Raw genomic sequence first — 144,179 nt, 5'->3', positions numbered from 1 at the left:
TTGAAATTTCTGCTTGCGTATGCTTTAGAAGCAAGAATTAAGAGGACTACATTCATTATTTCAGCTGAAAAATGCTTAGTTTATGATTTATAGTCAACATTAATGAAATGTTCCAAACAAGCGTTTTCAGCCCGAGTGGAGCACATTTTGACCGTTTTTTTAAAAAGATCATTGTACTTTGAAATTTCTGCTTGCGTATGCTTTAGAAGCAAGAATTAAGAGGACTACATTCATTATTTCAGCTGAAAAATGCTTAGTTTATGATTTATAGTCAACATTAATGTCATGTCCCAAACAAGCGTTTTCAGCCCGAGTGGAGCACATTTTGACTGTTTTTTTAAAAACATCATTGTACATTGAAATTTCTGCTTGCGTATGCTTTAGAAGCAAGAATTAAGAGGACTACATTCATTATTTCAGCTGAAAAATGCTTAGTTTATGATTTATAGTCAACATTAATGTCATGTCCCAAACAAGCGTTTTCAGCCCGAGTGGAGCACATTTTGACTGTTTTTTTAAAAACATCATTGTACATTGAAATTTCTGCTTGCGTATGCTTTAGAAGCAAGAATTAAGAGGACTACATTCATTATTTCAGCTGAAAAATGCTTAGTTTATGATTTATAGTCAACATTAATGAAATGTTCCAAACAAGTGTTTTCAGCCCGAGTGGAGCACATTTTGACCCTTTTTTTAAAAACATCATTGTACATTGAAATTTCTGCTTGCGTATGCTTTAGAAGCAAGAATTAAGAGGACTACATTCATTATTTCAGCTGAAAAATGCTTAGTTTTTGATTTGTAGTCAACATTAATGAAATGTCCCCAACAGCGTTTTCAGCCCGAGTGGAGCGCATTTTGACTGTTTTTTTTAAAAACATCATTGTACATTGAAATTTCTGCTTGCGTATGCTTTAGAAGCAAGAATTAAGAGGACTACATTCATTATTTCAGCTGAAAAATGCTTAGTTTATGATTTATAGTCAACATTAATGAAATGTCCCCAACAGCGTTTTCAGCCCGAGTGGAGCGCATTTTGACTGTTTTTTTTAAAAACATCATTGTACATTGAAATTTCTGCTTGCGTATGCTTTAGAAGCAAGAATTAAGAGGACTACATTCATTATTTCAGCTGAAAAATGCTTAGTTTATGATTTATAGTCAACATTAAGGAAATGTTCCAAACAAGCGTTTTCAGCCCGAGTGGAGCGCATTTTGACTGTTTTTTTTAAAAACATCATTGTACATTGAAATTTCTGCTTGCGTATGCTTTAGAAGCAAGAATTAAGAGGACTACATTCATTATTTCAGCTGAAAAATGCTTAGTTTATGATTTATAGTCAACATTAAGGAAATGTTCCGAACAGGCGTTTTCAGCCCGAGTGGAGCACATTTTGACCGTTTTTTAAAAAACATCATTGTACATTGAAATTTCTGTTTGCGTATGCTTTAGAAGCAAGAATTAAGAGGACTACATTCATTATTTCAGCTGAAAAATGCTTAGTTTATGATTTATAGTCAACATTAATGAAATGTCCCCAACAGCGTTTTCAGCCCGAGTGGAGCACATTTTGACTGTTTTTTTAAAAACATCATTGTACATTGAAATTTCTGCTTGCGTATGCTTTAGAAGCAAGAATTAAGAGGACTACATTCATTATTTCAGCTGAAAAATGCTTAGTTTTTGATTTATAGTCAACATTAATGAAATGTCCCCAACAGCGTTTTCAGCCCGAGTGGAGCACATTTTGACTGTTTTTTTTAAAAACATCATTGTACATTGAAATTTCTGCTTGCGTATGCTTTAGAAGCAAGAATTAAGAGGACTACATTCATTATTTCAGCTGAAAAATGCTTAGTTTATGATTTATAGTCAACATTAATGAAATGTTCCAAACAAGCGTTTTCAGCCCGAGTGGAGCACATTTTGACCCTTTTTTTAAAAACATCATTGTACATTGAAATTTCTGCTTGCGTATGCTTTAGAAGCAAGAATTAAGAGGACTACATTCATTATTTCAGCTGAAAAATGCTTAGTTTATGATTTATAGTTAACATTAATGTCATGTCCCAAACAAGCGTTTTCAGCCCGAGTGGAGCACATTTTGACTGTTTTTTTAAAACATCATTGTACATTAAAATATCTGCTTGCTTATGCTTTAGAAGCAAGAATTAAGAGGACTACATTCATTATTTCAGCTGAAAAATGCTTAGTTTATGATTTATAGTCAACATTAATGAAATGTCCCCAACAGCGTTTTCAGCCCGAGTGGAGCACATTTTGACTGTTTTTTTAAAAACATCATTGTACATTGAAATTTCTGCTTGCGTATGCTTTAGAAGCAAGAATTAAGAGGACTACATTCATTATTTCAGCTGAAAAATGCTTAGTTTTTGATTTATAGTCAACATTAATGAAATGTCCCCAACAACGTTTTCAGCCCGAGTGGAGCACATTTTGACTGTTTTTTTTAAAAACATCATTGTACATTGAAATTTCTGCTTGCGTATGCTTTAGAAGCAAGAATTAAGAGGACTACATTCATTATTTCAGCTGAAAAATGCTTAGTTTATGATTTATAGTCAACATTAATGAAATGTTCCAAACAAGCGTTTTCAGCCCGAGTGGAGCACATTTTGACCGTTTTTTTAAAAAGATCATTGTACTTTGAAATTTCTGCTTGCGTATGCTTTAGAAGCAAGAATTAAGAGGACTACATTCATTATTTCAGCTGAAAAATGCTTAGTTTATGATTTATAGTCAACATTAATGTCATGTCCCAAACAAGCGTTTTCAGCCCGAGTGGAGCACATTTTGACTGTTTTTTTAAAAACATCATTGTACATTGAAATTTCTGCTTGCGTATGCTTTAGAAGCAAGAATTAAGAGGACTACATTCATTATTTCAGCTGAAAAATGCTTAGTTTATGATTTATAGTCAACATTAATGTCATGTCCCAAACAAGCGTTTTCAGCCCGAGTGGAGCACATTTTGACTGTTTTTTTAAAAACATCATTGTACATTGAAATTTCTGCTTGCGTATGCTTTAGAAGCAAGAATTAAGAGGACTACATTCATTATTTCAGCTGAAAAATGCTTAGTTTATGATTTATAGTCAACATTAATGAAATGTTCCAAACAAGTGTTTTCAGCCCGAGTGGAGCACATTTTGACCCTTTTTTTAAAAACATCATTGTACATTGAAATTTCTGCTTGCGTATGCTTTAGAAGCAAGAATTAAGAGGACTACATTCATTATTTCAGCTGAAAAATGCTTAGTTTTTGATTTGTAGTCAACATTAATGAAATGTCCCCAACAGCGTTTTCAGCCCGAGTGGAGCGCATTTTGACTGTTTTTTTTAAAAACATCATTGTACATTGAAATTTCTGCTTGCGTATGCTTTAGAAGCAAGAATTAAGAGGACTACATTCATTATTTCAGCTGAAAAATGCTTAGTTTATGATTTATAGTCAACATTAATGAAATGTCCCCAACAGCGTTTTCAGCCCGAGTGGAGCGCATTTTGACTGTTTTTTTTAAAAACATCATTGTACATTGAAATTTCTGCTTGCGTATGCTTTAGAAGCAAGAATTAAGAGGACTACATTCATTATTTCAGCTGAAAAATGCTTAGTTTATGATTTATAGTCAACATTAAGGAAATGTTCCGAACAAGCGTTTTCAGCCCGAGTGGAGCACATTTTGACCGTTTTTTTAAAAACATCATTGTACATTGAAATTTCTGTTTGCGTATGCTTTAGAAGCAAGAATTAAGAGGGCTACATTCATTATTTCAGCTGAAAAATGCTTAGTTTATGATTTATAGTCAACATTAATGTAATGTCCCAAACAAGCGTTTTCAGCCCGAGTGGAGCACATTTTGACTGTTTTTTTAAAAACATCATTGTACATTGAAATTTCTGCTTGCGTATGCTTTAGAAGCAAGAATTAAGAGGACTACATTCATTATTTCAGCTGAAAAATGCTTAGTTTATGATTTATAGTCAACATTAATGAAATGTCCCCAACAGCGTTTTCAGCCCGAGTGGAGCACATTTTGACTGTTTTTTTAAAAACATCATTGTACATTGAAATTTCTGCTTGCGTATGCTTTAGAAGCAAGAATTAAGAGGACTACATTCATTATTTCAGCTGAAAAATGCTTAGTTTATGATTTATAGTCAACATTAATGTCATGTCCCAAACAAGCGTTTTCAGCCCGAGTGGAGCACATTTTGACTGTTTTTTTAAAAACATCATTGTACATTGAAATTTCTGCTTGCGTATGCTTTAGAAGCAAGAATTAAGAGGACTACATTCATTATTTCAGCTGAAAAATGCTTAGTTTATGATTTATAGTCAACATTAAGGAAATGTTCCAAACAAGCGTTTTCAGCCCGAGTGGAGCACATTTTGACCCTTTTTTTAAAAACATCATTGTACATTGAAATTTCTGCTTGCGTATGCTTTAGAAGCAAGAATTAAGAGGACTACATTCATTATTTCAGCTGAAAAATGCTTAGTTTATGATTTATAGTCAACATTAATGTCATGTCCCAAACAAGCGTTTTCAGCCCGAGTGGAGCACATTTTGACTGTTTTTTTAAAAACATCATTGTACATTGAAATTTCTGCTTGCGTATGCTTTAGAAGCAAGAATTAAGAGGACTACATTCATTATTTCAGCTGAAAAATGCTTAGTTTATGATTTATAGTCAACATTAATGAAATGTTCCAAACAAGCGTTTTCAGCCCGAGTGGAGCACATTTTGACCCTTTTTTTAAAAACATCATTGTACATTGAAATTTCTGCTTGCGTATGCTTTAGAAGCAAGAATTAAGAGGACTACATTCATTATTTCAGCTGAAAAATGCTTAGTTTTTGATTTGTAGTCAACATTAATGAAATGTCCCCAACAGCGTTTTCAGCCCGAGTGGAGCGCATTTTGACTGTTTTTTTTAAAAACATCATTGTACATTGAAATTTCTGCTTGCGTATGCTTTAGAAGCAAGAATTAAGAGGACTACATTCATTATTTCAGCTGAAAAATGCTTAGTTTATGATTTATAGTCAACATTAATGAAATGTCCCCAACAGCGTTTACAGCCCGAGTGGAGCACATTTTGACTGTTTTTTTAAAAACATCATTGTACATTGAAATTTCTGCTTGCGAATGCTTTAGAAGCAAGAATTAAGAGGACTACATTCATTATTTCAGCTGAAAAATGCTTAGTTTTTGATTTGTAGTCAACATTAATGAAATGTCCCCAACAGCGTTTTCAGCCCGAGTGGAGCACATTTTGACTGTTTTTTTTAAAAACATCATTGTACATTGAAATTTCTGCTTGCGTATGCTTTAGAAGCAAGAATTAAGAGGACTACATTCATTATTTCAGCTGAAAAATGCTTAGTTTATGATTTATAGTCAACATTAAGGAAATGTTCCGAACAAGCGTTTTCAGCCCGAGTGGAGCACATTTTGACCGTTTTTTTAAAAACATCATTGTACATTGAAATTTCTGCTTGCGTATGCTTTAGAAGCAAGAATTAAGAGGACTACATTCATTATTTCAGCTGAAAAATGCTTAGTTTATGATTTATAGTCAACATTAATGAAATGTCCCCAACAGCGTTTTCAGCCCGAGTGGAGCGCATTTTGACTGTTTTTTTTAAAAACATCATTGTACATTGAAATTTCTGCTTGCGTATGCTTTAGAAGCAAGAATTAAGAGGACTACATTCATTATTTCAGCTGAAAAATGCTTAGTTTATGATTTATAGTCAACATTAATGAAATGTCCCCAACAGCGTTTTCAGCCCGAGTGGAGCACATTTTGACTGTTTTTTTAAAAACATCATTGTACATTGAAATTTCTGCTTGCGTATGCTTTAGAAGCAAGAATTAAGAGGACTACATTCATTATTTCAGCTGAAAAATGCTTAGTTTATGATTTATAGTCAACATTAATGAAATGTTCCAAACAAGCGTTTTCAGCCCGAGTGGAGCACATTTTGACCGTTTTTTTAAAAACATCATTGTACATTGAAATTTCTGCTTGCGTATGCTTTAGAAGCAAGAATTAAGAGGACTACATTCATTATTTCAGCTGAAAAATGCTTAGTTTATGATTTATAGTCAACATTAATGTCATGTCCCAAACAAGCGTTTTCAGCCCGAGTGGAGCACATTTTGACTGTTTTTTTAAAAACATCATTGTACATTGAAATTTCTGCTTGCGTATGCTTTAGAAGCAAGAATTAAGAGGACTACATTCATTATTTCAGCTGAAAAATGCTTAGTTTATGATTTATAGTCAACATTAATGAAATGTTCCAAACAAGCGTTTTCAGCCCGAGTGGAGCACATTTTGACCCTTTTTTTAAAAACATCATTGTACATTGAAATTTCGGCTTGCGTATGCTTTAGAAGCAAGAATTAAGAGGACTACATTCATTATTTCAGCTGAAAAATGCTTAGTTTTTGATTTGTAGTCAACATTAATGAAATGTCCCCAACAGCGTTTTCAGCCCGAGTGGAGCGCATTTTGACTGTTTTTTTTAAAAACATCATTGTACATTGAAATTTCTGCTTGCGTATGCTTTAGAAGCAAGAATTAAGAGGACTACATTCATTATTTCAGCTGAAAAATGCTTAGTTTATGATTTATAGTCAACATTAATGAAATGTCCCCAACAGCGTTTTCAGCCCGAGTGGAGCGCATTTTGACTGTTTTTTTTAAAAACATCATTGTACATTGAAATTTCTGCTTGCGTATGCTTTAGAAGCAAGAATTAAGAGGACTACATTCATTATTTCAGCTGAAAAATGCTTAGTTTATGATTTATAGTCAACATTAAGGAAATGTTCCGAACAAGCGTTTTCAGCCCGAGTGGAGCACATTTTGACCGTTTTTTTAAAAACATCATTGTACATTGAAATTTCTGTTTGCGTATGCTTTAGAAGCAAGAATTAAGAGGACTACATTCATTATTTCAGCTGAAAAATGCTTAGTTTATGATTTATAGTCAACATTAATGAAATGTCCCCAACAGCGTTTTCAGCCCGAGTGGAGCGCATTTTGACTGTTTTTTTTAAAAACATCATTGTACATTGAAATTTCTGCTTGCGTATGCTTTAGAAGCAAGAATTAAGAGGACTACATTCATTATTTCAGCTGAAAAATGCTTAGTTTATGATTTATAGTCAACATTAAGGAAATGTTCCGAACAAGCGTTTTCAGCCCGAGTGGAGCACATTTTGACCGTTTTTTAAAAAACATCATTGTACATTGAAATTTCTTTTTGCGTATGCTTTAGAAGCAAGAATTAAGAGGACTACATTCATTATTTCAGCTGAAAAATGCTTAGTTTATGATTTATAGTCAACATTAATGTAATGTCCCAAACAAGCGTTTTCAGCCCGAGTGGAGCACATTTTGACTGTTTTTTTAAAAACATCATTGTACATTGAAATTTCTGCTTGCGTATGCTTTAGAAGCAAGAATTAAGAGGACTACATTCATTATTTCAGCTGAAAAATGCTTAGTTTATGATTTATAGTCAACATTAATGTCATGTCCCAAACAAGCGTTTTCAGCCCGAGTGGAGCACATTTTGACTGTTTTTTTAAAAACATCATTGTACATTGAAATTTCTGCTTGCGTATGCTTTAGAAGCAAGAATTAAGAGGACTACATTCATTATTTCAGCTGAAAAATGCTTAGTTTATGATTTATAGTCAACATTAATGAAATGTTCCAAACAAGCGTTTTCAGCCCGAGTGGAGCACATTTTGACCCTTTTTTTAAAAACATCATTGTACATTGAAATTTCTGCTTGCGTATGCTTTAGAAGCAAGAATTAAGAGGACTACATTCATTATTTCAGCTGAAAAATGCTTAGTTTTTGATTTGTAGTCAACATTAATGAAATGTCCCCAACAGCGTTTTCAGCCCGAGTGGAGCACATTTTGACCCTTTTTTTAAAAACATCATTGTACATTGAAATTTCTGCTTGCGTATGCTTTAGAAGCAAGAATTAAGAGGACTACATTCATTATTTCAGCTGAAAAATGCTTAGTTTATGATTTATAGTCAACATTAATGTAATGTCCCAAACAAGCGTTTTCAGCCCGAGTGGAGCACATTTTGACTGTTTTTTTAAAAACATCATTGTACATTGAAATTTCTGCTTGCGTATGCTTTAGAAGCAAGAATTAAGAGGACTACATTCATTATTTCAGCTGAAAAATGCTTAGTTTATGATTTATAGTCAACATTAATGTCATGTCCCAAACAAGCGTTTTCAGCCCGAGTGGAGCACATTTTGACTGTTTTTTTAAAAACATCATTGTACATTGAAATTTCTGCTTGCGTATGCTTTAGAAGCAAGAATTAAGAGGACTACATTCATTATTTCAGCTGAAAAATGCTTAGTTTATGATTTATAGTCAACATTAATGAAATGTTCCAAACAAGCGTTTTCAGCCCGAGTGGAGCACATTTTGACCCTTTTTTTAAAAACATCATTGTACATTGAAATTTCTGCTTGCGTATGCTTTAGAAGCAAGAATTAAGAGGACTACATTCATTATTTCAGCTGAAAAATGCTTAGTTTTTGATTTGTAGTCAACATTAATGAAATGTCCCCAACAGCGTTTTCAGCCCGAGTGGAGCGCATTTTGACTGTTTTTTTTAAAAACATCATTGTACATTGAAATTTCTGCTTGCGTATGCTTTAGAAGCAAGAATTAAGAGGACTACATTCATTATTTCAGCTGAAAAATGCTTAGTTTATGATTTATAGTCAACATTAAGGAAATGTTCCGAACAAGCGTTTTCAGCCCGAGTGGAGCACATTTTGACCGTTTTTTAAAAAACATCATTGTACATTGAAATTTCTGTTTGCGTATGCTTTAGAAGCAAGAATTAAGAGGACTACATTCATTATTTCAGCTGAAAAATGCTTAGTTTATGATTTATAGTCAACATTAATGTAATGTCCCAAACAAGCGTTTTCAGCCCGAGTGGAGCACATTTTGACCGTTTTTTTAAAAACATCATTGTACATTGAAATTTCTGCTTGCGTATGCTTTAGAAGCAAGAATTAAGAGGACTACATTCATTATTTCAGCTGAAAAATGCTTAGTTTATGATTTATAGTCAACATTAATGAAATGTCCCCAACAGCGTTTTCAGCCCGAGTGGAGCACATTTTGACTGTTTTTTTAAAAACATCATTGTACATTGAAATTTCTGCTTGCGAATGCTTTAGAAGCAAGAATTAAGAGGACTACATTCATTATTTCAGCTGAAAAATGCTTAGTTTTTGATTTGTAGTCAACATTAATGAAATGTCCCCAACAGCGTTTTCAGCCCGAGTGGAGCACATTTTGACTGTTTTTTTTAAAAACATCATTGTACATTGAAATTTCTGCTTGCGTATGCTTTAGAAGCAAGAATTAAGAGGACTACATTCATTATTTCAGCTGAAAAATGCTTAGTTTATGATTTATAGTCAACATTAAGGAAATGTTCCGAACAAGCGTTTTCAGCCCGAGTGGAGCACATTTTGACCGTTTTTTTAAAAACATCATTGTACATTGAAATTTCTGCTTGCGTATGCTTTAGAAGCAAGAATTAAGAGGACTACATTCATTATTTCAGCTGAAAAATGCTTAGTTTATGATTTATAGTCAACATTAATGAAATGTCCCCAACAGCGTTTTCAGCCCGAGTGGAGCGCATTTTGACTGTTTTTTTTAAAAACATCATTGTACATTGAAATTTCTGCTTGCGTATGCTTTAGAAGCAAGAATTAAGAGGACTACATTCATTATTTCAGCTGAAAAATGCTTAGTTTATGATTTATAGTCAACCTTAATGTCATGTCCCAAACAAGCGTTTTCAGCCCGAGTGGAGCACATTTTGACTGTTTTTTTAAAAACATCATTGTACATTGAAATTTCTGCTTGCGTATGCTTTAGAAGCAAGAATTAAGAGGACTACATTCATTATTTCAGCTGAAAAATGCTTAGTTTATGATTTATAGTCAACATTAAGGAAATGTTCCAAACAAGCGTTTTCAGCCCGAGTGGAGCACATTTTGACCCTTTTTTTAAAAACATCATTGTACATTGAAATTTCTGCTTGCGTATGCTTTAGAAGCAAGAATTAAGAGGACTACATTCATTATTTCAGCTGAAAAATGCTTAGTTTATGATTTATAGTCAACATTAATGTCATGTCCCAAACAAGCGTTTTCAGCCCGAGTGGAGCACATTTTGACTGTTTTTTTAAAAACATCATTGTACATTGAAATTTCTGCTTGCGTATGCTTTAGAAGCAAGAATTAAGAGGACTACATTCATTATTTCAGCTGAAAAATGCTTAGTTTATGATTTATAGTCAACATTAAGGAAATGTTCCAAACAAGCGTTTTCAGCCCGAGTGGAGCACATTTTGACCCTTTTTTTAAAAACATCATTGTACATTGAAATTTCTGCTTGCGTATGCTTTAGAAGCAAGAATTAAGAGGACTACATTCATTATTTCAGCTGAAAAATGCTTAGTTTATGATTTATAGTCAACATTAATGTCATGTCCCAAACAAGCGTTTTCAGCCCGAGTGGAGCACATTTTGACTGTTTTTTTAAAAACATCATTGTACATTGAAATTTCTGCTTGCGTATGCTTTAGAAGCAAGAATTAAGAGGACTACATTCATTATTTCAGCTGAAAAATGCTTAGTTTATGATTTATAGTCAACATTAATGAAATGTTCCAAACAAGCGTTTTCAGCCCGAGTGGAGCACATTTTGACCCTTTTTTTAAAAACATCATTGTACATTGAAATTTCTGCTTGCGTATGCTTTAGAAGCAAGAATTAAGAGGACTACATTCATTATTTCAGCTGAAAAATGCTTAGTTTTTGATTTGTAGTCAACATTAATGAAATGTCCCCAACAGCGTTTTCAGCCCGAGTGGAGCGCATTTTGACTGTTTTTTTTAAAAACATCATTGTACATTGAAATTTCTGCTTGCGTATGCTTTAGAAGCAAGAATTAAGAGGACTACATTCATTATTTCAGCTGAAAAATGCTTAGTTTATGATTTATAGTCAACATTAAGGAAATGTTCCGAACAAGCGTTTTCAGCCCGAGTGGAGCACATTTTGACCGTTTTTTAAAAAACATCATTGTACATTGAAATTTCTTTTTGCGTATGCTTTAGAAGCAAGAATTAAGAGGACTACATTCATTATTTCAGCTGAAAAATGCTTAGTTTATGATTTATAGTCAACATTAATGTAATGTCCCAAACAAGCGTTTTCAGCCCGAGTGGAGCACATTTTGACTGTTTTTTTAAAAACATCATTGTACATTGAAATTTCTGCTTGCGTATGCTTTAGAAGCAAGAATTAAGAGGACTACATTCATTATTTCAGCTGAAAAATGCTTAGTTTATGATTTATAGTCAACATTAATGTCATGTCCCAAACAAGCGTTTTCAGCCCGAGTGGAGCACATTTTGACTGTTTTTTTAAAAACATCATTGTACATTGAAATTTCTGCTTGCGTATGCTTTAGAAGCAAGAATTAAGAGGACTACATTCATTATTTCAGCTGAAAAATGCTTAGTTTATGATTTATAGTCAACATTAATGAAATGTTCCAAACAAGCGTTTTCAGCCCGAGTGGAGCACATTTTGACCCTTTTTTTAAAAACATCATTGTACATTGAAATTTCTGCTTGCGTATGCTTTAGAAGCAAGAATTAAGAGGACTACATTCATTATTTCAGCTGAAAAATGCTTAGTTTTTGATTTGTAGTCAACATTAATGAAATGTCCCCAACAGCGTTTTCAGCCCGAGTGGAGCACATTTTGACCCTTTTTTTAAAAACATCATTGTACATTGAAATTTCTGCTTGCGTATGCTTTAGAAGCAAGAATTAAGAGGACTACATTCATTATTTCAGCTGAAAAATGCTTAGTTTATGATTTATAGTCAACATTAATGTAATGTCCCAAACAAGCGTTTTCAGCCCGAGTGGAGCACATTTTGACTGTTTTTTTAAAAACATCATTGTACATTGAAATTTCTGCTTGCGTATGCTTTAGAAGCAAGAATTAAGAGGACTACATTCATTATTTCAGCTGAAAAATGCTTAGTTTATGATTTATAGTCAACATTAATGTCATGTCCCAAACAAGCGTTTTCAGCCCGAGTGGAGCACATTTTGACTGTTTTTTTAAAAACATCATTGTACATTGAAATTTCTGCTTGCGTATGCTTTAGAAGCAAGAATTAAGAGGACTACATTCATTATTTCAGCTGAAAAATGCTTAGTTTATGATTTATAGTCAACATTAATGAAATGTCCCCAACAGCGTTTTCAGCCCGAGTGGAGCACATTTTGACTGTTTTTTTAAAAACATCATTGTACATTGAAATTTCTGCTTGCGTATGCTTTAGAAGCAAGAATTAAGAGGACTACATTCATTATTTCAGCTGAAAAATGCTTAGTTTATGATTTATAGTCAACATTAATGTCATGTCCCAAACAAGCGTTTTCAGCCCGAGTGGAGCACATTTTGACTGTTTTTTTAAAAACATCATTGTACATTGAAATTTCTGCTTGCGTATGCTTTAGAAGCAAGAATTAAGAGGACTACATTCATTATTTCAGCTGAAAAATGCTTAGTTTATGATTTATAGTCAACATTAAGGAAATGTTCCAAACAAGCGTTTTCAGCCCGAGTGGAGCACATTTTGACCCTTTTTTTAAAAACATCATTGTACATTGAAATTTCTGCTTGCGTATGCTTTAGAAGCAAGAATTAAGAGGACTACATTCATTATTTCAGCTGAAAAATGCTTAGTTTATGATTTATAGTCAACATTAATGTCATGTCCCAAACAAGCGTTTTCAGCCCGAGTGGAGCACATTTTGACTGTTTTTTTAAAAACATCATTGTACATTGAAATTTCTGCTTGCGTATGCTTTAGAAGCAAGAATTAAGAGGACTACATTCATTATTTCAGCTGAAAAATGCTTAGTTTATGATTTATAGTCAACATTAATGAAATGTTCCAAACAAGCGTTTTCAGCCCGAGTGGAGCACATTTTGACCCTTTTTTTAAAAACATCATTGTACATTGAAATTTCTGCTTGCGTATGCTTTAGAAGCAAGAATTAAGAGGACTACATTCATTATTTCAGCTGAAAAATGCTTAGTTTTTGATTTGTAGTCAACATTAATGAAATGTCCCCAACAGCGTTTTCAGCCCGAGTGGAGCGCATTTTGACTGTTTTTTTTAAAAACATCATTGTACATTGAAATTTCTGCTTGCGTATGCTTTAGAAGCAAGAATTAAGAGGACTACATTCATTATTTCAGCTGAAAAATGCTTAGTTTATGATTTATAGTCAACATTAATGAAATGTCCCCAACAGCGTTTACAGCCCGAGTGGAGCACATTTTGACTGTTTTTTTAAAAACATCATTGTACATTGAAATTTCTGCTTGCGAATGCTTTAGAAGCAAGAATTAAGAGGACTACATTCATTATTTCAGCTGAAAAATGCTTAGTTTTTGATTTGTAGTCAACATTAATGAAATGTCCCCAACAGCGTTTTCAGCCCGAGTGGAGCACATTTTGACTGTTTTTTTTAAAAACATCATTGTACATTGAAATTTCTGCTTGCGTATGCTTTAGAAGCAAGAATTAAGAGGACTACATTCATTATTTCAGCTGAAAAATGCTTAGTTTATGATTTATAGTCAACATTAAGGAAATGTTCCGAACAAGCGTTTTCAGCCCGAGTGGAGCACATTTTGACCGTTTTTTTAAAAACATCATTGTACATTGAAATTTCTGCTTGCGTATGCTTTAGAAGCAAGAATTAAGAGGACTACATTCATTATTTCAGCTGAAAAATGCTTAGTTTATGATTTATAGTCAACATTAATGAAATGTCCCCAACAGCGTTTTCAGCCCGAGTGGAGCGCATTTTGACTGTTTTTTTTAAAAACATCATTGTACATTGAAATTTCTGCTTGCGTATGCTTTAGAAGCAAGAATTAAGAGGACTACATTCATTATTTCAGCTGAAAAATGCTTAGTTTATGATTTATAGTCAACATTAATGAAATGTCCCCAACAGCGTTTTCAGCCCGAGTGGAGCACATTTTGACTGTTTTTTTAAAAACATCATTGTACATTGAAATTTCTGCTTGCGTATGCTTTAGAAGCAAGAATTAAGAGGACTACATTCATTATTTCAGCTGAAAAATGCTTAGTTTATGATTTATAGTCAACATTAATGAAATGTTCCAAACAAGCGTTTTCAGCCCGAGTGGAGCACATTTTGACCGTTTTTTTAAAAACATCATTGTACATTGAAATTTCTGCTTGCGTATGCTTTAGAAGCAAGAATTAAGAGGACTACATTCATTATTTCAGCTGAAAAATGCTTAGTTTATGATTTATAGTCAACATTAATGTCATGTCCCAAACAAGCGTTTTCAGCCCGAGTGGAGCACATTTTGACTGTTTTTTTAAAAACATCATTGTACATTGAAATTTCTGCTTGCGTATGCTTTAGAAGCAAGAATTAAGAGGACTACATTCATTATTTCAGCTGAAAAATGCTTAGTTTATGATTTATAGTCAACATTAATGAAATGTTCCAAACAAGCGTTTTCAGCCCGAGTGGAGCACATTTTGACCCTTTTTTTAAAAACATCATTGTACATTGAAATTTCGGCTTGCGTATGCTTTAGAAGCAAGAATTAAGAGGACTACATTCATTATTTCAGCTGAAAAATGCTTAGTTTTTGATTTGTAGTCAACATTAATGAAATGTCCCCAACAGCGTTTTCAGCCCGAGTGGAGCGCATTTTGACTGTTTTTTTTAAAAACATCATTGTACATTGAAATTTCTGCTTGCGTATGCTTTAGAAGCAAGAATTAAGAGGACTACATTCATTATTTCAGCTGAAAAATGCTTAGTTTATGATTTATAGTCAACATTAATGAAATGTCCCCAACAGCGTTTTCAGCCCGAGTGGAGCGCATTTTGACTGTTTTTTTTAAAAACATCATTGTACATTGAAATTTCTGCTTGCGTATGCTTTAGAAGCAAGAATTAAGAGGACTACATTCATTATTTCAGCTGAAAAATGCTTAGTTTATGATTTATAGTCAACATTAAGGAAATGTTCCGAACAAGCGTTTTCAGCCCGAGTGGAGCACATTTTGACCGTTTTTTTAAAAACATCATTGTACATTGAAATTTCTGTTTGCGTATGCTTTAGAAGCAAGAATTAAGAGGACTACATTCATTATTTCAGCTGAAAAATGCTTAGTTTATGATTTATAGTCAACATTAATGTCATGTCCCAAACAAGCGTTTTCAGCCCGAGTGGAGCACATTTTGACTGTTTTTTTAAAAACATCATTGTACATTGAAATTTCTGCTTGCGTATGCTTTAGAAGCAAGAATTAAGAGGACTACATTCATTATTTCAGCTGAAAAATGCTTAGTTTATGATTTATAGTCAACATTAATGAAATGTCCCCAACAGCGTTTTCAGCCCGAGTGGAGCACATTTTGACTGTTTTTTTAAAACCATCATTGTACATTGAAATTTCTGCTTGCGTATGCTTTAGAAGCAAGAATTAAGAGGACTACATTCATTATTTCAGCTGAAAAATGCTTAGTTTATGATTTATAGTCAACATTAATGAAATGTCCCCAACAGCGTTTTCAGCCCGAGTGGAGCACATTTTGACTGTTTTTTTAAAAACATCATTGTACATTGAAATTTCTGCTTGCGTATGCTTTAGAAGCAAGAATTAAGAGGACTACATTCATTATTTCAGCTGAAAAATGCTTAGTTTATGATTTATAGTCAACATTAATGTCATGTCCCAAACAAGCGTTTTCAGCCCGAGTGGAGCACATTTTGACTGTTTTTTTAAAAACATCATTGTACATTGAAATTTCTGCTTGCGTATGCTTTAGAAGCAAGAATTAAGAGGACTACATTCATTATTTCAGCTGAAAAATGCTTAGTTTATGATTTATAGTCAACATTAATGTCATGTCCCAAACAAGCGTTTTCAGCCCGAGTGGAGCACATTTTGACTGTTTTTTTAAAAACATCATTGTACATTGAAATTTCTGCTTGCGTATGCTTTAGAAGCAAGAATTAAGAGGACTACATTCATTATTTCAGCTGAAAAATGCTTAGTTTATGATTTATAGTCAACATTAATGAAATGTCCCCAACAGCGTTTTCAGCCCGAGTGGAGCACATTTTGACTGTTTTTTTAAAAACATCATTGTACATTGAAATTTCTGCTTGCGAATGCTTTAGAAGCAAGAATTAAGAGGACTACATTCATTATTTCAGCTGAAAAATGCTTAGTTTTTGATTTGTAGTCAACATTAATGAAATGTCCCCAACAGCGTTTTCAGCCCGAGTGGAGCACATTTTGACTGTTTTTTTTAAAAACATCATTGTACATTGAAATTTCTGCTTGCGTATGCTTTAGAAGCAAGAATTAAGAGGACTACATTCATTATTTCAGCTGAAAAATGCTTAGTTTTTGATTTGTAGTCAACATTAATGAAATGTCCCCAACAGCGTTTTCAGCCCGAGTGGAGCGCATTTTGACTGTTTTTTTTTAAAACATCATTGTACATTGAAATTTCTGCTTGCGTATGCTTTAGAAGCAAGAATTAAGAGGACTACATTCATTATTTCAGCTGAAAAATGCTTAGTTTATGATTTATAGTCAACATTAATGAAATGTCCCCAACAGCGTTTTCAGCCCGAGTGGAGCGCATTTTGACTGTTTTTTTTAAAAACATCATTGTACATTGAAATTTCTGCTTGCGTATGCTTTAGAAGCAAGAATTAAGAGGACTACATTCATTATTTCAGCTGAAAAATGCTTAGTTTATGATTTATAGTCAACATTAAGGAAATGTTCCGAACAAGCGTTTTCAGCCCGAGTGGAGCACATTTTGACTGTTTTTTTAAAAACATCATTGTACATTGAAATTTCTGCTTGCGTATGCTTTAGAAGCAAGAATTAAGAGGACTACATTCATTATTTCAGCTGAAAAATGCTTAGTTTATGATTTATAGTCAACATTAATGAAATGTTCCGAACAAGCGTTTTCAGCCCGAGTGGAGCACATTTTGACCGTTTTTTTAAAAACATCATTGTACATTGAAATTTCTGTTTGCGTATGCTTTAGAAGCAAGAATTAAGAGGACTACATTCATTATTTTAGCTGAAAAATGCTTAGTTTTTGATTTATAGTCAACATTAATGAAATGTCCCCAACAGCGTTTTCAGCCCGAGTGGAGCACATTTTGACTGTTTTTTTAAAAACATCATTGTACATTGAAATTTCTGCTTGCGTATGCTTTAGAAGCAAGAATTAAGAGGACTACATTCATTATTTCAGCTGAAAAATGCTTAGTTTATGATTTATAGTCAACATTAATGAAATGTCCCCAACAGCGTTTTCAGCCCGAGTGGAGCACATTTTGACTGTTTTTTTAAAAACATCATTGTACATTGAAATTTCTGCTTGCGTATGCTTTAGAAGCAAGAATTAAGAGGACTACATTCATTATTTCAGCTGAAAAATGCTTAGTTTATGATTTATAGTCAACATTAATGTCATGTCCCAAACAAGCGTTTTCAGCCCGAGTGGAGCACATTTTGACTGTTTTTTTAAAAACATCATTGTACATTGAAATTTCTGCTTGCGTATGCTTTAGAAGCAAGAATTAAGAGGACTACATTCATTATTTCAGCTGAAAAATGCTTAGTTTATGATTTATAGTCAACATTAAGGAAATGTTCCAAACAAGCGTTTTCAGCCCGAGTGGAGCACATTTTGACCCTTTTTTTAAAAACATCATTGTACATTGAAATTTCTGCTCGCGTATGCTTTAGAAGCAAGAATTAAGAGGACTACATTCATTATTTCAGCTGAAAAATGCTTAGTTTATGATTTATAGTCAACATTAATGTCATGTCCCAAACAAGCGTTTTCAGCCCGAGTGGAGCACATTTTGACTGTTTTTTTAAAAACATCATTGTACATTGAAATTTCTGCTTGCGTATGCTTTAGAAGCAAGAATTAAGAGGACTACATTCATTATTTCAGCTGAAAAATGCTTAGTTTATGATTTATAGTCAACATTAATGAAATGTTCCAAACAAGCGTTTTCAGCCCGAGTGGAGCACATTTTGACCCTTTTTTTAAAAACATCATTGTACATTGAAATTTCTGCTTGCGTATGCTTTAGAAGCAAGAATTAAGAGGACTACATTCATTATTTCAGCTGAAAAATGCTTAGTTTATGATTTATAGTCAACATTAAGGAAATGTTCCAAACAAGCGTTTTCAGCCCGAGTGGAGCACATTTTGACCCTTTTTTTAAAAACATCATTGTACATTGAAATTTCTGCTTGCGTATGCTTTAGAAGCAAGAATTAAGAGGACTACATTCATTATTTCAGCTGAAAAATGCTTAGTTTATGATTTATAGTCAACATTAATGTCATGTCCCAAACAAGCGTTTTCAGCCCGAGTGGAGCACATTTTGACTGTTTTTTTAAAAACATCATTGTACATTGAAATTTCTGCTTGCGTATGCTTTAGAAGCAAGAATTAAGAGGACTACATTCATTATTTCAGCTGAAAAATGCTTAGTTTATGATTTATAGTCAACATTAATGAAATGTTCCAAACAAGCGTTTTCAGCCCGAGTGGAGCACATTTTGACCGTTTTTTAAAAAACATCATTGTACATTGAAATTTCTGTTTGCGTATGCTTTAGAAGCAAGAATTAAGAGGACTACATTCATTATTTCAGCTGAAAAATGCTTAGTTTATGATTTATAGTCAACATTAATGTAATGTCCCAAACAAGCGTTTTCAGCCCGAGTGGAGCACATTTTGACCGTTTTTTTAAAAACATCATTGTACATTGAAATTTCTGCTTGCGTATGCTTTAGAAGCAAGAATTAAGAGGACTACATTCATTATTTCAGCTGAAAAATGCTTAGTTTATGATTTATAGTCAACATTAATGAAATGTCCCCAACAGCATTTTCAGCCCGAGTGGAGCACATTTTGACTGTTTTTTTAAAAACATCATTGTACATTGAAATTTCTGCTTGCGAATGCTTTAGAAGCAAGAATTAAGAGGACTACATTCATTATTTCAGCTGAAAAATGCTTAGTTTTTGATTTGTAGTCAACATTAATGAAATGTCCCCAACAGCGTTTTCAGCCCGAGTGGAGCACATTTTGACTGTTTTTTTAAAAACATCATTGTACATTGAAATTTCTGCTTGCGTATGCTTTAGAAGCAAGAATTAAGAGGACTACATTCATTATTTCAGCTGAAAAATGCTTAGTTTATGATTTATAGTCAACATTAAGGAAATATTCCAAACAAGCGTTTTCAGCCCGAGTGGAGCACATTTTGACTGTTTTTTTAAAAACATCATTGTACATTGAAATTTCTGCTTGCGTATGCTTTAGAAGCAAGAATTAAGAGGACTACATTCATTATTTCAGCTGAAAAATGCTTAGTTTTTGATTTGTAGTCAACATTAATGAAATGTCCCCAACAGCGTTTTCAGCCCGAGTGGAGCACATTTTGACTGTTTTTTTAAAAACATCATTGTACATTGAAATTTCTGCTTGCGTATGCTTTAGAAGCAAGAATTAAGAGGACTACATTCATTATTTCAGCTGAAAAATGCTTAGTTTATGATTTATAGTCAACATTAAGGAAATGTTCCAAACAAGCGTTTTCAGCCCGAGTGGAGCACATTTTGACCCTTTTTTTAAAAACATCATTGTACATTGAAATTTCTGCTTGCGTATGCTTTAGAAGCAAGAATTAAGAGGACTACATTCATTATTTCAGCTGAAAAATGCTTAGTTTATGATTTATAGTCAACATTAATGTCATGTCCCAAACAAGCGTTTTCAGCCCGAGTGGAGCACATTTTGACTGTTTTTTTAAAAACATCATTGTACATTGAAATTTCTGCTTGCGTATGCTTTAGAAGCAAGAATTAAGAGGACTACATTCATTATTTCAGCTGAAAAATGCTTAGTTTATGATTTATAGTCAACATTAATGAAATGTCCCCAACAGCGTTTTCAGCCCGAGTGGAGCACATTTTGACTGTTTTTTTAAAAACATCATTGTACATTGAAATTTATGCTTGCGTATGCTTTAGAAGCAAGAATTAAGAGGACTACATTCATTATTTCAGCTGAAAAATGCTTAGTTTATGATTTATAGTCAACATTAATGTCATGTCCCAAACAAGCGTTTTCAGCCCGAGTGGAGCACATTTTGACTGTTTTTTTAAAAACATCATTGTACATTGAAATTTCTGCTTGCGTATGCTTTAGAAGCAAGAATTAAGAGGACTACATTCATTATTTCAGCTGAAAAATGCTTAGTTTATGATTTATAGTCAACATTAAGGAAATGTTCCAAACAAGCGTTTTCAGCCCGAGTGGAGCACATTTTGACCCTTTTTTTAAAAACATCATTGTACATTGAAATTTCTGCTCGCGTATGCTTTAGAAGCAAGAATTAAGAGGACTACATTCATTATTTCAGCTGAAAAATGCTTAGTTTATGATTTATAGTCAACATTAATGTCATGTCCCAAACAAGCGTTTTCAGCCCGAGTGGAGCACATTTTGACTGTTTTTTTAAAAACATCATTGTACATTGAAATTTCTGCTTGCGTATGCTTTAGAAGCAAGAATTAAGAGGACTACATTCATTATTTCAGCTGAAAAATGCTTAGTTTATGATTTATAGTCAACATTAATGAAATGTTCCAAACAAGCGTTTTCAGCCCGAGTGGAGCACATTTTGACCCTTTTTTTAAAAACATCATTGTACATTGAAATTTCTGCTTGCGTATGCTTTAGAAGCAAGAATTAAGAGGACTACATTCATTATTTCAGCTGAAAAATGCTTAGTTTATGATTTATAGTCAACATTAAGGAAATGTTCCAAACAAGCGTTTTCAGCCCGAGTGGAGCACATTTTGACCCTTTTTTTAAAAACATCATTGTACATTGAAATTTCTGCTTGCGTATGCTTTAGAAGCAAGAATTAAGAGGACTACATTCATTATTTCAGCTGAAAAATGCTTAGTTTATGATTTATAGTCAACATTAATGTCATGTCCCAAACAAGCGTTTTCAGCCCGAGTGGAGCACATTTTGACTGTTTTTTTAAAAACATCATTGTACATTGAAATTTCTGCTTGCGTATGCTTTAGAAGCAAGAATTAAGAGGACTACATTCATTATTTCAGCTGAAAAATGCTTAGTTTATGATTTATAGTCAACATTAATGAAATGTTCCAAACAAGCGTTTTCAGCCCGAGTGGAGCACATTTTGACCGTTTTTTAAAAAACATCATTGTACATTGAAATTTCTGTTTGCGTATGCTTTAGAAGCAAGAATTAAGAGGACTACATTCATTATTTCAGCTGAAAAATGCTTAGTTTATGATTTATAGTCAACATTAATGTAATGTCCCAAACAAGCGTTTTCAGCCCGAGTGGAGCACATTTTGACCGTTTTTTTAAAAACATCATTGTACATTGAAATTTCTGCTTGCGTATGCTTTAGAAGCAAGAATTAAGAGGACTACATTCATTATTTCAGCTGAAAAATGCTTAGTTTATGATTTATAGTCAACATTAATGAAATGTCCCCAACAGCATTTTCAGCCCGAGTGGAGCACATTTTGACTGTTTTTTTAAAAACATCATTGTACATTGAAATTTCTGCTTGCGAATGCTTTAGAAGCAAGAATTAAGAGGACTACATTCATTATTTCAGCTGAAAAATGCTTAGTTTTTGATTTGTAGTCAACATTAATGAAATGTCCCCAACAGCGTTTTCAGCCCGAGTGGAGCACATTTTGACTGTTTTTTTAAAAACATCATTGTACATTGAAATTTCTGCTTGCGTATGCTTTAGAAGCAAGAATTAAGAGGACTACATTCATTATTTCAGCTGAAAAATGCTTAGTTTATGATTTATAGTCAACATTAAGGAAATGTTCCAAACAAGCGTTTTCAGCCCGAGTGGAGCACATTTTGACTGTTTTTTTAAAAACATCATTGTACATTGAAATTTCTGCTTGCGTATGCTTTAGAAGCAAGAATTAAGAGGACTACATTCATTATTTCAGCTGAAAAATGCTTAGTTTTTGATTTGTAGTCAACATTAATGAAATGTCCCCAACAGCGTTTTCAGCCCGAGTGGAGCACATTTTGACTGTTTTTTTAAAAACATCATTGTACATTGAAATTTCTGCTTGCGTATGCTTTAGAAGCAAGAATTAAGAGGACTACATTCATTATTTCAGCTGAAAAATGCTTAGTTTATGATTTATAGTCAACATTAAGGAAATGTTCCAAACAAGCGTTTTCAGCCCGAGTGGAGCACATTTTGACCCTTTTTTTAAAAACATCATTGTACATTGAAATTTCTGCTTGCGTATGCTTTAGAAGCAAGAATTAAGAGGACTACATTCATTATTTCAGCTGAAAAATGCTTAGTTTATGATTTATAGTCAACATTAATGTCATGTCCCAAACAAGCGTTTTCAGCCCGAGTGGAGCACATTTTGACTGTTTTTTTAAAAACATCATTGTACATTGAAATTTCTGCTTGCGTATGCTTTAGAAGCAAGAATTAAGAGGACTACATTCATTATTTCAGCTGAAAAATGCTTAGTTTATGATTTATAGTCAACATTAATGAAATGTTCCAAACAAGCGTTTTCAGCCCGAGTGGAGCACATTTTGACCCTTTTTTTAAAAACATCATTGTACATTGAAATTTCTGCTTGCGTATGCTTTAGAAGCAAGAATTAAGAGGACTACATTCATTATTTCAGCTGAAAAATGCTTAGTTTATGATTTATAGTCAACATTAATGTCATGTCCCAAACAAGCGTTTTCAGCCCGAGTGGAGCACATTTTGACTGTTTTTTTAAAAACATCATTGTACATTGAAATTTCTGCTTGCGTATGCTTTAGAAGCAAGAATTAAGAGGACTACATTCATTATTTCAGCTGAAAAATGCTTAGTTTATGATTTATAGTCAACATTAATGAAATGTCCCCAACAGCGTTTTCAGCCCGAGTGGAGCACATTTTGACTGTTTTTTTAAAAACATCATTGTACATTGAAATTTCTGCTTGCGAATGCTTTAGAAGCAAGAATTAAGAGGACTACATTCATTATTTCAGCTGAAAAATGCTTAGTTTTTGATTTGTAGTCAACATTAATGAAATGTCCCCAACAGCGTTTTCAGCCCGAGTGGAGCACATTTTGACTGTTTTTTTTAAAAACATCATTGTACATTGAAATTTCTGCTTGCGTATGCTTTAGAAGCAAGAATTAAGAGGACTACATTCATTATTTCAGCTGAAAAATGCTTAGTTTATGATTTATAGTCAACATTAAGGAAATGTTCCGAACAAGCGTTTTCAGCCCGAGTGGAGCACATTTTGACCGTTTTTTTAAAAACATCATTGTACATTGAAATTTCTGCTTGCGTATGCTTTAGAAGCAAGAATTAAGAGGACTACATTCATTATTTCAGCTGAAAAATGCTTAGTTTATGATTTATAGTCAACATTAATGAAATGTCTCCAACAGCGTTTTCAGCCCGAGTGGAGCGCATTTTGACTGTTTTTTTTAAAAACATCATTGTACATTGAAATTTCTGCTTGCGTATGCTTTAGAAGCAAGAATTAAGAGGACTACATTCATTATTTCAGCTGAAAAATGCTTAGTTTATGATTTATAGTCAACATTAAGGAAATGTTCCGAACAAGCGTTTTCAGCCCGAGTGGAGCACATTTTGACCGTTTTTTTAAAAACATCATTGTACATTGAAATTTCTGCTTGCGTATGCTTTAGAAGCAAGAATTAAGAGGACTACATTCATTATTTCAGCTGAAAAATGCTTAGTTTATGATTTATAGTCAACATTAATGTCATGTCCCAAACAAGCGTTTTCAGCCCGAGTGGAGCACATTTTGACTGTTTTTTTAAAAACATCATTGTACATTGAAATTTCTGCTTGCGTATGCTTTAGAAGCAAGAATTAAGAGGACTACATTCATTATTTCAGCTGAAAAATGCTTAGTTTATGATTTATAGTCAACATTAATGAAATGTCCCCAACAGCGTTTTCAGCCCGAGTGGAGCACATTTTGACTGTTTTTTTAAAAACATCATTGTACATTGAAATTTCTGCTTGCGAATGCTTTAGAAGCAAGAATTAAGAGGACTACATTCATTATTTCAGCTGAAAAATGCTTAGTTTTTGATTTGTAGTCAACATTAATGAAATGTCCCCAACAGCGTTTTCAGCCCGAGTGGAGCACATTTTGACTGTTTTTTTTAAAAACATCATTGTACATTGAAATTTCTGCTTGCGTATGCTTTAGAAGCAAGAATTAAGAGGACTACATTCATTATTTCAGCTGAAAAATGCTTAGTTTTTGATTTGTAGTCAACATTAATGAAATGTCCCCAACAGCGTTTTCAGCCCGAGTGGAGCGCATTTTGACTGTTTTTTTTAAAAACATCATTGTACATTGAAATTTCTGCTTGCGTATGCTTTAGAAGCAAGAATTAAGAGGACTACATTCATTATTTCAGCTGAAAAATGCTTAGTTTATGATTTATAGTCAACATTAATGAAATGTCCCCAACAGCGTTTTCAGCCCGAGTGGAGCGCATTTTGACTGTTTTTTTTAAAAACATCATTGTACATTGAAATTTCTGCTTGCGTATGCTTTAGAAGCAAGAATTAAGAGGACTACATTCATTATTTCAGCTGAAAAATGCTTAGTTTATGATTTATAGTCAACATTAAGGAAATGTTCCGAACAAGCGTTTTCAGCCCGAGTGGAGCACATTTTGACCGTTTTTTTAAAAACATCATTGTACATTGAAATTTCTGTTTGCGTATGCTTTAGAAGCAAGAATTAAGAGGACTACATTCATTATTTCAGCTGAAAAATGCTTAGTTTATGATTTATAGTCAACATTAATGTAATGTCCCAAACAAGCGTTTTCAGCCAGAGTGGAGCACATTTTGACTGTTTTTTTAAAAACATCATTGTACATTGAAATTTCTGCTTGCGTATGCTTTAGAAGCAAGAATTAAGAGGACTACATTCATTATTTCAGCTGAAAAATGCTTAGTTTATGATTTATAGTCAACATTAATGAAATGTCCCCAACAGCGTTTTCAGCCCGAGTGGAGCACATTTTGACTGTTTTTTTAAAAACATCATTGTACATTGAAATTTCTGCTTGCGTATGCTTTAGAAGCAAGAATTAAGAGGACTACATTCATTATTTCAGCTGAAAAATGCTTAGTTTATGATTTATAGTCAACATTAATGAAATGTCCCCAACAGCGTTTTCAGCCCGAGTGGAGCACATTTTGACTGTTTTTTTAAAAACATCATTGTACATTGAAATTTCTGCTTGCGTATGCTTTAGAAGCAAGAATTAAGAGGACTACATTCATTATTTCAGCTGAAAAATGCTTAGTTTTTGATTTGTAGTCAACATTAATGAAATGTCCCCAACAGCGTTTTCAGCCCGAGTGGAGCACATTTTGACTGTTTTTTTAAAAACATCATTGTACATTGAAATTTCTGCTTGCGTATGCTTTAGAAGCAAGAATTAAGAGGACTACATTCATTATTTCAGCTGAAAAATGCTTAGTTTATGATTTATAGTCAACATTAAGGAAATGTTCCAAACAAGCGTTTTCAGCCCGAGTGGAGCACATTTTGACTGTTTTTTTAAAAACATCATTGTACATTGAAATTTCTGCTTGCGTATGCTTTAGAAGCAAGAATTAAGAGGACTACATTCATTATTTCAGCTGAAAAATGCTTAGTTTTTGATTTGTAGTCAACATTAATGAAATGTCCCCAACAGCGTTTTCAGCCCGAGTGGAGCACATTTTGACTGTTTTTTTAAAAACATCATTGTACATTGAAATTTCTGCTTGCGTATGCTTTAGAAGCAAGAATTAAGAGGACTACATTCATTATTTCAGCTGAAAAATGCTTAGTTTATGATTTATAGTCAACATTAAGGAAATGTTCCAAACAAGCGTTTTCAGCCCGAGTGGAGCACATTTTGACCCTTTTTTTAAAAACATCATTGTACATTGAAATTTCTGCTTGCGTATGCTTTAGAAGCAAGAATTAAGAGGACTACATTCATTATTTCAGCTGAAAAATGCTTAGTTTATGATTTATAGTCAACATTAATGTCATGTCCCAAACAAGCGTTTTCAGCCCGAGTGGAGCACATTTTGACTGTTTTTTTAAAAACATCATTGTACATTGAAATTTCTGCTTGCGTATGCTTTAGAAGCAAGAATTAAGAGGACTACATTCATTATTTCAGCTGAAAAATGCTTAGTTTATGATTTATAGTCAACATTAATGAAATGTTCCAAACAAGCGTTTTCAGCCCGAGTGGAGCACATTTTGACCCTTTTTTTAAAAACATCATTGTACATTGAAATTTCTGCTTGCGTATGCTTTAGAAGCAAGAATTAAGAGGACTACATTCATTATTTCAGCTGAAAAATGCTTAGTTTATGATTTATAGTCAACATTAATGTCATGTCCCAAACAAGCGTTTTCAGCCCGAGTGGAGCACATTTTGACTGTTTTTTTAAAAACATCATTGTACATTGAAATTTCTGCTTGCGTATGCTTTAGAAGCAAGAATTAAGAGGACTACATTCATTATTTCAGCTGAAAAATGCTTAGTTTATGATTTATAGTCAACATTAATGAAATGTCCCCAACAGCGTTTTCAGCCCGAGTGGAGCACATTTTGACTGTTTTTTTAAAAACATCATTGTACATTGAAATTTCTGCTTGCGAATGCTTTAGAAGCAAGAATTAAGAGGACTACATTCATTATTTCAGCTGAAAAATGCTTAGTTTTTGATTTGTAGTCAACATTAATGAAATGTCCCCAACAGCGTTTTCAGCCCGAGTGGAGCACATTTTGACTGTTTTTTTTAAAAACATCATTGTACATTGAAATTTCTGCTTGCGTATGCTTTAGAAGCAAGAATTAAGAGGACTACATTCATTATTTCAGCTGAAAAATGCTTAGTTTATGATTTATAGTCAACATTAAGGAAATGTTCCGAACAAGCGTTTTCAGCCCGAGTGGAGCACATTTTGACCGTTTTTTTAAAAACATCATTGTACATTGAAATTTCTGCTTGCGTATGCTTTAGAAGCAAGAATTAAGAGGACTACATTCATTATTTCAGCTGAAAAATGCTTAGTTTATGATTTATAGTCAACATTAATGAAATGTCCCCAACAGCGTTTTCAGCCCGAGTGGAGCGCATTTTGACTGTTTTTTTTAAAAACATCATTGTACATTGAAATTTCTGCTTGCGTATGCTTTAGAAGCAAGAATTAAGAGGACTACATTCATTATTTCAGCTGAAAAATGCTTAGTTTATGATTTATAGCCAACATTAAGGAAATGTTCCGAACAAGCGTTTTCAGCCCGAGTGGAGCACATTTTGACCGTTTTTTTAAAAACATCATTGTACATTGAAATTTCTGCTTGCGTATGCTTTAGAAGCAAGAATTAAGAGGACTACATTCATTATTTCAGCTGAAAAATGCTTAGTTTATGATTTATAGTCAACATTAATGTCATGTCCCAAACAAGCGTTTTCAGCCCGAGTGGAGCACATTTTGACTGTTTTTTTAAAAACATCATTGTACATTGAAATTTCTGCTTGCGTATGCTTTAGAAGCAAGAATTAAGAGGACTACATTCATTATTTCAGCTGAAAAATGCTTAGTTTATGATTTATAGTCAACATTAATGAAATGTCCCCAACAGCGTTTTCAGCCCGAGTGGAGCACATTTTGACTGTTTTTTTAAAAACATCATTGTACATTGAAATTTCTGCTTGCGAATGCTTTAGAAGCAAGAATTAAGAGGACTACATTCATTATTTCAGCTGAAAAATGCTTAGTTTTTGATTTGTAGTCAACATTAATGAAATGTCCCCAACAGCGTTTTCAGCCCGAGTGGAGCACATTTTGACTGTTTTTTTTAAAAACATCATTGTACATTGAAATTTCTGCTTGCGTATGCTTTAGAAGCAAGAATTAAGAGGACTACATTCATTATTTCAGCTGAAAAATGCTTAGTTTTTGATTTGTAGTCAACATTAATGAAATGTCCCCAACAGCGTTTTCAGCCCGAGTGGAGCGCATTTTGACTGTTTTTTTTAAAAACATCATTGTACATTGAAATTTCTGCTTGCGTATGCTTTAGAAGCAAGAATTAAGAGGACTACATTCATTATTTCAGCTGAAAAATGCTTAGTTTATGATTTATAGTCAACATTAATGAAATGTCCCCAACAGCGTTTTCAGCCCGAGTGGAGCGCATTTTGACTGTTTTTTTTAAAAACATCATTGTACATTGAAATTTCTGCTTGCGTATGCTTTAGAAGCAAGAATTAAGAGGACTACATTCATTATTTCAGCTGAAAAATGCTTAGTTTTTGATTTGTAGTCAACATTAATGAAATGTCCCCAACAGCGTTTTCAGCCCGAGTGGAGCACATTTTGACTGTTTTTTTAAAAACATCATTGTACATTGAAATTTCTGCTTGCGTATGCTTTAGAAGCAAGAATTAAGAGGACTACATTCATTATTTCAGCTGAAAAATGCTTAGTTTATGATTTATAGTCAACATTAAGGAAATGTTCCAAACAAGCGTTTTCAGCCCGAGTGGAGCACATTTTGACCCTTTTTTTAAAAACATCATTGTACATTGAAATTTCTGCTTGCGTATGCTTTAGAAGCAAGAATTAAGAGGACTACATTCATTATTTCAGCTGAAAAATGCTTAGTTTATGATTTATAGTCAACATTAATGAAATGTCCCCAACAGCGTTTTCAGCCCGAGTGGAGCACATTTTGACTGTTTTTTTAAAAACATCATTGTACATTGAAATTTCTGCTTGCGTATGCTTTAGAAGCAAGAATTAAGAGGACTACATTCATTATTTCAGCTGAAAAATGCTTAGTTTATGATTTATAGTCAACATTAATGAAATGTCCCCAACAGCGTTTTCAGCCCGAGTGGAGCACATTTTGACTGTTTTTTTAAAAACATCATTGTACATTGAAATTTCTGCTTGCGTATGCTTTAGAAGCAAGAATTAAGAGGACTACATTCATTATTTCAGCTGAAAAATGCTTAGTTTATGATTTATAGTCAACATTAATGTCATGTCCCAAACAAGCGTTTTCAGCCCGAGTGGAGCACATTTTGACTGTTTTTTTAAAAACATCATTGTACATTGAAATTTCTGCTTGCGTATGCTTTAGAAGCAAGAATTAAGAGGACTACATTCATTATTTCAGCTGAAAAATGCTTAGTTTATGATTTATAGTCAACATTAAGGAAATGTTCCAAACAAGCGTTTTCAGCCCGAGTGGAGCACATTTTGACCCTTTTTTTAAAAACATCATTGTACATTGAAATTTCTGCTTGCGTATGCTTTAGAAGCAAGAATTAAGAGGACTACATTCATTATTTCAGCTGAAAAATGCTTAGTTTATGATTTATAGTCAACATTAATGTCATGTCCCAAACAAGCGTTTTCAGCCCGAGTGGAGCACATTTTGACTGTTTTTTTAAAAACATCATTGTACATTGAAATTTCTGCTTGCGTATGCTTTAGAAGCAAGAATTAAGAGGACTACATTCATTATTTCAGCTGAAAAATGCTTAGTTTATGATTTATAGTCAACATTAATGAAATGTTCCAAACAAGCGTTTTCAGCCCGAGTGGAGCACATTTTGACCCTTTTTTTAAAAACATCATTGTACATTGAAATTTCTGCTTGCGTATGCTTTAGAAGCAAGAATTAAGAGGACTACATTCATTATTTCAGCTGAAAAATGCTTAGTTTATGATTTATAGTCAACATTAAGGAAATGTTCCAAACAAGCGTTTTCAGCCCGAGTGGAGCACATTTTGACCCTTTTTTTAAAAACATCATTGTACATTGAAATTTCTGCTTGCGTATGCTTTAGAAGCAAGAATTAAGAGGACTACATTCATTATTTCAGCTGAAAAATGCTTAGTTTATGATTTATAGTCAACATTAATGTCATGTCCCAAACAAGCGTTTTCAGCCCGAGTGGAGCACATTTTGACTGTTTTTTTAAAAACATCATTGTACATTGAAATTTCTGCTTGCGTATGCTTTAGAAGCAAGAATTAAGAGGACTACATTCATTATTTCAGCTGAAAAATGCTTAGTTTATGATTTATAGTCAACATTAATGAAATGTTCCAAACAAGCGTTTTCAGCCCGAGTGGAGCACATTTTGACCGTTTTTTAAAAAACATCATTGTACATTGAAATTTCTGTTTGCGTATGCTTTAGAAGCAAGAATTAAGAGGACTACATTCATTATTTCAGCTGAAAAATGCTTAGTTTATGATTTATAGTCAACATTAATGTAATGTCCCAAACAAGCGTTTTCAGCCCGAGTGGAGCACATTTTGACCGTTTTTTTAAAAACATCATTGTACATTGAAATTTCTGCTTGCGTATGCTTTAGAAGCAAGAATTAAGAGGACTACATTCATTATTTCAGCTGAAAAATGCTTAGTTTATGATTTATAGTCAACATTAATGAAATGTCCCCAACAGCATTTTCAGCCCGAGTGGAGCACATTTTGACTGTTTTTTTAAAAACATCATTGTACATTGAAATTTCTGCTTGCGAATGCTTTAGAAGCAAGAATTAAGAGGACTACATTCATTATTTCAGCTGAAAAATGCTTAGTTTTTGATTTGTAGTCAACATTAATGAAATGTCCCCAACAGCGTTTTCAGCCCGAGTGGAGCACATTTTGACTGTTTTTTTAAAAACATCATTGTACATTGAAATTTCTGCTTGCGTATGCTTTAGAAGCAAGAATTAAGAGGACTACATTCATTATTTCAGCTGAAAAATGCTTAGTTTATGATTTATAGTCAACATTAAGGAAATGTTCCAAACAAGCGTTTTCAGCCCGAGTGGAGCACATTTTGACCCTTTTTTTAAAAACATCATTGTACATTGAAATTTCTGCTTGCGTATGCTTTAGAAGCAAGAATTAAGAGGACTACATTCATTATTTCAGCTGAAAAATGCTTAGTTTATGATTTATAGTCAACATTAATGTCATGTCCCAAACAAGCGTTTTCAGCCCGAGTGGAGCACATTTTGACTGTTTTTTTAAAAACATCATTGTACATTGAAATTTCTGCTTGCGTATGCTTTAGAAGCAAGAATTAAGAGGACTACATTCATTATTTCAGCTGAAAAATGCTTAGTTTATGATTTATAGTCAACATTAATGAAATGTTCCAAACAAGCGTTTTCAGCCCGAGTGGAGCACATTTTGACCCTTTTTTTAAAAACATCATTGTACATTGAAATTTCTGCTTGCGTATGCTTTAGAAGCAAGAATTAAGAGGACTACATTCATTATTTCAGCTGAAAAATGCTTAGTTTATGATTTATAGTCAACATTAATGTCATGTCCCAAACAAGCGTTTTCAGCCCGAGTGGAGCACATTTTGACTGTTTTTTTAAAAACATCATTGTACATTGAAATTTCTGCTTGCGTATGCTTTAGAAGCAAGAATTAAGAGGACTACATTCATTATTTCAGCTGAAAAATGCTTAGTTTATGATTTATAGTCAACATTAATGAAATGTCCCCAACAGCGTTTTCAGCCCGAGTGGAGCACATTTTGACTGTTTTTTTAAAAACATCATTGTACATTGAAATTTCTGCTTGCGAATGCTTTAGAAGCAAGAATTAAGAGGACTACATTCATTATTTCAGCTGAAAAATGCTTAGTTTTTGATTTGTAGTCAACATTAATGAAATGTCCCCAACAGCGTTTTCAGCCCGAGTGGAGCACATTTTGACTGTTTTTTTTAAAAACATCATTGTACATTGAAATTTCTGCTTGCGTATGCTTTAGAAGCAAGAATTAAGAGGACTACATTCATTATTTCAGCTGAAAAATGCTTAGTTTTTGATTTGTAGTCAACATTAATGAAATGTCCCCAACAGCGTTTTCAGCCCGAGTGGAGCGCATTTTGACTGTTTTTTTTAAAAACATCATTGTACATTGAAATTTCTGCTTGCGTATGCTTTAGAAGCAAGAATTAAGAGGACTACATTCATTATTTCAGCTGAAAAATGCTTAGTTTATGATTTATAGTCAACATTAATGAAATGTCCCCAACAGCGTTTTCAGCCCGAGTGGAGCGCATTTTGACTGTTTTTTTTAAAAACATCATTGTACATTGAAATTTCTGCTTGCGTATGCTTTAGAAGCAAGAATTAAGAGGACTACATTCATTATTTCAGCTGAAAAATGCTTAGTTTTTGATTTGTAGTCAACATTAATGAAATGTCCCCAACAGCGTTTTCAGCCCGAGTGGAGCACATTTTGACTGTTTTTTTAAAAACATCATTGTACATTGAAATTTCTGTTTGCGTATGCTTTAGAAGCAAGAATTAAGAGGACTACATTCATTATTTCAGCTGAAAAATGCTTAGTTTATGATTTATAGTCAACATTAATGTAATGTCCCAAACAAGCGTTTTCAGCCCGAGTGGAGCACATTTTGACCGTTTTTTTAAAAACATCATTGTACATTGAAATTTCTGCTTGCGTATGCTTTAGAAGCAAGAATTAAGAGGACTACATTCATTATTTCAGCTGAAAAATGCTTAGTTTATGATTTATAGTCAACATTAATGAAATGTCCCCAACAGCGTTTTCAGCCCGAGTGGAGCACATTTTGACTGTTTTTTTAAAAACATCATTGTACATTGAAATTTCTGCTTGCGAATGCTTTAGAAGCAAGAATTAAGAGGACTACATTCATTATTTCAGCTGAAAAATGCTTAGTTTTTGATTTGTAGTCAACATTAATGAAATATCCCCAACAGCGTTTTCAGCCCGAGTGGAGCACATTTTGACCCTTTTTTTAAAAACATCATTGTACATTGAAATTTCTGCTTGCGTATGCTTTAGAAGCAAGAATTAAGAGGACTACATTCATTATTTCAGCTGAAAAATGCTTAGTTTATGATTTATAGTCAACATTAATGTCATGTCCCAAACAAGCGTTTTCAGCCCGAGTGGAGCACATTTTGACTGTTTTTTTAAAAACATCATTGTACATTGAAATTTCTGCTTGCGTATGCTTTAGAAGCAAGAATTAAGAGGACTACATTCATTATTTCAGCTGAAAAATGCTTAGTTTATGATTTATAGTCAACATTAATGTCATGTCCCAAACAAGCGTTTTCAGCCCGAGTGGAGCACATTTTGACTGTTTTTTTAAAAACATCATTGTACATTGAAATTTCTGCTTGCGTATGCTTTAGAAGCAAGAATTAAGAGGACTACATTCATTATTTCAGCTGAAAAATGCTTAGTTTATGATTTATAGTCAACATTAATGAAATGTTCCAAACAAGCGTTTTCAGCCCGAGTGGAGCACATTTTGACCCTTTTTTTAAAAACATCATTGTACATTGAAATTTCTGCTTGCGTATGCTTTAGAAGCAAGAATTAAGAGGACTACATTCATTATTTCAGCTGAAAAATGCTTAGTTTTTGATTTGTAGTCAACATTAATGAAATGTCCCCAACAGCGTTTTCAGCCCGAGTGGAGCGCATTTTGACTGTTTTTTTTAAAAACATCATTGTACATTGAAATTTCTGCTTGCGTATGCTTTAGAAGCAAGAATTAAGAGGACTACATTCATTATTTCAGCTGAAAAATGCTTAGTTTTTGATTTGTAGTCAACATTAATGAAATGTCCCCAACAGCGTTTTCAGCCCGAGTGGAGCGCATTTTGACTGTTTTTTTTAAAAACATCATTGTACATTGAAATTTCTGCTTGCGTATGCTTTAGAAGCAAGAATTAAGAGGACTACATTCATTATTTCAGCTGAAAAATGCTTAGTTTTTGATTTATAGTCAACATTAATGAAATGTCCCCAACAGCGTTTTCAGCCCGAGTGGAGCACATTTTGACTGTTTTTTTTAAAAACATCATTGTACATTGAAATTTCTGTTTGCGTATGCTTTAGAAGCAAGAATTAAGAGGACTACATTCATTATTTCAGCTGAAAAATGCTTAGTTTATGATTTATAGTCAACATTAATGTAATGTCCCAAACAAGCGTTTTCAGCCCGAGTGGAGCACATTTTGACCGTTTTTTTAAAAACATCATTGTACATTGAAATTTCTGCTTGCGTATGCTTTAGAAGCAAGAATTAAGAGGACTACATTCATTATTTCAGCTGAAAAATGCTTAGTTTATGATTTATAGTCAACATTAATGAAATGTCCCCAACAGCGTTTTCAGCCCGAGTGGAGCACATTTTGACTGTTTTTTTAAAAACATCATTGTACATTGAAATTTCTGCTTGCGTATGCTTTAGAAGCAAGAATTAAGAGGACTACATTCATTATTTCAGCTGAAAAATGCTTAGTTTATGATTTATAGTCAACATTAATGAAATGTTCCAAACAAGCGTTTTCAGCCCGAGTGGAGCACATTTTGACCCTTTTTTTAAAAACATCATTGTACATTGAAATTTCTGCTTGCGTATGCTTTAGAAGCAAGAATTAAGAGGACTACATTCATTATTTCAGCTGAAAAATGCTTAGTTTATGATTTATAGTCAACATTAATGAAATGTTCCAAACAAGCGTTTTCAGCCCGAGTGGAGCACATTTTGACCCTTTTTTTAAAAACATCATTGTACATTGAAATTTCTGCTTGCGTATGCTTTAGAAGCAAGAATTAAGAGGACTACATTCATTATTTCAGCTGAAAAATGCTTAGTTTATGATTTATAGTCAACATTAATGTCATGTCCCAAACAAGCGTTTTCAGCCCGAGTGGAGCACATTTTGACTGTTTTTTTAAAAACATCATTGTACATTGAAATTTCTGCTTGCGTATGCTTTAGAAGCAAGAATTAAGAGGACTACATTCATTATTTCAGCTGAAAAATGCTTAGTTTATGATTTATAGTCAACATTAATGAAATGTTCCAAACAAGCGTTTTCAGCCCGAGTGGAGCACATTTTGACCCTTTTTTTAAAAACATCATTGTACATTGAAATTTCTGCTTGCGTATGCTTTAGAAGCAAGAATTAAGAGGACTACATTCATTATTTCAGCTGAAAAATGCTTAGTTTATGATTTATAGTCAACATTAATGAAATGTTCCAAACAAGCGTTTTCAGCCCGAGTGGAGCACATTTTGACCCTTTTTTTAAAAACATCATTGTACATTGAAATTTCTGCTTGCGTATGCTTTAGAAGCAAGAATTAAGAGGACTACATTCATTATTTCAGCTGAAAAATGCTTAGTTTTTGATTTGTAGTCAACATTAATGAAATGTCCCCAACAGCGTTTTCAGCCCGAGTGGAGCGCATTTTGACTGTTTTTTTTAAAAACATCATTGTACATTGAAATTTCTGCTTGCGTATGCTTTAGAAGCAAGAATTAAGAGGACTACATTCATTATTTCAGCTGAAAAATGCTTAGTTTATGATTTATAGTCAACATTAATGAAATGTCCCCAACAGCGTTTTCAGCCCGAGTGGAGCACATTTTGACTGTTTTTTTAAAAACATCATTGTACATTGAAATTTCTGCTTGCGTATGCTTTAGAAGCAAGAATTAAGAGGACTACATTCATTATTTCAGCTGAAAAATGCTTAGTTTATGATTTATAGTCAACATTAATGAAATGTTCCAAACAAGCGTTTTCAGCCCGAGTGGAGCACATTTTGACTTTTTTTTTAAAAACATCATTGTACGTTGAAATTTCTGCTTGCGTATGCTTTAGAAGCAAGAATTAAGAGGACTACATTCATTATTTCAGCTGAAAAATGCTTAGTTTTTGATTTATAGTCAACATTAATGAAATGTCCCCAACAGCGTTTTCAGCCCGAGTGGAGCACATTTTGACTGTTTTTTTTAAAAACATCATTGTACATTGAAATTTCTGCTTGCGTATGCTTTAGAAGCAAGAATTAAGAGGACTACATTCATTATTTCAGCTGAAAAATGCTTAGTTTATGATTTATAGTCAACATTAATGTAATGTCCCCAACAAGCGTTTTCAGCCCGAGTGGAGCACATTTTGACTGTTTTTTTTAAAAACATCATTGTACATTGAAATTTCTGCTTGCGTATGCTTTAGAAGCAAGAATTAAGAGGACTACATTCATTATTTCAGCTGAAAAATGCTTAGTTTATGATTTATAGTCAACATTAATGAAATGTCCCCAACAGCGTTTTCAGCCCGAGTGGAGCACATTTTGACTGTTTTTTTAAAAACATCATTGTACATTGAAATGTCTGCTTGCGTATGCTTTAGAAGCAAGAATTAAGAGGACTACATTCATTATTTCAGCTGAAAAATGCTTAGTTTATGATTTATAGTCACCATTAATGTAATGTCCCAAACAAGCGTTTTCAGCCCGAGTGGAGCACATTTTGACTGTTTTTTTAAAAACATCATTGTTCATTGAAATTTCTGCTTGCGTATGCTTTAGAAGCAAGAATTAAGAGGACTACATTCATTATTTCAGCTGAAAAATGCTTAGTTTATGATTTATAGTCAACATTAATGAAATGTTCCAAACAAGCGTTTTCAGCCCGAGTGGAGCACATTTTGACCGTTTTTTTAAAAACATCATTGTACATTGAAATTTCTGTTTGCGTATGCTTTAGAAGCAAGAATTAAGAGGACTACATTCATTATTTCAGCTGAAAAATGCTTAGTTTATGATTTATAGTCACCATTAATGTAATGTCCCAAACAAGCGTTTTCAGCCCGAGTGGAGCACATTTTGACTGTTTTTTTAAAAACATCATTGTTCATTGAAATTTCTGCTTGCGTATGCTTTAGAAGCAAGAATTAAGAGGACTACATTCGTTATTTCAGCTGAAAAATGCTTAGTTTTTGATTTATAGTCAACATTAATGTAATGTCCCAAACAAGCGTTTTCAGCCCGAGTGGAGCACATTTTGACTGTTTTTTTAAAAACATCATTGTTCATTGAAATTTCTGCTTGCGTATGCTTTAGAAGCAAGAATTAAGAGGACTACATTCATTATTTCAGCTGAAAAATGCTTAGTTTATGATTTATAGTCAACATTAATGAAATGTTCCAAACAAGCGTTTTCAGCCCGAGTGGAGCACATTTTGACCGTTTTTTTAAAAACATCATTGTACATTGAAATTTCTGTTTGCGTATGCTTTAGAAGCAAGAAATAAGAGGACTACATTCGTTATTTCAGCTGAAAAATGCTTAGTTTTTGATTTATAGTCAACATTAATGTAATGTCCCAAACAAGCGTTTTCAGCCCGAGTGGAGCACATTTTGACTGTTTTTTTAAAAACATCATTGTACATTGAAATTTCTGCTTGCGTATGCTTTAGAAGCAAGAATTAAGAGGACTACATTCATTATTTCAGCTGAAAAATGCTTAGTTTATGATTTATAGTCAACATTAATGAAATGTTCCAAACAAGCGTTTTCAGCCCGAGTGGAGCACATTTTGACTTTTTTTTTAAAAACATCATTGTACATTGAAATTTCTGCTTGCGTATGCTTTAGAAGCAAGAATTAAGAGGACTACATTCATTATTTCAGCTGAAAAATGCTTAGTTTATGATTTATAGTCAACATTAATGAAATGTTCCAAACAAGCGTTTTCAGCCCGAGTGGAGCACATTTTGACTGTTTTTTTAAAAACATCATTGTACATTGAAATTTCTGCTTGCGTATGCTTTAGAAGCAAGAATTAAGAGGACTACATTCATTATTTCAGCTGAAAAATGCTTAGTTTTTGATTTATAGTCAACATTAATGAAATGTCCCCAACAGCGTTTTCAGCCCGAGTGGAGCACATTTTGACTGTTTTTTTAAAAACATCATTGTACATTGAAATTTCTGCTTGCGTATGCTTTAGAAGCAAGAATTAAGAGGACTACATTCATTATTTCAGCTGAAAAATGCTTAGTTTATGATTTATAGTCAACATTAATGAAATGTTCCAAACAAGCGTTTTCAGCCCGAGTGGAGCACATTTTGACCGTTTTTTTAAAAACATCATTGTACATTGAAATTTCTGTTTGCGTATGCTTTAGAAGCAAGAATTAAGAGGACTACATTCATTATTTCAGCTGAAAAATGCTTAGTTTATGATTTATAGTCACCATTAATGTAATGTCCCAAACAAGCGTTTTCAGCCCGAGTGGAGCACATTTTGACTGTTTTTTTAAAAACATCATTGTTCATTGAAATTTCTGCTTGCGTATGCTTTAGAAGCAAGAATTAAGAGGACTACATTCATTATTTCAGCTGAAAAATGCTTAGTTTATGATTTATAGTCAACATTAATGAAATGTTCCAAACAAGCGTTTTCAGCCCGACTGGAGCACATTTTGACTGTTTTTTTAAAAACATCATTGTACATTGAAATTTCTGCTTGCGTATGCTTTAGAAGCAAGAATTAAGAGGACTACATTCGTTATTTCAGCTGAAAAATGCTTAGTTTATGATTTATAGTCAACATTAATGAAATGTCCCCAACAGCGTTTTCAGCCCGAGTGGAGCACATTTTGACTGTTTTTTTAAAAACATCATTGTACATTGAAATTTCTGCTTGCGTATGCTTTAGAAGCAAGAATTAAGAGGACTACATTCATTTTTTCAGCTGAAAAATGCTTAGTTTTTGATTTATAGTCAACATTAATGAAATGTCCCCAACAGCGTTTTCAGCCCGAGTGGAGCACATTTTGACTGTTTTTTTTAAAAACATCATTGTACATTGAAATTTCTGCTTGCGTATGCTTTAGAAGCAAGAATTAAGAGGACTACATTCATTATTTCAGCTGAAAAATGCTTAGTTTATGAATTATAGTCAACATTAATGAAATGTTCCAAACAAGCGTTTTCAGCCCGAGTGGAGCACATTTTGACCGTTTTTTTAAAAACATCATTGTACATTGAAATTTCTGCTTGCGTATGCTTTAGAAGCAAGAATTAAGAGGACTACATTCATTATTTCAGCTGAAAAATGCTTAGTTTATGATTTATAGTCAATATTAATGAAATGTCCCCAACAGCGTTTTCAGCCCGAGTGGAGCACATTTTGACTGTTTTTTTAAAAACATCATTGTACATTGAAATTTCTGCTTGCGTATGCTTTAGAAGCAAGAATTAAGAGGACTACATTCATTATTTCAGCTGAAAAATGCTTAGTTTTTGATTTATAGTCAACATTAATGAAATGTCCCCAACAGCGTTTTCAGCCCGAGTGGAGCACATTTTGACTGTTTTTTTTAAAAACATCATTGTACATTGAAATTTCTGCTTGCGTATGCTTTAGAAGCAAGAATTAAGAGGACTACATTCATTATTTCAGCTGAAAAATGCTTAGTTTATGATTTATAGTCAACATTAATGAAATGTTCCAAACAAGCGTTTTCAGCCCGAGTGGAGCACATTTTGACCGTTTTTTTAAAAACATCATTGTACATTGAAATTTCTGCTTGCGTATGCTTTAGAAGCAAGAATTAAGAGGACTACATTCATTATTTCAGCTGAAAAATGCTTAGTTTATGATTTATAGTCAACATTAATGAAATGTCCCCAACAGCGTTTTCAGCCCGAGTGGAGCACATTTTGACTGTTTTTTTAAAAACATCATTGTACATTGAAATTTCTGCTTGCGTATGCTTTAGAAGCAAGAATTAAGAGGACTACATTCATTATTTCAGCTGAAAAATGCTTAGTTTTTGATTTATAGTCAACATTAATGAAATGTCCCCAACAGCGTTTTCAGCCCGAGTGGAGCACATTTTGACTGTTTTTTTCAAAAACATCATTGTACATTGAAATTTCTGCTTGCGTATGCTTTAGAAGCAAGAATTAAGAGGACTACATTCATTATTTCAGCTGAAAAATGCTTAGTTTATGAATTATAGTCAACATTAATGAAATGTTCCAAACAAGCGTTTTCAGCCCGAGTGGAGCACATTTTGACTGTTTTTTTAAAAACATCATTGAACATTGAAATTTCTGTTTGCGTATGCTTTAGAAGCAAGAATTAAGAGGACTACATTCATTATTTCAGCTGAAAAATGCTTAGTTTATGATTTTTAGTCAACATTAATGTAATGTCCCAAACAAGCGATTTCAGCCCGAGTGGAGCACATTTTGACTGTTTTTTTAAAAACATCATTGTACATTGAAATTTCTGCTTGCGTATGCTTTAGAAGCAAGAATTAAGAGGACTACATTCATTATTTCAGCTGAAAAATGCTTAGTTTATGATTTATAGTCAACATTAATGAAATGTCCCCAACAGCGTTTTCAGCCCGAGTGGAGCACATTTTGACTGTTTTTTTTTAAAACATCATTGTACATTGAAATTTCTGCTTGCGTATGCTTTAGAAGCAAGAATTAAGAGGACTACATTCATTATTTCAGCTGAAAAATGCTTAGTTTATGATTTATAGTCAACATTAATGTAATGTCCCAAGCAAGCGTTTTCAGCCCGAGTGGAGCACATTTTGACTGTTTTTTTAAAAACATCATTGTACATTGAAATTTCTGCTTGCGTATGCTTTAGAAGCAAGAATTAAGAGGACTACATTCATTATTTCAGCTGAAAAATGCTTAGTTTATGATTTATAGTTGACATTAATGAAATGTCCCCAACAGCGTTTTCAGCCCGAGTGGAGCACATTTTGACTGTTTTTTTAAAAACATCATTGTACATTGAAATTTCTGTTTGTGTATGCTTTAGAAGCAAGAATTAAGAGGACTACATTCATTATTTCAGCTGAAAAATGCTTAGTTTATGATTTATAGTCAACATTAATGAAATGTCCCAAACAAGCGTTTTCAGCCCGAGTGGAGCACATTTTGACCGTTTTTTTAAAAACATCATTGTACATTGAAATTTCTGCTTGCGTATGCTTTAGAAGCAAGAATTAAGAGGACTACATTCATTATTTCAGCTGAAAAATGCTTAGTTTATGATTTATAGTCAACATTAATGAAATGGCCAAAACAGCTTTTTCAGCCCGAGTGGAGCACATTTTGACCCTTTTTAAATAAATAATTGTGCAATGAAATTTCTGCCATATGCTTTAGAAGCAAGAATGAATAGGACTACATTCATTATTTCTGCTGAAAAATGCTTAATTTAAGATTTATAGTCAACATTAATGAAATGGCCAAAACAGCGTTTTCAGCCCGAGTGGAGCACATTTTGACCGTTTTTAAAAAATATCATTGTACAATGAAATTTCTACTTGTTTATGCATTAGAAGCAAGAATTAAGACAATTAAGACAAGCGTTTCTGCTGAAAAATGCTTAATTTATGATTTATAGTCAACATTAATGAAATGGCCAAAACAGCGTTTTCAGCCCGAGTGGAGCACATTTTGACCGTTTTTTTAAAAACATCATTGTACATTGAAATTTCTGCTTGCGTATGCTTTAGAAGCAAGATTTAAGAGGACTACATTCATTATTTCTGCTGAAAAATGCTTAATTTAGGATTTATAGTCAACATTAATGAAATGGCCAAAACAGCGTTTTCAGCCTGAGTGGAGCACATTTTGACCCTTTTTAAAAACATCATTGTACAATGAAATTTCTGCTTGCGTATGCTTTAAAAGCAAGAATTAAGAGGACTGCATTCATTATTTCTGCTGATAAATGCTTAATTTAAGATTTTTAGTCAGCATTAATGAAATGGCCAAAACAGCGTTTTCAGCCCGAGTGGAGCACATTTTGACCCTTTTTAAAAAAACATCACTGTACAATGAAATTTCTGCTTGCGTATGCTTTAGATGCAAGAATTAAGAGGACTACATTCATCGTTTTTGCTGAAAAATCCTTAATTTAAGATTTTTAGTCAACATTAATGAAATGGACAAAACAGCGTTTTCAGCCCGAGTGGAGCACATTTTTACCCTTTTTAAAAACCATCATTGTACAATAAAATTTATGCTTGCGTATGCTTTAGAAGCAAGAATTTAGAGGACTACATTCATCATTTCTGCAAGGTGATTTTAGGCGCAGACATTAAATTACTATAGCTGTGGATCCGAAGGAAGAATTGAGCAGACAGCCGGTAAGCCTTGTTTGTTCCTCCGCGTTGCGCATGCGATGGTTGTGCGGTGGCGGAAATAGGCACGGGGGGGGGGGGGGGCTAAATCATTCGGTGTGTGCATTGTATTTAGTGGCTTGCTGAAGTTTATTCTTTGTTGTATTCGCGTGTTAATTAATTTAAAAGTTGGTAGTCTAATTTTAAGGCACTGCTAGTTTAATGTCAAACGCGTACTGTGTATTTTGATTATGTAATATTGTGTATCTGGTTTTATAAGGAATGTGAAAAGAGTTAATGTTTTTTGTTTGTTTTTTACCTGTGACCAACATAACAAGGATTGAAGAAAATCAAAATAAAAAAGGAGAAAAAAAAAAGAAAAACAAGAATCTGGTCATTGAGTGGAACCCAGTTAGAAGCTCAGCTTTTGTACTACCCCTTCAAGTGTGAGAGAAGCACAGCAAAAAAAAAAAAACACTTGACAGTAAAAAACTGAGCAGTTGCTGGTTGAAGAAGCATACCAAACCAGCATTGCGTCCAGGCCAGCCCGCTCCTGCTGCTGAGCCCACATCTTGCCCGCTCCTGCCAAGCTCAGTAAGCTAACGTTGTTACCAAAGCCCAGGATGGCCGAGTCGAAGTCTCTGCAACAGTTGAAGAGAGAGAGATGACCGCCAAACAGCGGTTTACCCGACAAGCAAAGGCACTGCTAAAGTCTTGCAAGAAAATGTCGACAGAAGAACTATTGGGAGCCTTAAGCAAGGTGACATTCGAGGCTGAGAAGATATTGGAGGCAAATGAGGAAGTGGAAGCTTTCATTGAGGAAGCGGAGCTTTAATCTACTGCTTAAGAGGACATCACTACTGCTAAAGAGGACATCAATGTGGATCTGAGGAAGACGACAGAAGACTGCGAACAGAAGCTTGAGGAAGTGGAAACTATTGTCCAGGAGGTGCTGTGGCGAAGTTTTGGCTGCTCCGAACGCTCATTTGCTGTGGAGGCAGCCGAAAAAGACTGTAGGCGCCTGGCAAGGAAATCCGGCCTTAAGCTGGAGGTGTATGAACTAATGCTCAGCAACCTTGAAGGGTTGGTGAAAAAGGCAAAGGAATCCATGCACCAGTGGACTCGATGGGTTCCAGAAGAGGAACGGCCTGACTTCCAGCAGCGCATCAGGAATGTGGAGGGCTTGCTACTGGAGTTAACCTCAGAAAAAGCTACCCTACTGCTAGTAAAGCTGGAAAGTAGTTCCTCAGAGGAAGTGCCACACCAGTCACCTGCCATTACACTCAAACCAAAGGCACTACCACAGTTCTACGGCAACAAATGAGACTTCTACCCCTGGAGGAAAGAGTGGGAGGCACTCCAAAGGCAAGGGGAACCGACCGGGTCCAGGGAGGTCAAAAAGATCCAACTGCTGGGTAGCCTGGAGGACAAAGTCGTGAGGGACCTTCGCCTGTCAACATACGGGACGGCGGATGAGATCTTTCGGGTCCTCGAAAACATGTTCGGAAACAAAATGGCAATTGTGCTGGAAATCATGGAGGAGCTACAGGCACTGCCACCAGTTAAAAGTCACCATCCCAGGAAGATTGTGGACTTAATACAAATTGTGGAATAGGCCCTATTCCACCTCAGTATGACCTCAGTGGACTAGGGAACACCGGTGCCCTGAAAAATCCACTCGTCACAAAGTCCCTGGAAAGTAAGCTGCCGAAGGATTTAAAGAAAGAGTGGCTAGTCCATGTGTCAGAAGAGGAAGATCCCTCCCCTGAGGACAGGTTCGACATGCTCATTAAGTTCCTTAAAAATCAAAAGAAGATATATGGGCAAGTAGACTGTGCCGAAGAGGAGTCTGCTGGCAGAGAAAGGCCGTGAAGAGTTCCCTGTCATTATGATGATCCTGGAAGTCACCGCAAATGCTGGCCAGAAGATTGGGACTCTGATAGACTTGGCCTCTGACACAAACTACATAACTCATGAGTAAGCTGAACTTGAGTGAGGATGTGACTCTTGTAGTCCATGGAGTCGGCGGGATGCAAGTGACTGTGGAGACCAAGCGGTACCTGCTAAAGATCCGGGTTTCAACTCCAAGAAGAACCCTGAGATCCCACCAGCTTGTTTGCTACAGGCTGGACAGCATTACCGAGGTGGTTTAGGGGTTGGCCTAAATCATTCGGCGTGTGTATTGTAGTTAATGGCTTGCTGAAATTTATTCTTTGTTGTATTCGCGTAATTTAAAAGTAGGTAGTCTAATTTTAAGGCACTGCTAGTTTAATGTCAAACACGTACTGTGTATTTTGATTATGTAATATTGTGTATCGGGTTTTATAAGGAATGTGAAAAGAGTTAGTTTTTTGTTTAGGGTTTTTTACCTGTGACCAACATAACAAGGATTGAAGAAAATCAAAATAAAAAAGGAAATAAAAAAGGAAAAACAAGAGTCTGGTCATTGAGTGGAACCCAGTTAGAAGCTCAGTTTTGGTACTAACCCTTCAAGTGTGGGAGAAGCACAGCAAAAAAGTTAAAACACTTGACATTATTCGAAAATGAAATTTCTGCTTGGTTATGCTTTTTAGAAGCAAGAATATTCAGGATAACATTCATCATTTTTGCTGAACTACGTTTAGTTTATGTTTTACAGTCAACGTTAATGTAATGACCAAAACAGCGTTTTCAGCCCGAGTGGAGGACATTTTGACCCTATTTGGCAGACATCATTCTACAATGAAATTTCTGCTTGGTTATGCTTTAGAAGCAAGAATATTTAGGATAACATTAATCTTTTCTGTTGAAATATATTTAGTTTTTATTTTACAGACAACATTAATGAAATGGCCAAAACAGCGTTTTCAGCCCGAGTGAAGCACATTTTGACCCTTCTTGGCAAACATCATTCTACAACTAGATTATGTAAATTGCGTGTGAAGGGCAAACAGTTGAAGGGAGAGGTGTTGCATGCTGGAGTTATGTTGAATGTTGAAGTGCTTGAACCTGTGACATCATGTGAAATATACAAAGTTGGCATTGTTTTAAATAGGCCTATCTTTGTAGAAGATAAAAGAAAAAAACAAAACATTAGGAATTGTGGGAACATTTTGAATTGTGGGAAGAGGAAAATGGAATTCATGGAACAGCGGGCTTCGGGGAAATCGATTAAAGTTGGAACATTTTGAATGAGTCAAATAATGTAGAAGATACAAGGAAATACTGAAAATGATGAATAGTTCTTTAACACTATTTTCTTCATAATATTTTTAGTAAACTCTCAATTTTCTGGTTCGTAGTTACCATTCTCCTAGTAAAATAAAAATTCTGGATGGAGCCCTGTTGTGTGTGCGCATGAGTGTGTGTATTCGTTCGTCACTTACATGGATGAATTGTCCATCCACGGTCACCGTCTCCTCATGCAGTTTTTGTTTCATGACGGATAGCATTGACGGCACAGATGAGGCATAGAGGAGCTCTCTCTGGCTGGGGCCTCCTTTTCCTCTGGTAATTGCAGTTGGGGCCCGACATCAATTTTGTGGCCCTTCTACTTATTGACAAACACGAAACTGCTGCCCTCTTTTTGACTTTGGATGCAGTTTTTACTTAGAGTCATGTGTTCTGCAACCACCTTAGCGATGAACAATGTTGTATCCATTCTGAAAGAGAAAAGCAAAAACTATTGACGTTGTTTTTTTTTTGTATTCGATATATGTCAAAACTCATTTTGGCTCTGGGGCCGGATCTACACCTTCTGTTCTCAGGTGGATCAGTAAAAAAATGTCAACTCTAGCTTTGTTTCCCAGAACTATGTTTTATCATTAGCCTACATTTGTAGCCTATCCTACATACCTATCGTAATCACGGATGACAAGAGATCTGTTCTAAGCAAAACACATATATTCACAAACGATTGCATTAGAAAAAAATATGTTTTTGTGTTTGGTGGTGAATGTGTTAACAACGGCTTTATTTTAACAGTTGACTGAATGCAATTTTACTCCTGAACCAACTCACCACACTAACAAACCGAAGTGGAAGCTATGATTATTTAGTTTTTTGGCCTTGATTGTCATACTACTTTGAAACAAAAAATAAAACGTTATAGCAGCGCATGGCCAGTAAGATTAAGTTATATCATATTAATATTAATCGTCTTTTGCATGAAACCAGATTAATTTTATTTTTGATACACTGGACGTGAGGGATTTTTTCATATTTACTGCTCTCTAGCGGCGGAAGGGAGCATTTGTTTTGATTTCTTTTAAAAATCAAAACTTTTGATAGAGATGAACTACAGACTCGCTTTTTTCGACGGACTGAAATTTTTGCCGGGTCGAATGAAATCTAGTGTTGTAGAAATCAAAGCTTTTTGATCCACTGAATCCGTCTGAAGCAACTGTGTTGAAATGGGTCAGTATCGCGACGCACTCACATGAATCCATGTTGAGCATCACGACTGCTTCCTGAAACACTGCATCAATGGGACAGTTGTGTCAAAATGGGTCAGAGTTTCAAAGCATTTGACACAATTCAGTATGGTGACATATTTTTGATAAAACCACATTGCATTTCCATTTGACATTTGGGCAATGTATAATAAAAATACAAGAAACTATTGTAACATTCTTAGAAAACAAAAAAAAAGAAATACTTGTGCAACAAGATACTGTGATGGTACCTTGTTGCAGTTGGTTGGCAACCAGTTCAGGGCGTGCTTCATCTACTGCCTGAAGTAAGGTGGGATAGGTACCAGCAAGCCTGCGATCCTTGTCCTCACAAGGATCGCTGGCTTGCTGGAAGACAGAAAATGGATGGATCAATGGATGGATAGGTATATAATATATATAGATAGAAAATGGATGGATGAATAGGTATATAAAATGCTTCAAACACTGGAATCGGTATTTATGTGTTTTACATATTTTTTTTTTCAAAAATAAAATAATTTCTGTCACATTGGTTCCTATTTTTTGGAGTTGCAGGCATATGAAAATATATTTTAGGTACCTATTTTAGGTATGTATGTATGTATGTATGTATGTATAGTATGTACTGTACAGTATGTACATTGTGTATGCATGTATGTACACTGTACGCATGAGTGTGTACAGTACAGTAGGTATGTATAATATGTGGTGCGCATGTATGTGTATTTGTATGTATGTTTGTACAGTATGTATGTAATTTGTGAAAAATATAAATATTGCAGATGAACTAGTGCAAAAAAAACATAAATATTTAGAAAAATCTCAAAATAATGAATATTTATTTTCATATATTTGCATATTACTTTGAATAACCTCTTAAATTTCTGATTAGCAGATACCATGCTCCTAGTAAAATAAATATTCTGGATGGAGCCCTGTTGTGAGTGTGTGTGTATACGTTTGTGACTCAACAAACTTACATGGATGAATTGTCCATCCACAGTCACCGTACCCTCAGGCAGCTTTTGTTTTACGTGGGCTGGTGTTGATGGCACAGATGAGGCACAGAGCAGCTCTCTGGTTTGGGCCTCCTTTTCCTCTGGTAATTGTAGTTGGGGCTCGACATGAATTTTTGTGGCCCTTCTGCTCATTGACAAACACAAAATCGATGCTCTTGTGTCTTTGGACGCAAGGTGAGGACACAGGTTTTGCCTTGACACTTATGTGTTCTGCAACCACCTTAACAATGGAGCAATGCTGTTGCCATTCTGAAAGAGAAAGCCAAAAACACGGTTTTTGATTTGATATATTCTAATTGTTTCAAGAGAGTCACTGAAACTGCATAAAGTACAACAGAAGCTCGTATCTACACAACCTCAATGTGAAATTTAACCATCAGGTGAAGCACAGCCGCAAAGCACCCATTTAAGCAGCAAGGAAGGCTTCCATTTCAAATGTCACTTTTGCACTAAAATAAATAGTATAATAAATAGTTTTGTATTATTATTACATTACATTTCATATTTCATATTTGGACTGCATTTAAGGCATCACATATATTTTAAAATTAGGTAAATAAGAGATACTTATATAGTATAAAAAGAATTTATGTAAATTATTAAATAATCATTTTAAATTAAGAACTACAGTACTATAAATTTATTATAACGTATTCAAAATAACGAATGAGCTCATTGTAAATGAACAAAAATTATCGTGCCTAACAAGCATTGCAATATGCAACGAGATAGTTTTAGAACATACAAGAATACTTTTTTGCGAGCAATGCAATGGCATTCGGCGGAAAACGACATGGCTTTCAGTTTACATTAGCATCTTAGCTTCGTCGTTCCTTTAGTCAGTGCAGAATAGAAAAATACTTCGATCGCCCTAGAAGAGATTAACATTGGCCGAGGGTCCCCACCAGGGCTCTCACCAGACATCGCCTTTATTCTGTGACGTATTATGAACGGTCAGTCTCGTAATTCTTTTTAAACATAATTAATTTACATCTGGACAGGTAACGTTGCCACATCAAATCCGCTCTTGCATCTGCAAAATGAAATAAATAAAAAATACAGTATTTACTAGACCGATTTAGTGCTAAATTTCTTCTCCACAACTCCAACGCAAAACTGAAAGTAAAAGTAGGAAGCTATAGTGTGTTGTTGCCACTCACTCATTACAAAATAAAAAACGAGTATAAAAAATGAAACTTATGCCAACAGGCTGGATTATTAACATTAGAAAGAAAAAAAGAAACGATGTAAAAAACTATTCTGTATGGAGTCTCATGACTTCCCCCTCTGTGCTGAACAAAAGTGGGAGGCGCAGGCCACCGGCAGGTATAAGTGGGCGCTCATCAAATGTGGCTTCCCACATGGCCAGGGGGATAGTGACTGGGTTACCCGAGTCCTCCACCACCTCCACTATGTCCACCAAGTAATCAACACGATGGTGATGTTTTTGCTTGACTCGCAGATCTGTTGAGTGGAATGATAAAATGAAGTGTCATAATGGATGAAATTCAAAACAAAATTACTGGTTGTTTACATACACACATTCCAGGCACACGCACGCGCGAGATGGTCATCATTATACTTAACTTTCAGTTTTTAACACAAAACCTTATCATTTTGCGTTTAATGAAAGAGGACTACAGAACTCTTATTGTAATTACCATTAAAAGTCGGAATTCACAGGATTTGTGCAATTTTAAGTTCAACCATAGCTGAGTGTCTAATTTATTCCATTTATTCCAATTAGAATAGATATGAATGACTCATGAACAAAAGTGTGAGGCACAGGCCACCGGCAGGTATAAGTGGGCGCTCATCAAATGTGGCTTCCCACACAGCCAGAGGGATGGTGACTGGGTTGACTCATGTGTTTAATTAATACCATTTATTCCAATTAGAATAGATATGAATGACTCATAGTTATGAAAATGCTTCATATTAACACCTCAATTGGAATTAAGAGGCCAAACCTAAGTTGACTTTCATTTGGATTCACAGGTGTGTTGTATTCATTTTATTAATCCAAACACACGTGTCACGTGTATGGTTCAATCAGAATAGCCAAGCTACGTCAATGGTTCTGTCTTGACTGAAATGTGTTGTGAGATTGTAGTTCACATGCTATAAATGGCAGCAAGAGCGTGACTGAGACAGAAGTACTTTGAGTACTGCATTGTTTTTGTCTTGATGTTGCTTGATAAGTATTAAAATACCTTGAACACAGGCAATTTTTGAGTACCACTGACATAGAAGCAATTAATTACTCACATCTACTTTGGTGTACTGCGTTGTGTGCATGGTGACACCGTAGTCATTGCCTCGTACACTCAAATGGGTGAAGCGATAGTTGATCCCCACAGAAACTTTATTGAGGGTGGCCTCCCTCCAGAGGATGATCTTCACAGATGCTTCATCCTGTAGTAGTTTAAAAATGCTCTGTATGTGTTGTTTGAAGTTCGACAACTGAAAATCACTAACTGTGTACTTACTTTTTGAATTGTGATTATGCACATGGGCGCATCCCGGGTGCCCCTCTGCCTCACCATCCGCATTGACTGCATCTAAAGTGGACCAAGGTAAACATAAAAGTCAAAGGCATAATTATGTGTGCGCGCGTGCTCGTGCCTAGAATGTGTGTGTATAAACAACCATGAAACTGAAAGGGAAGAAAAAAAGTCATTCGGGTGTCCTTGTAATAATCAGTTCATTGCAATAATTGTGTTAACCTGCACGTAACTGTATTTCAAATGCATTCATGTCCTTCTGGGGCAACCTCTCGACAAACCAAAGTAATGGTGAGTTTTAGTCAATCACATTTTGAACGTAAAACAAGTTGACACTTAATGAAAAACGAAAGGTATTCCAAATACAGTATTGCAAGAGAAAGCAAGTAATCGTGTTAGAACACAAAAAATGGACGTAATACACATGATGGAAATAGAATAATAGAAAAATAATTAATGAATAAATGATTTTATTTCACACGTTATCTTTGATGAGTGTATGTACAAGCATGTGTGTGACAGTGCTTATAGGTGCATATGTGACCTAATAAACTTACATGAGTTACTTGCCCTTCAAGGGAAACCATGCCCTCAGGCGCCTGATTTTTGATTGCCTGAGGGGTGATGGTGGCGATGGGGGGCACAGAAGGAGCTTGGCTTGGGCCTCCAGGTCAGGGGAGATGGTGAGTTGGGGACCAGAATAAATCTTCATCCCCCTCCTGCTTAGCAGGACATTTGGGGTCCGGCTATCCACACAATTACAAAAGACAAAGTTGTTGCCCTCTGTGACTTTGGCAGCCAAATCTGGAAATAGAACAAGTTTGTACACGCTTTGCCCGTCACAGAGGGCAACAACTTTGTTTTCATGAAATCCGTCCAACTCTAGCGGTCGTTAGGGCAAAAAATCCAGTTTTTGGCCGTGATGCATATTTCTACTTTTACTGCTTTCGCGATGAGCATCTGTGTTGCCACACTATTAGGACCGTGATATTTCATCAAATAAATTCTAAATAGTTGCCAAAACGGTACAGTTGTACCGAACCTAGTATATGCACAACATCATTTAAAGTTTAGTGGTATAATGACGCGCAATTTCCAAAAGAGTGAATTGTTGAGGGGATAACCACAAAGCATCAATTTAATTTCAATTAAATAATTTCATGTCAATTAAATAGGAACGTCTGCCTTTTCTAACGTCAGCGTAATATCATGAAAAAGAAATAAATTTTCACACCAGCATTATATTACATTTATTGACTGCATTTAAAGATAGTATTATGTACAACAAAACCAAATAATGCAACAATTCCTGTATTTGTAACGAAATAAAATGTCATGAGTCAGTGGATGAAGTTGAGAGCAATGATTTTAAAGATCCATCAGGTGTCAGTGTTGAGCAACAAAAGCAACAGGTCAAGCTAGCTTAAAGCCGCACGTGGCGAGTCTGTGTGCTAGCAGAAGCGTCCACATATACATTGTGATGGAAAACAAACTACGAAATTTCAGTTGACACTTTCTTTGCACATTAACAAAATAAAAATCCCTAACATATTCCAGCACTCTGGAGGGATTTATTGTGACGAGCGGCGACAAAGCAGTGTATATAATTAAATCGAGTTTTACCCCCCACCCCACCCCACTATTGCGTTGGAGAAAAAAAAAGGGGAAAACGTTGACGATGAAATAATGAAATGTACTGTCTATAATAGAAGAGCATAAAATAAAGACATTTCCAATGGTTCATCGACTGTTTGTAGTTTTACACAAAACGTGTTACACAATGCAAGGTAATTTTTCCTCCACCTGCTAGCCAAGAGGTTTTTTTTTAATATATGTGGCAGAAGGCCGAATTTTTTTTCACACTGGTTTGCACCGATTTCTAACGGCATTTACAGAACATAAAACAACGTTACGGAAAATAAACCTAACACTATACATTTTGAAGTGTATAACCATGCCTTATATATTAAATATTTTCGAGTTTTTTTGTCACTTTCTTACATTTTGAGTCGGGTCAGTCGGCAAAATGTAATTTGCAGTATTTATATATTTCAAATATATATAAAAAAAAAAACATGTCACAGAAGTACATTCACTCGAAAAAACTGAAACACGCAGAACAATAATTTTGGGAAGGTGTTACATTCGGTTTGAATTTAAGAGGAAATAATAGCCTACCTCTCTCTGTCGTCGTCAATGTGAGGTGGACTTTTTATTCCAAATAGCATAGACCCATCCCACTATCGCGTTGGAGAAATAATGGCCTACCTCTCTCTGTCGTCGTCAATGTCAAGTGAATTTTTATTCCAAGTAGCCCCACCCCTAAGTGGCAGAAAGCGGAAAAAACATTCGATTTTGGTAATGTACGTCATCTTGAAAAAAAAAGAGGGGTGATTTATTAAAGTTGTAGCGGGCTTCAAATCGGCTGTGCATACCGACTATGTGCCTATTTATTACTACTTAATAAGCATAACATCTAGAGGTACACAGGGGCTTGAGAATGCACACCATTCATAACATCAGCCTTAATAATTTAATGAAGCAACCCTCAATTTCCAGAGCATTCAAAACCAATAGTTTCTTTTCTTTTACTTTTTATTTTTGCAGCCATTGATTATTAACTAATAAACGTGACTACATAAGAAATAAAGTATTTGCACTCACCAATACGGGCCCGCACAGTACCTCCATTTATAAATGAAATGGTTAAGACCGAAAGACTTTGACCGAGCAAGAACAGTTTTTGAGCACATAAAAATATATTGATTTTCTGTGTTTGCGACCTCTGCGTTTTCGCTGAGCACGTAAGGACACAACTCAAGCGTGAGCGAAGGATTTGGAGCGAGCAAAATGTTTTTCTGTGCTGGACTGACTGCTTCGGCCAAAATTCTTGTGGTAGACAAGTGTGAGCAGTCTGGGTGTTGTCCAGGTTGTCTCATGAGGTTTGAAGAGGGTAATGTGGACAAAGTGTGATTCCTTTTGATACAGCATTTTGTTGGAATAAAGTTACTGAGAAATACAAGCAGCTTGTCTAAAATGCATCAAGTAAAAGCACAAAAGAAAAACCTCTCTGAAATTGAATATCATTATATTATAATGTTTAATTATAAACATTTAATTCTCTGGATATTATAATGATTATAATATGCAGAGAATTAAATGTATTTTGTGGCATTTAACAATCTGGCCATTTGCATCAAAGGGGTTTCCACTGTATGACACAATTTTACTGTTAAGCACTCAAGTATGCTGGCAGCATAATCGATGCAACACTGAATGGTGTTAAACTGAATGCGAGAAACAAACGCGAAAAGTAATTCCTAAGAAGTTAAGAACAAAATTAGTTGGTAGAGTATGCCTGAACAGTGGAGAGTGTTTTTTTTAATGTCTTATTAAATAAATCAAGATAAGATAGTTGAATAGCTGCACAATAAGAAATGTAAAAAAAAAAAAAAAAGGGAATAGAAACAAATCTGTTCCAGCAGCAAAGAATTTCCAATTGACTTTTTTTTCTTATTCAAACTTTAGGGCAGGGATCACCAAACGTTTTGAAACCGAGAGCAATTCTTTGGTACTGAGTAATACGAAGGACTACCAGTGGTGGCGGTTGGCAAAGAAATACCGTGCATTCGCCGGAAGAGGGCAATGTTGTATTGAAACGTATCCTAATTTTGTTCTGTTCGATTTCTATATTTTGTATTTCGGTTGAAATGGCTCCATATTATTTATAAGTCCACTGGAGCAATAGTGTTAATTTATGGATGATTTTCAATCCGTCAGCTAGCAGAGTTTATTAAGGGTCGCGAAAGGGGCTTCCGGGAAAATCATTCACGCTGCTGTCATCAAGTCAGACGGCACGCGTATATCCGAAGACGTAAAGTGTTCCAGCTTTGTCTATGTTTAGCGGCCCAAAGTGGTATGTATGAGTTTGGTTTATGTTTAAATGCATATTATGTTGTCCGTAGCTGACATCTCTTTTGTATGTGTCAGTTCTACGGTGTGAACTGTTGCAAACAAGTGCAGTCAGTAAAGCATTAGTACGAAGAACCTTGGTGTCTCTCCCTTTTTTTGGACAAAGCCGGCATAACCAGTTTATGTGAAGACCTTGATCATGTGATTGATTTCTCACAAGAATTAAGGATCAGCTGTAGTAAATCAAGTGTAATATGTCATGTATATGTGATTTGCATAATCGTTAGTAAAATTCCTGGAAAATTACAATGGTCTATCACTTGAACTATTATAACTATTATAGCAGACCAGGTCTGCTGGTTATTCATGTGATTTTTGGGGGCGACCCAGTGCCTGCGGCCACTACGTGGATGACCCCTGCTTTAGGTAATTCAATTATGCTGGTAGCATAAACTCTCAAGCAATGTATTATTCAATGACAAAGTTACACCTCAAAATTCAAAGTTCAAAGGAAGTTGCATGGTAGAATAGGCTAAAAGACGGTGGAAGAGGTTGAGCAATGTCTTGTTTTCCTGTAGTTTGAACATGTTTCCCATTGGGTGAATAAACATTTAAATATGAACAAATGTTGTTTTAGTCGAGGGGGTATCATACAGTGGAAAGTCCTCATTGTAACTACAATAGTATTTCTTAATGGAGAATTAATGATAAAATAGGAGATGAATAGATGCACAGAGTAGTACAAAAAAAAAAAAAATAATGGGAACAAATCTGGTCCAATCGCATCAAAGGTGTTTCCACTTTAAGGCACTTCCATTTTTTTTACTGTAAAGGGTAACTATACATTTAAATATGAAGAAGTACAGTGTTTTAGTAAAGGCAGTATCAAACAGTGGAAAGTCCTCATTCTAACTGCTGTAAAATTTCTTAATGAAGAATAAATGATAAAACAGATGAATTGATGCACAAAAAAAATAGCATCAAAGGTGTTTCCACTGTCTGACTCATTCATTTTATTACTGTAACGGACTCAAGTATGCTGGCAGCATTAACCGGTAACTGATGAAACACTGAATGATGCTGAACTGAATGTTGGTTACAACAGCTGAAAAGTAGTTACTAAGACAATTCGGAGGAAATTGGTTGATACAATAGGCTTAAAAACAGCAGAGGGTGTGTGCGTGTGTGTGTATGTACACACACACACACACACACACATTATATATATATATATATATATATATATATATATATATATATATATATATATATATATATATATATATTTTTTTTTTTTATAACAGGCTTCTCATTTCATGACTGTACATTCGAATGTCACCTTACACCAAAAACAGAAGTGCTGCATCAGTCCATCACACTGTTTTAGCTGAGGGGTTTTCATACAGTGGAAAGACAGAATTTAATCTCATAATAACTGCTTTAAGATTTCTTAATGAAGACGTAATGATAAAATAGTGGATGAAAAGATGCACAAAGACTTATGTAAAAAAATGGATTAAAGGAATAGAAACAAATCTCTAAGATCAAACAAGCTTGTCAAAAATTTTAAGTGCAAACCATTGAAAAAGGAGACCAACAAATACAAATACAATGGTTTACGAACTCCCTCTTTTACAAACTTTTCATTTTACGAATGTGGACCGCGGCGTTTTTTGTCCCCCTCTTACGCACAAACCTTTCGTTTTACGAACAATCAACATGCCGGTCAATGTGTCCGTACTATTTTTTTCGCTTTGCTGCATCAACAAAATCAACTGTTCTCACATGTCACGGTAACGCTGATATGCTATTGCTCTTACAATGTTACAGTCACTGTGTCAGTCACGGTGTCAGTCACGGAGATGCTGATATGCTATTGGTCGATTAAGGTCACAGTCCTGGTCTCAGTCACGGAGATGCGAATATGCTATTGGCCAGCGTCACGTCAATCAGAGAAATGCCAATGTGCTATTGGCCGAACGCCTTCATCTAGCTTGATGGCACAGCCGGTCGGTGTGTTGTGAAGACTTTGCAAACTTTATCTGTTAGACATGGCTTCTAAAATTGCGAGTGGTGGTAAAGGAAGAAATAAGAGGATGATGACAATAGAAACGAAGCAGGAGATAATAAAAAAATACGGAGGCGCACGCATAGTTAACCTTGCTCGTGAGTATGGCCGAAACCGCTCGGCATTCTTCTAAGGGCAAGACTTTCCTTGCCAGGGGACGGACCTCGGTCAACAACAAAATGGAGAGGCTTCTTCTATTATGGATTAATGTGAAGGAAATCGCCTGTGATATGTTCTCGTTTGAGAAAAGTTTTCATTTAAGAAAATAAATAAATTCTGCGGGTTGGTCTCTGCTCCCCTCCGCCTCCACCCAGCTCAAGTCACGTCGCCCCAAAGGTAAATGTCATTTTTCCTTTGTATATTTGTTTAATTTAACTGTACAGTAGATTGTTACTATTTTTTAAGATGTGTATAAAGTCATGATGTTTTTACCTAAGGTTTTTGCACGCGTTGCACGCATTCACTAATTAACATAGGTTTGGATTTCCCGTCATACGAGCAATTCGAGTTACGAGCATAGCTGCTGAACGGATTAAGTTCGTAACACGGGGGTCCACTGTAGTTGTGTGATGTGAAGCAGTACATTATAGCTTCATGTGTCAAGAGTGAGAGATTGTATTTATGTTATGGAATATTAAGATGTTACATGAAACATTGTCTGTATCAACGGCAGTGGTTAGATTTTGGAGCTGATTTGTTCTCATTCCATAACTTGCTAGGGCTGCGATTGGCTGGCAACCAGTTGAGAGTGTCCCTCACCCACTGCCGAAGACAGCTGGCATAGACACCAGCAAGTGAGCGGTCCGCGTGAGGCTATGCGCCGACAAATAGATGGATGGATATAATTTGCGAGGGTAAAAGTTAACACAGGCAATAACAAATTGAGGTAGATGTGCCTCCCAGAATGCTTGTTTGATCTCAGAGATTTAACGGAATCATGAGTATGGTACATACAAATGTATTTAAACAAATGCATGAGTGAAAAGGTATTTCATAGAGCAACCTTTGCAGAGCACACAGATGATGGCAAAAATGTATCTATGGATACAAATCATGTAGGTTGGATTGGGGGACTAGGACTGTTCTTTTCAATGCAGGGACAACAGCGTAAGAACAGGAAAAGAGATTGCATTCTAAGGATAGGATGGCGTCATGGTCCTTGTAAACTCCTCAGCAAGGTCGCATGATGAAAAGATGAAGGAGGTGGTGAACACTAAAGCTGTAAAAAGATAACGCTGCATTTAAAACACCACTTAATAGCAATTTGGCTACTCCTATTGGCGATTTACAAATGAATCGGCAGAAGTGGTGCTTGGTTGTCCGTGGTCTTCATGTTGTTGGCACTTGTTTTCTTTTTCTTCTTCATTTTTACTTTTTTTTTGTCTCTTGGGGAAAAAGGAGAACACACGACAAAACTTCCATGATGCTGACATCATCTTTCATTTTCTACAATACAGTAAATTAGTATATCACACTCATGCCCAATCAAGTATCCAGTGACATGAATACACTCACATATTTGTTACTGTGATTCTGCTATAAACTGCTTGTGCACCCGAACAAAGAGCCTGTTAAAAAAGAAAGGAAATATTTTTACAACATTTAATGGCTTTAGGAAAAAAGATAGGCTTAATGATTAGCAGTTTACCTTGAAGAGAGGAGATGTTCCAGATGACAACAGGTCCTTGAGCAAGCAGTACAATGGCTCATCAAAATCTTCTACTTGGTGGCAAACGTCCAGCTGTTGTTTGGATGAATGAAATGTGGAGCCACAGGAAACAAGTGGACAGCATCAGTCTACAATAACGAAACAAATCCGTTAAGGGGGTGAAAACAAAAGCTGAGAAAGATATCCACATTTTTTTAGCTGTAATTGACATAAATTACGGCAACTCTCTCCTTTCTCGTGAACAAAGGACCTGTTAGAAATACTGTAGATGGGACAAAAATTACTTATGATGAGCTACTTACCTTTTCCTACCAATAGAAAGAAAATGGTCTGTAGAAAGCACAAAACAGACGTGTTTTAATCCAGAGGGGAACTGCCACTGGACAAGCCTGATGATGTGTCATCAAAGCCTTTGACGCGGTGGTGATCTTCCACTCGTTCTTTGGATGAATGCAACATGTGGAGCCACAGGCAACAAGTGGAAAACATCGGTCTCCAAAAAAGAAACAAAATACACTGAGGAGGTGACAACAAAAGCTGATAGAGATATGCACATTTTTAGTTTTAACTGAAATAAATCACAGCAATTTACACCAGAATGAGGACAACTCCTGCTTGATTGCTGGCTCTTTCTCCTGAACAAAGAACCCGTTAGAAGTAGATGGGACAAAAGTTACTGTCGTTACAAAAGAAGATGATGAGCTACTTAGCTTTTCCAACCAATTAAAGAAGGAAAAAACAGACTTGTTTTAATCCAGAGGGAAACTGCCAATGGACAAGCCTGATGATGTGTCATCAAACTCTTGCACACTGTGGTGATCTTTTCTTTGGATGAATGCAATGTGTGGAGCCACAGGCAACATGGGGAACACATAGGCCTGCAAACAAGAAACACATTCAGGGGGTGAGGACAAACTGCAAAAGAGAGGCGAACCTATAGTTTGTTTTAACTCTTTTAGTGCCAAGCGTTATCGGAAAAGGAAACCTCGAGAGAGCCAGTGTATTTTGCATTTTCAATCATCTTTCACGGCCAACAGAATATTGGATACTATGTCTATGTAAATATGTAAATGTAAAAAAAAAATGAAAATATGAATATATCACATGAAAGATTGACTACCATTCCTTTGAATGCATGTTCAGTTGACAATAGTTATGTTTTATATGTAAAAACACTGTTATCTAGTGGTCACATTTTATCACAACAGAGCTTACAGAACTTATTTTAGATAAGCATTAGTAGTCAAGAGTGTATTCTCATTATGAGTGTATTCTCCATAAGAACATACTTATAACTTTATTATTTAGTTATTATTGTGATTACTATTATTAAAGGGTAGAATTCTTGTCCATGGCACTGAAAGCATTAACTGACACAGTTCACGGCAACTTACACTGGAATGAAGAGAAGTCCTTGCTTGTCTGCCACCCTGGTTTTCAAGTCAGTGCTCCACGATGTATATTTATGGGCACCGATCATTTTAATCTGGGGGGAAAAAAAAGGAATTCAGAACCATTGAGTACAAATATATAACATATATAAATAATAAATAAATATATATACAAAAGTAAAACAGACTTGGCTTTGTCTTACAATATATGTGTAAGATAAACTGACTGATTTAATAGTGCAACAGCTTTGCTTTATGTATTCTAATTGCTATTTTTCTGGCTGATTCATTAGTACAGCAGCTTTGCTTCATGTATTCTAACTTACTTTTTCAGACACCACAGCGCCTCTTTGTCTCATATGTGTGTGTGTGTTAAAAACAATGTCAAGGTCAAGGCCTGAATCGCAAGTTATCTGCAAGTTCTGCCACGGTGCACAGTGCTCATGTTGTGTGACGGTTGAATTGTGAGACCCCCACACCTCAGTAACAGTTTTTTAATAAAAAGACTGCAGTCCGAAAGCTCGGAGAGAGAGAGGGAAGAGAGACTTTGCAACGAGGCTGACATGGTCACGCTCTTTTTCGAGCTCTCCCCACTGCAGTGGTAAAACTTAATCTCTGACTCCTGTGTTGTTATTTACACCTCTCCTCGGGTCATTTGTGGGGTATCAAGCCCACTTCAAACCCAACAATATGTAAATATCCTTTCCATTTATATCTCTACAATGGCATGCCGTTTAAATTCATATGTCATGCGTAATGTCCAGTCATATGCACGTGCAATCAGAAAGTGACATGAAAAACGCACACAAGTGGCTTCTGTTCTAGTATTGACGTCTATTTCCTCTGAACAAATATCCTGATAAAATACACGGACCAAAAATTATTTTACTGGCTTTACAAAGGAAGACAGGTTGAATGATGAGCGACTTACCTTTTCCTACGAATAAAAGAAGACAGTCTGAAGAGAGCAGAAAACAGACTTGGTTTAATCCAGATCTACAAAATATAATCAAAATAGATGGTAGTGAGGACGACTGCTCCAAAAGATAGGCAGACCTACAATTGGTTTTAACTGACATACAGTAGTTCACAGTAACTTACACTGGAATTGTCACGTTTCTTGTCTTTTTAGTTTGTGTTGATTTGCAGACTGTCTCCTTCCTCCGCATTGGGCGGGGCCATCGGACACTCACACCTGTTGCGCATCTCGTCAGAGGGCTTTATAAGCTGGCCGGCACTTACAAACAAGCCTTTGCCGGGTTATCCCCTCGTCAAGCTCGCTTGCCGTCCCGTGAATCCCAGCGCTCTTGACCTCACGTCCCACCTTCTCGAGTCTTCTTGGTTTGTACTTTGTGCGTGTTATGTTTTACGGCTTGTGAACGATTTCTGTTGCTACTTTGTTTGCAGCCATCCCCCGTGGACTCACGTCCTCCTTGCTGCCCTTCTTCCCCGTGGACTTTAGATCCAGACGTTCTCGTCTCGCTTTGTGTTGGTACTTTGTGACTTTGGTTTGCTACTTTGCCTTCGGACTGTTTTTGTGTTTTTCTCACGCCTTGCGTGCTCCTTTTGTTAATAAACTCAGTAACTTCACCTCTCGTGCCTAGTTGGGGTCCATTCCCATTTGGGATCCGCGGGTTATTCGTGACAGGAATGCAGAGAAGTCCTGCTTGGCTGCCACCTTGGTTTACAAGTCAGTGCTCCTTGATGTATGTATTTGGGCACCCATTCTTCTACCCTGTGAGAAAAAGGGGAATACAATAGTGTCGAGTAGAAATTCGCATGCTGCAAAGGCGAGATGGGCTTGGCTCTTTCCAACATTTAAGTATAACCATTTCATTTTCTACAATGGTAGCACATTAAGATTATGTACACACATATCTATGCTCTCTATTATGAGATGAATCTACCATCTCTTCAGAACAACTAACCTGTTTAAAGTAGAGGAGAGTAAAATGACAACACTTACAGTTGACAAAAAAATATTTTATAGAGACTTACTTGGTCTGTTTTCTGCTGTCATTTCACGCTGACGATTATTACATTGTCAAAATTGTGAACAAAATTAATTCCACTAGACCCTCCCTCCCCAAAGATTTTTATACTTTCTCTGTACATTGTCTCTCCTCCTCACCTTCCACTCACCTTACACACACGTTAAACCGTCTTCGCAGCAGATTTCATCCTATCAAATGTCAACATATAATCCCACCACTCCCTCCCATCGACTTGACCCCTCCATTCCTCCATTTTTTTTTTTTTTACTTTTTCCTGAATTTTGACTCTCACCTCCTCACCTCCCACTCACCTTATCGCACACACACTACATCATCTTCACCCCTGATTTAATCCCATCACATCTCAACATTTGGGCTCCTTCACACAACAGGGACAACTCGTAATTTGCGACTTGGATAGGACTCACCTTTCAGTGTGTAAAACACAGAAGACAGGGTTGTGATAGCTATATTATGTTCGCAGTACACCTGAATGAACAGCACACTGAGGTCGGGAGACAAAAATGAGGTCAAGCAGTGTGTTCTTGTCAGTGGTACCTGTATTTATGAGCTGTGTGTAACCCTTAGAGACTAACAGTTCCATAATGGGCTTGTATGAGTCTGAGAGTGCATCTTCATTGAAATCTCCACATACCAAGATCTGATGATGATCCATCACTTCCAGAGCGTACAACAACCTTTCCAACTTTGGCAAAAAAGAGCGCAGACTCTATCCCGGAGGCCGGTACACAGCTGCAATGAACATATTGATGGGAGCTTCAAGTTTGACCACAACAAATTCAATATCAGTGACACCCTGGATGTAGATTGTTTTGTGTGCCGGAATGTGTTCTTTCACCCAAATACCTACACCGCTGCCACGTTTCGTTGCCAACTTGTTCTTTGCCCCTTGGACAGGGGCGGCTTGTCTCGCCACTGTGCCAGTCCTTTGGTCTTTCTTGTAGTTGTCGGCATCGATGGTCACAATTTCCTCATGAAGCAGATTCAGCATATGAGAGTTATGCTCATTTACCTGTTTGTTTGTGGCAAAAACATGAAGAACTTCCTTCGGGCAGCGGTGTAAGTCATAGCCAGCAAAGCTCTGTCCACTTCCGACAGCTCATGGGACTTCTTTTTGACGCGAAGTCGGTTCAGTAGTTTGACGAACGGAACGTCATCCTTCTGCCTCATGATTTCGGTCAGCGTGATCATTTCAAAGTTGTCGCGCCAGTGGTCCAGTCTGGTGGGATCGTAAACACCTAAAGGTTTGGACTGTCTCACAGGAGGTAGCTGATAGAAATCCACGACAGCGATAACGGACATGCCACCAAATGGTAAATTGATTCCTTTGATTTGCTTCAACCGGGCGTCGACATATGCAAAGAGGTCTTTCGACACTATGGAAGTCTCGTCGATGATGAGAATTTCAGCGAGCGATAGCTCTGCTCTCACTTCGTCCAGTTTGTTGCCCAGGCCATGATACGGGGGTTTGAGGCTTCTTGGCAGTTTCAGTAGGCAGTGTAAAAAGTCATACCTGAAATGTTGAAGGCCGCGGTGCCAGTGAAGGCTGCAAGAATGACCGTTTGTTTGGAAATGTCCGCTTCCTCAGCCAGTCTGCGCAGTATTTTTGTAGCCTCTGCGTGAATACATTTGATTAAATGTGACTTCCCCATTCCGGCGCCACCATTGATGTAATAGAAGAACTGCCGTGGTTTTAAGCCACACACACGTCGTATGCACCAATCTCTGACCAGGTAGAAGGCACACGCTTGCGTTCGGTTAAGGGTCCGATATATGTCGCGCAAAACAGCCGGATCGATGCGGCGGCTTCCGTCGCGATGGACATTTCCGTTACCTCGGACCTGACATTGTAGTCTGGTACGTTTTCCTCCGCGTCACCAGGATCATCCCTCGCATTAATTTCCTCGATGCACTCGAGTCTTTGCAGTTCGCTTTCAGGCGCTAGCTGACACCACTCGTTGAAGACTATTCCGCTTTCATCCACCTCTCGGATGGCGTTGTCAACATCTCTGCGTCACCGGGATCATCCCTCGCATTGATTTCCTCGATGCACTCGAGTCTTTGCAGTTCTCTTTCGGGCGCTAGCTGACACCACTCGTTGAAGACTATTCCGCTTTCCTCCACCTCTCGGATGGCGTTGTCAACATCTTTGCTGTGCTTCTCATCGTTCTTTCTCTTCCGGTCGACAATTTGCACAACGGCCTCTGGATGCTCAGCAGCCGGCAACTGTACAAAGGCATGGTCTTGAAACAACTTGTATGTAGGACTGCATGAACCTTTCAACACCTCTGCAGCGCTCATGTGCAAAACTCAAAAACCTCTTACCTCTTTGGTTCTGGACTTCAACTGGCAGTCGGCACGATGAGGCAGATAGAGCTTGAGAATGGATTTTTTTCCTGTGAAAATTTACAGTATTTGATGACGGCGTGTTTACCTGTTCTTTTTTGGACATACCCCATGTCGTTCAGCAGGGGGAAAACATTTCCGCCTTTAGCTTGCTTGCCGTACACGATTCCGCAGGTTGAGGCAAAATCAGCCAAGCACTTCGCTTCAAATTCCTCTGTTTGAGGTCTGCCCTTATACTTTTCCGGCAAGCCGGTCATCCACACTTCAACGGACTCCTGCGTTTGGCCCTCAAGGTAAGAGAGGGGATAACTCATTTTCAGCGCATTGTCACTGGTTTGTACAAAAACCACACTGCAGGACGCTTGCTTCATATGGAGGCCACATTCGCGTGCGACGCACTCTTGTGCACTCACCTCTTTTTTCTTTGAGTACACTTGCATGATTTGTTGCATTTCATCGCTCTCGTTGACATTTTCGCTGCGGGAGTTCACAATCACCGATTTCAGGTACTGGCTCAGGCCGTGTTCAGCTTTGCTGATGTAGCTGCAGATGTAGGTAATGCAGGAATAAGCGTTCAGAATGTACCGAATGTCCATATTTGCATCCCAAGCAAGAAGCAGGTGTCGATTGTAGTTGTTCACCCAGCAGTCTTTGGGCTCTCGCTTGAGCACGACAGAGGTCTTTGCGGCAATTGAGTACAAACCTTCCATGTACTCATCACTGGTGAGCTCGCACTTAGCCAGTAGCTGCGGCAAAGTCAGAGAGGCCGTTTCCTGTTCGTTCAGCAAATTTTGCAAATCAACAAGCTTGGGGTTTGGCGCCGACCACTTCTACTTCTCTGGATTTTCTCCATCACACTCTTCACGTCTCATGATCATGGTTCTCTCGCACGGCTGCTTGAGGAAACCAAAACGGCACTGCGCGCCGGGTGCTTTGATGCACGTCTTTGAATGAGACTTATTTTGCATCTGAACCTCTGTGACTTTTTGATGCAGTTTGGGTTCCTTTTCCAGGTTGGGCAGCTCAGCGGAAATGTAGCGCGACACAAAATCGCAGATTTCTTGATCTGAGGCCTCCTCAAAGATGGGGGCGACTTCAACCCAAATGATGCAATGGATGTGCAGACTTCCTCTGTGCTGAGACTCCAATCTGTAAAAGTAGTCGACCACTTTTCCAATGGGTTGCGCCGGAGAACAGAGCTTCCACACGTTTGTCAAACATGCGCATCGTTGTCATCGTATTGCTGCGGAGAATTTCACACTTTGTGGCCCAGTCGTGGTGAGCGAAAATCACCCGTTCACCTTTTTGCGCTTTGATGGCGGTGATGACTTCTTCCCAACGCATTTCAACAGTGGAGAATGTGCAGAAGAACGTGGGTGTGCCTAGCTGCCGAATCATGGCAAAAAGGTCCTTGAGACATTTCTCCCAAAAGGCCGGGGTGCCCCTTAACGGGACCATGAAGCGGAGGGCGTCTTTGCTGTGTATCAGTTTTTCAACTTCCCGTTTGTCCTGCAACATAGCATTGTTTATTTGCCGACTGTCTCTGGTAAAAGGTTTACCTTTACGTAGCTGTATTCTTATGCTTGATGTGGCCTGGTGGATTTCAGTCACAAACTGAGCAAAGAACAAGTAGTTAGTGTCTCTGGCAAAACGTTCATCCACACAAGACAGTCGCACTAAATCATCTGTTGGTGTTAGTTATATACAGTTTCATATGTACTGTAATTGTATGCTTTTATTTGATGTTAACCAAGTGATGCATCCTCAAAACACATATGAAGATTTTTTGCACAAAATCATCTGTTGGTGTTAGCTATATACAGTTTCATATGTACTGTAACTGTATGGTTTTATTTGATGTTAAGCAAGTGATGCATTCTTGAACGGACATCACCATCTAATGCAAAGGTGAGCTGTACCTATCAGTTCAAAAATGGTGTGCCATCAGGAACTACAGACATCCAGGTACTTTAGCGAGAGCATTTGCAATTGCACAAATCACATCGCCGTCAACATTAAAGACAAATTTTAGCTTTTAAGCAGACCTTAACGTTTATGCAATACACATCTTTTAACCTTTTTGGTATGAATAAAACATGTTCATTTTCACATTAGTTTATTTAAGGTTTTCTCCAATAGTTTCAAAAAATATATTTTACTAATTTATAAAATTAACAATAATGAAATTCAGGTTATCCATACCAATGCCAAAAAGTCCACTTACCAAAAATCTAACAATTAGCCAACAGAGAAATAATTAAATGTACTTTTTATTTACTGTCTTTTATTTAGCTGTTAATGTATACACTGTAACATGTTTCGCATACCCCTACTAATGCCAAAAACAGCATGCTGATGGATGTGTGAAAATGTGTGTGTGCTTATGTGTGTGTGTGTGTGTGTGGGGGGGGATGATGTACAAGACTTCAAGAGCAAAAAACGAGACACTGACTGGAACCTACTTATATCTAATATATCTAATATTTGTCGCAAAGTCAAGCGTTCAACTGCTAAAAAGGAGATGCCTAACTGTTATATGTACTCCGGGATTACATGACGCATTTAAAAAAAAATTTTTTTAAAAAAAACGATTTTGAAAGTGGCATGTATGCAAAAAAGTGCTATGAAGAGTATTTTTAAAATATGCATATATTTTTGAGAAACACACCGGAATTACATTTAAAAAAATTATAATCTAATAGCTACTCAACCCCATTATCCCAAAAAGCCTTATTAGAATGATTTGACCAACGTTCTTTTGTCTTCTTCAAATATGGCTATTACATTTGAAGTCCGGTGACAAACAAGACAGTTAAGATGAGCCTGACAGATATGTGCTGTTCTCCGTTTCTACTCACAGTTGTCAGAAATACTTCAGACATTGAGTTCAAGGCAGCAAGACTTTTTAAAAAATATCTTTCACAAAATTAAACATGCATATCTAATATCACATGTGTTTAAGACGACAATTGAATTGGCACAATGACAACGATGACAAGTTAGGGTATTGACGATTTTTGTTCAACCGTCACTTCTTCTATAAAATTATGGTTGTGTCATTTAATTTTGCACTGTTTTTTCATTTAGTTATGTGCTGTACATTCCACCGAACGAAATATTTTATAATTAGGTTTAATCGTTTTTACAGCAAATTACTTAAGGATGTGTAAGTAATTAATAATGAATGAGAAAGAACGTCTACATTTTGTCTTGCTGATATTTATTAAAGCCATACAATTACATCTGTAAATAGAAGATTGTAGATAACGATAATGGCAGCAAAATTACGTTAGATAAGCAAGCATGTGAAAATAATAATAACGATAATAACAATAATAACAATAGTGGGGGAAATTCTAGGGGAATTTAGTGATAGCTGAATTTGAATATATTTCACAGCACACGTAGCATTAGTATACTAGCGAACAAACACGTAATGAACAAATTATAATGTAATTAATAATACTCAAAATAGTGAAAACAAAGTGATGGAAGAACATAGAGGCTACTTTTTTTAACACCAACTAAGTACACCACTAATTGGAGAAAGTAAAGTTAATTACAACATTTATTTTTACGACAACTAAGTACACCACTAACTTAGTGTTGTTGTTCATTATTGCGTAACGAAAAATAATGAAATAATGATTAAAATAAATGATAATGAAAACAACGTTTTATTCATAAAAGTAGAAGATGGTGGCGGTCGATGTATTGCATTTAGTAAGCAATCAGGTTACTACATTATATTACCGCAACATAACTAGTCAAATGCGTCATCAAATTAGCACACGTAGCACACGTGTCGGCATACTATAGGACGAAAAAACTTAGCGAACAAAGTTGAAGTAATAATGACTAAATATGACAACAATTACAAATATTAATATCGCAACAGTTTAGACGACTTACTTACTTCACGGTACCCACGGGAAGAGCTAAACCGGAAGAGCAAGTGCACGGAGGTCAGCCCTTGGGTTACTTTCGCTGACACTTGGAAACGAAGTTTATTTTGGAAACGTCTTTGGAGTGTTGCTATGCAAAAAAATGTTTTAACAATATATTATTTAGATTTGTTGCCGGTAGTGAGGGGCAAATTGAACTAAGACTTGAACTTGTGAATCAATAGGGCCGTAAATGTTATGAGCGCGGGTCCGAAATTAGAGCTGTGATGTCCCACTCTTCCTAAACAGTCCTCTACCACAAACTGACACAGGGAGTTCGCTTTTTTAATCTACAGTATTTGTTTAATGTTGTGTTGTACTGAATCTGATGGTTTGTAGCCCACAGGATCGTGAAATATTTATTGCCATGTACTGCATTGTATCAGTAATAAAGAATTTAGAAAAAAAAGAAAGAAAAAATAAGCTGTCATTTCAACTATCGCGTGAGCAGCGTCGACATCCATGACTGGGCCGGCAACTACAATTCTCTTGACAAAAAAAAAATCACAAAGCGGGACGATGTATCGCATGGAGGACCAAAAGTGCAAAAATTCAATAAATAAATGTACCATTCAATCATTAAATATAAGTGTCATTAAATAATTAAATGTGTCATTAATTAATTAAAAGTGTCATTAATTAAATAAATGTTTAAATAATTTAAACGTTTCATTGAAATAATTAAACATTTATTTAATTAATGACATTTAATTATTTTATGACACATTTATTTAATTAATGACACATTTAATTATGTAATGACACATTTATTTACTTAATGACACATTTAATTGTGTAATGACACATTTATTTAATTAATGACACATTTAATTATTTATTGACTTATATTTAATGACACGCTGTTGCTACGTTTTATCCTTTACTTCTCTGTCAAGCTCTCGCGTCATAGTTTAATGGGCGGGTCCTATTACCTGATTGGTTACCCTGCTTTGTCTTGCAATCAGATGTTAGGACCCGCCCACCCATCAAATTTGACGGGAGAGGTTGACAGTTTAGCAAAGTATGAAACACGGCCAGTTTTCAGCTATTTCTCTATCTGTCATTCGGCAATCTGTCTGTAAACCTCGCTCGTCAATTTAGTGGGCGGGCCCAAAGCCTGTTAACTCAAATCATGTCCAATCCATTACTTCGGCCTGAAGAGGTTGGAAACATGGCGGATGCGATGACAGAGGACCTTCGTGATCTTTCACGACAGTTAGGTCGAGATATTTCAGACCTTGCTGAAAATGTGGAGGCAGGGCCTGTAGAAAACGATTTTATTCAACGAAAAGTGAAGGAATTTATTGAAGTTGCTGGACTTATTTCTGCACTTTCCGTTTCCGACATTGACCCAAGAGTGACTGCAATTTGAGAGGAAGTACAGTAGAGGTTCACAGGTCCCCGAGCACGACACACAAATGGATCGGGACGTTTGGCGTTTGATATCCCAATTGCAGTTCTGGAAAGTTACGTACTTTGTGGATTATCAACAAGTCAAATTGCAGCGACGTTCGGAGTCTCAAAGAGGACAGTCAGGAGACTCATGAAGCAAGCCAGTTTGAGGTAAGTGTACTACATTCACAAGTTGTCAGCTTATTCAGCGATCTCATCCACGTTTAGTGCCACATTTTTTTTATTATCGGTAATGTATTTTGTGTAGAAAGAGAGATCTCTTCAACGATGAACGACGAGGAACTGGACCGCATTGTAAGTGAAGTCCACAGAAGCCATCCAAATTCCGGCTACAAGTTCATGCGTGGCCATCTGAATGCAAGAGGTGTGCGTATTCCAATTGAGTAAAACGATATGAGCAATGTTTCAATTCGTTTTAAAGTATTGCTTCTTTGAAATCAATTAGGGAGCCTAGCTGATTTCACGCATCTGGGATTTTATCTGCAATCTGCTGAAATTTAAGTTAGCAACTTGATTTGTTTCTGTCGTGCGTTGAATAACTTTTATTTTGAAGGCTTTGGCTTTGCTGCACTGAAACTGTTTTACACACATGACTGTATATTTGTTACTTATAACCTTACCATTGCTTCAAAAAAGGATACCTTAAGAAATCCCAGAGGTCAATTTTATTTTCCTTCTGTCAATCTCAAGGCTGCAAGAGTCTTTACGCCGAGTCGATGCAGAGGGAATTCAAATGAGACGGCTCAGGTTGCATGTTTCAAGACGACGACAGTATTCTGTTCCAGGTCCAAATTCTTTATGGCATATAGATGGGAACCATAAACTAATCAGGTCAGTGATCGTATTCAGTAATCTGTACATCTTTCTCTAGTTAATATTGAATACGATATGCTTTACCATAAACTTTTTTTTTTCTGTTCACAACTGCCTGACAGGTGGAGATTTGTTGTCCTTGGCGGGGTGGATGGATTCAGTCGTTTAGTGGTCTATTTGACTGTGGCTGGCAATAACAGAGCTTGTACAGTCTTACAAAGAACGTTTCATAGCTGCTGTTAATCAGTATGGGCTGCCTTCAAGAGTCAGATCTGATAAAGGGGGAGAGAATGCAGATGTGGCAGAGTTCATGATCAGGAGCAGGGATACTAACAGGAATTCACACATCACAGGCAGAAGTGTCCATAACCAGCGGTAAATACACATTTGGATCACAATATCACCAGATGAGTGTATTTCTTTATAATGTCACTAAGAAATAATTTGATACATTGTCAATTTTGTCCTAAGCACAGAATTGAAAGGATGTGGAGAGACATTTATCAGCATTCCCTGGACCTCTTCTATCAGATCTTCACTTCACTTGAAGCAAAGGGAACACTGAATCCAGACAACGAAGTTCATCTTTTTGGACTGCACCGGATCTTCCTTCCACAAATTCAGCAAAGCCTGAACTCTTTCCAAGATGCTTGGAACTGTCATGGCCTTAGAACTGAAAGGAACCAATCACCACAACAACTCTGGAGACGTTACAGAGAGCAAGGCCCGATGGCAGATCCTACTGAGGTTAAAGAAAGATATGAAATTCATTATGAGAGGGGGGACAAAACCTTTGAGAGTGGCCTATCACACACAGAAAGCAGCACCCCAGGTTATGTCATTTTAAGAAGTCTAAATGGCCACTGTTGGCTTGAAGAAAGAGGTTTAAAAATGTCAGCATGATGTACCTAGTGGAAGTAAAATAAAATAAGTTGTTCAAAAACTAAGGCTGGAGCTTCCATTGTCTGTTCAAAACAGGAAGTTTCAAAGCCTATGTTGAACAGAGTATCATTAGGAGGAGTAAAAAAAAATACAACTGGGTCATGAAGCATCTTAAAGCGTACTTTTCCCATCACTGCTAAATACCTCATGTCACCGGTTATAAATTCAAAATTGATCATATTCCTCGTCTTTTCAGGTTTACCAAGACTATGGGATTGACTGGAATGGTCCTCATGCTCTACATGGAGGGACTGTGTTAGTCCCAGAGATTGAGCTGGACCGTGAGCTCTCCAATGAGGAAGTTGCCAATTTGCCAGCTTCTGGAACTTCTTTGACTGAGGCACTCAGATCATATTTAGAGACTGTGCAGGTTTTAACAGGAATCTTAGCAGACTGATGTCAAGACTGTTATCTTATTTGGCAGTATGGAACATGTGTGCATTGAAACCTTTGGGGGAGAAATGCTTTTCTATGAAGAAAACATGTAAGCACTTGAAGCTACCTTTTGACAGCTGCAGTACTTCCAGAAATTGAACTTTAAGTATCTTTAATGAAGACACATGAACTCTCATCACTGGTACACAGAATGGATAACATCAATGCTGTGTTCTTCACACTCAGATGACTGATACAAAAATGTTTAAAAGATGCATAATAAAACAGATGCCAAAAACTGCATGGTATTTGTGTAGTTTCACTGATACAGAATTTGTGTCACTTAAACCTCCTGAACAGTGCATTCAATAACTTTTATCATTTAAACATTTCTCGTTCCGTCCTCATCAGAGTCCCTTACATCTATCTTCATTCTCAGTGGTTTCCCAAATGCATGTTTCCTTCACAGACTCTCTATGTAAACCTTGGTAGCTTGAGCTGGTTCCTTAATAAGCTCCCATTCTAGAAATAAATAAAAATGAAAATAAAGTAATAGATGTCAGAGACGTGTTGTGACTTTGCAAGTTACATGAAACATATCTACTCATTATCCATAAATATATGATTCATATTAAATAATGAAATGCCAAGTTAAAAAAGGAATTAACTTTCAAACCGATAGGTTCAAAATAACTTATGAGCAAGGAAAAAAAAAGACTCATTCCAATATTTATTTGATCACATTTTCAGGTTTGGTTAAACAACCCAGATTTGAGGCTGTCTTGTGTATCATTGAATGACTAAGTTCTCGGAATTACTTTTGTGCAAAACAACTCAGAAAATTATATCAAATTGGCCTAAATACTGGGTCAGTCCTTTTTTGACTTATAGTTGGCTTTTTTATTTAACCCAACCATTTGTTGAATATAACATTCTGAAAAACAATATTTTTAACATACACAATAGTTGTGTTATAGTGGTAGTATAGATTTGTCTACATGTTATTTTTCAATAAGACTCTTTTACACACAACTGGAGAGGAATTCTATTGTGATGATATAAACCTTCTTCTGTGTCCGTATGGTTCAGTGCCTCAGTGTTAGTCACTCCTGGTATGACTGCACTCTCCGCTGATGTTTCAGGCCTCTCTGGAACAGTCATTGACTGAGGCTGTCTCTCTGTCATTTTCACTTTGGCCTGCCTCTTGATGTGTATTTGATTCCTCTGTTGATGTCCTTGAAATGTACAAAATATCTTCCTATTATCTTGATTGTGTGCTCGACACTCTTGAAACATTTGTTTCGGAACAAAAATAATATATACTAATCTTGCAGAATGGTAAAAAGCACCCACCCATTGCAGCTCAGTCTGTATACCTTCATTCCTGAAAAGGGAACTGCCTTTTCACAACTGAGGCAGGGGACATCTGGTCCAGAGGCCTGTTGTGAGTGCTCCTAACGACAACAAAATAGTTTTAAATAATGATTATAAATGAACAGTAAACATTGCTTTGACTATTGAACGTGAGTCTCTGTAAATATACGTAAGGCTGGAATGGTAGATCCTGCTGAAGTGGACGTATGTAAATTGTAGTCTGTCCAATCATCATTGATGGCTCTTTCAGGTAGGCAAGTGTGTATCCAGAGCTTGGACACGGAATCAATTCAAGGTTTCTGCTGCGAGTAAATCCCGCTATCTTTAAAAGTTCAAAACCTCCTCAGTTTTGGAGCTTTGGAAATACTTCAAACAGTTCAGATGTGACAACCATACTTTCCTCATGCCCACTCACAACTGTGCACATAAAAAACATTATTCATGTTATGGACATTAAGCTGGAGTCAGATATTAATTTATCATGTGATTGACTTTGAATGAAATTCTGAATAAATTTGCAATATTGTTGTTTGTTGATGTTTATTTTTTTTTTCTTGGGTGGGGGGGGATTTGGTATCGTTATGGTAACTGCTGTTGGAATTTTATTTCTAAATCAACATAAACTCAAGTTAGTAATCTGACTCCAATTTGTGACCTTACCCAACTGCCACTCATCCAACAATTTGCGCGCTCGTTCTGCAATAGAAAGGTATCAGGAAGCCGGCATTTTCACACACGAGTGGATTTATTCCTAACACACAGATCTAATACAAGCACCTAGGTCTCGGGTCCCTCTCAATACAGCCCTGTACGCCTCTGTTGCCACCAGCAGGCGTACTCTCCATCCGAGTTGCCCAGCAATGAGTTATACTACACAATATGCAAATGGCACATCAACAAAGGCACCCTGGCATTATTTTATTGGCTATGTGTATACTGCAGTTAACTTTAGCTTGCTCTCATTGGTCTTTCTTCCCCTGCAGAATCGCTTGCTTACTCCTCCTGATTGTAGTTTTCCTCACAGTTGTTTCCCACCAGGTGCCTCTGGGTCATCTCGTCCCCGTGACTAGCACCGTTTGCTCTGAAACATTCCATTCTTACACTCCCTCGCACCCCATATCGTGTTTTTTGTTCACTTTACAGTCTCACACTCTCATACACAGAATGTAGCAACATCTAATGAACTACTTTAAGCTCAAACTCTTATGTTCCTTTATTCCCTCTCATGACCTCAGGACGACTGAGGTCATCACTCGAATACCTTGTTTTATTGTTAAACATGAGCTAAAAATCAATAGCCATAAGCTAAAATCAGTAAACAATTAAAAAAAACAAATAAAAAATCAGTACAAAATTTCATTCTAGTAGAAAATTTTATTCCCTCCTCATGGCCTCAGGTCCCTGAGGCCGCCTTCACATACTCACATCCCGGACTCCCGGAGGGCCACAGCTATCTTCGCCTCCTGGGTGTCCTTCTGAGGGATCATCATGTACTGGCCACCTGGAGGGAGTGGCCCCAACGTGCATTCAATTGTCTTAACAGTTAATGATCTGATACATGGAATACAGCAACATCCGCACAACACCATAATAGCGGCACACACAGCGATAGAAATCAGTACTGATGCAATCAAGCTTTTGTATTTGCCAAAGACGTTTAACCAGTCAGAGTACCAACTGGTGTCCACACCTGAGTGCTCCTTCGTTTTGTTACTTAGCGTGCGCAGACCCTCCAATGCCTTAGTAAGGCGGCCGTCAGGAGACGTATTGTTGGGAATCAGAGTACAGCACTGATCCCCAAAAATACCACACACTCCTCCTCTTTCAGCTAACACCATATCTAAACCCATTCTATTTTGGAATGCCATAATAGACGTGGCTGCTAATTGCTCATGCACTGCCTGGAGTGCCAAGGTGGTGAAGTTCGCCAATCGTTGGACATTGTGGTGGACATAATTAATCCGGTCCACATTTTTGTTTACTGTAATGAACAGGAAAATACTCTCCAATCCTGCCGCCACTTGATCCACCAATTTGTATTGATCAGGGACCCCTCTCGGAACTCCGATTGGATCTATGTACGTGAGGTCTCCTTCATTCAACCATTCTTGCATGTCCCTTTTCTTCCTCACCAGGAAGGGAATTCTTCCCCACCGTCCAACACCTTCCTAATTTATTCTGGCCATGTCTAATGCTGTCACACTAATTGGCATGATCAGCGTTACTAGGGCGCACTTACCTGAGGCATTGGTGGAAAGCCTATCGTACAACACTTTCGCTCCACACCACAGCCAAACATCAGCACGAGCGAGAGGAATTCCTGCTGGCAAAGACACATTTTCATTACACCATGACTCCTGGATATTTCCAATCCCAAGGCCAGTCCCATTTAACTTTAGGCAGGTGAAATTTTGTTGTGCAACATGGGTGTCAAAATGGGCTTATTCTTTTCCATATGTGTCAGTGGAAAGGCCGAGTCCAATTGGCTGCACTCTCCTTGGAGAGCCTTGTTATACAGGAAACCAAAGAGACAGGTTTTGGATACAGCAGTTGCTGCCATGATTTCCTGGTACCGTGGTTGATAATTGTCCAATTTATCTAACAAATCAAGCCATTGTTGAGTCCAGTTGAAAATTGTCACCCAAGCGTTCGCCTGTGTCGGTTGTTTACAGTTCAGATTTAGCAGTAGTTGTTGTGTCTGTGTCTTACTACCATCTTGCTCTGCTTCATACCATACCGTTCCATTACAGGAATGATACACCATCACTCGTTCTCCTTTCGCTCCATCACTTCTGTCATCCCGCACCATATGTTCAAACGCCAATATAGTCCACACAAAGCACAAGCCAGCAAGCAAAATAGTCAAAAAAGTTAAACATTCGCATCGTCGTCGTCTTTGTTCAGACACTTTCGAGTCCGACATTGATCCAATTCTTGCGATCATCACATTCCCTCTCTTGACCTGCCCGTCCGGGCGGTCAACCTTTAAACTCACCATTGGCAGGCACAAAGTCTTGGGGCCGGGTGCAACTGTGAGTAACGGTATCACTTTTGTCCTTTAGTTTCTAATTGGACGGCGTGTGAAGTTCTAGCCAGAACCCTAAACGGTCCTTTCCAGCGAGGTTCAGTCCACTTCCGGGAAAGCACCCTATGTCCATCAAACAACTTCCGCGATGCCTCCTCCCTCATCAGCTTCGGAGTCCTCTTACTCCCTGCACTAGTGGTGCCTCCGTCTCCTGCTAGCGCCGCCCCTGGCGTCCGCACGGGTGACTCCACATTCCCCTGCTGCTCTCCGCGCACTCTCTTTCTCTCATTATTCACAGCCTGTTCAATCAACTGTATGGTCGCTGGCGTCATCTCAACGCAGTCATGTCAAAAATTGCACTTGTCGTCGACATCACTGTAACCTGTTCTGTGACACTTTGAACCCCAATTCACCAAGTCGAGTAAAACATAAAGGAGTAGTTGTTAAACGGATTTAAGCCAACTCACCAATTAATAAGTTGTCAACATATTGGATCAAATAGCGCCCTCCGGTACCTCTTCCGTTCGTTGCACTTTGCGCAAAAACTTATTTCGAAAATCCCAGGGCTGAGCCTCCTGCCTTGGGAGACGTGTGTGTATTGTAATGTACAGCCGTTAAATCTAAAAGCAAAATATTGTCTGTACTCTTCTGCCAGTAGCAGGCAGAAAAATGTGTTAGCCAAATCAATCACAGTGAACTAACTATTGCATTGTCGGACTCAACCTGCTCAAACAGCGATGTTTGATAGCGGCACAAGAATGCAAGGCGTTTTCAGTAATTTTGTTAATTTTCCGAAAGACATATGCCATATGGTAATTTACACAATCCGCTTTCAAAACTGGGAGAATGGGAGTGTTAAAGGAGAAGTCCGATAACTCAAGGACTCCGACCTCCCACAGTAACTAAAGAGTGTTAATAATGCGACCTGCCGACTTAGGTTTGCATGTGCATTGGAGCACGCCAAAATGATGATGTGTCACTTTGAATGGTACTGGAAGAACGGGGTGGCAAAAACTTATGTCGGCGGGGCCCCCGGACCACAACGAGTCCGGCAACTTGTCCAAAAGCGGAGCGGCGTCCTCGTGGTCCGCGAGCTCCCTGCCGTGAAATCGAGAGCTTGTGACATGCTCCAGCAACCCGGGATCCACAGCGTCAACCTGGATACAAAAACATTCAGTGCTCTGGGAATACATTACCAAGGAAATTTCACTTTGTGTTCAATCACTGGCCAATTGGAATGACCACACCATGGGTCCCAGTTCATGTGCCTCCCAGCCTGCTCCTACAGCCAGTTATGTGTGGTGTGAATGACTCACCTATCATGAACAATTGAGATCGCTTATCTGTCAGTGATGTGTACGTCGCAATGCCTCGTCTCTCCACAACAATTTGGTGACTAGTCAAGTTCCACTCATCACCTTTGATTGTTTTAAATGCTTCCTAATAATTAAATCATTGTTGCAGGCATACAACAGTGTGAGATGGAGAGGGTTGGCAGAGGGAGGAGGAGAACAAGTCGATTCAGGGTTTTCACCGCAGGAACGTCAAGTAGACACTCCCTCCCTCCTTTAGTTCATGTAGATGGCTGCTTGTGTCTTTGTTCATAGGTCTTGCCACATGCGATGAATAGGTGTTTGATTTTCAGTCAACACCAAGCGGTGGGTGAGAGTTTGTCCAGCAATAGAAGTCATTTTGTGGTGTGGAGACAGGTAGAGTTGTGGGAAGACCAACAAAACCTATCTTTGGCCCAGTCATCGTCATTTGCATAGAGGTGGCTGATGACCGCCTGTTGGTGTGGCTTGCTCAGTTATTGCTGTCGCCAGGGTGCAGGGCCATGCTGCCCAAGTCCTTGCTTCGTGGAGGTTGTCTTCCTCTGTCTCCCCTCGGGGGAGGAGGGCCCTGGTGCTGGCTTTGTTCTGGCCAAGGAAATGTGCACTGTCTCCACCAATGGTCCATACCGTCACACCTGAAGCAGCCTTGATTTGGAGCTTGGCGAGAGCTGCCTTGACCTCTGTTGGTGTTCCCCCTTCCACGACACGCCCCTCTGCCTCTCGCCGGCCGTCTCTCAATCATCCACATCCATTGATCTGCCACCCCCTTTTTGGCCTTTGTGTCCTTTGCTTTTTCCCGCGCTTGTGCTAATTGAAGTCTCAGAAGCCGTTCCTGCATTCCTTTCACTCCCTCATCAGATTTGTTTTGCCTGTGAACATATAATTTTACGTGGTGAGTCACATGTTGATTAAAATAACCCTCATTACCTTCCAGCAGATCAGGGTCTTCAGAAAGTTCCTCCCTGACCTCCATGGAAAGTGTGTCTAGATGCACATGTCTACAAATCACACAAAGCAGCTTGTCGCAAGATGGATGTGAACTGGTCTTATCTGTCAACGCGGCCTGGCAGGCATTGAGGTGTGCAGCGGGATCCATGGTGGGTTTCAAGTCTGGAAGTTTTGCTACGGCTGACGCGGAAGAAGGAAAGAGATCCTGGAGCACAGCAAACAGTCTTGGTGAAAGGAGCAAACAACCAATCGGGTTCAACCATATTAAGGCCGGAACGCCTCAGGACTTTTTCAGATTGGTGAATTGAGGAACAACATGCCTGGATTAATCTTACCATGTCGCCGCAAGCCAAATTCATACCATCAGTGTGTCTCCTGAAAGCTTGGATCCAGGGCTTGGCGCCGCCCATTAATGCGGGGAGCCTCTTCTGCAAAAAACCTAAATTTTTCAATGTCATTTCTTGATAAACTAATCCACGAGCGGCTGGTATCATGGGGTAATTTCTCATTGGTCGGGTATATCTATCAGATGGTCTAGTTTGAAATCCAGATTGTGGTCTGATCGGACTCTTTTCATAATTAGGGGTCAAACAGCAGTTGTCATTTGTTGCTTGGCTTCTCCAGTCATCCTCTGTTGAGTGCACGCGTCGCATGTATGTGGCAAGAGGTGAGGAGTCAGTTGGTGGGGGGAGTGTGAAATCAAACAATGGGTTCCCCCCCTCCCCTGTCTCAATGTCTGTGTCTACCCCATCCTGCTGCTGCGTGCGATCTTTTGCCATACTGGCTCTTAATTTGTCCTCTACGGACAACCACTCTGGACCTTGGGATGCACATTGTCCACAGTTCGCCTGTCTAACTGCTCTGTCCAGTTGTATGTCTTTGGGTTGGGGGGTCGTCTGGTCAGTCACCATAATTTCCTGTCGATTTCCCCTGCCTATGTCCTCTACAAATAGTTTTAGTTCCTCAGTCCTTTCAGTATTGGTAGTCCCTAAAAAAATTCCTCCCCCGCCCAGTTCGTAAACTGAGGCTAGCAAAGCTACTCTTTGACCATTAGATGCAGTTTGGGATGGCTCAGTGTGCTCGGGGGGTGCAGTGGTCCTGCCCTCTTTTGCAACCCCCAATAGTGGATCAAAGTGACCCTCTTTTCCTCCTGACCAGCAGCCACAGCAGTCATCATCAAACACATTTCATGCAAATTGCGCTGCAACTTTTCATACTCCTTTATTTCTCTGGTTAAATTTCTCCTCTTTATCCATCCATTTTCCTCCATCTTCTCCCTCAACTCTTTTTCCACTGCAATGACTTCCCTTTCTGCCATTTGAAAATCCTTAGCCAAATGTGCAAATGTATATTTATCTCTATTAACCTTTTTATCCTCCTTCCATTTCACTCACACTTTTTTCCACTTTGCTTGTTTTACTTTTTGCTTCTCCTTTTCCACACATGCTAACAACTGACTTTCTAGTTCCCTCCATAACTCATCCATTGTTTTATGGCATCTTCCACCATAACTTTCACAACCAAATTTACAACATTCTGCATCCCTTTCTTCCTCCGAATTCACTGGTGGCATAGTCATCTCCCGAACTAGTAGTCAATTAAGTCCCTGTCCCTTAAACTAAACACCGATCCGTGTCCTCTTACTGTTACCACAGTTGAATTAATCGGGCCATGTCCTTCGTTACCACGGTTGAACTAAACACTGATTCGTGCCCTCTAACTGTTACCACGGTTGAATTAATCGGGCCGTGTCCTTTGTTACCACGGTTAAACTAAACACCAAAATAAAATTACTGTACTTACAGTAAAGTCCCTAGCCGTTTTTGAGGGTCCCAAATCCCCAACGTATACGGAAACGTTGCAATGCCCCCCCCCGCGTCCGGGGGCGGCGTCAGCTACGACGGGACACAACCCTTTTTGTTCAACTAAACACCGATCCGTGCCCTCTAAATGTTACCACGGTTCAATTAATCGGGCCGTGTCCTTTGTTACCACGGTTAAACTAAACACCGATCAGTGTCCTCTAACTGTTACCACGGTTGAATTAAGCGGGCCGTGTCCTCTGTTACCACGGTTAAACTAAACACCGATCCGTGTTCTCTAAGTGTTACCACGGTTGAATTAAGCGGGCCGTGTCCTTTGTTACCACGGTTAAACTAAACACCAAATAAAATTACAGTACTTACAGAGACATCACGATATCTTCAGTCTCCCAAAATTTTGAATACTCAATCCAGCAGAATTCGGATATACAACAGGTTTCTGCTTACCTTTCTTTTGGTGCACCAGGTAGACCAAAGTCTGGCAAAATCTCTGCCCACTCCTCTGTCCTTTCAACCTGATCTTCCAAGAATCACGTCGGGGTCACCAACTGAAGGAATCTAGAAAAAGCTTCTTGCCTTAACCTAGTTCCTAGCGTGTTCGTTTTTGTTGTTGCCCATACCACAACCTAGTGAAACAATTGATTTAATCCAGACAGAGTGGGAAAGTACACGAGGGCTCGGGCCAGTCCTGCCACATGTCGAAGCAGAAAATGGCAACGTTTCACCTTCAACATTCATTTCTTATACCCTTTTGGGGCATCTAGTCCCATTGTGGAATGCAAGTGTGTGTGTGTGTGTGTGTGTGTGTGTGTGTGCGTGCACGTGCGTGTCAGTGTGTGCGTGCGTGGGGGTCTGTTTGTGTGGGGATAGTGTCTTCAAAAGTCTTTGTTCTGCCGGCCATTCTTTGAAGCGGGAGGAAGTCTGAGCACCATAAACTCTGACTGATGTCTTCTCTTGAAGACCACACCTAGCCTTTTGCTCCTGGTGGAATGTTGTGTCGGGGGATGCCATCTGTTCCTTTTGGAGGTGCCAACTTGTCTTTATTTCTCCTGGGCCAAGACTATATCTGCTTTATACTGACATTACGTCGTTTCAATCTTTATTAGAATAACACAGTTCCATGTACACACTATTTTATTGATACATTGAATTTGAAAAATATAAATTTCCTTCACTGGTTACCTCATTTAATTCATGTGCACGTTATGTCATTGTGGATGCAGCCGCCTTCCAACTAATTAGCTTCTGTTTGAAGTGAAGACGGCCGAAACATTAAACACAGTTTCAACGACATCGGGAGCCGCCTTCAATAGCCAGAGTGACAACATTGCATTTGAATTCATGATTGTGGCTTTTGTGCGACAAGATCGCTTTCAATAATAGCAGGACAAATGAAATGTTCGCCATTGTTTGTTTTTCTGCATCGTTTCCTGAATGATGCATGATGACATTGTTGCACACCTCCAACATATTACAGAGCAAACAGGAAGTGTTTTCTTTTTATTTCTTTTTTTTAGTTTCAAAATCAATATAATGACATATTGAGCCGCTTTAAATCAAAGTAAATGAGAATTCCAATTATGTGAAACTTTTTGTGGCACACCCCTCCAGATAAAAACATTGAATCCTGTGGACGCACATTGATTTGAAATTATGCTGTGATGAACGGATGCAGGCAAATGAGAACACTACATTATTGTTGGTATTGTACACATTATTGCATGTAACCTACCCACTTAAGTTTTATAATTGTGCTACTATTTGTGTGTTGTTCATACGTTGTTTTCGTTTTAACTTGGTACTTATTTTTATGACATTTGTGTGAACAGCCCAGCAATACAGTGGACCCCCTGTTTACAACGTCCCTGCCTTAGGTTTTTTTCACCATATGACGTGTACTGTGACTTTTTTTTGGCCCCTCAACGCCATTTTTTTCATTTTACAAAATCAAAAACAACAACTTCTCTTCTCAAACATGGCAGTCAGTGTCTGTGTATGTCTGCCAGGCGCACTGCGCTCATACATTCCTACACCCATCACTGCTTACATCAATACCGTCAATACATATAGAGTATATATATATATATATATATATATATATATATATATATATATATATATATATATATATATATATGTGTATGCCACTTCATTTAACCAGAAGGTGCAACGCTGCCATCAAACTCACACTTAATCACTACTGTGCTTGATAAGCTTAATAGTACTAGGTGCACTGCTCACAAGTGTCAGCTATCCATTTATTTAAAATAAGAAAAAACAATTGACAAAAATCCTCATCATTGGTACACAAACTTAAGAATTTTACATCAGAAGAATTTTTGTTGTCTTAAAAACAATCAGCAAAGTCATCAAACTTTATTAATAGAACATAAACTTCATTCATACAATATAAGCCTTGTATGGATATTATACTAAGAAATATTGGTTATTAAAAAAAATCAGATAAAACAGAAAATGCGTTATTGGTAATTGCTATTTACCTACTAAACCGGAGCCGCAGAGCGCAGAATAGATCCAGATCAAGCCATGCACTTGTGAATGCTGCGCCGCAATTCTTTTGATTTTCCCCTCGGCATGCATTATATATTTTTGACCAGCTATGTTGTTATGGAGCACAAAGAAGTTACAAATAAACGAAAGTCAGGGAAATCTAAACGACAAACATGCAACGGTATGAATGAGGAGCCAAGGGTTCGGGTTAGGGGTCTTTTTAATTCTTTCCTCGGCGTGCATTATATATTTTTGACCCGCTGTTACGATATGGAGCACAAAGAAGTTAGGAATCAATGAAAGTCAGGGAATTTTAAATGCCAAACATGCAACGGTATGAGTTTGAGCCAAGCGCAGGTGAAGGCTGGCGCCGCTGTCTTTTTTATTTTTTCCTCGACGTGCATTATATATTTTTGACCCGCTGTTACGATATGGAGCACAAAGAAGTTAGGAATCAATGAAAGTCAGGGAATTTTAAATGCCAAACATGCAACGGTATGAGTTTGAGCCAAGCGCAGGTGAAGGCTGGCGCCGCTGTCTTTTTTATTTTTTCCTCGACGTGCATTATATATTTTTGACCCGCTGTTATGATATGGTGCACAAAGAAGTTAGGACTCAACGAAAGTCAGGGAAATTTAAACGCCAAACATGCATATGAGTTTGGAGCCAAGCGCGGGTGAATGCTGGCACCGCTGTCTTTTTCGTTTTTTCCTCGGTGTGCATTATATAATTTTGACGATACGATATGGAGCACAAAAAAGTTAGGAAAAAACAAAAGTCAGGGAAATTTACATGACAAACATGGGTGTGGGGCCACACACTCTTACGCCCTCACAAAAAAAAAAAAAAAAAACAATAATAAAATTGTGTTGGGCCTGCAAATGAAGTTAATTAATTGTGCCGGGCCGTGTTGGCTTTAATACCCTCAGGCCAGGTCGGTTTGAACTGGATTTTCTAGGCATAAACTATAGTTTATGCAGTCAGCACAAGATTTGATCCATTTATAAGGCGCACCGGATTATAAGGCACACCGTCAGCTTTTTAAAAAAAAAAAAAAAAATCAGGCTTTTGGGTGTGCTTTGTAGTGCGGAAATTACGGTAATTGAAAATGGAAGCACCTGATATGAAGCAAAGCTGCGTCATACCATTTCATGAATGAAAATGAAAGGTCGACAAAATTATTATTGATCGTCTCAATCAATGAGATGCCACCTTTGCTTGTAATTCATGCTGTTGTTTTTTTAAAATAGAAAATTGACACTTCACATTAAGAAAGTATCATCTTACTTTCACTACAATTCAGCATGTGGGATTTAATGACTGGAGCTATGTACATTAGGTGTACATATAGGTGTACCTAGCTTAAGACTGTTTTCATGATTCAGAATCAATCTTTGATTCAAGATTATTTGATTGACAATGATTTCCGCTTCACTGTAAATAGTGTGCAAATAATGGTCATTATCTAATCCACTCATGACAGGATCAAGACATCCATAGTCACGGTAGGGGGTCTATTTAAATGTCAGGAGCCTAATGTCAAAACAGGCTTCAGCACCACCATGTCGTCGTGGGAGACATTTCAGATCTTAAATTTAAGGTGAAATGAAAAATGAACAAATAAAAAACATGTTTAGCCATTAATCTCCTTCTAACCCATGAGAAAATGAATATTAACCTTTGATTTGTATCTCAACTAGTTTTAAGAAGCCAACGTGCAGTCTTTCTTTACCTTATCAGCAGCCTCTAAGGACGTGATGAATGTATTGAGCTCCTCTCTGTTCATCTCAATTGTAACTAGATTGAGGTCTCCATTCTCTCTTACATCCAGTCTATGACTTAACAGAGGGCTCTGAAGAGCAGAAATCTTGTCACTAGACAGTGCCAGCTAGATACAGAGGAGACACAGAAAACAAATAAAATCATGCATCTAATTTAAGATGACAGCAAGAAAGTTAACGAAATAACTCTGTTAAGGGTCGGTAAGGATACTATCACAAACATATGGTCAGTTTTATCATGGGTTAAGAGATCCACCATCAGCGGTCCACTTGGCTGGACTTGGCAGGTTCCTGCCCAATGACTTTGCCTGCTGTCAAGACATCATTGCACTTTAATGGCACAATGTTTTCAATAATCTGTATTGTGTATCTGTACTTGTCTGTATTTGGTACATGCAGCATCCACTTCATCCTGCGACCCTGGAAGGGGGCTCCTCCCACCTGTGGTCCCTTCTGAAGGTTTCTGATTTTCCACAAATTGGGGTTTTTGAGTTTTTCCTTCCCCTTCTGGGATCTTTGACAGGGGATGCTGTTGTGTACCTACACCGAAAAGATGTCTCTGTATGACTTCTTTTGAAAAAGAAGTCCCGACATGACCTCTTTTCACCTGTGAAGCCCTTTGAGACTTCTGGTGATTCAGGGCTATACATATAAACTTTGATTGATTGATTGATTGATTGATTGACGTGTCACGACCATGTAGAGGGCTTTTGATGTCATTCAATTTCATATTGGATGCAAGTGTAGCCTGGGTAAATACTTTGTATATAATAATGTTTAACAATTTCGTTACGTGTCATGACCTTTTGAGCTTTTGATGTTATTTTACAGGGTATCAGAAAGCAATTCCTTTAAATCCCCGATGTGTGACCAGTCCAAAATGATTGCATAATTAATGTGCCGCCAGGAGCTAATGCAGGTAGCTATTTTCTTTAGCCAATTAACATGCACTGCTTCTCTTGCCTTGTTTCTGATCTCTGAGGGAACTGGTGAATCCAGTCAATCTATTAACCAGTAGCCACTAAATAAATGCAGTGAGTAAGTGAACGGAACCCAGACAGAAACTTTGGCGCTGGCAATATATGCTCTTTTGTTTATGGAACGAATATATTTATGTGATTATTTGTATTGATGATTATCATCCATCCATCTTCTACCGCTATATTCCAGGGTCGGGTTGCAGGGGCAGTAGCCCAGACTTCCCTCTACCTGGCCACTTCACCTAGCTCCTCCGGAAGGATCCCCAGGCACTCCCAGGCTAGCTGAGAGCAATAACATTTATCTGGGATATTATGCTTTCGATCACAACCCTTGTGACCATAGATGAGGGCAGGAACGTAGATCAACCAGTAAATAGAGAGCTTTGCCTTTCGGCTCACCACTTTCTTCACCATGACAGACCAGTGCAGAGATGGCATTACAGCAGATGCCACACCGTTCTGCCTGCCGATCATCCGTTCCATCCTACCCTCAGTTGTGAACAAGACCCTGAGAAACTCCTCCACTTGGGGCAGGACCTCATCCCTGACCCGGAGAGTACATTAAACCCTTTTCTGACTGAGGACCATGGTCTCAAATTTCAAGGTGCTGATTCATCCCAAACGCTTCACACTCCAGTGAGAGTTGGATGTCACGGCCTGAAGAAGCCAACAGCACCACATCATCCACAAAGGGCAGAGATACAATGCTGAAGCTCCCAAACTGGATACCCTTAACGCTTTAGCAGTGCCTAAAAATTATGTCCATAAAAGTAATGACCAGAATTGGGGACAAAGGGCAGTCTTGGCGGAGTCCATCTCTCACAGGAAACAAATTCGACTTGCTACAGGAAATGCAGACCAAACTCTGACATAGGTCATACAGGGAACAGCCTGTATCAGGGTGTCCGGTTCCACCTACTCCCGAAGCACCACCCACAGAGTTCCCTGAGGGACACTGTGGAACACCTTCTCCAAGTCCACAAAACATATGAAGACTGGATGGGCGAACACCCATGCACCTTCGAAGATCCTGCCGGGGGTGTAGAGCTGGTTCGCTGTTCCACGGCACGGAAGCAAACCACACTGCTCCTCCTGAATCCGAGGTTCGACTTCCTGACAGACCATCCTCTCCAGCACCCCTGGATAGACCTTACCGGAGAGGCTGAGGAGTGTGATGCCTCTGTAATTGTATCACACCCTCCGATCCCCCTTCTCAAAAAAGTGAACCACCACCCGTCCGCTGATCTAGGAGTGCTGTCCCCGATGTCCATGTGATGTTGCAGAGCCATGTCAGCCAGGACAACCATACAACATCCAGAGCCTTTCCATCCACCCCTGGGGCCTTGCCACCAAGCAGTTTTTTTGACCACCTCAGTGACTTCAGCCTCGGAGAAGGGAAAGCCCACCTTGGAGCTTGAAGACTCCTCAGACTTTCTCAGAGGAAGATGTGTCGGTGGAATTGAGGAGGTCTTCAAAGTACTCTGCTCACTGACTCAGGATGTCCCAAGTAGAGGTCAGAAGCGTGTTAATGGTGCAGTGCTTCCCTCTCCTGAGACGCTGGATGATTGACCAGAGTTTCCTTAAAGCCGTCCAGAATTCGGTTTCCATGGCATCACCGAATTGCTTCCCACATCCGAGTTTTGCCTTGGCGACACCTTCAGTTTGACGACATCCCTCACTACCGGTGTCCACCAGTTCTTGTTTTTAGGGTCAAAGAGAAAGTGCTCCGGTGGGCATGGCTGATGAATGGGCTGATGTGGAATAATAACAAAATAACCGTCGACCATGACTATCCAAGGGGGATTATGGCCATGCGGAAGGAATCCACCGAAACACGACGGCTCTTGAAAGAAGAATTTGCGATTCCACACCCTCTACCCGGCCCGCTCAACAGTATTCTATGATGATGGAGCAAAAACTGACAAGCACCCGTGACTCCCTCGAAAGTGGTTAAACCACTCAGGGAACAGTTATGGAGGAACACATTGTGACAGTGGAGCGGAGTACACGCCAGCAGCTGAGTAGGGAGATGCAGGGGTTTAAAGAGAAGCTGCAAGTATTTCACTGCAATGAAAACTAGCATGAGTGACAACTGGCTCAGACGAAATGATGAATGAAAAGATTAACGAGACAAAGGGAGAGGGAAGCAATCGATATAGGTAGCACTAGCCATAAATGACGGCCCCCTTGTTTCAGGAACAAACAAGGGGTTTCCCATAAAAAACAGAGGGAGGCAGTGAGGACAACTTACTGGGAGTCTTGTTACAGTGTTCTGTTTGATAATGTTTATTTTCCTTTTTTGTTGCATTTGGATGTAGGTTTGTTGCATATGTTTGTATTTTTTTTCCCTGGGAAGAAGGGCTGTCTACTGCTGTGGGGGAGATGGGACTTGGTCACATTTTTGTTTTGCATACAGTGCAAATGCAGTAAAGATGAACGTTCTTCCAAGATGCTATACCTACAGTGGTATGAAAAAATTTGGGCACCCCTGATCATTTGGCGGTTCAGTATGGAGGGCCAAAAGTGCCAAGATTCAATAAATAAATGTACCCTTCAATAATTAAATAAAAGTGTCAATAAATAATTAAATGTTTCAGTAATTAATTAAAAGTGTCGTTCATTAAATTAATGATTGTTAATATTGCATTAATTAAATGTTTCATTAATTAAATAAAACATTTGATTAATACCACAATATGAAAATAACAATTAATCATAAAATCTTTTCAAGTTTTTTATTTATTAAAATCTTCAGCTAATTTTTATACTTAACAAAATCATCTTGCGGTCCGGATTAAACCCAACGGGCCAGAACCGTTTGACACCATTGATCCAATTTTATTTTGAAGAAAAACAAACATGTGTTCTTTTTGTTTTCGATTGACATTTTTTTCCGCACAATCAAAAAAAAAAAAAAAAAAGAATAGCGGACGGAGTTGTGAATAATGTCCGCAAGTCGTCAAGTTTTGCTGAATAAAAGAGTAGATGCACAATGATTAATATGTTGAGGTTTAAAAAAAAAATGCATCCAAGGGGCACTAATTAATTTGAAAGTGTGCGTCCCTGCCAAAAGTTATGCGTCGCGGATATTGTACTTCTTGTTAACTTAGAAATCAGCGACTATTGCATCTTTTTGTTGAGCCTGGAAGGAGGTCTTCTCCCATTATTGTTAAAAATAAAGCAAAAAATGTTATCTATAATGCCTGCATACTGTATAACGACTGAGGTGTGATTACTTGTGAGTAAAGGCACGCTGAGAACACTCCCTTGGGGTGCTTTCAAAATAAAAGTCTCCAACATATTCTAGTATTTAGGGCTGATTTATTGTGACGGGTGGCGACAAAAGCGGTGTATGAAATTGATTAGAAGTTACCCTCCCCCTCCACACACACACACACACACACACACACACACACACACACTCCCATAACCCCACCCCACCCTGCGGAAAGCCGTTGTGAAAAAAAAGACTGGAAAACCCAGGCTACGAAATATCTTAAATGTGAAAAATATATGTTCGGTGAAAATTAAATAAATGAGCATTTCAAATGATTTATTGACTATTTTTCTTTTTTTTCACCAAATACATGTTACAATTCTCCGTCATTTTTCCTCTGACTGAACTTTTTTTTCTTTTCCCACCCCTGATAGTCGAGACGACCCCCCACCCCCACCTCCACGGTTTCCCATCGAATTCTTACGGCTTTTACGGAACATAACACAATGTTACGGATATTAGAGCTAACACTACACATTTTGAATTGTATAACCATTCTTCCTATATGAAATATATTCAAATTTTGTGTCACTTTATTACATTTTCAGTCGGCCAGTCGCCAAATATAATTCGCAGTAATTAAGGCGTCTATTTCACAGCAGTACATTTACTAGGGAATACAGAAAAATTCTGAACAATATTTGGGGGAAATGTAACTCAATTTGAATTTAAGAGTGAATAGCCAAGTTGCCTACCTTACTCTCTCGTAGTCCGTGAGAAGTGAGCTTTTTTTCAAGTAGTTCCGCCCTTTGAGGCGGATAGCGGCAAATTAACTTTGAAGTTGGTAGCAACTCATCTAGAAAAAAGTAGGAAAAAGTTAAATTGGCAACGGCCTCAAAACTGGTGACGGCTCTTCATCCAAACCCTCGCCTTCAGTGACCACATATTTATTACTACTTAATAAGCCTATATTAATAACATCAAGGGGCACACAGGGGCTTGAGAATTCACACCTATACAGTAGATCACCCTTAATAAGATAATGAAGCAACATTTAATTTTGCATCAAACGTTTTCATTACGCTCTCTCGCTTCAGTGGTGGGACTACTTGTTTTACAACTTAGGTAAAGTTGGCAAGATATTGGCAGATTCGGACTTTCGCGATCAATACCTCTCAGATAAAACGTCGTCGAAACACCAAAGTCGCCTTTATGCCTCCTTCGTAACACAGACTACCAGCTACAATGTCAAAAAAAGACATTTGTAAAATATTTAAACCGTTTCTTTCGGTGAAAAGACGCAATTGATCTCTATGAGCAGCAGAGGCTGGGCGAGCGCGCAAGGGACCGTCTGCAAATTACTAGATGAGGAGGGGGGAAAAAAACAATAACGCCACAATTTGTGATTATAAATTCAACGAACAAATCAAAGACATTAACATAATCATATTGGGACAGTGCTTTTGAATAAAAAAAAGCGTTTGTTTAATTTTGGATAATTTTTGTACTTAAAAATCATTAATAAACTGTATATTCATCTATAGCTCCAATATTGTTTAATATAAGGAGTCCAAAATCACTGGGCATTCATGACATTTTCATGATCGCACTACAACACTCGTTTTTAAATAAATTATTTTGATAAATTTTGGGGATTTATTTTAAATGCTTGTTAATCATTTATACCCTCAAAAAGAATCAGTGGCTCCCCTTTTTGAGTTGGGGTAAACCCTCCTAAATCACTACAACCATCAATGAAGTACTCCCAATTATGCAACAACTGCTGGTTTTCTAATAAATTCCTTTGCCTAATTTTAAGGATTTTTTAAATGCATATTGACCATAATTTACCAATATATTGATTAATAGCTCTGCTGTTGGTTGAGTTAGGGACTCCAAAATCACCACAGACAACAGTGACACCCCTCGCCTTATGCTACATTCTTTGGTTTTCAAATAAATCCCTCTGCAAAATTTTAAGGATTTTTTTATGATTACTGATCAATATTTACCAATATATTGATCAATAGCTCTGAGTTTGGTTGGGTTAAAGACTCCAAAGTCACCCCACACATCAGTGACATCCCTCCCCTTATGCTACATCCTCTGGTTTTCAAAAAAATCCCTCTGCCTAATTTTAAGGATTTTATTTATGATTATTAATCAATATTTAACCATATATTGATCAATAGCTCTGCTGTTGGTTGTGTTAGGGACTACAAAATCACCACACACATCCGTGGCATCCCTCCCCTTAGGCTACATTTACTGATTTTGAAATAAAGCCCTCTTCCTATTTTTAAGAATTTTTTTAAGTTTATTGATCAATATGTATCAATATAGTGATCAATAGCTCTGCTGTTGGTTGGGTTAGGGACTCCAAAATCACCACACACATCAGTGGCATCTTTACCCTTAGGCTACATTCTCTGGTTTTCAAATAAATCTCTTTGCCTAATTTTAAGGAATATTTTGTCATTATTGATCAATATTTACCCATATATTGATCAATAGCTCTGCTGTTGATTGGGTTAGGGACTCCAAAGTCACCCCACACATCAGTGACATCCCTCCCCTTATGCTACATCCTCTGGTTTACAAATAAATCCCTCTGCCTAATTTTAAGGATTTTTTTATGATTATTGATCAATAATTACCCATATATTGATCAATAGCTCTGCTGTTGGTTGGGTTAGAGATGCCGAAAACACCACACAAATCGGTGACAACCTTCCCCTTATGCTACATCCTCTGGTTTTCAAATAAATCTCTTTTCCAAGTTTTAAGGATTTTTTTATGATTATTGATCAATATTGACCCATATATTGATCAATAGCTCTGCTGTTGATTGGGTTAGGGACTCCAAACTCACCAAGCACATTAGCGACATCCCTACCCTGATGCTACATTCTCTAGTTTTCAAATAAATCCCTCTGCCTAATTTTAAGGATTTTTTATGTTTATTGATCAATATTTACCCATATATTGATCAATAGCTCTGCTGTTGGTTGGGTTAGACTCCAAAATCACGGCACACAACAGTGGCAAACCTCCCCTTAGGCTACATTCTCTGGTTTTCAAATAAATCTCTTTGCCAAATTTTAAGGATTTTTTTTATATTATTGATTAATATTTACCCATATATTGATCAATAGCTCTGCTGTTGGTTGGGTTAGAGACTCCAAAATCAACACACACATCAGTGGCATCCCTACCCTTATGCTACATTCTCTGGTTTTCAAATAATTCCCTCTGCCTATTTTTAAAGAATATTTTATCATTATTAATCAATATTTACACATATATTGATCAATAGCTCGGCTGTTGGTTGGGTTAGGGACTACAAAATCACCACACACATCAGTGGCATCCCTCCCATTAGGCTACATTCTCTGGTTTTAGAATACTTCCCTCTGCCAAATTTTAAGGATTTTTTTATGATTATTGATCAATATATTGATGCTGTTATTTGAGTTAGAGACTCCAAATTCCCCAAACACATCAGTGACATTTCTCCCTTCATGCTACATTCTTTGGTTTTCAAATAAATCCCTCTGCCTATTTTTAAGGATTTTTTATTATTATTATTGAGCAATATTTACACATATACTGATCAATAGATCAAAGAGATTAATCTGAAAACCAGGGAATGTAGCATAAGGGGTGGGATACCACCAATGTGTTTGGTGATTTTGGAGTCCCTAACCCAACCAACAGCAGAGCTATTGATCAATATATGGGTAAATATTGATCAATAATGATAAAATATTCCTTAAAATTAGGCAAAGGGATTTATTTGAAAACCAGAGGATGTAGCATAAGAGGAGTGATGTCACTAATGTGTTAGGTGAGTTTGGAGTCCCTAACCCAATCAACAACAGAGCTATTGATCAATATATGGGTAAATATTGATCAATAACCATAAAAAAATCCTTAAAATTAGGCAGAGGGATTTATTTCAAAATCAGTAAATATAGCCTAAATGGAGGGATGCCACTGATGATTGATCAATATATTTGTAAATATTGATCAATAATAGTAAATAAAATCTTAAAATTAGGCAAAGAGATTAATCTGAAAACCAGGGAATGTAGCATAAGGGGTGGGATACCACCAATGTGTTTGGTGATTTTGTAGTCCCTAACACAACCAACAGCAGAGCTATTGATCAATATATTGGTAAATATTGATCAGTAATCATAAAAAAACCCTTAAAATTTGGCAGAGGGATTTATTTGAAAACCAAAGAATGTAGCATAAGGGTGTCACTGACGTGTGTGGTGATTTTGGAGTCCCTAACCCAACCAACAGCAGAGCTATTGATCAATATATTGATACATATTGATCAATAAACTTAAAAAAATTCTTAAAAATAGGAAGAGGGCTTTATTTCAAAATCAGTAAATGTAGCCTAAGGGGAGGGATGCCACTGATGTGTGTGGTGATTTTGGAGTCCCTAACACAACCAACAGCAGAGCTATTGATCAATATATGGTTAAATATTGATCAATAATCATAAATAAAATCCTTAAAATTAGGCAGAGGGTTTTTTTTTAAAACCAGAGGATGTAGCATAAGGGGAGGGATGTCACTGATTTGTGTGGTGATTTTGGAGTCTCTAACTCAACCAACAGCAGAGCTATTGATCAATATATTGGTAAATTATGGTCAATATGCATTTAAAAAAATTCTTAAAATTAGGCAAAGGAATTTATTAGAAAACCAGCAGTTGTTGGATAATTGGGAGTACTTCGTTGATGGTGTAGTGATTTAGGAGGGTTTACCCCAACTCAAAAAGGGGAGCCACTGATTCATTTGAGGGTATAAATGATTAACAAGCATTTAAAATAAATCCCCAAAATTTATCAAAATAATTTATTTAAAAAACGAGTGTTCTAGTGTGATCATGAAAATGTCATGAATGTGCCCAGTGATTTTGGACTTCTTATATTAAACCATATTGGAGCTATAGATGAATATTCAGTTTATTAATGATTTTTAAGTACAAACATTGTCCAAAATTAAACAAACGCTTTTTTTTAATCCAAAAGCACTGTCCCAATATGATTATGTTAATGTCTTTGATGTGTTCGTTGAATTCATAATCACAAATTGTGGCGTTATTGTTTTTTCCCCCTCCTCATCTAGTAATTTGCAGACGGTCTCTTGCGCGCTCACCCAGCCTCTGCTGCTCATAGAGATCAATTGCGTCTTTTCACCGAAAGAAACGGTTTAAATATTTTACAAATGTCTTTTTTTGACATTGTAGCCGGTAGTCCGTGTTATGAAGGAGGTATAAAGGCGACTTTGGTGTTTCGACGACGTTTTTTCTGAGAGGTATTGATCGCGAAAGTCCGAATCTGCCAATATCTTGCCAACTTTACTTAAGTAGGCTGGGGAGTGCGCAAGGGACCGTCTGCAAGTTACTAGATGAAGAGGGGGAAAAAAAAAACAATAACGCCACAATTCGTGATTATGAATTCAACGAACACATCAAAGACATTGACATGATAATATTGGGACAGTGCTTTTGGATAAAAAAAAAGCGTTTGTTTAATTTTGGACAATTTTTGTACTTAAAAATCATTAATAAACTGAATATTCATCTATAGCTCCAATATTGTTTATTATAAGGAGTCCAAAATCACTGGGCACATTCATGACATTTTCATGATCACACTACAAAACTCGTTTTTTAAGTAAATTATTTTGATAAATTTTGGGGATTTATTTGAAATGTTTGTTAATCGTTTATATCCTCAAAATGAATCACTGGCTCCCCTTTTTGAGTTGGGGCAAACACTCCTAAATCACTACAACCATCAATGAAGTACTCCCAATTATGCTACAACTGCTGGTTTTCTAATAAATTCCTCTGCCTAATTTTAAGGATTTTTTTAAATGCATATTGACCATAATTTACCAATATATTGATCAATAGCTCTGCTGTTGGTTGAGTTAGAGACTCCTAAATCACCACACACAACAGTGACACCCCTTCCCTTACGCTACATTCTTTGGTTTTCAAATAAATCCCTCTGCCAAATTTTAAGGATTTTTTTATGATTACTGATCAATATTTACCAATATATTGATCAATAGCTCTGAGTTTGGTTGGGTTAGGGACCCCAAAATCACCACACACATCAATGACATCCCTCTCCTTATGCTACATCTTCTGGTTTTCAAAAAAATCCCTCTGCCTAATTTTAAGGATTTTTTTTATGATTATTGATCAATAATTACCCATATATTGATCAATAGCTCTGCTGTTGGTTGGGTTAGGGACTCCAAAATCACCACACACATCAGTGGCATTCCTACTCTTAGGCTACATTCTCTGGTTTTCAAATAAATCCCTCTGCCTATATTTAAGGAATTTTTTATGTTTATTGATCAATATTTACCCATATATATTGATCAATAGCTCTGCTGTTGGTTGAGTTAGAGACTCCAAAATCCCCAAACACATCAGTGACATTCCTCCCTTCATGCTATATTCTTTGGTTTTCAAATAAATTTCTCTGCCTATTTTTAAAGATTTTTTTATTATTATTGATCAATATTTACACATATATTGATCAATAGCTCGGTTGTTTGTTGGGTTAAAGACTCCAAAATCACCACACACATCAGTGACGTCCATTTCTTCATGCTACTTTCTCTGGTTTTCAAATAAAATCCTTTGTCAATTTTTAAGGACTTTTTTTATGATTATTGATCAATATTTACCCATAGATTGATCAATAGCTCTGCTGTTGGTTGGGTTAGAGACTCCAAAATCACCACACACATCAGTGGCATCCCTACCCTTAGGCTACATTCTCTGGTTTTCAAATCAGTCCCTCTGCCTAATTTTAAGGATTTTTTTTTATGATTATTGATCAATATTTACCCATATATTGATCAATAGCCCTGAGTTTGGTTGGGTAAGGGACCCCAAAATCCTTAAAAATAGGCATAGGGATTTATTTGAAAACCAAAGAATGTAGCATTAAGGGAGCAATGTCACTGATGTGTTTAGGGATTTTGGAGTCTCTAACTCAACCAACAGCAGAGCTATTGATCAACATATGGGTAATTATTGATCAATAATCATAAAAAATCCTTAAAATTAGGCAGAGGGATTTATTTGAAAACCAGAGAATGTAGCATAAGGGGAGGGATGTCACCAAATTGTGTGAAGATTTTGGAATCTTTATCCCAACCAACAGCAGAGCTATTGATCAATATATGGGTATTTATTGATCAATAATCATAAAAAAATCCTTAAAATTAGGCAAAGGGATTAATCTGAAAACCAGAGGATGTAGCATAAGGGGAGGGATGTCACCGATTTGTGTGTTGATTTTGGAGTCCCTAACCCAACCAAACTCAGAGCTATTGATCAATATATGTGCAAATATTGATCAATAATCGTAAAAAAATCCTTAAAATTAGGCAAAGGGAATTATTTGAAAACCAGAGAACGTAGCCTAAGGGTAACGATGCCAGTGATGTGTGTGGTGATTTTGGAGTCCCTAACCCAACCAACAGCAAAGCTATTTTCAATATATGTGTAAATATTGCTCAATAATAATAAAAAAAATCCTTAAAAATAGGCAGAGGAATTTATTTGAAAACCAAAGAATGTAGCATGAAGGGAGGAATGTCACTGATGTGTTTGGGGATTTTGGTGTCTCTAACTCAACCAACAGCAGAGCAAATATTGGGTAAATATTGATCAATAACCATAAAAAAAAATCCTTAAAATTAGGCAGAGGGAATTATTTGAAAACCAAAGAATGTAGCATAAGGGAAGGGATGTCACTGACGTGTGTGGTGATTTTGGAGTCCCTAACCCAATCAACAGCAGAGCTATTGATCAATATATGGGTAAATATTGATCAATAAACATAAAAAATTCCTTAAATATAGGCAGAGGGATTTATTTGAAAACCAGAGAATGTAGCCTAAGGGTAGGGATGCCACTGATGTGTGTGGTGATTTTGGAGTCTCTAACCCAACCAACAGCAGAGCTATTGATCAATATATGGGTAAATATTGATCAATAATCATTAAAAAAAATCCTTAAAATTAGGCAAAGGGATTAATTTGAAAACCAGACAATGTAGCATAATGGGAGGGATGTCACTGATGTGTGTGGTGATTTTGGAGTCCCTATCCCAACCAACAGTCGAACTATTGATCAATATATGGGTAAATATTAATCAATAATAATAAAAAAATCCTTAAAATTTGGCAGAGGGATTTATTTGAAAATCAGAGAATGTAGCCTAAAGGTAGGGATGCCACTGATGTGTTTGTTTATTTTGGAGTCCCTAACCCAACCAACAGCAGAGCTATTGATCAATATATTGATAAATATTGATCAATAAACATAAAAAAATCCTTAAAATTAGGCAGAGGGTTTTATTTGAAAACCAGGGAATATAGCATGAAGGGAGGAATGTCACTGATGTGTTTGGGGATTTTGGAGTCTCTAACTCAACCAACGGCAGAGCTATTGATCAATATATGGGTAATTATTGATCAATAATCATAAAAAAAAATCCTTAAAATTAGGCAGAGGTATTTATTTGAAAAACAGAGGAAGTAGCATAAGGAGAGGGATATCATTGATGTGTGTGGTAATTTTGGGGTCCCTAACCCAACCAAACTCAGAGCTATTGATCAATATATTGGTAAATATTGATCAGTAATCATAAAAAAACCCTTAAAATTTGGCAGAGGGATTTATTTGAAAACCAAAGAATGTAGCATAAGGGTGTCACTGACGTGTGTGGTGATTTTGGAGTCCCTAACTCAACCAACAGCAGAGCTATTGATCAGTATATTGGTAAATTATGGTCAATATGCATTTAAAAAAATCCTTAAAATTAGGCAAAGAAATTTATTAGAAAACCAGCAGTTGTAGCATAATTGGGAGTACTTCATTGATAGTTGTAGTGATTTAGGAGTGTTTGCCCCAACTCAAAAAGGGGAGCCAGTGATTCATTTTGAGGATATAAACGATTAACAAGCATTTAAAATATATCCCCAAAATGTATCAAAATAATTTATTTAAAAAACGAGTGTTGTAGTGTGATCATGAAAATGTCATGAATGTGCCCAGTGATTTTGGACTCCTTATATTAAACAATATTGGAGCTATAGATGAATATTCAGTTTATTAATGATTTTTAAGAACAAAACTTGTCCAAAATTAAACAAACGCTTTTTTTTTTATCCAAAAGCACTGTCCCAATATGATTATGTTAATGTATTTGATGTGTTCGTTGAATTCATAATCACGAATTGTGGCGTTATTGGTTTTTTTTTTTCCCCTCTTCATCTAGTAATTTGCAGACGGTCCCTTGCGCACTCGCCCAGCCTCTGCTGCTCATAGAGATCAATTTCGTCTTTTCACCGAAAGAAACGGTTTAAATATTTTACAAATGTCTTTTTTTGACATTGTAGCTGGTAGTCCGTGTTACGGGGGAGGCATAAAGGCGACTTTGGTGTTTCGACGACGTTTTGTCAGAGAGGTATTGATCGCGAAAGTCCGAATCTGCCAATATCTTGCCAACTTTACTTAAGTAACAACCACGCCATGTCGTCTACATGTAAACGGCTAATTTAAAGCCGCATCGATCTCCCCTCGTCGCCGTTTATTTATAAAATGTCTCACCTATATGAAACCACATAGTGCGGTTTCAAATACATGTACAAGCAATGCCAAGTCGTTAGGCGGCAGAAATGTCGCAAATTCTGTCCAATTCGAAAGAACTTTACCTCTGAGGTCACCAGTATCCGAAGAGTCTTCCGTGGGAAAAAGAATAGCGCGATGACGCAAATCCCTGTTGAAGCTGAGCACGCGCGTCCACGAAACCGGAAGCTTGGGCAAATCTCCATTTAGGCCGGAGGTTTTGAAACATTTGATTTTGATGAAAAAAACAACAACAACAAATAAAAAAGCCCGGCCACATATAGCAAATAGGACAAAACAGAAACATTTGATGCCCGTTTGCAAGAACACTTATGTGTAGGCAAGGCCCGAGGTGTGTCCTCACCTTTGTTTTCAGGGATGCTAATTTTTACTGTTAGAAAGCCTACATTGTTTATTTGTTTGTAGTTTCATTCGATGTGCTGTTTGTGTACGATGTTGTAATTTCCCATGCTGTGAGCATTCCGTGAACGCAACACTAGTCTAACGTGAATGAACCACCGTAGTTTTTCTTTTTTTCCTCGTCCGTGACACCGTTGAGTCCGTGACATAACTTGATAAAGTTGCTCATAGCGCATGTTCTCGCACATTTGTGATTGTGTGTGTGTGTGTGTGTGTGTGTGTGTGTGTGTGTGTGTGTGTGTGTGTGTGTGTGAGATGAAAGACCACAGTTAATACAGTAAATGTGCTGAATGGAGCAACTGTCCATGTTCTCTAACCGGCGATATCCATCCATATTTTGCCACTCGAAAAATAACTAGTTGGAGACATCATAATCAAACCTGAACCCCACGTTTTATGAACCTCTCCGTTCTATGGTCCTCCGACCCGGATCGAGTCTAAAGCAAAGTATGGCACCAACCGATGACCAAAGTGAATCCAAACCCCAATGTGCTTCACAGCGAGAGCGACGCCCTCCAGCGTACCTGGCCGACTATGTGGTTGCAACTCTCCCTTCAATGGGACAAAACCAAGCCACTGCATCGGCTCATGAGGAGATTCAATCTTCAGAAAGTGGGAGAACTCGCTCCTCCAGGAGAACTCCACCACTGGTTGTCCTCACGGCTTCACCGCAAATATTACCATCCCTACCTCAAATATCTTTTCCTCCACCTCAAACATTAGATGCAGTCCATCCACCAGTGCGACATATGGTGCCACCTCCTATACAATGCCGAATTGTGCCGTGACTGTTGCCACCCGCATCACCTCCAATTTTACCTTCGAGCGTGGCACCCAGGAACTACAATACTTCCAATGCAGCCTTCACCCATCCTGTTGCACCAGAGTCGTACTCTTCTCCCGTCCTGCCGCAACCTGCTCCACTTCAACCACAGTTTGCTCACATTCCTCCACCCTTTGTACCACCATATGGTATTCCTAAACCTATGATTCCTTCCTTCGATAGTGGTAGGGAAAGTGACTTTGCTTTTTTGAAGATGGCCCTTGAGAACTCACTGAATCATTTCCACCTGAACGAGCAGTACAAATATCAAGTGTTGCTTGGACACCTGAAACTACCAAGTGCGTTCCAGCTCGCCAAGGCCTATATGCATGACCTGAGACCTTACACTATGGCCATGCAAGGTCTGCAAGACAAGTATGGACAACCACGCCAGCTTGTCCAAAGTGAATTAGGTGCCATCCTGAACACTCAAGCCTTCAAGTTTGGAGACTGCGGGGCTTTTGACAACTTTTTTTTATCGATACAATCATTAGTAGGCATGCTAAGGACTCTGGAAGGACAGAATGGCTATGAACTAAAATGTCCCATGTTGATCGACTACTCAGTAAGATGCCACCAAGTTACCCTGACGGGTTTGTTGAACACTGCCTGTCCCAAGGGATTCTTCGTTCAGGTACTGACCAGACTACACCTTACATGATCTGAGTTCTTGGCTGCAAATGAAATCCCAAGCAAAACACATTGCCGGCAGAGCCGCTTCTCTACACCCATGAAGCTCCAAAAGCTACAAGGAAGGAAGATCGCTCTTGCTCAACTGCGCTCGTCCGTGCCACCAGTGAAGGTCCATATCCAAAGACCGGTCTACTAAACCAAAGTCCATCTGCAAACCTAAACCATACTGTCCTCATTGTGATGAAGAGCACTTTCTCAACGCTTGCACCAACTTCCAGACATTGAATACCGACCAGATTGTTGAATGGTTAACAGAAGGACAGCGGTGCTTCAAGTGTGGACGAGCACACAAGCCAGAATTATGCACTCTCAAACGACCTTGCAATACTTGTAAAGAGCAACATCTGACAGTACTACATGATGCCCTGCAGCTAATCCAAAAGACTGTGCTTATGATGACTGCTCCCACAACAAAGAAATGTCTAGACAGACCAAACAGATCTCCTACAGTAATGCTGAAGGTGGTGAAAGTTCTACTGCATAACGGAGACCGAGCACTAGAGACTTACACAATGCTGGATGATGGCTCACAACGAAGTATCATCCTCCCACAAGCTGTTAAATATCTGAATCTCATCTCAGAGCCAGAGACACTCGCCCTCAGAACAGTTCACCAGAAAGTCGTGCAACTCCATGGTGCATCTGTTGCTTTCTACATTTCTTCTCGATCCAACCCTAAGGAGAAATACCACATAAGTCAAGCATTCACTTCTGAGAATCTTGCTCTAGCAGAGCATTCCTATCCAGCGATCACACTTCAGCAGTGTTTCAAACATCTTCGCAATATACCGCAGCCACCTATTGACCACGCTCAACCGCTGTTGCTTATTGGGTCTGACGTGCCACACCTTCTGGCCCCCACAGAGCCAGTACGTTCTGGTCCACCAGGGGGACCCATCGCAGTCCACACGAAGCTTGGATGGTCACTTCAAGGTCCCACATCTACAGATGAAGTGTCCATCTCCAAGCAACAGTGCCTGTTCACCTCAGTGGTCTCACCAATAAGAGCTTCACAAGAATATTGAACATCTTTGGCAGATCGATGTGCTACAATACACTAACAAGAAGCAGGTAACCCGATCCAAACAAGATAACAAGCCTTGGAACTTCTCGAAACATCCACTATCAGAGTTCCTGTGGACAGGATAGAGAGGTATGCAACACCACTGCTTCGCCGAGTCAACTCCAACTTGGGATATGTGGCAGAGATACCACCTGATGTCGCTAGCTCAACACCCGAATCTTGTTTTATACCTCATCATATGGTGCGGCACAACAAAGACAGGATTGTCTTTAACTGACCCTTCCAGTACAAAGGAAAGTCCCTGAATGATCATCTTCTCCCTGGACCTGTCCTAGGACCTTCATTGCTCGGAGTCCTTCTCCGATTCAGGCAGTATCCTGTAGCAGTGAGCGGTGACATCAGAAGTATGTTCCATCAAATTTGCCCTTTGCCACATGATAAATCAGTGCTGCGTTTCATCTGGAGGGACATGAAAAGGGCTGACAAACCCAAAATCTATGAATGGCAAGTTCTACCATTTGGAACCACATGTAGCCCACACTGCGCCATTTATGCTCTGCAGCGACATGTCCAGGACACTAGTAAGTCCAACAGCAATCTTGTTGATTGTGTCGAACAGTCATTTTACATGGACAATTGTTTGAGCAGCACACATTCAAAGCAGGAAGCAAAAATCCTTGTTGATGATCTGCTTCAAGTGCTCCATGCTGGCTGTTTTGAGATACGCCAGTGGGCTAGCAACGAGCCAGAAGTCATTAAGCACCTTCCACCTGAAATCAGATCTGAGAGCAGTCAGCTGTGGCTGTACAAAGCAAGTTTGAACCTTCAGGAACCAGCTCTTGGCTTACGTTGGGATTGCCTCCACAACTCCCTGAAGTACAAACACAGACCTGTTGAGATATCTGAAGCAACACTGAGGAAGGTCTGTCAGTAGCCTGTCAGTATGATCCACTCGGCATTATCCTACCTAGCCAAGATTCTGGTTCAGGATCTATGGAAACAGCAATTAGGCTGGGATGATCTTATCCAGCCACAGAGTCTACGAGACAGGTGGCTTGCTTGGGAGCTGACCTAATCCAAATAGAAATTCCCAGATGTTATGCACCAGCATCAACAGACATTCCTGGTTCACGTAATTGGTTCACGGAATTGGAGATATGTGGATAGTGCAAATAATCCAGCTGACGAGATCACTCGGGACAAGACTGTGAAGGAGCTGTCCCAACCACATCGTTGGCACCGAGGACCTGATTTCTTCTGCCATGCTGAGGACTATTGGCCAATCAGCCCAACAGACCACCTCGAGCCACAAGATAGTGAGTTGAGGAAATCCTCATTTTGTGGTCATGTGACTATAAGCTCTGATATTCAACTCCTTGATGTCAGCGCCTTTTCCACCTGGAAGGACTTGCTGAAGGCTACAGCTACATCATGGGGCAGCTGTCCGAGATTCTTGCATGCCCAATTATGCTGCCAAGTACATTCAAGCTGAGAATCTCCTCCTGAAGCGGGCACAATCTGAGACCTTTCCTGAAGAGGTCAAGGCACTTGTTGCCGAAAGATCACTACCAAACAACAGCCATTTGACTTCCTTATCTCCTGAGTATGATAAGGATACAGGCCTTCTGAGAGTTGGAGGAAGGTTGCGAAGAGCTGATCCAGATCCCATCACGCCTAGCATTCTGTTAATGGGGCGCTACGATGCATCACTCCCTCAAGCTATTTATGACTCCAGTAACACCCTTGGAAATCGCAGATGGCGCCATAGTCAAGTTCTTGTCGATCACTTCTGGTCTAGGTTCATCATCTTCTACCTACCCAGTTTACAGGAAAGGCATAAGTGGCAGAAGGAAGGGAAACATCTCACACCAAGCCAAGTGGTGCTTATTGTTGATCCACAGCTTCAGCGAGCCTTATGTTCAGTTGGGACAGTGATTGCTACTCACCCTGGAGTTGATGGACGTATTCGGACTGCTACTGTCAAAGTCAAAGACCGGATTTTTGTTCGCCCAGTAGCTCGTTTGGTCAAGCTACCAAAACTTGAAAATCATGCCAAAGATCCCCCTGTTTGACTGGACTTTCCACCTTAGATTCGACAGTTCATGCGAACTTTCAGGGTGGCTGTGTTAGAAACCCCACATTGGGGAAGAAAAAAATGGCGGCGTAGAAAGTGGTTGACTTTCCAGTGCTCCTCACCACGACACTGATATTTTCAATATAACTCTACATCCACGCTAATTTACACATTTGACAGTGTAATATGAACATTGATGCTTACTTTTTGAGAAGACCTGACAAGATGCCACTTAAAGACGGTAAGAAATCATCGAAGACGAACAAGTCAGATGCCGATGCTAGCGCGCCTGGCACCGCTCCGGCGGAGGGAGAGCGACTTTTGGCTAGCGGCACCGGCGACACCCTCGACCCGTCTTTGCGTCAAACTATTCGGGAGATAACAGCGAATATAACCTGTGTGATTGATGAGAAACTGGGACCATTATCCGAAGCGTTGCAGGCCCACGCAGTGGCACTTCAGAAGTTTGACGAGCGAGCCACCGAAGCAGAGAGTCGAATCAATGCAGTGGAACGCAGCTCCGACCAAGCGGAATCGAGGATACAGTCACTTGAAAAGCAAGTTCAGAGCATGGCTGATCACATTGACGATCTCGAGAATAGAGGCAGGAGGAAAAATATACGACTCGTTGGCTTGCCAGAAGATGTGGAGGGTTCTCAACCAACTAAATTTTTCGAGAACTGGATACCGGACCTGTTCGGGCTGGAGACGAAAACGGGACGCGTGAAGATTGAGAGAGCTCATTGCACACTAGCTTCTAAACCAGGGCCCAACCAGCGACCCCGACCTGTCCTAATCAGGTTCCATAATTTTGCGGACAGGACGCGGCAAGACGCAACGGGACCGTGAAATACCAGGAGTCCACCATCATGTTCTTACAGGATCTGTCGGCTGCCTTTGTACGGAAACGAAAAGGTTTTAACGATGTGAAGAGACGCCTGAGGGGCATGGGAGCTAAGTATATGATGCTTTACCCGGCGACATTGAAAGTAATCCATGGCGGAGTTACTAAAATGTTCGACCCTCCCACCCAAGCCACGGCCTTTGTTGACACTCTCAAATAGGCTAGACGTGAGTCACCAACTGATTTGGTTTGAGCATGGGGGCAGCTGATTCAGTACTTCTTACTGAAAATATTCAACTGAGGCATTCAAGTTTGTTTTCTTAAAAAATGGATGGTTATATATTATCGGACTGAAGCATTCACTGGTCCTGACTAAACTTCTTCTTTTAATGGGAAGGCTAGCCGTTAAATGTTTATCTATGATTTGTTCATACTGTTAAAAGATGGATGCTAATTTCACTCTAGTGGTGTTTAAATTTGGAGTTGTATGGGAGGTTAACTGAGTCCAGTTATGGAAAAGGTTATGGTAATCCCCTGGTTACCATTTGGGGAAGTTTTCTTGTTAGTGCTGTTGGCACATCTATTATCTATGTTATATGTTGTCTTTTTCTTGTTTTTTTTTTTTTTTAGCTGGGTAACTGTCAGGTGCATAACAATTATGGAAGCTAAAATACAGTTGGGAGTTTGTACTATTTTGACTACAAAAAGTTATGACGTGATACATTGAGACTGTGTACATGGAACATCAAAGGAAGCCACTCGCCTATCAAAAGAAAGAAGATATTGCTTGCCTTAAAAAAAGAAAACATTGACATTGCTCTGTTGCAAGAGACACACTTAAACGATGAGGAACATTTAAAACTGCAACAATGTGGCTTTGATCAAATTTATTTCTCATCTTTCACTTCCAAAAGCAGAGGGGTGGCAATTTTAATCAGGAAGAACTTACCTATTTGGGTCTCAAAATGTGTCAAGGACAAATATGGGCGGTTTGTACTTATTGCAGCCTCCTTAAATGGGGAAGAAGTAGCTATTTTGAATGTCTACTGTCCCCCATGCCACCCCCTCAATTTTCTGAACGATGCATTTGCAAAGTTGTCTGATCTTGCAGTGGAGAACACTATTGTCTCATGAACCCATTGATGGACAGGTTTCCTTTGGGTGCTTTATCCCTGTCAAAACAGACTAAACAAATTGCTGGTCTTTTTGAGGACTTGGGGTATGTGGACGTATGGAGAACATTGCATCCTGCGGATAAAGAATTTACCTTTTTCTCCAATCCGCATAAATGCTACACAAGGATTGATTATTTTTTTACCCAGAAACAGCTGGTAGAATCAGTGGCCTCTTGTACAATCGGAAACATTATAATATCTGATCATGCCGCGGTTTATTTGGATTTCACGTTTAAAGGGCTTACTAAAAAACCCATAGGGTGGAGAATGGACACTTCAATCTTGAAAGATCACAAATGTATATCATATTTCACAACAGAATTTAGGCTGTTTCTCTCTATCAACTCTTCATCAACTAATAACCCATCTCTACTGTGGGAGACCTCTAAAGCCTTTGCTAGGGGGCTAATCATCTCTTACACTGCTAGCAAAAGACGCAAAAGCACGGAACAGCAAGTTTTACTGGAAAAAAGACTCCATATTTCAGAGAAGGACTACGTCAATAAACCTACTGCAGCTAAGTTAAAGGAAATCACATCTATCCGCTCCACACTGGACTCTTTGTTAACTAAGAAGGCAGGGGAAAAGTTAGGTTATGCAAAACAAAGATTATTTGAGCATGGGGACAAATCGGGTAAATACTTAGCTTATTTGATAAAAAAAAAAGAAGGGCTGCTCAAACTATCGGGTCAATTGTAGATGGGACGGGTTCTTGCGCTTCTGATTCCAAGTATATTAACAATGCTTTTAAGAACTTCTATACAGACTTATATCAATCAGAACGGACCAATAACGCTGAAACATTGATGGAAGCTTTCTTCTCCAAACTTGATTTGCCAACTATATCGCAGGACCAGAAGTCCATCTTAAATGCTCAGATCTCTATGACCGACCATTCAGCATCTTCAGACAGGGAAGGCACCAGGCAGTGATGGCCTTGGTAGCGAGTTTTATAAAGAATTTCAAAATCTCTTATTAGAACCCATGATGAATATGTTTAATTATTCGTTTGAGACTGGCACTCTCCCGTCTTCTCTGAGAGAAGCCAATATTTCTCTAATCCTTAAAAAAGGGAAGTGTCCAGAGGACTGCGCCTCATATAGGCCGATTTCACTCCTTAATACAGATTTAAAAATTTTATCTAAAGTGTTAGCAAGAAGGCTGGAAGACCTTCTACCAATTATAGTCAAAGAGGATCAAACTGACTTCATTAAGGGTCCTAATTCGTGCAACAACATTAGAAGGCTACTAAATATTTTTCAACTGTCTCAACACCAGGCAATGGACGGCCTCGTAGTTTCCCTAGATGCGGAGAAGGCCTTTGATCGAGTCGAATGGTCCTATTTATTCTACACACTTGAACAGTTTGGATTGGGTGAGGGCTTTATTAAATGGGTGAGGGTTCTATATACCCAGCCATTGGCTGCAGTCATACCCAATGGACTGAAATCAACTAATTTTGAGGTCCAGAGGGGAAACAGACAGGGTTGTTCTCTGTCCCCACTTCTATTTGCAATTGCAATTGAACCCCTAGCAGAAGTAATTAGGCAAGACCCTTTAATAAGTGGAATTAATGTTGGCAGAAAATCGCATAAAATTGCATTATATGCTGACGATGTCTTATTATCTTTGTTGAACCCTTCTATGTCAGTCCCACATCTAATCCAGACTATTGCCCGGTTTTCCGCCTTTTCCGGATACAAAATTAACTTTTCCAAGTCCGAGGCAATGTCTCTGGGCAACTTGCGGCAGCAGCCAGATAATCCCAATCCGTTCCCATTCAAATGGTCCTCTGCTGGCTTTATATACCTCGGTGTCTTTATCACGCCTCAATTTAATCAGATGTTTCACGCCAACTTTGATCCACTCTTTGACAAAATTAGGCAGGATCTGGAGAGATGGACTAATCTTCCCATATCATGGCTAGGCCGAATCTCACTATTAAAGATTAATGTCCTCCCCTGCTCGCTCTATCCAATGCAGATGATCCCCATTTTATTCAATCATAAAATAATAAAAAAAACTGAATGGCTGGTTCACTTCCTTCATATGGAACAAGCACCGACCACGGATCAAGATGTCAGTGTTGCAATTACCAAGCGTTATGGGTGGGCTAGACTTCCCGGACATTAAAAGATACCAATTGAGTGCCCATTTAAGGTACATAGCTGACTGGATTAAAGATGATGTTTCTTCAATTTGGCTTGACATCGAAAAATCCCTTTCCAACTGTCCCCTCAAAAATTTACTTTTTATTGCCAAATTGAAATTTATTAAAGATCTGTGCCACAACCCAGTTACAGTTAACACGGTCAGAGCATGGAGACACATACAACATTTGACAGGGAGATCAGGGCTTACTTCTGTTTTCACCCCAATCACTTGCAACCCTGACTTCCTTCCAGGGATCTTAGATTCGGCTTTCAGTCGCTGGACAGCTAAGGGAATTTGTTCTTTGGGTGATCTCTTTGATGGTAGCGTCCTCATGTCCTTTAACCAGATTGTGGACAAATACAACGTAGCAAGAAAGGATCTTTTTCTTTATTTTCAGATCAGAGATTTTATTGTTAAAGACACATCTCTGCTCACCGACATGAATGTCACAAAAATTGAAAAAAAAAGGTGTTTCTTGCTGACGGGAAATCTTCCATTAGTGCCTTTTATAATGATCTAAGGGTCTGCTCAAATCTGAATGCTCGGGCGCTGGGCATGATCTGGGAGAGGGAACTGGGTGTAGTGATTACTGATGAGATATGGAAGGATATCTGGGATGAGGCCAAGAAAATCACAGTATGTAACAGGACACGAGCATTACAGCTCAAGATATTGCACAGAGCACATGTTGCTCCAAATCGCCTCTCTAGATTTAGAAAGGATGTTTCCCCATTCTGCCTCAAGTGTAGGACAGAGATTGGTGATCTTACTCACTGTCTCTGGTCTTGTGTGAAAATATAAAAATTTTGGACAGATGTCTTGTTCGAAATTCAAAAGGTTTTGAAGATCGAACTTGACCTTGACCCTGTTTCTCTCCTCCTGGGCCTTCCCAGTGGCCGTGTGACTAATGTGTATGAGAAGAAACTGTACAATATTCTGACATTTTGTGCCAGGAAAAGTATTCTGCTTCATTGGATTTTGGACAAGGCTCCATCAATTGGGGTATGGCACAGGACAATACTGGAATATATACCCCTGGACTTTTTGACCTGTCTCTCACACTCAAAAACCAATGTCTTTAATAGAACCTGGAGACCTTTTCTGGACTATATCGATGCGAACATATCTGCTATAATGTTAAGCGCATTTGTGTAAAAACCGGATTGACAAGCTCTAGCCATACTTGTACTGGGCTCCCTCTGCAAATTGGAACTTGAATTGTACCTATGACTGGCTTTATTGCATTTTGTACTGTTTTAATGTACCTGACATTGCTGCAGTTTTTTGTTTTTTTTTGGTTTTGTGTGTGTGTATGCTTGTTGGATTTGTTCCTACTTTGTCCTAATTTCGTCTTCTGTACATGTCTGTTTTGATGGTTGTGTTTTTCTGTCTGTAAAAAGTAAAAAATGAATAAAAAAAATAAATAAATTAAAAAAAAATATATATATATATATATATATATAAAGAAAAAGAAAGCCCACATTGTTTATCTGTTTGTAGTTTCATTCGATGTGCTGTTTGTGTACGATGTTGTAATTTCCCATGCTGTGAGCATTCTGTGAACGCAACACTAGTCTAACGTGAATGACCCACCGTAGTTCTTTTTTTCCTCGTCCGCAACACCGTTGAGTCTGTGACATAACTTGATAAAGTTGCTCATAACGCATGTTCTCGCACATTTGTGATTGTGTGTGTGTGATGAAAGACCACAGTTAATAAATGTGCTGAATGGAGCAACTGTCCATGTTCTCTAACTGGAGCATATCCATCCATATTTTGCTACTCAAAAAATAACTAGTTGGAGACATCATAATCAAACCTAAACCCCACGTTTTATGATCCTTTCTGTTCTAGTTACCCAGGATCCCTTGGCAAGTGGAACATGTAATGTTTTGCTCGTCAAAATAGTTTTTGTCTGAAAGTTTTTCCGGTCAGTTTACGCCACAATATGTGTACAGTCGACGGGTCTTCTTACAAATCCCAAGAGGCAAGATTTGCCAAGTTTTAAACACGAAACTGGAGAACTCGCTAAGGGAACAGGGGCTGCTACGGACTCGCCTGCTACCCCTCCCCCGAGAAGGAGGCGCCGGAAGCGATGCGCCAGGACGAGGAAGCGGGGCAAGCGCAGAGGTATCCAAGCTAGGCTAGAGGCTATCCCAAATCGCCTGGCCATACCATCTATCCTTTTGGCGAACATTTGATCACTGGACAACAAAATGACGATATCCAACTTCTGAGATCAGCAAACCGAAAAGTGACTGAGCGTTGTGTGTTAGTTTTCACTGAAACATGGCTAAATAGTAACATTCCGGTCTCCGCTATACAACTAGAGCAGCTACATGCTACAGATCCGACAGGTCTCTCGCAGAGGGGGGGAAGTTGCACGGTGGCGGCGTGTGTGTTTACATCCGTGAAGCGTGGTGCCGGGATGCCACTTTAGTATACAAACACTGCTCACCTCTGGCGGAATTCATGGTTGTGAAGTGTCGCCCCTTCTACTTGCCAAGGGAGATAAGTTCAATCGTGCTGGTCGCTACCTATATCCCCTGAACTAATAACAGCAACAGAACTGAACGAACTGTACGAGGCTATCAGTGAACAACAAACAGCACAACCAGACGGCTTCATCATCCTCGCTGGGGATTTCAACCATGCTGATCTCAAAACTGTTCTCCCCATGTTTCATCAACAAATCCACTTTGCAACAAGAGGACATAATATCTTGGACTGTGTTTACACTCAGCACAAAGGAGCATACAAAGCCACCCCCTCCCCCACATCAGTGCCTCTGACCACCTCACTATTATGCTAATGCCTGCATACAGACCAAGAGTGAAAGTCATCAAACCTGCACTGAACACCACCCGCCCACAGAAAACACCACCACCTTCGCACAACCAGCCTCTGTGCCTATCTGCTGCCAGCGTGAGGAGGACACTCTCCGCCATTAACACCGGGAAAGCAGCAGGTCCAGACAACATCCCTGACAGGGTGCTGAAAGACTGTGCAGAGGAGATGAAAGATGTTTTTACAGACATCTTTAACACCTTCCTGAGGCAAGCCATTATGCCATCAGGCTTCAAAGCTGCCACCATCATACCTGTGCTAAAGAAATCCTCCCCATCCTGCTTCAACGACTATCGTCTGGTGGGACAGACACCCATCATCATGAAGTGCTTTGAACGACTAGTCCTGTCACACATAATATCCATCCTGCCCCCCAGCCTGGACCCGTATCAGCTCGCCTACAGGGCAAAGCGATCCACAGACGAGGCAATCTGCTCTGCCCTGCACCCGGTACTCACCCACCTGGACAAGAAAGACTCATATGTGAGAATGCTGTTCATAGTCCTCTGCTCAGCATTCAACACCATTATACCACAACAACTCACCTGCAAACTGGACAAACTGGGTCTCAGCACCTCATTCTGCAACTGGCTGCTGGATTTCTTCAGCCAGAGGCCTCAGGTGGTGCATGTTGGCAACAACATCTCAGGCAGGATCACCCTGAGACCCACAAGGCTGTGGGCTCAGCCCCCTCCTCTTCACCCTATTGACACACGACTGCACAGCAATCCACAGCTCCAACCACCTTGTGAAGTTTGCTGACGACACAACACTGAAGGGCCTCATCTCCGACGGCGACGAGACCCACTACAGGAAAAAGTGGAGGTTCTGACCAGATGGTGCAAAGACAACAACCTCCTGCTAAACATCAGCAAGACCAAAGAGACGTCAGCTTCCAGAGAGGCCACACTCAACACCTCCCACTGACCATCGATGGTGCTGCAGTGGAGAGGGTGAGCAGCACCAAGTTCCTGGGGGTGCACATCAGCGCTGACCTCTCCTGGACCACCAACACTGCATCTCTGGTCAAGAAAACACAGCAGTGTCTCTACTTCCTGCGCAAACTGAAGCGGGCAAGTGCGGCGCCACCCATCATGACCACATTCTACAGAGGAACCATCGATAGCATCCTCACCAGCTGCATCATCGAGTGGGGCAGGAGCTGCACTGACTACAACTGGAAGGCTCTACAACGCATCGTGAGGACAGCTGAGAGGATTATTGGTGCTCCACTTCCCTCCCTGCAAAATGTCCCTCCCTGCAAGTCTGTGCAAAATTTGCACTGCCACATTGCTGCTGCCATATTTATTTATAATTATACTTCTATTGCACTCGCGATTACACTTAGAACTATAACAACTACCTCAAATGCACACAACTGGGACAACACAGTCAGAGTTGTCTTGCTTTGTCTCGTACTGTTGGATTGTCTTGTCATATGCTGCTACTTATGTCTTGTCTTGGGGTACTCTTGCCATACCTGGTTTTTCATATTTCGTTTTTAGTTTTAGTTATTAGTTTCGCAACACTAGGCAAAGTAGCTCTAACATACTGCACATTCCATTACTATAGATAAGAATATAGTTTTTAGGATTGTCTCGTCTTGCGCACCTGCACTTTGTTATTGTACATGTAAAGCGCAGAGGATAGTGAGAAACGCAATTTTGATTCCTTTGTATGTTAAGCACATGTGAAGAAATTGACAATAAACTTGACTTTGACTTTGACTTGACTTCATGTATCTGTAAAGGTTCAGATTTTTTTAGCTTGTACAGCGGATTCATTTTTTGTCACATGTGGCGAAGTAAAGATTAAACACATATTTTGAAGCCTCGCCTCCAACCCATTTGTCTGCGGACCTTTACGGAAATTTGAATAATCCTGCCTCCCAGTCTGATAAAACACCACTGCAAATTTGAAGTTGATTGGGTCAAGCGTTTAGGGGAAAAAAGGAGCCTTTGGGACCTGCAAACGAGCAAAAACAGGCCAAAAGTGCACATTCAAAAATTCATAACTCTTTTTCTCTACATCTGAGCATATAGCATGAGGTGACTTTTTTGTAGGTCTTAAGGCCTACAAATATGCCCACAAAGTTTCGTAACTCGAGGTGTAACGGGCTGGGAGTGAGAGGCTTTTTTCCGCACATAAGGCCATTTTTGGGCCAATTACATACACTTTTTTCATTTTGTCGAGACATCTGACTTTGAGATGGCGTGCTATTCCAACAATAAAGTTCATTTACTCTTATGGGTTTAGCACAATGCATGAAAGTGTAAAAATAAAACGACATTTCTTGTCTGTGACTTAGGTGGCCCGACAATTATTTTGAGAGATTACCATGAAAGAAATTTAAGGCAATGGCTAGTAAATTTTGCGTCAATTTCAGATATTTTTAAACTTGCAAATTGGAGTTAATAACGTTTATGTAGCTCATGCAAAGTAATTTTGAAACACACATTTTGAAGGTGCCTCGCCGCCATCATATATGTTGGTCTTTGGCGTCATATATGTTGGCGTTATTTCTGCTCCCTAATAACCTGGAGAAGAACAATTGGGCACCTCGCAGCCGTCGCTGCTCGGGCCCTAATAATAATTTGAAGAAGAACAACAGGTACCTCGTAGCGGTCGCTGCTCGGCCCCTAATAATAATAATAATCAGGAGAAAAACAAGACGGTCGTCGTAGCAGATGCTGCTCGGGCCCTAATCTGGTGAAAAACAAGAGGGTCCTTGCAGCGGTAAATGTTCAGGCCCTAATTATAATAATATGGCGAAGAACAATTAGCACCTTGCAGCAGTCACTGGTCGGGCCCTAAAAAAGCAAAATATAAAAGAATAAAAGACAACAGGCACAAAATATCCTCACCACCCTTGAACAGACGCCACCTGGCGGAACCCCAGGTTTACCAGGGTGAGCCGAATGAAAATCGTCCAACAACCAACCCCCGACCTAGTTTATTAACTGAAAGCGTTGAAACAAAAACAAATGGTAAAGCCGAAAAACACAAAACAAAAGTGTCACGAAGAACAAGAGATAAGGCTACACGGAGTGTGGCAAAGCAATAACCAGGCAACAAGGCTCTCCTGTGACGGCAGGTTTATAAATAGACTTTGTGGTGGACTGCAGTCACCCTTTGACGAGTGAGCTGTGAATTTCAGCCAAAATTCTACATGAATTTCTCCTAATTCTTGCTTCTAAAGCATATCAGAGCAGAAATTTCATTGTAAAATTACGTTTGCCAAATAGTCTCAAAATGTGTTCTACTCGGGCCGAAAATGCCGTTTTGGCCTATTTCATTATAGATGAATGTAAAACGAAAACTAAACATATTTCACCCAAATTCTTGATTTCCTCATAGCTTTTGATCTTAAAAATATCCAAGCAGTAAAATGTCATTGTAGAAACTTGCCAAATAACGTCAAAATGTGCTCCACTCGGGCTGAAAACACTGTTTTGGCCAATTTAGAGAGATATATTGAGACTGGAGCAAGAACACCACAAACTAAATGCTTGCAGATGCGTAGATGTGGCCGCACAGAAAGGGGAGTAAACAACCAGGGTATAAAAGGAGGCAACACTTCAGAGGGGAACACAGATGGACAGACGCAGAGCACAGAAAAGACATGATTGGAGCATAACAAAGAAGGAGAGCAAGAGGCAGAACAACAGAACAGTGAGTACCATGAGCGAAAGGAAATTTCTGATAGAAACGGCAGAGAAGGATCCGGCTCGTCGCAAGAGGATCCTTACAGACGTAAAGAAACTGCTATTGTCGAAATACCACAGCTCGCACAAACCTTCTCTTATACTGTTGCGCCATCAACTTTCAATGTGGCTAGACCGTTATCGGACTTAGAGGCACAACTGGTCCAAAACTGGTCACAATCCCATAAAATATATGTTGGAAGTGGGCTTTGATTGTAGAAATGTATTTTTAGAATGAAGTTTGCCAAATGGTGTCGAAATGTGCTCAAGTCGAGCTAAAAACGCTGTTTTGGCCATTTCAATAATGATGACAATAAAACAAAAACTGAACATATTGCTCCCGAAAATATTGATGTAATCCTCATAATCCCTGTTTGAAGCGTATCCAAGCAGAAATTTGATTGTAGAATGCAGTCTGCCAAATAGTGTCGAAATGTGCTCAACTTGGGCTGAAAACGCTGTTTTGGCCATTTAAAAAATAATGACAATAAAACAAAAACTGAACAAAATCTTGATGTAGTTTTCAATAATTCCCGCTTATGAAGCATATCGAAGTAGGAATTTGATTGTAGAATGGTTTGCCAAATAGTGTCAAAATTTGCGTTGAAAACACTGTTTTGGCCATTTAAATAATGAAGACATCAAAACAAAAACTGAACATATTGCCGTCGAAAATCTTGATGTATTCCTCTTGATTCCTACTTCTGAAGCATATCCGAGCAGAAATTTGATTGTAGAATGGTTTGCCAAATAGTGTCCAAATTTGCTCAACTCGGGCTGAAAAGGCTGTTTCGGCCATTAAAATAATGAAGACAATAAAACAAAAACTGAACATATTGCAGTCGAAAATCCTGATGTATTCCTCATAATTCCTACTTCTGAAGCATATCCAAGCAGAAATTTAATTGTAGAATGAAGCTTGCCAAATCGTGTCACAATGTGCTCACAGGCTGAAAACACTCTTTTGGTCATTTCAATAAAGATGACTGTAAACCAAAACGAAACATATTGCAGCTGAAATACTGAAATAGGAATGAGAGATGACTTGAAGACATTGTTCAGCTGGCCCGATTTCACTTTTGTGAAAAAAAGGAAGGTCTCCTCAAGGGACTCCTTGAGGAGACCTTCCTTTTTTTCATTTTTATCTTCTCAGTTAGCTTTAGCAGCTGAATTCTGTTGCTTTTTCTTGAGTCCTGTCAGGGATGGAGGAAGGGTCTAAGGCAGGCATGTCCAAACCCGGTCCTCGAGGGCCACCTATCCTGCATGTTTTTGGTGTTTCTGTCGTCCAATGCAGCTGATTCAAATGATCAGGTTTGTTGTCAGGCTTCCGCTGAGCTTGCTGATGAGCTGATGATCATTTGAATCAGGTGTGGTAGGAGGACAGAAACCTCCAAAACATGCCGGATAGGCTGCCCTCGAGGACTGGGTTTGGACATGCCTGGTCTAAGGCCTCATCACTTTTGACATGACCTTTCTTTTTAACCCTCTTTTGTTTAGGTACTGGAATTTTGTCTGGAGCAGTGTAGTATTTGGACTGCCCAACTTTCTTTTCTGGCTGATCCTTTTTGGCCCATGTCGACTCTGACAACTTTATATGCATGAATTTTTGAGGCTTTGTAATTAGATGATCTGGCAAGTTGTGTTTCATTAGATGCTCAATATCTGTACATGGTTCTGATGAAGGTCCCAGTTCGCAAATGTGCAGAAAACATGCAGGAGCCTCAAAAGTTCCAGCTTGTTATTTTGCACTTAATTTTTAAAAATTAACCACAACAAAAACTTAATCTTTACAACCTCACACAAAGCCCATTTCTGCCTTACATTACTCATACTGTAGAATGGGAACAGAAATTACATTACATTATTCCGACACAAGGGGGTCTGGGTAGCTAACACAACTAATTTGTAGCTATGGGACAAAGTGTTTTTCACAATAACCTCACCTGTAGTAGTTAGGACATTACAAGTATGATCTACTGCAGGAAAAAGAATGGTAAAAAGTTATTTTATTCATTTATAGTGAACATGTTATTCACACAAACGTGAAATTTGCAGACCATCTTCACCGAATGTCAACCTTTACCTTGCTATTCCTAGGGCTCCTTGGAAAAATCTAATTGAGAAGCACTGGTTTAAATTGTTGACAAGAGATATGTACCTTCTCTAAATTTCACATATTTGAAAAGAGTCCTGTACTGAAGTCATCTACGAACTCATTTTTCATCGTTGTGCTAACACCACCGTGTGGCATACAATAATATAACATCATTTTTGTGTTTTCTTTATACTTCAGTGAGCCTGTGATAAAATCTAACAAAAATTGCACATTTTCTAACAAATTGCCTTATAATGTTCACTTAACCCAACATGCGTACACCCAAACACATTCATACTTTTACTTGTTCATACCACAACATGCACAGGTCTGGGAGGGCCCTTCATAGCTGCTTGCAGCTCTAGTCATTAGGACCTCTTGTTTTTCAATTATTATTAGGGCCAGAGCAGCTACCGCTGTGAGAGCCCTCTTGTTTTTCTCCATATTATTATTTACTCTTACAGAACCTTGCCCATTTTTGAGTGTCTAAACATGCACAAAAATTCACCAAATTTTGCACAGTGGCCTGGCGAAAAATTTGATATTTGATTGTTTCCTAAAATTATGCAAAAAAATGGCTCTGCAGCGCAACCTAAGGTCAAAAAAGGGCAGACAGTCCCGGCCCGTTTGCCCTAGAGCTACGAAAGTTTTTAGGCATATGTACGACCTCAAGACCTACAAAAAAGTCAATGCGAGCCATATGCTCAGATGTACAGAAAAAGTGTTATGAATTTTTGAATGTGGAATTTTGGCCCATTTTTGGACGTCTGCAGGTCTCGACCTGCTCCTTCTTTTTTCTAAGCGCTTGACCTGATCAACTTTAAATTCGCTGTGGTGCATTATCAGACTTAGGGGCAAAACTGGGCAAAATTTGGTGAAGATCCGCTACATATATGATGAGGGCAGTCCTTCAAAATTTGTGTTCAATTTTTTTCTTCGCCGAGGGTGCCAAAAACCTTAATAACTCTATTGTACAAGCTTCAAAAAATCTAAAACTTTGCATATACATGACTGATGCTTTTAATACCCATTAAAAAAAATTGAAACTGCTTATAGTGTAACTTAGTGGTTAATAAAAATGCAATTTTTTTACACTTTCATGTACTTTGCTAAATATGTTTGAATTAACTAACTGAAATTTAGTCAGAATACAATTAAGACATGGCACATTAAGGTTCTTACATTTTACGACTTTTGGATAAAGGGCGTGGCCTGCACACCACCTCAAAGTCAGACGTCTCGCCAAAACGAAAAAAGTGGCTACAATTGGACCCAAAATGTCCTTATGAGTGGAAAAAACAACAAAACAAAACTACAATAAAGCATGAGCCATGTGCTCAGATGTACGGAAAAAGAGTTATGAATTTTTGAATGTGCACTTTTGGTCTGTTTTTGCTCATTTGCAGGTCGCGAACTACTCCTTTTGTCTCCTAAATGCTTCACCCAATCAACTTCAAATTTGCTATGGTGTATTATCAGACTAAGAGGCACAATTGTTCAATTATGAACAAATATGACAAATATGATGGGGGCGGGACTGTTTAATGTTGACTTTGCCACATGTGAAAAAAACCTTAAGAACTCAGCTAGACAAGCTTCAAAAAAATCTGAAATCTTACAGATACATGAAGACTCATGCCATTAACACATCTGTTTAAAAATTCTTTGCATTACTCATAGGGCGTTGTTGTGGCTAATCAAAATGTCAGTCAGATTTCTCGCAAAAACGAAAAAAGTTGCGGTATTTGGACCCAGATGGTCGTATCTTTTCAAAAATTCATATATTTGACCAACTAACGTATTTTTTGTCTTAGCTAGAAACAGCCCAAAATATAGCAGTTTATTTTACGATTTTATTTGCTTTGCTGAGCCCGTTGAAGTAATATGGCTGAAATTTGGTCTGACAAACCTCCATATGCGCCTGCTGACCTCCACCAAATTTTACAATGTTTCCATTATGGGCGTGACCTCCATATCCATTTTCTCTCCGAATTTTTTTTGGACCAGCAAATCCTGCTGTAATTTGACCCACATGATCTGATTTGATCTCACAAGAGCTTACATTGGATGAGAGTCTATTCCTGAAGACATCGCCAAATATATATTCTAGTTTAGTGCTAGCGCCACCGAGTGGCAGCAGAAAATGTCATTGGAGTCGAAAGATTACAGTCAATCCTGTTTGGTTCGACCTACAGCTCCGGAACTTTTTAGGTAAATATAAGACCTACAAAAAAGCCATAAGGAGTCATGTGCTTAAGATACACAGAAAAATAATGATGAATTTTTTCAGTCTGCAAATTAGTCCCGTTCTTAGACATTTGCTTGTCTCAAACGAGTGCCTTCTTCTTTAAACGGCTCCCCTAATAAACTTCAACTATCGCAACAGCCATTATCAAACTTAGGGGCACAAATAGTCCAAAAATCGTGAAACTCCCACGACATATAAGATGGGGGCGGGGCTTCAAATAATGATTAATACTTCCTTCGCAAAGAGTGACAAAAACCTTAATAACTCAGCTGTAACAACTTCAAATCATCTGAAACTTTGGAGGGACATGAAGAGTAATGACTTTAATACAGCTGTGAGAGAAAACTACCAATATATTTACAGCGCCACCTAGTGGCTGACCAAAATCTTATTTTTTACAATTTCGTGGGGTTAGGGTTGCGTTTTCTTTATACTTCATTGAGCCTGTTGATCGAATTAATAAAAATTGCACTTTTTCTACCAAATTGCCTGATAAATATTCACTTAACCCAACGTGCATGCACCCAAACACATTCATACTTTACGTTCATTGTTTTTCTCCGGATTATTAGGGCCTGAGCAGCTACCGCTGCGAGAGCCCTCTTGTTTTTCTCCAGATTATTATTAGTGCCCTAGCAGCGACTGCTGCGAGGTCCCTATTGTTCTTCTCCAGATTATTATTATCATTATTCTCCGAGATAAATCGCTTTTTCGAGGGCCTAAACATGCACGAAAAGTCACCAAAATTTGCACACGCGTTGGGCCTGCTGTAACATTTGATATTTTGGTGTTTTCATACATTAAATCCTAGAGCTATGAAATTTTTTAGGCATATGTAAAACCTCAAGACCAACAAAAAAGTTACAGAGCACCATATGATAGGATGTAAAGAATCAGAGTTATGAATTTCTTAATGTGGCAATGTGTCACATAAACTCACATAATCGTGTCAAACAGACAAAATGTGTGTTTGGACCGTTTTTTGCTGTTTTCACATACCAAACTCCCCTTGATATCTCTTAAACGTTTGACCTGATCAACTTCTAATTTGGTGTGCTCCATTATCAGACATATGACCACAACTAGGCAAAATTTTGTGAAGATCAGCCAACATATATGATGGGGACAGGTCTTTAAAGTATGTGTTTCAAATGTCCTTCGCCATGAGGAACAAAAACCTTAATAACTCCAATGTGCAAAAATAATCCCTGACACATATGACACACATATGGCGCAACCCATAGCGCATATGTGCGCTAACATTGTGCACGTTGGGTAGCTGAGGTGAAATGCGTTGCCCAGGACCAATACGGAAGAAGGATGCATCTATGATTGACATGTTTGCAGGAGCCAACTCACAGCATTTGGAATGATTATTGGTTTTGATCCCAAAAACAGAGTTAATTTAAATTACATTTTTGTAATGGCCAAGAACTAGAAAGTTGTCTGTTTGTTGGTTGTTTTGGCTCAAAGTCCAATGATGCATGATACTGGCCCTTTAAGAGCCTTGGGGCATGCATCACAGAGGGCAGTTGAGATTGATTGCAGATTAGAGCACAACGGTTTCTTTGCAGTAATGTTTGCCTTTTTTTTTAATTTGAATTATGTTTGAAGAGCTTTGGAACTTTTTTGGAGTTAAAGTCATCGTTTTATTGAATCAAAGATATTTTAGATTATTTTATTTGAACCTGGGCAAGCATACGAGTAAGACAGGCGGCACTATTTTTGTTTGTTTTCAACAAGTTTGTTACTATTATTATTTTTCCTATATCTTCAGAAATAAGAGTTTTAGACATGACAGTGTAATGTATATTGCACTTGTTACCATGGCAATAAACGACCCACAAGTTTTGGAAAAAGAAAAAAACAATCTCACCCACTTTCAACGCTTGTTCTTCTATTTGCATATACTCCGACAGCCATTCGATCTTAAAAGAAGCGCATTTCTTCACAAAGATGTGTGGTTGCTCATTCGTTTTGTAAGGAAAAGGGGTTAGCAATCGCATGTCTTAACTGCACAGTTGTTAGCTAGCTAACCTGCACGGGGTGTATATGCAGGGAACGTTTCTTTCAATGCCTTTGATCGGATGAATAGTGTAAGTGAAACTTATCGTATGATTGGCTGGACACTTGTCCCTCGCTGTCACAATGCAAAATGGTACAGAAAACAACATTGTTCAATCAATCAATGAAATGTTATTTGTATAGCCCTAAATCACCGAAGTCTCAAAGGGCTTCACAGATGCCTTTCAGTGTAAGGTACACAACAGGAGGCGAAGCCACCGGCTGCACACCTGCAGCCCATGGTCATTTAGGTGCGGCCCAAGCATAAGGACGTTGCCAGATTATTGCCTTGCGTGCGCCCAAATGCTATACCTGTTCCGAGTCCCTCCCTTCCTGTTCTGCCTCCTCGAAAATTGCCTTTATGTAAAAGCAGAGAAGTGTGAGTTTCACTCCACGACAGTTCAGTTTCTGGGTTTTTTTGTGGAGAAAGGTCAGCTCCGAGCCAATCCACCCAATATCCAGGCTGTGGTCGACTGGGGTTTGCCAACTTCTACCGACGATTTGAGAAAATTACAGCCTGGTGGCTGAACTCCAGACAAAATTGACTTTGGCCAGGGGCCCTTCCGTGACCTTAAAACTCGGTTTACGCGTTCGCCTGTTGTGATCCATCCTAAACCCAGTCTTCCATTTTCTATTGAGGTGGATGCCTCGGACTCAGGAGTGGGGACGGTGCTGTCCCAGCGTTCCCCAGTTGATGGTAGGCTGCATCCCTGCTCCTTCTTCTCTTGTTGAGTGTAACTATGACGTGGATAACCATGAGTTGCTGGTCATCGTGAGGGCGTTGGAGGAGTGGAGGCACTGGCTAGAGGGGTTGGCACATCCCTTCATCATCTTTACTGACCATAAGAACCTTGCCTACCTCCGACTGCTAAACAACTAAACCCAAGACAAGCTAGGTGGACCATGTTTCTAATCCGTTTTCGTTACACCATCACCTACAGACCTGGTTCCAAGAACGGCAAACCTGACGCCCTTTCGAGAATTTATGAGGACGAGCTGGCTGAAAATGTCCTGGAGACCATAATTCCTGAAGACCAGTTGGTGGGAGCCCTGCAATGGAAACTATAGCAACAAGATTAGGAGGCCGCTGATCGCTTCAGGGATCCCCCTGAAGGTCCAGAAGGCAAATTGTTTGTGGCACCTGAACTCCGTCCGGACATCTTCCAGTGGGTGCATGATAGCAAGCTGGCCTGTCACCCGAGCATCGACCGTACCACTCACCAAACCAGTCAGAGATTCTGGTGGCCAAGGTGGCGCAAAGACATAAGTGACTATGTTTCGGCCTGTTAGGTTTGCGCGCGCTGCAACTCATCCACCCAACGCCCCGCAGGACTGCTGAACCCACTTCCCATCCCTCATCGGCCCTGGTCGTACATAGCCTTGGACTTTGTGACAGGTCTCCCAGTCTCACGAGGAAAGTCGGTGATACTCACAATCGTAGACAGATTTTCCAAGATGGGCCACTTCATTGCTCTAGCCAAGCTGCCGTCGGCCCTGGAGACAGCAACACTCGTCATTGACCATGTATTTTGGCTACATTTTATCCCCATGGACATGGTGTCTGACAGAGGACCACAGTTCATCTCCCAGGTATGGAAGGCCTTTGGGCGTGCGATGGGTACCTCTGTTAGTCTCTCCTCAGGCTACCACCCACAATCCAATGGTCAAATGGAATGCGCTAACCAATTTCTCGAGGCAGCCTTGCGCTGCATATGCCAGCATCTCTCATCATGGGTGACACATCTGACATGGGTGGTGTACACGCACAACTCCCATGTTTCCTCGGCTAATGGCAAGTCTCCGTTCCATATCGTGTTTGGCTACCCTCCTCCCATTTTTCCATCCCAGGAAAGGGAGATCTCAGTACCCTCAGTTCAGGCGCATCTGAAAGGAGCGCACAAAGTATGGCGGGATGATTGAGCAACGTTGGTCCGGACGGAGCAACGCAACCGACGTTTGGCTGACCTACGCAGAACAGCAGCTCCCACCTACCAGCCAGGACAAGACGTCTGGCTCTCCACTCGAGACCTTCATCTGGTTGGCTCTTCGAAGAAACTTGATCCCAAATTCGTCAGCCCGGGGGTACTGTCACATCCTGTGTCCCTAATGTCTTGTCCTGCCTGCAGATTAGGAGGCAGAGCCACCGGTCGAGCACCTGCAGCCCATGGTTATCAGTGGACTATTTAGGTGCAGCCGAAGCATAAGGAAATTGCCACCCAATTGCGTACACCCAATTGCTACACCTGTTCCGAGTCCCTCGCTTCCTGCTCTGTTTTACAGCATAGGTATTTTTAGTTGCTACTTTTCCTGATCTTGTTCCACAATCTGCATTAGTACTTTGAGTGTTATGGCAACGTCCTCCAGCTGGTTCTGCCCTTGATCACGGTCAGTTAATGCGCTATTGTAATGTCTCTTTGTTTTGTACTTTGAATCCCAATTTTGTTCCTGAAATGTACTTTTGTCGTCTAGAGTTGTTACTTCACACATTGCATGCACCTTTTGTTAATAATGTTTTATATCTTTAAAGTGGCCTTCAGTGTGTTCTGGGGTTCCCTTCCTGCTCGTTCTGGTCACATTCGTGACAATGCAAGCGGTGCGCAATTGCGCATGCGTGCAGCTTAGAGGGAACACTGATTAGAAGTCAATGTGTTAGAAAATGTCCAAGTTTTATTACATTTGATAAGCAGACTCAATGAAGTATATAGATAAAATGATTTTATTAATTTGTTCCACACTATGGAACGTTGGCACTATGATGAAAAATTAGTTCATAGGTGACTTCAGTACAGGACTCTTATCAAATATGTAAAATTTACAGGTGGGATTCTGTGGCTTGAGTTACAGCAGCTTTTATTGTTACTGGTATGACTTTGCGCTGCCGGATAGGCCACGACCATTATCGAATAAGGTACTATTTGGTGGAGGGCAATGGCTAATGGCTTTTGAGACAGTATTTAAGTGATATCACTTCAAGGGGCTCAGCAGAGTGCATAAAATTGTTAAGGAATTACTATATTTCTTGCTGCCAGTAGGTGGCACTTGCAATACCATTAAAAATAGGCTTGTAGGTGTATTTCACATTGAACTCCAATTATATGAACTTTTCAAAAGATTAGATCATCTCGGTCCAAATACAGCAACTTTTACCGTTTTGGTGAGACATCGGACTTTGAGGTGGCATACACATCCTTTATTGGAAAGTCATAAAAGTTGATAACCTTCCTGTTCCAATTTCTCAAAGCTTTCCTGACCATTTTTCAGGTAATTTACTCAAAAAAGCATTGCAAAGTACAGGAAAGTGTAAAAAATACGATTTTTGTCCGCTACTAGGTGGCGCTGTAAGTAATTTGGAAGTTTATCACACAGCAGTATTAAGAGCATGATTTTTAAAGTCCCTGCAAAGTTTCAGATGGTTTGAAGCTGTTACAGCTGAGTTATTTAGGTTTTTCTCACTCTTGGTGAAGGAAATAATACATAGGTTGAAGGTCCGCCCCCATCTTATTTCTCATGGGATCTTCACGATTTTTGGAATATTTGTGCCCCTAAATCTGATAATGGTCCATGCATAAGTTGAAGGTAACAGGGTAATTAGTTCAGGAGAATAAAGCACTTGTTTGAGACCAGCTCATGTCTAAGAATGAGGCAAAATTGAATGAATTGAATTTTTTTAAATTCACAACTATTTAGGAATGAATTCTCATCCAAAGTGTGAAATTAAGAGAAGATCGGATCATCTGGGTCAAATAACAGGTTTTACTGCTCCAATAAATCTGCGGAATGAAAATGGACGTAGAGGCCACGCCCATTATCTAAACCGTAAAATTTGTTGGAGGTCAGTCGGGCTATCTAGAGGCTTGTCAGACATTTCAGCAACATTACTTCAACGGGCTTAGCAAAGCATATGTTTAAAAAATGCAAGGTGGCGCTTGCACGATGACGAAAAATACATTGCTAGGTGTGTTCTGCATTTGGACCCATCTGGTACAGCTAGTTTGTTAGTTTTGGCGAGACATCAGACTGACATTTTTTTTTTCCACTAGGTGGAAACTAAGTAATGCAAAAAATTATTGAACAGATGAGTTAAGGGCATGAGTCTTCGTCTATCTGTAAAGTTTCAGATTTTTTTTTAAGCTTGTACAGCTAAGTTATTAAAGTTTTTGTCAGATGTGGCGAAGTCAATATTGAACACATATTTTAAAGCCACGCCTCCATCATATTTATCAGTGGATATTCACAAAATTTGGATAAATTGTGCTTCTAAGTCTGATAATACACCACAGCATTTGAAGTTGATTGGATCAAGCGTTTAAGATAAAGGAGGAGTAGTTCGGGACATCCAAACGAGCAAAAACGTGTCAAAAGTGCACATTCAAAAATTCATAACTCTTTTCTTGTACATCTGAGCACATAGCTCGCGCTGACTTTTTGTAGGGCACAAAATCCTACATATGCCTACAAATTTTCGGAGCTCTAGGTCAATCGGGACGGGGCTGAGTGGCTTTTTTCCACTTATAAGGCCATTTTGGGTCCAATTATTTTTTTGTTTTGGCAAGACATCTGACTTTGAGGTGGCATGCAGGCCGCACCCATTATTGAACAGTCATAAAATTTGAGAAACTTCATGGTCCGAAGCAGGATAGAAGCTGCAACGGTTGTGAAATGCTTTTGCACCTCTTTGAACAAGCTCTTCCTTCATTGAATCAGTGAGTGGATCTGCCCATTCAGCAGGATCACCACTTGTAGCTGTCACTTTTGCCAGTATTGAAGAAATTTCTGACTGATTTTGTAAACTGTCCAAAGGTGCAGTGGACTTAAATTCAAAGGAGCAACTAGACACACCATTAGGATCATCATTATCATTAGCATTGGGTTCAGTGACAACATGTGCAGTGGCCTCAGGTTCCTGGGAGCTACATGTTGGGAGGTACATTGCTAACCTCAGCTTAATTTGAAGTTGTATTTCGAGCCTTGTTTTCAGCAGATGTACTAAAGAAGCTGGAGATTTTTGGCACGCTCTCATGTAAAGCAATTTTTTTTCTTTTCTTTTTGAGTATTGTGAGAATGTCTGAGTGTGCTCCAGGTGACAATGTTCAAGAGCAATAACAAGTTGAATAAAAACATTGAGAGCAAGTATCACTGCTGTGAGGCAAAATTTGAGAATCAACTCTAATATCCGGCCAAATTTGAGAGGTTCTGTGGTCAGAATTCCAGAATAAACTTTGGAATTTCTAATTATTTGAGTGAGTGTATGTAATCCAAATTTGAGAATGAGCTTGGACAGGAATAGTAATTATTTGAGGTTCTGTGATCCAAATTCCAAATATAACCTTTGATAATTGCTTAAGAATATTTGAGCGAGTTCTTTGATCTAAAGTCGAGATTGAGCTTTGGTAATATATTAGAGTAACTGTACGCTAACTGTACACTAGAAGTGACCAGAGGTCTGGAAGGGATTATTTTTCGGGTTGGCAAACGATCATTGCCGAAAATTCACAGCTGGTCATTTTTGGTTCTCTGATAAGTCGCAAGATGATGTCATGGCATTATGTATGATAACATACGTCACGCACACGGCGCTAATTTCGAGAAAAAGTGTCTGTATTGACACTGGCAAAAAAGGGCAGTGCTAGCGACTTTTTGGAGATCAGAGGTAACCTGCAGCATGCAGTGCCTGTGCCTAAGTGTTAGAAATACTTCTGACAGTGGCACAGACCTACAGTTATCTTGATAAACAATGATTTTGTCACTTTTAAAGTAGCTGCTTGCTGCTAGCTTGTTAATCCTTTGACAACGTCGCCAAAGCCGCTAGATAACATTTTTAGTCACCAAGAATGGCCAAAATGAACTAAATTGGCAACACTGTGGCAAACTGGACAATCAAAGCGAATTCACCAGGAATGAAATAACCTGATTTTGCTTATTTCAGTGATTAAATGTCAGCTAATATTAGAGGGATAAACTATGATGCGGATTTGCGAATTCGAATATATTATATTATAATAATATTAGTATATTTTCCTCATATGACAAATAGTCCTCATAGTTCTTGGTTTGAAAGCATATCCAAGCAGAAAATTCATTGTAGAATGAAGTTTGCCAAATTGTGTCAAATGTGCTACACTCGGGCTGAAAAGGCTGTTTTGGCCATTTTATTTAAGATGACTGTAAAACAACATTCCTTTATGACGAGGGAGCTGTTAACTCAACTGTGACGTCAGCCTAAAAGGCATCCTTGATGATGAGGGAACTATGAACTCAACCTAAACAAAAAGCACAGCTTAAGAGCAGAAATCACAACAGGCACGAGGCACAACAGCACCCACCCCCCCCAACGGACATCCACTGGCGGACCCCCAGCTTATCAGGGTGAGCCCTATGAAAATAATCTAACAACCCCCAATCTAAGACCCAAGACCGCAGGACCCACGAGTGGTCCATACCCCTCTCAATCCACAAGATATTGAAATCCTCTCCTTCTGCGCCGGGAGTCCAGGATAGCTCTCACCCCATAAACTGGACCAGACGAGGAGGAGGAGGAGGAGGAGGCACGATAGGAGGACACAGCACACTGGAAACAACTGGCTTGAGTAGAGAGTTGTAGAAAACTAGTTGGACCTTCATGGATGGCGGCGAAGCGAGTCTGACCGTAACAGGATTGATGATGGAGGGGTCCTTGATGAATCTTGGGGTCAGTTTCTTGGAGGACCCCGCGAGATTCAATTCTAGGGTTGACAACCAAACTTCTTGTCCCGGATGGTACTGTGGAGCAACGGACCGCCGCCTGTTTGCCAGTTGGCTGTTTAGCTCTGCCGTACCTGTGAGCGTGGCCTTGGTGTCTTTCCAAACCTTCTGGGCCTGCCGAAGGTGGCTCAGGAGAGAAGACACCACAACCTCTTTCTCCTGGGAAGGAAAAGCCGGCGGTTGATATCCATAGATGACATGAAACAGGGACTTACCGGTGGCGAATGAAGGACCGGAGTTGTACGCATATTCCACCCAGAAAAGGTGAGTGGCCCAGGCAGACGGGCTCTCCTGGCAGACACAGCGCAGCGAGGCTTAAAGTGATTGATTAGCACACTCGACTTTTCCGTTGGACTGAGGGTGGTAGCCCGATGTCAGACTGATGGATGCCCCCATGGCCCGCCCAAAAGCTTTCCACAGCCGGGAAACAAGCTGCGGTCCTCGGTCCCAGACAATGTCGGTGTGAATTCCATGCAGACGGATCACATGCTAGATCATGAGTTGTGCAGTCACCAGCGCAGAGGGATGGCCCTTGAGGGCCACGAAGTGTACCATCTTGGAGAACCCGTCCACCACTGTTATGATGGTGGACTTACCCCGTGATACTGGCAGGCCTGTGACAAAGTCCAGTTGCAATGTGCGACCACGGTCAGGACGGGACCGGTAGCGGGTGCAGCAGCCCGGCTGGTGGTCGGGTGCGTCGCTTTGCCCTGAGCACAAGTGTTACAGGTGGTAACCAAAGTCCATGATGTCCCTTCGCCAGCCCGGCCACCAGAAACGCTGACTGACCAGGTGGATTGTCTGGCATGCCAGTTTTGAACTGTGTCCCCAGTCCAAAACCGCGGTCCGGAGACCCGGGGTCACAAACAACTTGTCGGCCGGACAATCAACATGCCCGGATCCGACCGCCTGCTCGACTCGTTCCTTCAGCTCCCACCGACGGGCCCCAATGATTTGCTCACCCGGAATGATGGTCTCTGGGGTATTCTCACAGATTTCGTCCTCATATACCCAAGACAGAGCGTCTGGTTTGCCATTCTTGGAGATCAGTCTGAAGGTGATGACAGTTGAACTGAGTGAGGAACAAAGCCCACCTGGCTTGGTGTGGGTTTAGACGGCGTGCCGTTTGGAGGTAGGCGAGATTCTTGTGGTCTGAGTAGATGGTGAAGGGTTGTTGTGCCCTCCAGGTAAATAAAGATTCTGTCATTAAACTAACCTACCTGTATGTGCTCTTGGGTCCTCCATATCTTAGTCGTGCCATTTTCCTGAGTATCTTTGTTGTTTTGGACCGGGTTTACTACTGAAATGTCTGAATTTACTGGAACCAACCACCTATTTATATAATGTGCGGTGATTACTCTGTCATTTTGCAAAACTAATTTGGCTAAATTAATGTGTTCTGATGATTACACACTGTTTTTGCATCCAACAAAGAAAAATAACAGAAGTATCATGAGACTTTATGCTGTACATATTTACAGGTATGCACAAGTACAAAGATGCTTTGAACATGCTTGGATCTCACTACTATCTTTGTATCTTCAAAGTTATAACAGCAAACAGTATTGATAATTGACTTTAATTCAATATCACTAGAATAAAAAAAACATGAAGTAGATATTTGTGGGGACATTGATGATTGAATCACTGAGATGGTTTATTTGTAACATGTCGGTTATGGGAGTAATGAGACATCAAATTTAGTCAAGTGAGATTTCATCAAAAAATGATCTCAATTTGTCCTTTCTCCCAACTCGTTTTGCTGTTAATCTTCTATCTCTTAGACCTTTGCGAATATTGAAAATACAGAAATAAGAACGGTGTGTGTGTGTGTGTGTGTGTTTGTTAAAAGGTAAAGCTTTCCTCATAACAATAAAAAAGACTGCTCAGTTAAAAACTGCACACTTGGAACGCTGATGACATGGTATTTGCATCTTGAAATGGCATAAGAAATAAAGAAAGAGTAAGAGCATAATTTTCACTGAATCTCGAATGAAAATTTGACTTTTTGCATCTTTGACAATTGATCATGGATAAAATACCTAAAACTGATCATCACTCGTGCATACATGCTCAAACCTGACTCTAAAAAGACCCTGTAAAATGAATCAACAAATTTGTGTCAATTCAGGAGGGAGTTCACTGACGTTGTTATGGACTTGGATTAGAGGGAATACCATCAGATACCACGGATTGTCTTACCCGGAAGATAGATATAAAAGTGATTTCACAGGCTTTTTAATGGTACCCGGGAAACGTATTGGTGTCATCATCTGCCTTTGTTCCACATGGATCTGAGTGGCTGGCGATCAATCCTGTGCTGCTGTTTGATAATTTCATGAGCTTCATCCTCATGTAAAGATCTATAACTTTTTCTATTTTTATTTTTTGACGAATGGCTGGGAGAACAAAAAGATTGCACAATTCTTCTGTATTTGACTTACAACTCATGAAAATGACATTAGCTACTTTCAAGATGCGATTCCTCACCTTGGCCCCACATGACAAATGCACTCAAAAGGCAAGACTTATGCAGACTATTTGTATTTTCAGTAGTCACATTTGTAGTTTCTGTGGATAAACACATTAATGGAATGCAAACCAGTGGTAACCATTAAGTGCACAGTAAAAGTCCTGTTGAACTAAACTGCACTATAATAGTTACATTGAGGTGTTATACTGTTTTTTTTTTAACAGAAAAAAAACAACAACCAATTAAATAGACAAAATTGGCCATATAACTTTAGAAGATTTGACAACTGAGTGTTTTCAGACAGAGGAAACACTTCTCACTTTCCCACTGCTTAGAATACAATGTACCACAGTCTCAAGGTTTACAAAACATGTTGGACTCACACATAAAAAAAGTTTAATTTATTTGGCATTGTGACATACTGTATTTTAACAAAACAGCTTAAAACCTTCAGACCAGAGGATCTTATCCCAACACTCACAGAGTGTAGCAAGCCATTCATCACCAACTTATAAGAATGCAATGAGACACTTCTTCCTCACTTCCATTTCTTATAGTGCTTTACACCGCAAATGGAAAGGGACCTCAGCATTGGTGAAAATGTGGTTTGTATTTCTGAGCAGCATTTTTGACTCTGTCTGGTATCAACCAAAATGTAGTCTAAATCTGTCTATATAACGTATTTTCATGTTCAGCAAACAAAGTCTTTATTTCGGATGTGGCCGGAATCAAACCATGGTGCAGATGGTATTGAGATTGGGGTCAAAGCGGACAACTTTCCCCTCAACAGCTTTGGTGTTGGTGTTGTACATGGGATTCTCAAATGCGGCCTGTCCGTTGTTGTTCTCATGCAGGGCACATCCTGTGTACTGTGTTTTGTCAGTTTTCCTGCAGATGAAGGAAGGGCTTGCAAATTAGTTTGAAAGAGAGCATCACAATTATCTTTCCTCCTTCCCAAGAAGTAAACAGGTGGCCATTAATTTGCTGTGTGCTGGTGCAGTAACTAGATGAGGCTCAGTGGTAATCGTTAAAAGGAATAGTGCACCCCACATTGCTAACGTCATGAGAAGTTAGATACATATTGTAAATATCCTACAATATTTTACACTAAATACTCTATTACAAAGCAATAGACTGCATGACGACCATAAATGCATCACATTTGAAAACTGTGTGAGCAAATATCATGTAAGTAATGACAAAATACAAATGTTGGGATATACATGTGGAAAGGGTTGGGACACATACCTTTCTTTGTAGAGATAAAAACCAAGTCCAGCCAAGATGAGGGAAAAAAAAGGCACAAGGATTGCAACAGCAACAGAACTGCTGTTGGTGGACGTGTTTGTTTCAGGGACAGTGAGCGTAAAATTATCTCTCACATTCAAACCTGGAAAAGACAATTACAAAAAAACTAAACATCACTATACAATTCTTTATGTTAAAAAGTAGTATATGGGTCACACTGGAAAAAATATTCACATTTTTTAGTCCGTATTAATTTACACTTGTGCAAGCCCAACTTGGATTTGATCAAAGCTATCACTTAAGTTTTTGAAACAAAAACAAAAAATCAAAACTAAAAATTCTTTTTCACAAATGTTCAATATGCGAGCCCTTGGTTACATGGCATACATTGAAACTGAATTTAGTTTGACAAATGTGTATAATCTTAGATTCAGGAGAAGCAGTGTCATTTTTGGCGTGGCCATGGAACAGCGGAACAGTTCTTACACTCACAGCAGAAGACTTTATGGACTTGTGGACAAGTAGAGGGGTCAACAACAAGTAAAAGGGGGTCACATTAACGATGGTCCGTGGCCAGCACATGACTGTGTTGGGCACTGCAGTTTAGTGTAGGTGGTCTGACCGAGTCACGAGGGTTGGGCACAGAGAATCGATAATTAAGTGCAACGGGGACTATCATTCCAAACCTCACAGAATTTTTCAGATTTGAAAATATTGGTGCTAAATTTTGATTACTCGCCAGCTGTTCGTATGTGTGCCCACACAGCACATAGCCCATCCAGCTCCCTGCTGAAGATGCTCCGTGGTTGCTCAGTAACTGATCCGTCTTCTTAAGCCGCCACCTATTCACTGGGAGCCAGGAACGCGTGGGCGTCTGCTGTGACACTGGATGTGCCACAGATGTGCTGCAGATTTCCCAGACTGCGGCAGGCACTGGGACCATTGGCACGTCAGCACTTTCCCTTTTTGGGATTGGTGAACTTGCTAGTCTATTAAAACTGGTGTGGCTCCAGATCCAAAGTCAGAATGGGTTAAAATACGTTTAATGCCAACATTCAAAAACCAGCCCATCTCCAAGGGTTTTTGAGCAGCTGCTCAGTAAGTGTTCCAGGGAACCCTGTCCTCAGCAGCAGGGAAAAGATGGTGTGTTCATTTTACTCCAGACATGAAGGTTTGCTGGGCTTGAAAGGACATCATATGAAGCCTGGACCAAGAAGCTAATTTGATGAAAGTCTGCTTTCCAGAAGTTAGACCATGTGATTTTAAAATTGCAGAACATTATACCATTTAATACATGCTCCTTGCTTTCCCATTCCGACCATCCAAACAGCTCATAATTCCTCCACGCCTGTCAGCACTTCCTATTGCCATTCCTTCAGAACCAGATGATAATGCTCTTTGCTCTGAGCCTTGTCAACTCTAATTGGCAGAAAATAGCCAATGCTTGCGCCCCGTTGTTATGGATCCTATTAGTGTTTTCTGCCATAGCCGGGATTCAGCCACCTCTAAGGCTATGGCATTCTATTTCATTCCCATCTGCACATGAACTCTTCAACAGGTCCACTGATTGGGAGCTGCAGTATTGTGCTGGTGCCATACAGAGCAGACTTGCTTAGGCTTGATAGCAGACCAAGTGCTCTTCGCACGTAGCTGATGGTTTTTCCATGCCCTTGACTGTTGTTATAGATACAGTGGTAGCTACCAAAGGCCAAAGGATACAAGCCAAAATAGAATGCTGGGAAATCTGGGCTTTGAACCACCTTATTTCTCTCAAAATAAAAATTGAGATACAGTACTGATATGTTCTGATTTCTTCACTTCTTTCCCTTTAAAATTATATATGGAGGTAACTAAAAAATTGACAGTGACAATACAAACGTTGTCAAGTTGAAACCCCTAGTTTTGAGAAAAACACATTTGAAGTATCCTAAATGTCCAAAGTAATCAGTACTTTCAGAAAAAGATATAAACAGGAATGTACATTCTAATAACAGGTAGGGACATCATCTGGGATTTTTAAATCAGTATTTTAAAATCTGGGGTCTTGACAACTCAAAAGATGAAACTGGGCAAATATGGTTCTCTGGACTAAACCCCAAACAACTTTTCCAGCATACCTTGTGCAGTATTTGTACTATTTTGGGTAATTTTCTTCCACATTATTCTCGCTGTATTTTAACCAAGTGCATAGTGTGATTACTAAGTGGTCGTGCCACATTTAAATTTGATATGTTGTCACCATCTGGGTACAATTTCAGCTCTCTAGTCTGTTGTTTCCATGCATTCCCTTTGATGTGAAATTCCTTTGATCTAAGAGAATGGTCAAAATACTGTACAACGATTGAGCTACATTTCATTCCTGAAGCATCACCTGTCAAATGTTGCTTGTTTTACGGGTTTACCGGTTTTATGTGTGTGTGTTTTTATGTCAAATTATTGCAGTTCGAAATTTGATTTAGACCAATGAGGGCAGCAGTAGATCACAACTCCTGCTCTCATTGGTCCATAGTTGCGCTGGGAGCCAATCACGTTTCCTGTAAGAATGTCCGTGAGCTGATTGACAGATTGGCTGTCCCTCCTCATGAAACTCAACACACTGAGAGTGAAATGCGCAAGGAGCAGCAGGACAACAATTGCGATGAAAGGGAGTGTTGTAATCCTCTTACCTACTTAATTTTGCAATAAAATGAAATTTCAAGTGTAAACTCTGTTGTTATGTTTGGTCCGCTACAGGCTTCACTATAATTCGTTATCCAAGCGCCGTTATCCTAGGTCAACTGTGTCTCTCCGCGATCCAAGGGATGAAAACAGGAAAGTTAACAGTGCAGTTATTGTATAAGGTTTAATAATTTAAGATATAAGTGAATATGCGTACTGCAGTAGTTTGACGTCTGAGGACATCCCATGACATTTAATGCATTTACTCTTAATTTGTCTGTTTGATATGCATGAAACCTTCACAGCGAGTCTCTCCGCTGTATTGCTCTTCTTTCTTCATGGAAAAAAAACAAACAAAGAAAAACAGCAAAGCACCGAGACCACAAAAGATTAAGTGCAAAGTACTGTATCAAGGCAACACTATAAAAAAAGAATATAAACACATTCATAGAAATGTATATTGGGGTTTTAAATTAGCTGTCCAAAATTGGCATTATCCATTCATCCATTTTTTTACTCACTTATCCTCATTGGGGTCGTGGGCATGCTAGAGCCTATCCCAGCTGTCTTTGGGCAGTAGGCCGGGAACACTCTAAAACTGTTTGCCAGGCAATCGCATGGCACACGTTGATGAACAATCATTCACATTCACAAGCAAACCTAAGGGCAATTATAAGTGACCAATATACCTTCCATACATGTATTTAGGAATGTGGAAGGAAACCAAAGCACTCGGAGATCACCCGTGCAGTCCCGAACATGCAAACTCCAAACGGTAATGTCTGAGCCAGAATCGAACCCATGACTTCTGAACAGTGAGGCAACCACTCTCTTACTATGCTGCCAAAGTTCTTATCATTATTATTATCATCATTATTGTTATCATTGTCAGAGATGAGCAACTTAGATTTTTGCTGGCCTGTCCAGAGCTCTGCCCTCTTTCCGTCATCGTCAGAGCGTTATTTTTTCAAGTCAGTAATATATTACATCGTCGGTCCATGTCAGAGAAATCTCAGAAAAGAAGACTAGGACAAGCCTAGCTGCTTAAACAGCAAAAAGAGTAACTCAGACCAGCCAAGATTGACTTTTCTACGCCGGCGTAGGGAAAAAAGCTTGGGCAAATGTAACTCGTGGGTCTTCCAACGCTAGTTTTCCACTTGCCCAGCCGTTCCCCCTGGCTTTTATTGAATAGAAGCATAGCAGATTACAAGACACAACAAAAGAGCCAGCCGGGCGCCACCGGCAGCTGGGCCAAGGTCCCGGCTCACACTTTCGTGCGTCAACAGTTCTATCTAAGGACAGGGTCAAGATGAACTAGGATTGCATAAATGGGTAACAATGAACTAAGAACATAATGATAACAACCTAATATATGATTCCCTTCACAGTCCATCAGTTCCATCTGTGTATTTTTGCCCACCTTTCTACCATCACTAAAAAGTTAAATTTGACTTTTTTTCTGGTCCGTCTTTATAATTGTCAGTGTTTATTGCCCTCCAAATTCCCAAGTTCTCTATAAATTTCTGCTGTACAGATTTTTGGAGACGGTCTCATTAACAATTGCCCAAATTTGTCTAGATTTTATCTGAAACATACACTACAATTAAAAAAAAAGTACTGCTGGGGCTGAATTTACTAAAAAAAAAATGGTGCAACAGGCATAATGAGAAATGAAGTTGTCGTATGGCAAACCGCGCAACATTTGTGCTAATTTGTTAACGGACCAATGTATTGACTAAAAAGCAGTGGTGGACCGTCAGGGCCAGCAAGGCCTCTGCTGGCCTAACTAACATGACATCATTATCATTATTTTTACTAAATATATATAATGTATATATATATTTTATTCATAAAATCATTCTCCTTGTACAGGCTGTATGTAATCTCTTTATGTAAACGCTGTACGCTTCTGCGTGAGCGTAGATGGATATAGGAGCGTCCCGTATAACTTAAAAGAGAGCTGTGATAACAAACCGAGTCATAAGATCGCTATCTAGAGGCCTCACGTGCAACAAGCTAGCTACACGGTGTTGACTTTGCCTGATTGCTTTAGCTAACTTAGCCCAACTTGGCCATATTTCTGACTGGGCTACCAGGAGCGTGAGCAAACCCTGGCAAATAGTTCTGCTGGGAATGCCTTTTGTTTGCAAAGGATCGATTTGGTGTTTGGAGCTACACTGCATTTGCAAACTTGAATTGTCTAACCAAGGCAGCAACGAAACACCAAAGCAGGGCTGGACACAGGCGCTACTAAGAGAACTCCTCAATGCGCTACGGTGCTTTTAAAAACTTCTTGGGACACCTGAGTGGATATGCATTTTTTTACATCTCAGTTCAAAGGTAAAGAGAGCTCTTCAATGCGCTACAGTGCTTTTAAAAAACTTTTGGGAACACCCGAGTGGATACACTGTACATCTCAGTGCGAAGAGAAAGCATTCATATTCAAATAAAAGTAAAGAAATAAAATTATGTTCTTATATTAAACTGTGATTTGTAATTTTGACTTCGTAAAATTGTGTGGATATTTATTTTAAATGATTAATTTTTTTCAAGTTTTGACAGCATCATGTATAATGACATAATAATAGCCTGTGTAGCCCAGTAATGCGCACATGTGCACATGGGGGCTATTTGTTCGAGAGCCTGACATCACAGAAGGCGTACGTGTGAAAGTCATGGCCCACCACTGCTAGAAAGTATTAATATTATTGATTTATTCATATTATATATATACACACAGTGGGCCCCCGTGTTACGAGATTAATCCGTTCCGCGGTTGGGCTCGTAAAACAAATTCAACATACGGCGGGCAATCTAAACCTATGTTAAATAGCTAATGCGTTTAGAACCCCAGGTAAAAACATCAAAATTGTACATACATATTAAAATTTGGTACCAAAATAGGATAGGAAGTGCTACGTATATACAAAATAAATGTATACAATCAGAACACATCATAAATAAAAATATAGAAAGGATTTATTTACCTTTGAGTTGGTGGTTGTTATGCCTAAGTTCCCTAGTAAGGGTAGCATACTTGTATTTCTTAGTTATCTACAGCTTTGTTTCCTTATAAATCATCATCTTCCTTCTCTCTTTAACATCACTAGCAATTTTGGGCCCCATGGCTAACCCTTTCAAGTTTGAATTAAGCAGTAAAATGAACTATAGATAGGGTTTTGTAACCACTCACAATTGAACAAAGCTTTAGCCTTCCGCCATTTTGAAACAAGTGAGGCCGACCAATAGCAGACCAGCATTGTAGTCACACGTTGCATGGAAACCGTTAGACGGCAATAGTAAATCAGTGCAACTACCAAAAAACGCCAGCAAATGGAGGCAAAACAACACAAATACACCCAACCCCCTAGGGTCATGACAGTTGTTTTTGTCGCAAAGCCGGGAAAATACGGTCAAGATGGGACTAAAAACTCCATATTCCACGTCGCAACACGAAAATAATCTAAGCCAGGGACACTGTAACATGGGGACCACTATATATATATATATATATATATATATATATATATATATATATATATATACAGTCGGCCCCCGGCTTACGAGCACCCTGATTTACGAACAATTCGCCTTACGAGCGTGGATCAGGGAGATTTTTGTCCTCCGCTTACGAACAAACCTCTCGCCTTACGAGCGATTCGACTCTCGCCTTACGAGCAATTCGACATGCCGGCCATTGAGTATGTAGAAATGTTCTCGTTTAATTGAGTCAATTAAATCAACAGTAGCGACATCATCAATCATCAGTAGATACTTGTGGCAGTAACGTGAACGCTATTGGTCTTACAACGTCACACTGACGTCTCACTCACGGTGTCTAAATATATTACCATTTAAGTGTAGTGTTTGTACAGCTAAAGGGAAAAACAGCTGACATGAAATTAAATGTGCCGATTGCAGGACAAAGAATTGTCATTGGTTTAAATGTGTGTTTTTTTTAAATTAATTGTCAATACATTCCAACCGTTTAAAAAAAAAAGTGCGAATAATTATCAGTCAGTCACGGAGATGCGAATATGCTATTGGTCGATTAAGGTCACCCGGTCTCACTCACGGAGATGCTATTGGCCGGCGTCACACGTCAATCACAGAAATGCCGATATGCTATTGGCCGAACGCCTTTATCTAGCTTGATGGGACAGGATGGAAGGAAGGAGAGAAAATTAGTGAAAAACGGAATGTTGTGAAGACTTTGCAAACTTTATCTGTTAGACATAGCTTCTAAAATTACTAGCAGCGGTAAAGAAAGAAATAAGAGGATGATGTTTTAGTATCTGCGTGATTTGCACCCTGACTGAAAGAGTTACTGTAACACTGTAAGACCAATAGCATATCTATCGCCGTGTTAACTTTGAGCGTTGGACTCTGCCCCCTTCTGCTTACACCCAGCTCAAGTCTCGTCGTTTCAAGGTAAATGCTATTTATCCATTGTATTTATTATTTAATGTAAGTGTACAGCAGATAATGTCACTCAATTTTAATATATGTATACAGTGTGTCGTTTTTACCTAAGGCTTCGGCGCGCGTTGCACGCATTCACGAATTAACATGGGTTTGGATTGCCCGCTATACGAGCAATTCGAGATACGAGCGTAGCCGCTGAACGGATTAAGTTCGTTCGATTAAGTTCGTAACCCGGGGGCCCACTGTATATATATATATATATATATATATATATATATATATATATATATATATATATATATATATGTGTGTGTGTGTGTGTGTGTGTGTGTGTGTGTGTGTGTGAATGTGAGAATGTGCTTTTATTTTTGCAGCCAGGACGCAAGTTCTTTTATTTTTTAAATTTGTTCTGGCAGCGCAAATATAAAACGGGCACTTGACGTACTTCCTGTTTGCTTTTTTTGCGAATGAGAGCCACCTTGCAGTGACAGTACTGCATATGAGGGTTACCTTTTCATCCGTCTAATAGATAATAGGTAGTCTTACATCTGGGTTGCATTACCATTTTGTGAAATGTGGGTATTGGTTTTTATGTGATCATTTTAGTTTTGATGTGTTAGGATTGGTTTAAATTGTTGTGTTAATTTTTTTAGAAATGTGCATGATTGCCAACCAACGGGTGGGGATAATGTGTCAATTTACTGGCAAGGTATTTTAATCGCATTCAGCTGCATATAAATCAACGTTTGGGATGGACAATTTTTGAATGTTTTTTTGCAGGACCGTGTTGGCCTGTTAATGATTTTTATCCCACTTTTTATTATTTTACTGTTAGGGCCCTTTTATGTTTTTCATTAATCTGCTAGGTCAAGCGTTGTGCAATAGGGATGACGTTGTGGCATGGTTTTTGAATTTGTAGTGGTGTGCAGGGATATATATTAAAGATAGATATTATTATAGGTATTACCAATAGACCATATAACATACTATGCCCAATTCCATAATACAACATGTATTTACACTTACCACATGTGAAATGATATCAGTATCTATTTGTAGATCAACTATTTGTGAAGGTCTACTTTGGTTTACATACAGAAATTACAAAAGAGGATCATGTTTTCAGTAATTATTGTTATTATTGCTATTTATATTGTGTTATTGTGCATTTAAATATAAATGCTGCAGAGTAAAAAGTCATTTATGCAAAACGATTTTTTGTGCTTCAATAATGACCACTAGATGTCCTCATCAAGCCTCTCAGCTCGGTTTAATCCCAGAATTTCCAATTTTACCAGCAAGATATTTCTTCAGGTAAAACATTTTAAAAAGGCAAAATTACACCAACAAAAAAACCCATCTTATAACACTTAATTCTAAACATTTACTTTTAACTTTTGGTAACTGATAGTGTACCGTATGAGTTTTTTTTTTTTAAATTAGTTTATTTATTTTTTTTTTTTTTTTAGCAACCTTCAAGTAAAAACTGTAGCCATAACTATAAATAAATCTCTGGGTAAAGTTGCAGCAGTGAAAGATAAGCAGTATCTTGAAACATCCCAGTTGATTCACTAAACTGTGTGTGTTTCTCTACTGTTTGGTGTTGCTGTAAATTGGCTTGTCATATTGACAGAAGACCGATTACAGATTGTGCTTATAATTGCTGCAACATAGTAGATAATTATGCAATACAGTTAATTTGTGATTAAAGGTTAACAACGGATTGACGGGCGTAAAGATTTATACTTCCAACAGTTTTAATTCGCCATTATTTTTGGGCATTCCCGTCGGTCAGTCGGCAAAATGCACTGATTGGACTTATGATCAATCCACATTTTAAAATGTTAGACTTGTCTCCACATTAGCAGAGACTAACAGCTGAGGGACTTCTTAGCTTTTAATTAGATATTAAATATGGTTCTTTAATGGCAGTGTGGACATGTTGGCACTCTAGCTTTGATTATTGCCATAAATTGTGATCAATTAGTCTCAAAGATGAGCCAAGCTTATCGGAAAGCACCCACAACTTCTAAAGATAACTTCAAAATAAAATCTCATTATGGTTTTGATGTCTGTGTATTATTTGGTGTGACGTTTTAAATTGGCCTACATAGTGCATTATTGCGGCTTCATATCATATAAACATAAATACGATATGAATACGATGCTTTACCTTTTTTTTTTTAAGTAGACACATTACTGTGTACTGTGTGTAATGGAATCTTTACCTTTTTTTTTTTTTAAGTAGATACATTACTGTGTACTGTGTGTAATGGAATTCAACATGGCACCTTCAAACAAAACATTTTTTTTTCATCTGAGCAATCCAAGAACTGTGACGTTTGTTCCATAATTTGTTCCGTACGGATCATGAATTGAACCAAACCTGGCACTCTTGAACACAAGTGAACTGTCTTTCAAAAACCATTTGGGATCATCGGTGTGGCTGATTCACTCTCAGATTAATGATTCAATGTGTTTACATGAGGCAGAAAGTCTAAAATTTACATTGCAATGTAAAGTAGTAGTACAGTGTGTGTAGAGTGGTTCTGTTTGTGTTAAATCGAGGTTCCACTAGTAGTTTGATTTAATTTTTTGTTTCTCTTCTTCTAATAATACAGACACTTGACACTTTTGTACTGTTTTTTTTTTTTTCAGTTTTCTAACCTGACACATAGCACAAAAAATAGGGTTTTCCCTGTAATATTACAGCTTTATCTGTATCATGATAAGTCCTATAAATTTACTTTGTTATACGAATGTGGATTAATATTAATAATATTGATAAAACACATAACTGGGACATGAACATGAAACAGACTGAAACACACACACACACACACACACAAACATCTAGTCCATTGGCAATGATGATGATGGTGATGGGCAGGGAAAAAAGGCCGCAAGCAGAAAAACATGAAAACTATAATAAGTACACAGATAATAATCACTGTGACAGTAATAATAGTGTTGAAAACTATTACGTTCTTGCTTCTCCAGCTCACTCTCTCTTTTCTAGAGCAGGTGTGTCCCTGACGGGAGGGCAGAGCCACCAGCCGCGCACCTGCCTACCATCAGCAATCACCGAGTTATTTAAACGCGACTGGAGCTGCAGGAAGCCGTTGAAGTATACTGTTAATCTGTCTAGTTCGCAAGTTCTCTCGTATGCTATTGCATCTGGGTGTTGTGAGTATTTCTGTTGCTACTTTGTAAGTTAATTTTTGCTCGTATCTATTTTTGTTTGTTACTTTCCGTTTCAACGGCTTCCTCCAGGTGGCTGCCTTCCCCCCTTGTCGGACTACCGGCGTCAAGCCATCTACTACATAAGTGTTTCTATGTCACTTTTATTTGGACTTTGATAGGCGTGTTCATTTTGCAATATTTGAGTTGCCACGTTGCCCAGTTTATGTTATTTCCCTTCACGCGTTGCGTGCTCCCTTTGTTTAATAAAACCCTTATACTGAGCTTTGTACTCGTCTGTGTCTGGTCTGTGGTGGTCCAACTGTTGAGTTCTTGGTGTTACAACGTAACAAAAACAAGCATAAGCTAATGAAAAGACAGATGCAGAATTTTGATTACTACAAACATGATATCTATTATTATAGCATATGAAGAAGGCAAGAAAAATGAACCATAATTACTGTAAAATGAAAGATAGTTCAACTGCTTCAAATAAAGGTATACACTTCCTCAATACTTTGATGTGCTGTTATACTTTATCATGACAATCAAATTCTGCCATACAATTTTGGTGTGAACTTAAATGAAAACAAATCAGTAGTTTTGCCACTTCTGACATATCACTTCATTTCATGAAACATGAAAACGTGGATTGCACTTATTCAATCCAAAAAAAATAAAAAATACATGTATAAAAATTAAAGCTTCACCCATCGCTCGTGAGTAAAATAATCACACAGCATTTTGTCTGTATTCTTTTGTTTTAAAAAATGTGTCGGAAGTCATCCTCTCTATGTTTGACCGTTCAACTGCATGGATGCGTTTTAATTTGTCCAGACTCAAGTAGAAGCATCCTATCTTCTCTGTGCATGTTCACACTTCAGAGACATTTAAGTCAATGTCAAACCTAAAATCATGACAAACGTTCAACAGCCATCAGTTACACACTTCCACAAACAGGCACTCCAACAAAAGACAACAATCAAAACACTGCAAAATACATAACACATGTACACAGACAGTTTTTTTTCTTGCGTGGTGAAAAAAAGCATCGATAGATGTCTCAAAATCTTGTGAAAAAGCTAATTGAAAGCTAGCACTGCAGCGTTAGCTGAGCTTTTTGTGAACCCTGTCTGCTGCCTCTCCTTTGCACCTCACTCACTAAAGAAGAGAGCATTCAAACCAGTCTTTGCCATTACAAAATCATACTTTTTCACAACAATTATTTTGCAAAAGCATTTAATCGTTCAGCCCTATTGGACAATGATTTATGTAGCAGGCTAATCTTGAGCTGCTTCCGTGGTAAGCGATTTGGAGCAATTCTCAAAGTTAAATTTACCATTCATTGGACCAAAAATCCTCATATGCTGCTACATTTTCACATCTTCCATCTGCCCTTGAACATGCACTCCCACCCACAACAGGAGCCTATCATGTGACAAAAAACAATGACAGCCGATCAATGTCCACTTCAGTTTGTGTTTGACCTTTTTTTTTCCAAGCTTCGACAAGTCAAGCACAAGGACCCCAATGCATAAAAACAGATCTTATTATTGTAGAGAGCATAAACTTAGAGGTTAAAAAATGAATTCATATTAAAAAAAAAAAATACACACTCACTTTAACCAAGACCGTAGTTGATTGATCATAATATGTTAATCTGACACAAAGGAAGCAAGGATTTCAACCGAGTTACTTAGAAACTGCTGTCATTTTTTAGATATGCTCATGTGATAGAGCAGTGGTTCACAAATGGGGGCACAAGTACACTTGGGAGTACTTGAAGGAACTTCAGGTGAAATCGGTAAGTATGGAATTAAATGTGCCAGTATCCAGCAATTAGCGAGCAATGAATGAAATATTTTGTACACAGAATAAGATTTTGCTCATTGAAAATCTCTCACTGTTCACGATAACCCTCTTTGCCTCGCTCAACATCTAGACGCTCTGCTTGGCACGTGTGTTAAGAACGTGCTAGCCAATCAAAGCTAGCAAAAGTACATTGATTGACTGTTTTCTCTCCAATTAGATTGCATGTTACATTCACCCAGAAATAGCAAACAAGTTACCCTCACACAGACTTGGACGAGAGAAGGTGGATTTACTAGGACACAACTTGTGCAACAGTAAAAATTCATCAATGAGAGAGAAAAAAATATATATATTAATTGTCAGTGAGTGAACGAGCAAGAGCTCCTTCTTGCTCGTAAAGGACAGAAAGAGAGATAAAGGGAAGCAGGCAGATGAAGTCGGTCAGTTGAGCCTATAACAATGTTTTAAAAGTATTATTTTGGTTTTAATTTGCCTGAAGGTGTAACTTCTTGATGGATATCAGAAAGATTTTGGCCCATGGCAGTGATAAAGAAGAGGGGACTGAAAGAGGTTAGTGAAGTTCTATCTAGCTAGGCAACATAAGCCTATCTTAGGTTTATGTTCGGAGAGAACCCACGCGGGCTCGGCGAGAACATTCAAACCTCGCACAGGAAGTCAAGAGCCAGGTGGATTTGAACCGGGTCCTTTGAACTGTGAGGTGAACGTGGTAGTTTATGCTAGCTTATGCCAAGTTAGCTAATGTTATTCCTTGTATCGAGAAAACCATGTTAATGGGGATTTCAACTTAGTTTGTCCTTGACTAAAATCATCTTGTTTTGTCAAAATAGTTACAGTGAAAGCATATATGGTTTCATTGCCAGAAAATATCAAAAAGTTTATTAAATTGTCAAAAGAAATATAGCTAAAGAAATATCAGGTTTTGTTGCAGAGTGGTTTGCATGTCCCCCGTAGAGTCTCAAAATTCAAAATTAGCTGTCATCCTTCACGTGTGAAGTTTGCATTTTCGCCTCGAGCCCGTGTGGGTTCTCTCCGAGCAGCCCAGCTTCCTGCCACACTCTAAAAACATGCTTGGAAGGTATATTGGACACTCCAAATTGTCCTTAGGTGTAATTGGGTGCGTGAGTGGTTGTTCGTCTCTCTCTGCCCTGCAATTAGCTGGCAACCAGTCCAGGGTGTCCCCCAGGCTACTGCCCGAAGCCAGCTGGGATAGGCACCAGCATTGCTGAGAACTTTCAGTTTTCTGGGATGTAGCAGAGCCAGTGTTTTCTTACAGCACCTTTATTCTTCTTTTATACACTGTGTGTCCCTCGCTTTGCGGCAATAATTGTCTGCAAAAAAAATGTTTCAACGCCGCAATCAAGTGGCCCATACCGTGCTAAATACTGAGCTGTCAATGCTGCACTATCGTTATCTTGGCACAATATCTACAGTCCCATAGCTGTTAAAAAAGGCCAGGTGAGTGCTCTTGCTTGGATCTGTTTTGTATTGAAAGCTCAGGTGGTCGTGTTGGATAGCTCCCGGTGACTGCAAACCGCCTGCCATGA

At 38.5% G+C, this 144,179-nt stretch overlaps 2 protein-coding genes, 2 long non-coding RNA genes and 1 pseudogene across 40 annotated transcripts in view; 1 reads left to right on the top strand and 4 right to left on the bottom strand.

Moving 5' to 3' along the window:
• Window positions 1-45,315: 45,315 nt before the first annotated feature.
• On the bottom strand, window positions 45,316-49,174 carry LOC148425870 (uncharacterized). 3 transcript variants are annotated; one of them, XR_015865089.1, is made up of 6 exons: window positions 48,760-49,174; window positions 47,804-48,291; window positions 47,075-47,189; window positions 46,829-46,867; window positions 45,777-46,052; window positions 45,336-45,399 (listed from the first exon to the last, which is right to left on the bottom strand). It is a non-coding gene; the product is annotated as an uncharacterized LOC148425870 (long non-coding RNA). The 3 variants fall into 3 exon arrangements; XR_015865087.1 differs by having other exon boundaries at window positions 45,316-46,052; XR_015865088.1 differs by having other exon boundaries at window positions 45,317-46,052; window positions 47,804-48,091.
• Window positions 49,175-49,231: 57 nt separating this feature from the next.
• LOC148425869 (uncharacterized) lies at window positions 49,232-70,389 on the bottom strand. 25 transcript variants are annotated; one of them, XR_015865182.1, is made up of 15 exons: window positions 64,161-65,369; window positions 63,836-64,034; window positions 63,727-63,747; window positions 63,236-63,627; window positions 62,915-63,016; window positions 60,488-62,620; window positions 60,318-60,382; window positions 59,390-59,481; window positions 57,975-58,873; window positions 57,842-57,894; window positions 52,525-57,711; window positions 50,904-51,150; window positions 50,332-50,403; window positions 50,111-50,257; window positions 49,232-49,306 (listed from the first exon to the last, which is right to left on the bottom strand). XR_015865182.1 is itself a non-coding variant. In XM_088411393.1 (11 exons), exons 2-5 carry the CDS (start codon window positions 64,455-64,457, stop codon window positions 63,614-63,616), a joined length of 549 nt encoding a protein of 182 aa, XP_088267519.1. In that variant the 5' UTR covers window positions 64,458-65,256; window positions 69,725-70,389; the 3' UTR covers window positions 57,842-57,894; window positions 57,975-58,873; window positions 59,390-59,481; window positions 60,318-60,382; window positions 60,488-62,620; window positions 62,915-63,016; window positions 63,236-63,613. The 25 variants fall into 25 exon arrangements, 6 of the variants coding, with proteins under 6 accessions (XP_088267519.1, XP_088267516.1, XP_088267522.1 ...); XR_015865186.1 differs by having other exon boundaries at window positions 50,904-51,092; window positions 64,161-65,368; XR_015865188.1 differs by lacking the exon at window positions 50,904-51,150 and having other exon boundaries at window positions 64,161-65,368.
• On the top strand, window positions 68,688-71,787 carry LOC148425868 (uncharacterized; annotated as a pseudogene). Its single transcript, XR_015865180.1, has 6 exons — window positions 68,688-69,254; window positions 69,352-69,470; window positions 69,795-69,935; window positions 70,040-70,292; window positions 70,394-70,664; window positions 71,056-71,787. The product of XR_015865180.1 is annotated as an uncharacterized LOC148425868 (transcript).
• LOC148425867 (uncharacterized) lies at window positions 71,390-98,057 on the bottom strand. 7 transcript variants are annotated; one of them, XR_015865207.1, is made up of 6 exons: window positions 97,999-98,057; window positions 88,980-89,080; window positions 84,404-84,567; window positions 83,979-84,134; window positions 72,588-74,928; window positions 71,390-72,469 (listed from the first exon to the last, which is right to left on the bottom strand). It is a non-coding gene; the product is annotated as an uncharacterized LOC148425867 (long non-coding RNA). The 7 variants fall into 7 exon arrangements; XR_015865204.1 differs by lacking the exon at window positions 84,404-84,567 and having other exon boundaries at window positions 72,588-74,109; window positions 74,848-74,928; XR_015865206.1 differs by lacking the exon at window positions 97,999-98,057 and adding an exon at window positions 89,397-89,558.
• A 30,205-nt stretch (window positions 98,058-128,262) lies between these two features.
• The window catches only part of LOC148425860 (CUB and sushi domain-containing protein 3-like), a 627,928-nt gene continuing 612,011 nt past the window's right edge, over window positions 128,263-144,179 (bottom strand). For all 4 annotated transcript variants that reach the window (XM_088410975.1, XM_088410976.1, XM_088410977.1 and 1 more), the window contains 2 exons: window positions 130,540-130,681; window positions 128,263-130,179 (listed from right to left, as the gene is read on the bottom strand). In XM_088410975.1, the coding sequence (XP_088267101.1) occupies window positions 130,020-130,179; window positions 130,540-130,681 (302 nt within the window). In that variant the 3' untranslated portion in view covers window positions 128,263-130,019. The remainder of the gene's footprint in view (window positions 130,180-130,539; window positions 130,682-144,179) is intronic.

Source organism: Hippichthys cyanospilos, chromosome 3 (assembly GCF_059441005.1).
Source record: "Hippichthys cyanospilos isolate Australia breed blue-spotted pipefish chromosome 3, RoL_Hcya_1.0, whole genome shotgun sequence".
Taxonomy (NCBI): domain Eukaryota; kingdom Metazoa; phylum Chordata; class Actinopteri; order Syngnathiformes; family Syngnathidae; genus Hippichthys; species Hippichthys cyanospilos.
This window is presented reverse-complemented; position numbering and strand designations above follow the sequence as displayed.

Coding starts and splice junctions, on each gene's coding strand:
- LOC148425869 (XM_088411390.1), bottom strand. CDS start 64,457: ATGGAAGGTTTGTACTCAATTGCCGCAAAGACCTCTGTCGTGCTCAAG. Junction 64,035..64,160: donor TGTACTCAAAGAAAAAAGAG/GTGAGTGCACAA, acceptor TCTTACCTTGAG/GGCCAAACGCAGGAGTCCGT. Junction 63,798..63,855: donor CCCCTGCTGAACGACATGGG/GTATGTCCAAAA, acceptor AAATTTTCACAG/GAAAAAAATCCATTCTCAAG.